The sequence below is a fragment of the Vigna angularis genome, chromosome 2 (genome assembly GCF_016808095.1).
Source record: "Vigna angularis cultivar LongXiaoDou No.4 chromosome 2, ASM1680809v1, whole genome shotgun sequence".
NCBI lineage: Eukaryota > Viridiplantae > Streptophyta > Magnoliopsida > Fabales > Fabaceae > Vigna > Vigna angularis.
In genome coordinates, this window is record NC_068971.1 from 11,172,530 (window position 1) to 11,316,708 (window position 144,179).

Below are 144,179 nucleotides of genomic sequence, written 5' to 3' on the forward strand. Positions count from 1 at the left end.
GAGTTTTTATTGAAATTTTCTTTTTACCTAGAAGAAAAATGAAGTGTTTTATAATAGGTTGTGTTTTTCGTATTTGTATTCTATATCTTTATTTTGTATTTTTTTTTCACTTTTAATCCTTCCAGACTTTTTCGTGGGTGAAAAAGATATAGACTGTGAAAATTCACTATAATATTATAAATAGATACAGATCAAAAAATATACACCACATATTAACTATACATTTATTATATTAGATATATGTTAGCTAAATTGAACATGATAGTGATTTTATAAATAGATACAGATCTAAAACTATACACCATTTATTAATTATACATTTATTGAAATATAAAGTATAATAGCAAGTACTAATTGAAGATAGACTCCATATAATTTATGTGCTTTTTTTAGTCTTATAAACAACTATTTTTAAGATCAATAATATAATAATATACTAATTATCTTTCAAAAAAGTAATATTATAATTAATATTACATTAACGATATGAAAAACAATTTATTAACTTTTTTATATATTTTATATTATTACTAACTTATATGATTACTAATTTATGTGCTCTTTTTAGTCTTATAAACTATTATTTTTAAGATAAATGATATAATAATATACTAATTATCTTTCAAAAAAATAATATTATAATTAATATTACATTAAAGATATGAAAAACAAATTATTAACCTTTTTATATATATGATTACTAACTTATATATTGAAAATAACTTATAATGTGTCTAAATTATATCTATAGTATCTCCAACGATTACATGCATTATCAAATATATAAAAAGATAAGTGTTTCGTTGGGGATTTATAACCGAAAGATTAACCTTTCTTTTATGTGTCTTCCTTACTTCCGAACGCCTGAATCGTCTGAATCGCTTGCCTTTCTTCAGTTTAGACCGTTCACTTTTTTATGACCACTCAATTTTTGGTGCTAACGGTTGCCTTCAGCTTTGACCGTTTAGTTACCTTCTTGACAATGGGGAAAGTACATGTAAAAGGCACTCCGACGCTCAAGTTAGGAGCGGTTTGATGAGTTTCTGCTCACAATTGAATATTTAGCGAATTGTTATCACTATTGAATATTTGGATCTTGTAGAGTGTGAGTAGAACGTGAATGGAACGTATCTAACTTTTAGCCTTGGCCCTGTATTTATAGGTTATCACAAGCCTGATAAAATATAAACAGACTTACCTTAAACAGATTTACCTGAAAATTCGGTCGATTGCTCATAAACAACTTTATGAATATCTTTAATTAGATATCTTTGATTATTTTATCCTCTACGGGATTATTGGCCCAATAATGACTTAAACGCTGGCTCAATTGCGGCCCAACATCATTTTATCTGGTTTGAACCTGGTGTAGCGTTTTGGACCGAACGGTCCTGGATTCCAACCGTTCGGTTCATACTTCATACCATACATATGCCCCCCAAGTTCAAGTTAATCGTTCAGCTTTAGCCATGATTAACTATAGGACTTATGATTTTGAGGGAGGTTGTATTCGCTGTATTGGGGAGTGTGCTTTTAGTCGTTGTTTATCTTTGAACCGAACAGCAAGAGAGAGACTAAGGTCTGATCGGGCTGTACCCTGTGAGGCTGAATGGCCGAATGCTTTAGTACATGAGGCCGTCAAAGGCCGAGCAGTTGAATACTTGAGGCCATGGAAGGCTGAACAGTAGAGGCCGAGTGGCTGAATACCTGTGAGGCCGAATGGCCTAGTACCTCAGGCCGAATGGCTGAATACTTGGGAGGCCGAATTGTCGAGTGCTTTAGAGGCCGAATGGTTGAATGCCTGAGGCTGAATGGTCAAGTGGCAGAATACCTGTGAGGCCGAATGACCGAGTACTTGAATACTTGAGGTCATGGAAGGCCGAGCAGTAGAGGCCGAATGGCCAAATACCTGAGGCCGGATGGCCGAATACTTGTGAGGCCGAATGGCCGTGTACTTGTGATACTGAATGGCTGAATGCGTATGAGTGAGCATTCATCGGGGGAATGTGTAGCATCCCAAAAATATAGTGTAAACCACATAATAGAATGATCACATATAATAATATTACAGCTCAGTCTTACAAAAGATAGGACGTACGATTATGGCCGAACGACCTTACAAAATAGCAGGGAGTTAAAACTGTACAAATATACAAACTAGACAGAACGATTTACAAAATAAACTTATACCGATCAGTCATACAAAGGAAGAAACTATCCAACAACTGATCGTTATATAAAAAAATAACTTGGACCAAATGGTTATACTGTTCGGTCTTCACTTCTACCTCGACCAATGCCTCTTCCAGTGCTTCTTCCAACAATTCTTCTCCTTCTGCTCACATCCACACGGATGATCATCGCAACAGGACAAACGACCGAACAAACAATACAGACAAGACAGGAAATAGGGTAAGCTTATGTAATTTAATTCAAGTATCAACATATTTTTCACATAATCAATTAAACAAGATATATCATTAACTCTTGCATGCAAAGCCTAATACTAGACTTTGACTGTCTGAACTGTATGAATTTTGTGTAGCTACGACGTTCGTGCACCCGGGTGATGTAGTAACCGGGATACCCTCAACAGCTGCCACCCGAGGTTAGTCCGTTCTGTCCAAATTAACCATAAGGACTAGGACCTCCTGCCATTCCCACACATGACTTACCCTTCTCTACGTGAGAAACGAGTAATCATGGAATATCAGGATGAACCGCCAGCTTAGCTTTATCCACATTCATACTTTACCATTTTAATATTCATTCATGAGACATTCCTCCTCAGAATACTCTTTCATATTCATACTCATTTCATCTACATCATATTCCATCATCTTTCATTTTCAAAACCTTAAACCGAACCACTTTGAATATAGATCCCATAGGATACAGAATGTCGAACGTTAATCTTCAACATAGTCAAGGTCGAATACTTAGAGTGAGACCGAGAGGTCTTCATCTCACAGACAGATCAGAATTGAAGAAGAGATACTATCTGGGTTAGGAAATAGACCAAATAGAATAATATGCTTCAGAGACTATCTGAACCGAACGCTATTTACAAGGTGAGCCAATTTAATGAACTAACTCATGAGAATATAGACCGAACCCAACTAAGCCTAGGTCGAGTACGAAGACTCTAGGCCGAACACCATTAGAAACTGATATTGTATGACGTCAAATAATAATAATAACGGACATAATTATATGAAGAAACCGAACGCTATAAATACTTAGCTTATATGAGTTTAATATCAAGGAGAACGAGTACTGGTCGAATACCAAGCACTGTAGAGACCGAACTCTATTGGTTTTGGTCGGATGCTCTTATTTTAAAATTAGATTACAAAATCAAGGTCGAGAGCTTGGTTTAAGACCGAGCACCACTTAGTACGAGCACTTGGTGTAAGACCGAGCACTACTTAGTACGAGCGCTTGGTGTAAGTCTGAGCACTACTTAGTACGAGCGCTTGGTAGAAGACCAGGCATTACTTAGTACGGGCGCTTGGTGTAAGACCGAGCACTACTTAACTTATAGAATAAAGGCTTGATAAATATAAGATATCATTTAACTAGTGTTCAAGAACGAACGAAATATACAAATACTTATAGATATACTGAAGTTTATAACCAAATACCAAGGAATGAATATTCTCGGTCGAACGCTTATTTAGAGATATAACCAAAAATGAAAACGATCAGTCCTCAACTGGAATTCTCTCCAAATGAAAGAACCCAGTTTTAACCGAGTCCACAAGAAAACCAAACGGTCAAAAGACCTTCAGTGACGAACATCAATTTTCACATAGAAATATAGACTTAGAATTCATACTCTTATTAATACATTTCTCAGCATTTATCTTCATACATTCATACATCCAAAACATAGTAACAATCATACTTCATATTTCATCCAACAATCAAACAAGCATGCCAGCATTCAAAAACGAGAATAAAATCAAATTATATAAGCTTCCTTTACCTCTTAACGTGACCGAACGCTCACAGATGCAGAATATGGTTCACCACCAATTTCTTAGAAGACTATGATCGCGATTTACGAAACTAACCAAATGAAAGACTAGAAAGGCGTTCAGAAAGGGGTTAAGAAACTCATGCAACCGAAAACTGAGTTTGCATGTACAGAAAAACCACTCGGTTGAGAGAGATGAACTTACCAGTCAAGAATCCAAAACTGATCGGTTCAAACGGACGCCCTCGACGCCGGGAAAGTAGAAATGGTGCCTGAGTGGTGATCGGAGGAAGGAAAGATGAGGATTTCTTAGAGAGAAGTAAGAGATTTTTAGAGAGAAGGAGGAGAAAACGGAAAGTTCAAAAGGTTGAAGAAGATGATTGCATGCAGAAAGTGGCGTCAATTTTTGAAAACTTAGAGTTTTACTCCTACCGTCAAAACCGAACGGCCACTCAACTGCTCACACTTGCCTTCCACTTTCTGATTTCCAGATCCCCTTTGCTTGACACTTGGCTTCCCCTACTTGGGGGTTTTAGTGGGTTTTAATGAGTTCTGACAGAATGCCTTTACCGTTTGGATGATAGTCCATGGGGGACTGTCTTCACCGCTTGGTTTATAGTCCATAAGGAACTGTCTTTACTGCTCGGTTTATAGTTTATGGGGGACTGTCTTTGATTTATATTCCATGGGGGACTGTCTTTACTGCTAGATTTATAGTCCATGGGGTATTGTCTTTGATTTATAATCCATGGGGATTGTCTTTGTCGTTCGGTTTTGAATGTTTCCTGGGTTTTGTGAATGGGCTGAACGGTTAACTCCGGATTGACCAAATGATATGTGTGCCTGATCTTGTCTTCTGCCCTATAAGGACGAATGGCTGAACACTTGGGAGGCCCAATGACCAAACATCTGTGAGGCCGAACGATCAAATCGAATGCATGGGATGTTGAATGGCCGAATGCATGCGAGGCCGAACGGTCAAATGCATGGGAGGTCGAATGGCTGAATGCATGTAAGGCCGAATGGCTGAATACATGTAAGGCTGAACGGTCGAATGCATGGGAGGCCGAATTTAACTATTGTAAACCCAAGAACTATGTTTTGCTAGCAGCTGTTGTGACGCAGGGGCAAGCAAGGAGAAATTGCATTTTACAAACCCCCATTTTTGGGTGAGCATGTGGCCAATTGACGTGTGCCAGAAAGCTGTTTGACAGAATACCCCAGAGAAATGTTATTTCTTGAAGTGTTTTAATGATAGGGTATTTGCACAAAAGGGGATGTTGTTGATTCCGAGGGAGTGGATCATTTCGAGGGTTTGCTTGTCGACCTCGTTGTGACCGGTGGTGATGGCGTAGACATCGGGGACGAAGTCCATGCATGGATCACGCTCCTCCTCTTACAGCTTGAACGAGATGCCACAAACTGCCACGAACAACACTCATCTGAATGCGCTTCATGAGATGATCGCCACCTCTTCTCGCGAGGCCACCCGAGCATGATCCTGCATTAGTTCACAGGTTCTGGTTGGTTCCTCTAAGGTCCATGGAGGGCACTGGGATGAGCAAGCAGCTGCTGATGCAGAGGCCACCGAAGTCGCCGGCTGCACAGTCCCTGTCGGAACTCCAGCACATCAGATTTTCACATCTTCAAATTGTGAGAATGGTAGCCTAGTTGATGAAGCTCTCCATCTAAACGCCTTCATCAAGCTTTAGTACCCATGACCGGACGACGCAGAAGCAGGACCGACGACGCGGATGGCAATGCATATATCGGAGGTGTCGCCGGCGTCGACATTCCTCTGTTTCTAGACCCCTCCTCACCATAACATCTCTATTCTTTCTCGGGACATCGAAACTGTGCTGATGAGTCAAGAAAAAACAAACTGTTGAAAAAAAAAATTAATTTCATTATTGAATATTCTTAGGCTTTGTTCTTTTAAAGTGATTTGGGAGAGATGATTTGAATCGATTTGAATGAATTTGAGGGTAATTTTTTTTGTTGTTTTTTTGAGTGGATTTGTGGATAATTGAGAGTAAAGGCTGCCAAACTTACATACTTGGACTATCAAAGTGAAGGGCAATGTGCACTCGTGAATGGAAAACCCACCAAAGCCGGTCAGCCACAGTATATACTCCTTATGCTCACAATGTTTATGCATTATTATATATTACCCATCACTGCACTGGAATCAAATATGGATTTAACATATCGAATATAATTGTTTTTAGCACTTGTATTATGAAATGTTTTGAGGACAAAAAAGCCTTTACGCATTAAATCACCGCAAATCTTCTCAGGTAGGCGAGTGATAGAAAAACCTCAGATCTCGCAAATCTGCTCATTTTTATCCTCACAAATCGACACAAACGAACATGACTGCAAATTGTTTTCATCGCTCATAAATCCGCATGAACACATCGTTAGTGAGAGCATTCTCTCTATTGTGTAGATATTGCTCTTCCCTTTAACGGTGGATAAGACGTCAAATCTTTGGTCGATTTCGCCATCTCTGTGACTGGTTATTTTGGTTTTCTCTAGCCACAATGGGGTTTGGCGATAGTACTCTCCAAAGGTCATGGTGATCTCCACTGGACCCTCCTTCCTGGCTTTTTCAGAGCTTAAGGATGAAAGAGTCCTCTCCCTCTATTGCCCAAACCATCATTGAAACATTCTATATGCTCCCTTTTATTAACCTTTCCATGAGGCTCCTGATGTTTTCAGTCGGAGGTGAGCTTGAATTTCCCTATTGGCTTTTTACAACATTTTTTATTTTTTATTATATATATATATATATATATATATATATATATATATATATATATATATATATATATATATATATTAAGTAAAAAGTAGTTCAAAAAGAGACCATGTATTGTCCCCATCTTATTAGTGCCGGAAAAACCAAAAAAGTAATAATGGCATTTGAATATTTTGTGATCAAAGGGCAATAATGTTATACATTGTGCCTATTCTGATAGTGTCACGGATGCAATAGTAATTGTATTAAGTACGATGCTATATGAAAGCTGCTTAATCATGGGATTGGATGCGATTCCCATCATCACGTGTTCTGAAATTTTTCCAACAAGTGTTTGTTGAATATGCATTTCTATTTGCTCCCTTACGTTACCAGCTTCATGGAAGTAACTTCTACATTTCCTTTCTTGCTCCAAATTGTTCGGTTTTGGGAACGCAAGGCAATAGGGTTTCCCTGAAAGTTTTCAAAACAAAATATGTCTTTAAAAATTAAATTTTTTTCTCTGATACTGATCTAAAGCAGCGATGTTGAGGTCGAATGTGTGAATAGTTCCTTGTGATTACAAGGGATGTCGGCTCCACGGTGGGCGCCAAAATGTTTCAGCGAGATTTAGATCCCTAATCCAAAACATTCAAAGTTGTCTGCTCCGATGTCCAGTTGCGCTGTCTTCTCTCTTCTCTTTGTCCGAGCCGCGGGGAAAGTTGTCTGCAAAAGACACTTCGACACCCAAGTCAATGACTTTGCGTAATAATCTTGTAATCAAGATTGGTCATGAGATTCAAATTTAGTTAAAAGTTACCTGTTGTCTCAGACAAATATTTATAAATTATAATAATGAGTTTACCGTTAGGTCTGACTCATTAATCACCAATGAAAAACATTATTAATTGTCAATAAATTACAATTATTTTCATTAACTCCTCAGCAGTTATTATTATTGATTACCTTAACGACTGTTTTTACCGATCAGTTCATTGACACGAGAGATATCATCGGTCAGCCGACTCTTCTACACCTTTACCGTTTGATCGGCTATGAACTCACAGTAACAGTAACTTTTTTATAACAACTTCTTAACACTAATTAAATGTCATTATTCTATTAGTTCATTTAAATTTATTTTTAATAAAATATTTGAAAGGAACCGATCATAACTTATCAAAATATTATCAAAACAAAATTGTTAAAAAATTATTTTTCATAAAAAAACCCATCCAAAAGCAACACCTCCCTCCCATTGGTCAATAAAACTTTTCTGGACCCCACTTCCCAATGGCTTTGCTCGAGAAATATGACAATAGACTATGTAGGATAAGAAAAGCTTTTCTAAACAAAACACCAAATCCTTTTAGTGGACAACTTCATTTAGTGGACAAGCATATTGGAGCAGGTTAACTACCAGACGAACAACAAAATTAATGTAAAAACTAATATATATAAACCCTTCTTAAATCCATTTCGAAAATTAAAATAAAAACTATTATTAATTAATTTTTATACAACTCTTAGTATTTTTATCACTCAATATTATATTATAATTAAATATTTATTATTAGAAAATATAAAAATAAAATAAAAACATTTTTATTTTATTTGAATTTGACGGTTAAAAATATCATGCATCAAAAAAGAAAACACCTACACCACTTTTAACCGATAAAATATCCTTTTAATTTTTTAATTGTGTATTATTTACTTTTTGGTTTAAATAATTATTTTGATTTCAACATATTAGACTTAAACTTAAGATATTACCAAAACAAAAACATAAAAGAAATATTAGGTTTGGGTTCTCTAAACAATTAAAGTCTAGTTTCCTTTCTAATTTAAATCATTATTTTATTTTAAGTATATTATGTTTTGATTATATATGTAATCGAAGCTTAATATCTCCTTTATGTTTCAGTTATTAGTAATAACCAAAGCATATATTTTTTATTTTTTATTATTTAGTAAGGTTTTTATTATGCTTTGGTTCTTCTGTTATCAAGGTCGAAAAGTAAAGTTTATGCTTTGATTAATAACATAAACCAAAGAGCTATACCTTTTTATCTCGTCCGATCTATTTCAATTGTTAAAGTGAAATATAATAGTAAAAATAACAGGTGTCAAAATCTTTTCATACGTATTATTATTTACATAATAATGAAATGTACGCAACATTGTAATGTTTTTGTTTTCGGTGTCTATAATATTTTATATATATATTATTTTTAATTTTTTTCACTTGTAATCTTTCCAGGATTTTTTATATATAAAAGTAAACACACAATAAAAGTTATTATACTATTATAAGTAGTTAAAATTTGAAAAATATATACTATTTATTAATTATATTATATTACATGTACCTTAACCGATCTAAGTATATGCAAATGACTTTGTAAAAACTTCACTATAGACCTACAAAAGACATACTCTAGATTGAGGCTCTCTGTTTTTTCCGCGGAAAATCTTGAAAAAGTAAAAGACAATAAAAACTATAAAAACAAAAATATAAAATTATACTTTTGTAATGTGGAAAGGAGGGACTAGACTATAAAAAAGGAAGTTAAAAAGTAATTAAATAGAAAAATAGATATGAAATTGTCATACAAGTTAATTGGCCTTTTCAACCTTTCAACTTTATTTGTTTGAGAAAAAGACACCAGTTTTGACTTCTCTCTTCCATTGACACCCTTTCTCACGCTTTCATCACGTGACATGTCAAATATAAGACGTGAGGGCAAAAAATACAGGACTATATTAATAATTTGTTTTAACAATTTTTTATAATAAACGGTCACTATTTTATTGTATATTTAAAATAGATTAATTACGAGCTATCACATATATATATATATGGATATATATATATATATATATATATATATATATATATATATATATATATATATATATATATATATATATATATATATATATATATATATGGTAAAAATGTTGTAAAAAGAACATATTTGAAAGATATATAGGTTTAATCTTCACATCATCGTTAAGAAAAATAACCTTAAGTGTTTTAAGAAAAATAATATTATACAGTATGTTATGAAAAAATAATGTAAGAAATGCACCTACCCCACGTTATTTTATTGGTTAAAGTTGAAAAACATGTACAGATACAAAAGTCATGTAAGAAGAGTTTATTAACGTAAAGCACTTTTGGTGGATAATAACTTTCATACTATTAAAAAAAATTTCTTTCAAATAACAGGTGCCTGATTATTAAAGTTGTATCTTATTTTCCATTATTATACACGAACACGACAAGAAAACTATGAACAACAAAAGTCCATATCCAACCACCATATGAGAGTGTTGTGGAAGATGAACAGAAGCATGGCCTGGAATCCCTGGAAGTTCTTCTTCCTTTGTATTATCTTTTTCCATCCCGCAATTGGTAAAGCAAAGGGCGCTGACCTTCCTCATCTTGCCCTAGATTGCAGTGAAGAAAGAAACAATGACAACAGCACCTCTCAGGCGAATCTGAGGACCCTCCTCTCTTCCTTATCTTCCAACGCTACAGCCAACGCCAACGGATTCTACAACAACACAATCCTTGGCACAAACTCCTCTGATACAGTATATGGTCTTTTCATGTGCAGGGTTGATGTTCTCTCTCACGCCTGCAAAGATTGCGTTGCAAACGCAACCCAGACTCTGTCTTCAGACTGTTCCCTGTCCAAATCGAGTGTGATTTGGTACGACGAATGCATGGTTCGGTACTCCGATCGCTCTTTCTTCTCCACTATGAACACAACTCCCGGATATTGGTTGTGGAACGCGGCCAATATCTCCTCTAACTCATCAAGCTTCATGAGTTTGTTGGCCAACACCATCAGAGAAACTGCACGCGAAGCAGCCAATTCTACGAACAGGTATTCAGCAAAGCAAGAAAACTTAACGGAATCTCAGACTCTATACTGTCTAACTCAGTGCACACAAGACCTTTCACTCCAACAATGCTCAGACTGCCTTAATGAAGCAATATCAGATATTCCAACATGCTGTAACGGAAAGCAAGGAGGAAGAGTTCTGTATCCCAGTTGTAATATCAGGTATGAATTGTACCCTTTCTACCGCGTGACCGATGAGGCACCTGAAGGACTCGTCCCAGAGACAAAATATGAACACACAGATTCTGAATATTCTGAAGATCCTGGCTATATTTCTCACAACTGCTCAAACAACAAACTTGACGCTGATTTCAAATCAAAACTCCGAACCCTCCTCTTTGACTTGTCTTCCAACGCCACTTCTAGATATGGATTTCAGACGCAAGAGGGAACGGCGTACGGCCTCTTCAGGTGCCGTATCGACATTCCTGCTCGCCTTTGTGAACAATGCATCAAAAACGCAACAGACAGAATAACCTCCGACTGTGGTTTGGCTTATGCGGAGGCTGTAATATGGTACAATCACTGTTGGCTTCGCTATTCCGACAGAAATTTCTTCTCGGCCGTGGAAACAAGTCCGAGATTTGGGAATCTGAATATGAGCAACAGCAGTCCGATACAGTCCTCTGTAGCTTCTGAATTATCGAACCAGTTAGCTAAGGTGGCCACAATGACGGGGAACACTGATAACAAATTCGTAACAGATGAATCTCTGAGATTGAACGACAAGCAAAGAGTGTATATTCTTGGTCAGTGTTCATCGGATCTATCAACCAATAGTTGCAGTGGGTGCCTCAGTGATGTGATTGGAACGGCAATTCCATGGAGCAGTTTGGGAAGCGTGGGTGGACGGGTTCTGTATCCGAGCTGTATTCTTCGCTTTGAATTGTTCCAGTTTTACGATCTCACGCTTACCACACCATCTGCTGGTCCTCCTCCCTCACCAGGTATGACTTAGTCTAACATTAAACATAGGCTAATACCAATAAATGTTTGAGCTACTGTATACTTGAGAACATATACACACTTTAGCAAATGGTGCAAGCTGCAAACTCATCTGCTGGAAACATATACTCTTACTTAATTTACATTTATACTCTTTAAATTTTTCTTACTTTTTTCTTCACATTAGTAGGTGTTAGACTACAAAAAAATATAATTTTGGCTTTTAATAATATTAAATATTCAATTTTATTGGTTTATTATTTAATATATTTATCAAATTTTTTAGTAATATATTTATTATTATTATATTTAATTTAAAAATATGAAAAGGAGTAAATCTTTAGTAAAGTGAAAAAAAAAATAGAATTATAAATTAAAAATCACAAAAATGTATCTAAATCAAATTGCACAAAATATGTTTGGTTTGGTTCAATTTTTTTTTTCTTTTAAAAAAAAACTGCATATACTGTTTATGCTTGGTTTGGGTGTATTATTAACCAAAAAAACCAAAACAAATCTCATCAGGAAGACCTCTACATTATTTTACTATTATTTCTTTTTTTCCATAATTACAAAAGTTTATTTTTTTCTAATGACCACATTACTCTTAAAAGCATATTGTCAAGTGGTTAAATGATTGTCAAAACATCATTTTCTATAAGAAAAGGTATCTAAAGGGAAAAATAAATAATATGCAGCAAAACCTTGTAAATTAAAGCGATATTTAACGAATAAAAAAAGTTGAAAAAGACAAGTGTTTTTTCTTAATAAACGTTCAAGATCGTGGACCTACATACTCACCAAAAGAAAATAATCAAACGTAAAGTTAGAAGGATAATATTTATTTCAAAAAAATGTTCTTCTCATTATATTCCTGTATTGGTTAACGATTAACTCATCAATTATCTTTAAAAAATAGAATTGAAACATTAAAGTCTAAAGTCATACACAACTTGTACATTTTGATCTAGCGTCTTCGATTTGGTTGAGAAACAAGCTGGAAATTGGAGAAAGCTAATTAACAGTCACATTATACCCAAAAGATGTTTAAAACCAAGATTTCTACAACTAAAAAAGTTGTTATCAATTTAGCCCAAAGAGGCCTTTAAGTAATCAAATAAGTTGATAATCCATGGATGTTTTAATTCCAAAAAGTTGTTGTCCACGTCTATGATAATCCCTAACAATACAATTGATATTAACTTTAGTCTATACCCATCTAATATACATCTTTTTCTCCGTATTTGTATGTCAAAGAACTTCAAAATAGTTAAGTTAATTAAATCATTATATATTATTTTCTTGGAGAGATTACCTAATGTACTTCTGTATCACCACATCATGTATAAAACAATATGGAAGAACAATACCTTAAGAAAACATACCACCATGAGTATTAGCATATTTTCTACAACTTTTTAATCTCTTAACAATTGGGATAACATTTCATTTTTTTTTACCTTAGCATTTTGGTGCATATGGGTTGTGTATCTTTTGTACTGAATTATTTATATTTTAGTATATCTTATGGTTAAAGTCAAGGTTGGTTTTCTTCACCAACAATTTTTTAATTATAAAGAAGTGTGTATTGTTTATCAATTCATTACATCTTATTAACACATGTTATTCTTGTAATGTAGGAAAAAGTCAGACAACGACAATTATCTTGATCATTACTTTCAGTATAGTTGTATCAGGGATACTTGTTGGCTTTTGTTATTATTTGATACGAAGAAAAAACAGAAAAAATAATAGAGCCATTCTTCAAGAAAATTGTGAGTATATGGAAACAATTTACTTTTTTAAGAATAAAAAAGGTTTAGAAACATAGTTTAACAATTGAAATATTCTTATTTAGTCGGACAAGAAAGTTCTACTATAGAGTCATTGCAATTCAACATGTCAATAATTGAAGCAGCAACAAGTAATTTTTCGCACGAGAACAAAATTGGCAAAGGTGGATTTGGTGAAGTTTACAAGGTAGAAAAAATATGTTAAATTTTATTTCTTAAATATTTCTATTTTTATTTTAATAAATACTTATTAATATTTTTAGGGCACCCTCTATGATGGACGATCAATTGCTGTGAAGAGACTCTCAAGAAATTCTAAGCAAGGAATAGAAGAGTTCAAAAATGAATTTTATTAATAGCCAAACTTCAACATAGAAATCTAGTGGCATTCATTGGTTTTTGTCTTGATGAACAAGAAAAAGTACTTATCTATGAATACGTGGCCAACAAAAGTCTAGACTACTTTTTATTTGGTAAGATGTTTTTAACTTTATTTTATTTTTTAAAATTCAATAGTAGTTACTTATGTATTTATGATATTTAATGTATTGTACCTTAAAATCAATTCAAATAATATATTACAGGTATGTATCACTTACATTTATAATGATTGTTTTTTTAGATACTAAACTAGAAAATGTCTGAACTTAAAGTTATACATTGAGATCTTAAACCTAGTAATGTATTACTAGATGAAAATATGTCTTAAAATTTCAGATTTTGGACTTGCTAGAATTATTGAAATAGATCAAGAGGAAGAAAGTACAAAAGAATTATTGGAACATAGTAAGTTTTTAATACTCTTTATTTATCCTTTGCATAATACTTTTAACATTATTTGTAACTTTTTGTTGATTTTACTGTGGGTATATGTCTCAAGAGTATGCTATGTTTGGACACTTCTTTGAAAAATCTGATGTTTATAGTTTTGGTGTTATGATTCTTGAGATTATTAGTGGCAAAAAGAATATAAGTTCACATAAATCACATTGTGTTGCTAATGGTCTTTTAAAATTTGTGAGTGTTATAATTTTGTTATTTATTTTACTTAATCATTAATAATAAGTAATGTAAAAAACTCAATTTAGAAGTATGAAAGTGTAATGACATTACAAATTTAAAATTTGTTATAGGTTTGGAGACATTGGAAGGATGGAACAACATTGAACACATTGGACCCGAAATTAGAAGAAAATTATTCTAATGTTGAAGTCACAACATGTATTCAAATTGATTTATTATGTGTTCAAGAAAATCCAGATTTTAGACCTACAATGGTAACAATTGTTTCATATCTTAGTAATCACTCGATCGAGCTACCATCTCTAGAAGAACCAATATTTTTCTTAAACCATATAATGAATTCAATTGTTGCACATGAATCAAACTCAGGCCAAGATGTCAACTCCATACCATCTTCTATCAATGACATATCTCAAAGTGAATTTTATCCTCGATAGTTTATTTTTATATCATTATTTACTTTTGTGTTTTACTATATTTTAAAAATATTACTTGAAACCATGTTAGGGTTGAAATTGTGAAGTTGGAATGTACATTTTCTTATATTTTGTAATGCTTTTTCATTAAGAGACTTCAAATTTATTCTTTTTATTGATGGTAACTTTCTTTATTAGATTGGTTTAGTTGTTGACATGTGACATGCGTAATGCTAAGTTATGTTTTATTGTTTAAGTAATAAAATTGTTGCTTATAAAAATTAGTAATATAAAATACTTATAACATGTAATCTATTTTTGTTTCACTTTTTATATACTACTTTTAAAATTTGGTGAATAATTTAAAACAAGGACAAAACATTGTGATTCTCACATATAATATTACTACTTAGTAATAGAAATTGTGATACTCACGTAAAATAAGGTGATCATGATGTGAATGTGCAATAACCCCTAACAAACACATTCTTTGATCTTTTATAATGTAAAAGGTTCAAAGTTTCTTGTGAACTATTTGTCTTTCCTTCTAACATAATTACATAAATTGTATGAGTTCAATCATATTCTTATTATTGCAACCCTTTACTTGTTTTCTCATCTCCATACTTGTATGATTATGTGCTTATGTCATGATAATTGTATTCTATGCACTGGTAATTGTATGTCTCTATCATAATAAGAATATGATTTTATATTCCATGCACTGTTAATTGTATGTCTCTATCATAATAAGAATATGATTTTATATATAGCATGATAAAATTAAAAGGAAACATTGGTGAGATACATAAAAAAAATAAACAAAAATTGAATAATAAAATAATAGTTAACATAATACTATTTTCCTAAATTACTAAGAATATGTGAATAATAAAAATAAAAATAAAATATGACAAAAATTTAGAAAATCAAAGTATACAAACCAAGTTTTTAACATGGATCTTACGCTAAGAATAAAAAACACGAATCGTTCAAATAAAAGAAACATATTCAATATTGTCAATAAAAAAATTGTCTCCATCAAGTATATAAATGCATAAATTAAAGAACAATGCTCATAAATAAGAAAGAATATGAAAAACCCTAAAACATAGCCTCTACTACTATGATAAACTTTTCTCCCTATTCAAACTTGTGCTAGACAATGCAACCATTAAGAATGAAAAATCACTCCTTATGACCCTGTTATCCAAAAATTATTTAATTTAACATGAACTCTTGTTCCAAATCAAGAAAATGTACTTTAGTGTACATGTGAAAATCACAATCATTTTTCTTTTTTTTTTCTCCCTCTCTCTTCCTCTTTAGATGTTTGTTGAGATATTTTCAAAATAAGTCTCTCATATACACAACTCTAATTTGATCCCTTTCCACATAAATATACGAGACAAGTTGACTTTACTACCTATTTTTCATATACTAGAGGAGTTTAAAATCACAAACAAATCTCTCATATGTGCTTTCCTTTTGATATTATCTACATTGTCTCATGAACACCATTATCATCAACATGAATATTTCTATAACTCTAACAATTTAACACAAAAAAACTATTACCAAACATTAATATACTTAGATTTTGAATAAAAAATTTGAATTATTGTCAAGATGAATAACATTTCCAATATCTACAAATAACAGGTACTTATGCACAAAATTCTTCACATATAACACCTCTTTACACACAAAACTACACGTCTTTGCATCTTAGATTGCCGTGTTACAACTCTCTTTGCAAAAGTAATCAAATATTCCAAAATAAGCTTTCCAAAATCAACATATGTAGTCATATATGAATTTAAGTACCCCACCAAAATAAGCTTATCGTAATCAAAACAGTTTTATATAACATTACCATAAAGATACTTCAAAATCTATTTCATAGTATTTCAATTCTTTCTACCTAGGTTTGTAAAAATCTACTCATTTTATCATGTATAATCAATATATATTTATCAAACTCATCTCATATACCAATGTGTTATATTTAGTTGTGTACATCATTGCATATATCATTCTACTTACCATAAATGCTTTAAGAAACTTGATGTATATCTAATTTTTTGACCTCAACGTTTGGAATCTAATTAAATTTCAACTTAAAATGTGTAGCAATATGAATGCTTACCACATTGGCCTTTTCCATGTAAAATCTTAGACAATAAAAAAAAATCTCATTTTTATCACACAAAATTCTTATATCAAGAATTTGTTTTGAAACTCTAATGTCCTTAATAGCAAATGACTCATCAAATTAATTCTATAACATTTTAATTTTAAAATCGATTTTCTAAAAGACATAATAGTAAGAAGTATTATTTTTGTAATTTTTTTGCACACTAAAATTTAAACTACTTAAAGTAAATGCCTTTGCTATAACTTATTAATTAATGTCCATTTTAGTGTCAATTGACCAATTGTCTAAAAGTCTTCCTTATGGAAGTTGCTAGATCAAAATGTCTTAAGTTGGGTAGGACTATTGACTTTAATGTTTCACCTCCCTTTTGTGAAGATAGTTGATGTGTTAATAGTTTAACCAATGACATTAGTGTTAAAATAGAGGTGAATTCGATCATAAAGGGCATGATAATAGATCTAAAAAAATTGAATTAGATAGGTTTTGAATGACTTTGATATAATTTTAGCAAAATTGAAAATAAATCTAACTTAATTTTATAAAACTTAGTAAGGTTGTGTTTGTACTCACCTATGTATTATAATTTGAATATATTTATAATCCATGTGGAGTTGTTAAGGTTAAAGTGATTCTTCTATGGGATAGAACATATATTTTGAGTTCATTCTCTTTGTTAAATTAAACTTTTTAATAATAATTTATATGTTATTGTTTTAATGTTAATTCAATTTTGGTTAAATCACTTATGTAGTCCCTATTTCTGTTGGGTTTTCTCAAATAGGCCAGGTTCATATTTTTTCCCCCAATTAGGTCCCTAAAAGTGAAAAATTTAAGCAAATGCCTCCCAGCCGTTAAATTGGGTTAACGAGATTAACTTTTTCATGAGCTATCAGTTACACGTGGAATATTTTAAATATGTGGCCATTATGTTAGATTGCAGAGCAAGTTACGTGGAATATATAATTAAAAAAATATATTTCATGATTATTTGCCGCAGGATCGTCGTTTCTCGTGCAGCACAACAAGGCCACCAACAACCGCAACCGTCGTCGATATGCAACTAAACTCTGGCCTCCATCAGGCCATCCTCCGCAACGCAAACTCGTCGTTGTCACCACCGTTCTAGCTCAAAACGGGCAACCATGGCAGTCTTCTCCATCATACTTATTCACGCCACAAAACATGCACACAGTAAAGCTTAGAAATCGCGAAACCCTCGAACGCTAATCGCGATTGCCGCTGCGACACTACTTCATCTCCATCAACGCAGAACCCTAAATCACGTTTGAGCTCTTCAATTGCATCTGCCTCACAAACCCTAGTCGTGCAAAACCCAGAATCGCGAACTCCTTGTGTCGCTGCGAGACCACGTCGTGAGAGTTCCAGCGCCTTTGTTTCTCCTTCCTCGAGCAATTGCGAGAACCAGCGCATCCTTCATCTCTACAAGTCTCTTACTTCACAAATCCACCAACTTGCAAACCAGAGACATCACGAAACATAGAAACAGAAACCTATTGCAAGTTCATCTCTCTCGCACAAACAGAAACATAAGAAAACCCTCAATCTCGAAGGAAAGGCGGGAGACATTGGACTTCACTCCAATCTCGAACTCTATGAATTCGTGATTTATTGCGTCTTTAATCTCAAACCCAATTTGATTTTGATAAACCCTAATTTGGTGGTGCTTAATTTCATATTTCAGAAATCTTTTGGGTTTCATGAACCATAATTTCGTGATGAACCTTGAGCATCAATCCTTAGGGTCGAAGATGGTGAAAGCTAAGGTTGAAGATGATGAACCCCAATTTGGGTTTCAATTCTCAAAAACTTTTTTTTATTTTTTAATTATATATTCCATGTAACTTGCTCTGAATATGCCATGTCATTTAATGATTCCACCTCACACTGACACATCACCTGAAAGTTAATCCTGTTAACCCAATTTAATGGTAGGGAGCCAATTGCTTCAATTTTTCACTTTTAGGGACTCAATTGGAGAAAAAATTAAGAAGGGGACCTATTCGAGAAAATCCAACAGAAATAGGGACTACGAAAGTGGTTTAACCTTCAATTTTTCATAGTGTATTATAGTTGATGGAAATCAAAATTTAAGGAACCATGTGGAAATAGATGTTGAGAAACTTGAATGGTACTACTCATGGTGAAGTCTATCGTATGAACGCTTTTGGCATTTGTTCCTGATGTTGAGTTCTCATGTTTATAAAAACATAGATGGAGTTAGGGTAACTGCATAAAGTATGGTGTTGTTTTTGTTTAATATTGAGATTTATATTTTAGTTTGAGTTGTTATTTTCAAAAGCTGAGTTTTTATTTTCAAAAGCTGAGTTTTTATATACCTCACACTTCTTCCATTTTAACTTTATGAGCTTTTTCCATTATTTTTCTCCAATCCTTTTCAATCTAACACTAATGTAGCAAAGGGATACGACAATGATTATTTTCAAGTTCTAGCAACAGATTCAAAACCAAAGAATATTAAGGCGAGGTAAAAAAAAGGAGCTTTTGGTTTTAGTTCAAAACTGAAGCCAAAAGTTTAAGATTTTGCTTCGTTATAAGAAACTTAAAGCAGTAAACAAAACAATTTAAAAAAAAAAGAAAATAATTTTTGATTTTGGCAACAGTTCAAATAGAATTCGTTGTCATATACCCTTTTTATGCTTCGGTTCCTAGATGAATCTCTGCCATAGGTTTAATTTTATTTAAAATATTTTTTTAATGTAAAGGTCTATGACTTCGGTTTAAGCTAGAACTGATGCCATATACCTTTTTCTGCCTTATTTTTTAACACAACCGTTGTCTAAAGTTTGTTAAATTTTTTTAAATGTGGTTATGTTTATGTGACATCCTACATAACCAAAATAATAGAAACAAACATGCATAATATATAAAATACTTACATCATAAATACATTTCATTATATATTTTTCAACAAAATAGAGAATTATAACCATATATATTTCACAAAAACTCAATGTTTTCATATTCTAATGTACATAATATTATAACCTAACACCTACATATTGCAAAGGTTTTTCTTATGAAATTAATGGACATGTCAGGAAGTGGAACATGAGTCTTGAATCTCTACATAAAACACAATGAATTCAATTAGTATCTATTATTTCCAAATGACAAACAATTATTTTTTTATTAAATGAAAATATTATCGTTTTTCAGCCACTTGTAATATGGGCATGAACAATTATCGTCATCCAATTCATTACATAGTAACCGCACTTATATGAGTCAGTTTTCCTATTACACTACAATATATCATCACAATAATAAATAATTAACAAAGATAGCTATAATAAAACAATTATAAGAAAGTATGGATCAAAATACCACACCTTAAGGGCCAATCTCCAAACATTTATCCTAAACAATTTATTTCCCTAACAATACCATATGTGTTGCAAATGAAATATGAAAAAAGAATGTTTTAGGATGCACTTATATAACAAGTAAAGCTCATAACATTGAGGTTCTTACCAATTTGATACTTGTTTGAGATGTTTGGGAGAAGACTTGTGCAATGAACAGAACCACACAACAAAGTTGTCTAAGTAGGAAAACCACAAGCAGCTACCAATGTCGTTTGAAATAGATAATAACTTAATTGTTATGTCTTAAAATCACATAGGAAACTTTCAAGTTAACAAACTACACTTATCCAGCAAAATAAGGGACAAAATATATCTCATTCCTCCGTCCAAAGAAGTTGGTGATGTATTGTTGGATGTCATCAAATTTATTGCTTTCATATCATTAAACCCCAAATTGTTACTAACACCAAATATATAACCAAAACAAAGAAATTATTTTATATAAGTAACTAGATAATTCAATTTTATGTAAAGAACGATTCATAGACTTACATCATCCACAACTGAATGAGGATAATATTCAACTCGTCTTTTTTTTTTATGCAAGCTCTGTGATATCATCCTAACTGAATGGTTCATGTCAAATTGTTGCTGGAATTGACACATAACCCTTTCAGTCACTTCAGAAGTGACTTCATCATATATTTGTGCCTTGACCATCTGGGTGATCTCTTAAGTCAGCCTTTCTTCATAGGCAGCAATGTGTGAGAGTGAAGCCTAATGCGAAGAGCCCCCAAAATAATGTTGAATGCTAACACTGGTTCCAACAGCACACATCAACCCACAACAACTTCAATTCTTCAACTAGTGGGTTGAGATAAACATCTATGTCATTTTTAGGCGGCCTTGGACTAGATATCATCATAGACGACATCATGCACTTTCTCTTCATGCACAACTGAGAGATAAGTTATAAATTATCAATATAACCGGCCAATAACTATGGTTGGTACTTAAATTACCAAATGAGTTCATTCCATCAATAGCTAAACCAAGGCGAAGACTTCTACATTTTTGACCGAATTGGGGGAATTCAAATTCAATTTTCCATTGCATTGAATCGAATGGATGACGAAGTAGTCCATCAATTGTTCTCTCATTCACATGTCATCTAAGATTTTTAGCATCATTTGGATTTGTAAGCAAATTCTTAAGTCTGGCCACAATTGGAAGATATCAAACTACTTTCAAAGCAAAACCATCATTTTCTATCTGACCATTTTATTCACTGTTGTTGTTTGGCTTGTATCGTGATAACCCATATTTCAAACATTTTTTCAAACCTTCAAACTTTTTCCTGTACAATATGCAATCATTTGGACATGCATGTATCCTTTTATACTCCACAACCATCATACAAAGAAATTTTTTCTTATCATAATTACGAGTGGGTAGTGTATTTCCATCTGGTAGCATTTCATTCAACAACGACAATAATTTTGTGAAACTCTTATCGGTCCATTGTGCCTTCAAATTCATGAGCCTTAACATCACTGACAACCATGTGAACTTAGTTGAACCACCATATAAAGGAGTTTCTACATTAGTGGACATCGTCTCATACGCATGCAATTTAGGCAAAGGCTTTTACACCAACATCGCAGATCATGTCTTGTATTTTGCCTTCTTCTACTTGATCTTCCATGGTAGAATCAAATACATGTTCAGTTCAGGAGACAATTGGGGAGAGCATTGGAAAATCTATTAGTTCACTATGTCATGTCCATGTTGTATAACATCAAAGGGAACCATCACAGATAAGATGTTCCCTAATTCCGGTTATGTTCAACTTTCTCTCATTCAAACAATTGACACAAGGACATCTAAACTTCACTTCATCATCACTTCTACGTTCATTACGTTATGCAAATTGTGTAAATTCTTCTACTTCTTTCTCGCACTCAGCACTGATGTGTGGTGAATTAATTCAATCTCAATCGATACGTATATATACTATAATTGTTTACACAATTTCAGTCATCTTAATTATCACTTAGATCGCTTTTGTCTTCAAGGTTTGACACTATCGCATTCAAGAAGATTCATTTTCCTTAGTTTATCGAACATATAAATTTTGAACAACTATATAAAATTTCGCGAAATTTTGTAAGCATTTCGCATTGGTTTTTAGGTTACACGAAATAAAAGTGGTTAAAAACCACAATTAAATATGTATCCGTAGATCAATAAAAAAACACAATTGCAAAATATTCATGAACTTTAAGACATGTATATTAAAATTTATATACATTAATAAACTATGAAAAAAGTCATTACTCTTCTTAAACTGTCCAGCCAAAAAATTTAAGATTCAATACTATAAATTATAATTATTGTCTCCTCTTATATTCATTTTTAAAACATAGAATTCTTCAATATACTTGGAGACAATAAATAATTTTTTTATTGAATCTTAAATGAGAAACTAAGGTTAATTCAATACAACAATATATTTTAACATACAATTAATCACATATCAAACATAGAAAAATTGAATAACCTACTATAACATTATATAAAATTATATGCTCATATTAAAATATAAATTTAAGACAAAAAAATAAGAACCTGAGAGGGAAAAAAGCGAACAATTTCAACTACTCGCATTTTGGAATGCACCAAAAGCTCACCACAAAAGAAAAACAATACATGGACACAAATACAAAAAACATATTAGTCTTAGGAACCAAAAGTAACTCAAAAACACCCAAAAAGGTAAAGAACGAAGGAACCAAAGCTCACCACGAAGAAACGAACGAACGAATGAAAGACCACTAAGAAGGGGTTTGGATCACAATGGAAACAATGACGACGGTGTTGGAGGCAATGACCACTAGTTTTGTGCATTTACACCTATTTTTACTACTGCGAAGACATATTGTCTCGGTTATTTTAATAATCAAAGCAATATGTAGTATATGGCCTTAGTTCTACAAATTTAAATGTGTTTTTAATTTTGTTTTTAGTGTTTAGTCTATAACAATATCGTATATTATTATCTGTATTTAATTTAAATTTTATATATTTTTTATTTAATTTAATCTTATTTTATTTATAAATGAAACAATGTTGTGAAACCAAATTTATTGTTTCCAGAAATATTATACAAATAATAAAGTTAATTTTTATTTAAAAAAAAAGATGAGATAATCAGCCGCCCAGTTGACATCCTACTCCACTTCAATTTTTCCAGCAGACACACATGAGATTATTTTATTTATAGCACCTTCAAAACCCTTCTTATTTCTTTCATTGAATGATGTTAAAATATATGACTAAGCTTCAATTTTTCCAGAAGATTCCTGAATCCTCCAATAAAAGTTTAAGTTCTGTTGGTAAATGACTTGAACTAGAATCCAAAATGCGTCACTTCTCAAAAAGAAATGGCTAGGTTCACAGTTTTTATTTTAGTTGTTCAATTTTAAAACTTCAATACATTATAAATATCTACGATTTCAGACCAAGAATCAATTATTAATGTTGAAAATGAAGACTAAATCCTACATATATAATTGGACAACTAATTCTTAATAACCTTTAAGGAATAAATACGTTTATATTTTTTAAGACATAAAATTAAAATTTTCATATTTTAAACATATATATAAATTGGTTCTCAAATTTTAAAATGAATATTGAATAATTTTTTTTACATACTAAATAACGTTTTAATTATTTATATTATTTAACACATTTAAGTTTAAATATCAATATTTAATATATAAAAAATTATATCATTAAGATTATATATTCTTTTATTTTCTAAGTTTGACTACCAAGTTTAAAATAAAAACGTATTTTAATTTTATATTCAATTTTAAAGACTAAAATTCTATTTTTAAAATTATAAAAGCTGGAAAATCACCCTAACTTTGTGGAAAAAGTACATATGTGATGTTATCTTTAAATATTTTTTATGGATAGATTATAAATGAGGCATAAATGATAATATTGATAAATTGACATAAAAAACTATTTTACAATTTTAATTACAAAATTTATTGTAATACTTTCTCTATGTTGATATTCCATTGTCATAATTTTTTACTGTTAAAATCTTTCATTAATTGTCAAGTTCTTCCCATTGTCCAAATATATTCTTTCATTATAATATTATGTAAACTTATAGATGATGATGCACTTTTGTGTCATATTAGTATGTCACGTATACTTTAACATAGCTATCACTTTCAATCAAAAGAATAATACTAATTCATATGTTTATGCTACTTTGTTTTTTTTCTTAATTATTTAAACTTAAATATTGATTTTTACACCTTTGACAACCACATTAGTCTTCACACACACACACAATATATATATATATATATATATATATATATATATATATAATTTGTTTAGATATAAACAGGTCAAATCAATAAAACAAAGTTACCTGTAAAAAATAAAATACAGTGTTTTTCAATCCTAGAAGTAAGCCAATATAAATGGACACATTATCCGTATAGAGCTGTACATACATATATATATATATATATATATATATATATATATATATATATATATATATATATATATATATATATATATATATATATATATATATATATATATATATATATATATATATATTTCTTTTATATATATAAAAAAGTGAAAACAAAGATACTGTTCGTATTTTTATAATTATTTTAGTATTAATTAAGTATTGGTGCGTATATTAATCTAAATTTAATAATTTTTAATATCTAATTCTTTAAATAGTCTATTAATTTTTATGTTACATTTTTTAAATGTAACATTATTTGAAGACTGCTACCAAATTGAAGATTCTTATTAGCTCTTTGTACTGTTTTCTAAACTATAAGTTCTAAGTAGATATGTTCCTGCTTGTGGGAAACCGGTTGAGACGTAAGTTTCATTGGTTAGAGATTGATTTGATAGTCAATTAGTTATTGGAAAATGTTTTTTAACAATTTTTCTTTTTGAGAAATCTTTTACAATCGCTTGTATAATAGTTTAAGACTGGTTCATTTTAAATATACGGATCATCGAAACACGACACATACTCTCTCATTTAAAAAAAAGTTGTTCAAATATAATGGTCCAACTATTATATATCCTCATCGTTCTAAATTCAAAACATCATCGTGCCACACATTTCTTTTTATGAACATTCTTACTTTTCATATCTCATTTTGACATTTTCCATCTTTCATGAAGACATTTTCAACGCATGATGTTCCAAAATTTGTAATAGTTTCTGATGATCACAAACGACAGAGACATGATGAGTGGTTGACTTTGACTAGCCCAGTTCATTGACTTTGGAATGCAATCCCTCACAATATTTTCAAACTTTCAACTTCATCTATACCATTACAAAACAGAAGAAAACCTGAACACTGAATATCAGAAACACCCACCCTTGAACACGAACAGAACCATGGCTTCCAATAACCTCGTCTTTCTTATCTTTGTTATTACCTTGTTGAACTTCCCAACCACTAAAGCACAGAACGAGGACAGGGTTTATTTTGAGTACCAAAAATGCAGTGCAAACAAAACATCTTCTACCAGCATCTATCAGAACAACTTGATAACCCTTCTCTCTTCCTTCACTTCCAACGCATCTGCTAAGTTATTCTACAACACCACGATCCTCAGCAGAAACAATACGGTGTATGGTTTGTTCATGTGTAGGGGTGACATACCCTTACGCCTGTGCAAAGAATGCGTGGCCAACGCAACCGAGAAGTTATCTACAGACCCAGATTGTAACAACTCCGTAGAGGCTGTGATGTGGTACGCTGAATGCAAGCTTCGGTATTCCAATGTGCCCTTCTTCTCCGTCGTGGCCACGTCTCCAGAACATCTTCTTGTCAGCACTGGCGATGTCTCCACCAACTCCACAATCAGCTTCATGAACTTCTTGCACAACGCAATGAACCGAACTGCAGAAGCAGCAGCGGTTTCGGATGCGAGGTTCTCGACAAAGGAAACGAACTTGTCTCATTCTGAGACCGTTTACACTCTCGCTCAGTGTACCCAGGATTTGTCACCGGAAAACTGCAGAACTTGCCTTGCAGAAGCAATAGAGGAGCTTCCAACGTGTTGTGATGGAAAACAAGGAGCGAGAGTTGTGTTTCCGAGTTGTAACATTTGGTATGAGATGTACCCTTTCTATGGCCTCGTCACTGATAATCCACCAGAAAGACTCGCTCCATCATCAGGTTTTTCTTCTTAGCCTTCATCTTCTAGGTTTTTCTTCTTCATCTTCATCTTCTAGTTTTTTTTACATATATGAGACAAATTTTTCCAGATATTATAAAAATGAACAAGTAAAAAAATATTATTGATCATGGAATAAATTGTCTAAGAGTTATACATCATTTAGGAGAACTTCTGACAATAACATTTCAAAATATTAACACTAAAATTTAGTTCCTAACGACTTTCTTTTTTTATAACAATAAATTTATTATGACTTTTAATGATTATTGTGCAAACTAAAATCGTCAGAACTTTGGACGATAAAAACCTCGTGTAGGAAGAAATGGAGGTTATTTATGAAGGTTTATGAAACAATTGAGTTGGGGATATTCTTACCAAAATTCTCCATATAGTTTCTATGGTGAAGTGATAGATATTTAATAAGAGTGGTGTTAATTATTTGAGTTTATTGATAGAAGTGGAGGGGAAATCTATGTACAAAAACTTCAACCCTCAAATTATTAAGAGGGAGTTAATAATCTAATAGTGAAAAAGTGGGATACCTTTGTAGTGGAATTAAATATTTATGAACTTTTTGGGTCTATAAAAGATATATTAACATATTTTGTTGATATTTTGTTAAATAATAATTAATATATTCATATCTTTTAAATAAAGTATTATTTTCCAATATTTTAGATTGTCATAGTCTAAAATGTGAAACTTAGTTTAGTTCTACATTACCAACACCTTTTACTTGTATTTAAATTTAGGAGATGTTTGATTTCTCTTAAATTAAAGTTTTGTGAACTTAATGAATTTATATTTTATGGCGGTGGTAGGGCTTGTTTCATTTAGGAGAGGTTTGTTTTTATCATTTTTTTGAAATATTAAGGATGAGGGATATGTTTACAAAAATGGAGAATTATACTAAAAATAATTCTAAATTTAGATTGACCTTCGTGTATAACTACTTCATTATCATAAACTTCACATATATGTTATTTGGTATTTTTTTATCATATATATAATAACTTTTTTAATGGTAACTTTTGTCAACAGTATACTTTGATATATTTAGGTTGTGTAACTATTCTTTTACAAGATCATTCATCTGGATCAATTTTTTTAGTTGTAGAAACTGTATGCTTTCACATTTTTATAATCATGGTATTAGTTTATAGGTTTTATTAATGACTATTGTTTTCCATGGAAACTAACTAACAATTCTAATCATATTTTTCAACTCACAATACTAAAATCTAAAAGATTTCTTAACATGAGGAACTTAATTAGATCAACTAGTTGTTTGCATGAAGAAACAAAATTCATAAATAGTATTCTAGTTTATAAATTTTTAACAAGTTGCTTTTATATGCTTGTTATCAATATACCATGACCTAATAGAATGTTAATATTTTTTTTATACAGGAAAAAGTCGATCACGAACTATTATCGTGATCCTTACTTCCACTATTACTTTGTCAGGACTACTTTTCGGCATTTGTTGTTATAGTTTGATTCGAAGAAAAACAAGAAAGAGTAATAAAATTATACTCAGAGAAAATTGTAAGTATGATAAAGAAGAAAAAAAAATATAATACTTATTTTTCATTTAGAAGACTTAATGAAATTTTAAACTTGGATTAACGATTGAAGTTCTTTTTAGTTGGACTTGAAAGTTTCACTGTAGAGTCCTTGCAATTCAAGTTGGCAATAATTGAAGTAGCAACAAACAACTTTGCAGATGACAATAAGATAGGCGAAGGAGGATTTGGAGAAGTTTACAAGGTAAGAAAATTGTGTTATTTTGTTTACTGTATGTTCTTGCTTTTAACATTAATAATTATCTATTTTTTAGGGTATTCTTATTGATGGAACATCTATAGCGGTAAAAAGACTTTCAAGAAATTCTAAACAAGGTTTAGAGGAGTTTAAAAATGAAGTTATGTTGATAGCCAAATTCCAACATAGAAACTTAGTAACTTTCAAAGGATTTTGTCTTGATGAGGAAGAGAAGATACTTATCTATGAATATGTGCCAAACAAGAGTTTGGACTACTTCTTATTTGGTTTGATTCTTTTCATCTCTCTTTAGTTTCTTTTAAGTTTAATATATATATATATATATATATATATATATATATATATATATATATATATATGAGTTTGCTAATTTATGTAATCTATTAAAGTGTATCAAATTTTAGTTAACAAAAATACCTTCATATATTATAGATTTTAAGTTTTAAGATTAAGGGTATTTGAATAATTTCTTTTTTTCTAATTTTTTATTTTAAATTAAAAATAAAAATTATTAAAATACCCTTATATTTAAAGTATATTTTTTTATGAATAGGAATTTTTTTGTCAAATAAAATTTGGTACACTTTACAAAGTTACATAAGTTAGCAAACTCCATATATATATATATATATATATATATATATATATATATATATATATATATATATAATATGCATATTTAAGATATTTAATATATTGTGTTTTAAACCTTTAAGATATATCACTTAAGTTTCTCACATAATGAATGTTTTTGTAGATACTAAACAAGTGTTTTTGACTTGGTCTGAGCGTTATAAAATAATAGAAGGGATTGCTAGAGGAATTTTATATTTACACGACCATTCTCGACTTAAAGTTATACATCGTGATCTCAAACCCAGTAATGTACTATTAGATGAAAATATGAATCCAAAGATTTCAGATTTTGGTCTTGCTAGAATTGTTGAAAATGATCAACAAGAAGGAAGTACAAAGAGAATTATTGGAACATAGTAAGTTTTGGGTATCATTCCTACATTAATTATCATCCTTTCACAACATGCTTACAATTATTTGTCATTTTTCTTCTAATTTTGCAGTGGTTATATGTCTCCAGAGTATGCAATGTTTGGTCAATTTTCTGAGAAATCAGATGTTTACAGTTTTGGAGTTATGATTCTTGAAATTGTTAGTGGGAAAAAGAATATAGGTTCATATGAACCACATCGTATTGTTAATTGTCTTTTGAATTTTGTGAGTATAATATAATTTTGCCATATTTTTATTTTATTATCATTTATGCTTAATGTATAAATGAAATTAGTTTATAACCTAAAAAGTGTAATAATTTGGCTAAATTTACCAATTGTTACAGGTATGGGAGCATTGGAGGGATGAAACACCGTTGAGTACATTAGATCCAGATTTAAAAGAAAATCATTCTAATATTGAAGTCATTAGATGTGTTAAGATTGGTTTATTATGCGTTCAAGAAAATCCAGATGCTAGACCTACAATGTTAACCATTGTCTCATATCTCAATGGTCACTTGGTTGATTTACCTTCTCCCCTAGAACCGACATTTTCTTTGAATCGAAGAACAAATCCAATTGTTGCACACAATCCAAGTTTGAGACAATCTATCAACAATTCCATATCAACCTCAATCAATGAGATGTCTACAAGTAATTTTTATCCTCGATAATTTTATGTTAAATATCATTATCTATACATATTTTGTTGAATCATATTATATTATTTAACACTTAAGTATATCATACCTATCAAATTATAATTGAGTGTATTATCAAATTGTATAAACCTTTTGAATTTAACTTTGTTTTTCCATCATCTATAATATATTTTTATAATGGTGAATGGTATATATATATATAGGTGAACTTTTTTATTTAAGTAATAAAGTCATTTTTTATTATAAATAACAAATTGCAACAAAAAAATTAACAAAAAAGTTATTTATTTTTTCAATTTTCATATATTTAACATCCTTTACATTCTAAAATGTTAATTATATATATATTAACTTGCTATAAATGAACATTTAGTTTGTTTTTTTTTTTCAAATAACACATTATACACATTTAACCATTAGCTAATGTTATAAACATACATAAATTGTTGAAATATCTACCAAATAATACTATTATAAACATTACATAAATTGTTGAAATATCTACCAAATAATATTATTATAAACATTATACTATGATGACTGTAAATTAGATCACATAGTAGATTATATTATTGATCCTTAACATATTATTTTACCTCTCTTTGTTATAAATATAATTGATAGAAACTAAATTTGTCTTTTGTTAGAGCGATACAGCAAAATGGTTAGCGTGTTTGGACAAAAATTAAGATTTCTTGTGCTTTAAAATACTTTTTCTTATCTCTTTATAATATTTACTTAACAAAGAGTGTAAAGAAAGATATATATGCATATTGGTTCAGATCCCAAGGATCCTACGTCTAGTTGTTAATTCCAAATAGAGATTAACTTTCACTATCACAAAACCAATAAATTATTATAATCACATAGAAAGACAAGTTTAAGGGTTTAGAAACACATCTCTTGTTACTCCAAGAGATGATACTCACTTCTCCTGAAAACCACAAGGGAAGAACATCTCTTCCGAATGTTTCACGAAGGATGAACACTTCCTTTGAATCTTCACAGAGGATGATAGGCTTCACTCAACAACAATAACAAAACTCAATCACACTCCTAGTGAAAGTTCTCGCTCTATACCAATACCAAGTTCCCAAAGCCAAAGCACAAGGATTACACAAACCCTATATCACACTTACTTTTGAAGTTCAGTTGTGTGTTTTAGAATGAGAGTCTAAAACATCTTTATAAAGACCTCACTCAAGGACACCTCTAAAAATTCGTTGTCATCTATTTAACGCGTGATAATCGATTATCTAAAAGAGATAATCGATTATGCATTTAATGTATGCACAACGGTAAAATAAACATGTTTAAAAACTCATAATTGCACTTGATAATCGATTATGATAAGTCATAATCGATTATGGATAATCAATTATCATAAGTTGGTAATCGATTATTCTAAGGCAAAATGAGTTTGTAGAAAACTTTTAAGTACACAATACATGTAATCAAGGATAAATAATACTCTATACATAAAACTACTAAATTACAAAAGTTTTAATATAAAACAAGTCGTCATGAAGATCTTCTTTTAACTTGAGCATTTGAGACTTGATTTTGAGATATCATCAAAACTTCTAGGCTTCTATGTTAATAGTCTCATCTAGTAATGAGTATATCTTTTAATTTATCATTTTAAAAGTGAAATTTTCTTATAATCACATTAATATATACATTTACAGTGATATTCCATGAATATCTTAAGTGATATCATAATATATGAATATAGACAAGAAATATTATTCAAATCATTAACAATCTTGTATACATAAATGAATAATTTTGAAGAAAATTTAGAACCTAAAGTTTAAAATGTGAAAGGGTGTTTTCCTTTGTCTTGTAAGCCTTTAGCAATCAAGATGTTATTTTTATAGACAAGTTTGTGCAACTATAAGAATGAGTCTTTCTCCATTGTAGAAATGCAATATTAATATTCAAACATGTTGAAACCCTATAATCTAATCCATATAGTCCTGACAGTGTAATCCATCTAGATTATTTGAGTTTTTATGATAATAAACACTTAATGTGGCTTACATGTTAAATATGAATTTATTATTTGAATGTTATAATGTGTGTTTTGTGCTAGTTGAAGCATCTTTAGACCATCTATTAATATCACCAGATTCATAACAAAGTTTAAAGTTCCTTGTATATGAATTACAATCATAGTCAATTCCTAAAATAATCAAACTTTATAAAATAAGTGTTTTCAAACATATTTGAAACAATATCTTTAACATTATTTGAAATTATATCTTCAACATTTAAATATCTAATTTTAAAAAGCTTTTATATGAGAAATGATAAAAAAAAGTTATGAAAAGCAATATATTTGAGAAATGTGATTTAACTATGAATAATTATTAGATATAAAATGTTGTTTGAATTATTTTTAAAATAGTTAAAGATAGAAGTGTAAAAGAATAAATGAACAAAGACTTTTCACATAGTCAAAACATTAATCAAGAAATACATAGAAGATTTTACAGAGATGACAAAGATTAAGAAAAAAAATCATATTTTGGTCAAAGAAGTGTTCTTTGAGAGTGAGCGGAACCATTACAATTATTCTCTTTGTGAAGTAATCCCATTGAGCTTAAATTTCTCTTTTTTTGAGAGTTTTTCATATTTCTTTACATGAGGTCTTAATTTGAGGGTAAGGTTACAATAATATAACTAGCAGTAATTTGTTTATTTATCGTAATTAGGAGTGATTTCAATACTCTTTATAGTTAGGTGTGAGTTTTGTACCTATAATTGATAGTTAAATTTTTCAACTAGTTTGCTTAAAGGAGAATTGGATGTAATTCGTAACTTTAGAAGAGATAATATAAATTTTGTTTTTGTTGCTTGTATGTTAGACAATCTAGTATAGTTCTCTACAAAAAGAGTACATATTTTATTCAATCCCTTTCTAGTGTCAATCGTTCCAACATAATATTAACATAGGATCACTAATAGTTTTATCATACTTGAAGAAGTTTGAGTTTTTTTTTTTACGATGTTTTCATATTTGAGTGAAGACCCACCTTGATAGGCTTTTCAAGTATATTAGACAACATTGATTATATACATTGGGAATGTAAAAATGATTTAGAACGAAAATATCAATTTTGTCATGATGAAGACTTACCCATTACTGTGTTTGAAGTTGTTGCACCATGATGTTTGACATGCATAGTTTTAGGTTCTAGGTATTATATATGTTTAATGCATTTTAAGGTGTTAATAGGGGAATAGAACCATTATGACATAAAGTATTTTTAACATATTGCATGTGAAGAACATTCCAATAATACAAGATGACAGAAGAAAATTGTTTGTTTGATATCAAAAGCAGCAAGAGAGGATGTAAATTAGGAATTTGAAGTGTTTTGATCTTGATTTGTTACTGTACCACGATCTTGCACATGCTTGGAAGATGAACACAGTCAACGTATTACCAAAAGCACCGGCTGATCAACATATTACCAAAAGTGATCGGTCGGTCAATTCTCTAGAACTTTCAAAATAACATAGACCAATCAATTGTCAACCTCATTAGTGACCGAACGGTCACACTTCATATTAAGGATACCACAAACCCAACATGATTAACAAGGTAAAACATACTTTTGAGACATTGAGTCGTAATTGGGTCAACCTTAACTAAAAGCTCACTCTGAAATATATAAATACTGAGGTAAGGTAAAGAGATAGATGATTACATTTATTGGACATTTAATGCTTAATTATGATAATCGATTGGTATAACTAAAACTGACTTGAACGTCGGAGTGCCTTTGACAGGTATTCACATACTCAATTTGGACTTTAAAGAAGAAGGAACAAGAAACTACTATAAGAGAAACAATAAAATGAATGAAGTGAAAGGACAAAGTGTAAAAGAGTAATTCTCTACCCTACCATCCAAAACACATCATATTGAATAATATGATTACAAAAGATGAATGAGACAATAAAATAATAATATTTTAACTATCATTATGAACATACTATATAATAATGCCTATAATTGACATACATATTAATTCTTGTGTGACCTTTGAATCGTATTTGTTTTGAAGAAGAGAAGTTCAAGATCTAAGATGTCATCAACCACTTTAAACAAACCTTAAACAACGTATTTAGAAACGTTTTGAATGTAATAACGAGTAAAATTTATTATTATTTTAATTATGTAACTTTTATTACAATAATGATATTTTATGCGATATGAAATTACTTATTTTCATCATTTTAAATAAATACAACTTATTGTGTTTACATTTTTTTAACATCTGAACAAGAAATTATGTTATTTTTAATATTTATGTGGTACTATGTAACATTTTCTTATAAATCAATGTAGGAGTACATGTATTCGATCCTACAAAAACATTCAATTATATCATAAAAACAACATAAACTAAGATAATAAACTATGATTTTCTTTAATCTCAATCATAGATGTGAAATCTCCTATCATAAATTTTCTTGAGCCTAAATAAAGGATCATAGAGACTAAACACATTCTTGTAAAGACTTGTATCCATCCTAATGAACTAAAAGGAGGCTTGTTCATACAAATAAATTATTCTTTGTATATCTCAAAAGAATAGACATAATTTGAATTTTCACCTCATCTTAATCAGGTGTAAACTCCATAACTTGAACTTTGACAGTATTAACTCATTACTTAGACTTTTCAACACACAAATAAATCACATGCACATAAAACCAAATCAAAAAATATTACATTATTATAAGTCATAGAAACACATTTTAAGATATATTTATTTAAAACATTTATACACATAAGTTTTACTTGTGAAAATATCATTTTATCATGAAATTTGTTGAATGTAAACATAATTGTACCAGTAGGGACCGGACGCCACACAGGACGGACGTCCACGACATTGGACCACCAAACGGACCGGACGCCCACGTCACCATATGGGACCCAAGAAACTACCCTTCTACTTGTTGTCAAGAAGGGATGGGCACGATAGGCCGGACGCCCGTGCGCCCACAATCATGCAACCTTACCGCTTGACACCCAGGGGGAAAAGCAACTTACGAGAAGCTGGCCGACCGGGTCGCAGACCTGTCGGTTATCCCTGTAAGGGTCAGCCGGTCATGAGGCTAAGTCCCACAAGACCGGCCGGTCGCGTTACTAATCAAATTAGCTTAAGGTAAGTAGTGGTTAAAAGCTATTGGGCTGAATTGGGCCGTGATTAACTTTTCACTAATCCCAAGCCCATAACGAAAACTATAAATACAAATCCAGGGTGAGTGGTAGATGGGTTGCATTTACTGCACATTTATTACTGTTTGATAGAAAAATGTCATTGCTCCCAACTGACTTTGGCATCGGAGAATCTTTCGCATGTCTCCCACCCGCGGACTGAGGAAGAAATCGAGGAGTGAGTACGGAGAGCCGGAAGCACGAGGTACGAGCAGAGGAGGACGTGGAGACATTGGACGAACACATCCCTTCACATCCGAAACATTTGGCGCCCACCATGGGGTCGTGTGATTTTAAAAACCCAATGGTGACCACGAGAAATATGAGCATGGACGACCCGATTGAGATCATCAGAGTTCTACAACAAAAGATGAACGAGATGCAACAACGTCATGAAGGCGAACTGGCGGCGGTAAAGGCCGATTGTGAAGCCCGGATAGACCGGGAGATCGCCGGAAGAGACGGGGACGAGCGGGCGAAGGAAAAGGGGAAGGCTGCCGCGGAGGAACGTTCAGAACAGAATACCGGACGCGACAAGACCTGGAGGCCGACTGATACCAAGGCCGAAGGGACTAAGGCCAAATCAGTGCACGCGAAAAGCGCAACCGAGGATAGGCGGATGGTAGTGAAGCCGGAGCCTTCCTTCACACTATTGCTCCCCTTCGCCCAAAACATAATGGACGTTCAAATTTCGGAACAGTTCATTGCACCACAATTCAAAATGTATGACGGGACCACCGATCCCGAGAGCCACATCAAGACTTTCTCAAACGCGATGGCGTTCAGAATGGGCAACGATGCCATCTGGTGTCGAGCGTTCTCGTTGTCTTTGGAAGACGAAGCCCTCGAATGGTTCAACACCCTGCCTCCCAATTCAATAGAGAACTTCGCCGGACTTAAGCAACTATTTATCCGCCAATTCGCGGCCAACAGCACACAGGACTTGACCGTGTCTGAGTTGGTCACCCTGAAGCAGGGTAAAGAAGAAACACTGAGAGCGTTCATGGACCGGTATCAGAAAACCGTCCTGCGAGTGAAGGCGTTAAGCCTAGAGCTCGCCCTCCATTACATCCTGCCCGCCCTCAAGCCCGGACCATTCAAAGACAGCGTCTGCCGGCGGGCCCCCAAGATTATGGAGGAGCTGAGGGAACGCGCGGCGGATGAGATCAGGGTTGAGGAGATGAAATTGTCCTACAAGAAAGAAAGCCAGGAGATTAGGGGCGAGAAGGCGGACGGGGGGAAGCCCGGCAATTCGTGGGAAAAACGGGCGGCAACAGGCAGAAGGAACCACGTCGAGGATCCCGTTTCCAACAATACACCCCCCTGAACGCCCCCCGAGAAAAGATCCTCCGGGAGGCACTTAGCGCGGATTTGCTCCCCGAACCTATGAAGCGACCTACTCCATCCGGAGCGGATGGGAGTAAACACTGTGCCTACCATAAGAATATGGGTCACACCACCGAGGACTGTGTGACCCTGAAGGACAAAATCGAAGAGCTGATCCGGGCAGGGAAGCTCAAAAAGTACATACGTGACGATCGCCCTCAGGCGCCCCCTGAGCGGACTACCCAGTGGCCGACATACAGGTCCGACAAACCTAGAACCGATCGGGCCGAGCGCCCTCGCTCCGAGCGAAGACGAAGCCGAAGCCGCAGTAGAAGCCGCGAACGTCCCCTACGGGGGCACATCAACACGATATCAAGGGGCTTTGCCGGGGGAGGATCGTCTTCGTCCACCCGAAAACGCCATGTACGGGCACTACAGTCAGTGCATTCGGTAGACAGGCCCCGACGCACTATGCCCCCCATCACGTTCTCGGATGAAGACTTCCACGCGCCCGATCCCGACCAGGACGATCCAATGGTGATAACGGCTGAGATCGCCCGCTACGGCGTCAGCAAGGTCTTAGTAGATCAGGGGAGTTCGGTAAATATCCTCTACTGGAAAACTTTCCAGCAGATGGATATCTCGGAGGATCTCATTGTCCCTTACAACGACCAAATAGTGGGATTCGCCGGTGAGAGGGTTGACACCCGGGGATATGTGGAGTTGAGGACGAGGCTTGGGACCGGGCGGTCTAGTGAGGAGAAGAGAGTCCGTTACCTGCTGGTGGAAGCCAACACTTCATACAATGTGTTGCTGGGCCGGCCATGCTTGAACGCTTTTGGGGCAATCGTGTTCACACCCCACCTAACGATGAAGTACCCCTCCGACAAGGGATCCATTTGCACTGTCCGGGCGGATCAGAAGACGGCCCGAGAATGCTATGCCGACGGTCTGAAGCTTTACACCCGACAAGGAAAGAGGAGGGCGACCGGTTCCGAAGTAGCCATGGCCGACCTTGACCCGAGGACAAACACGGAAGATCGCTTGGAACCTATGGGGGAGACCCAACCAATCCTAATAGGAAAGGATCCCTCCCAGACGACCACTATGGCACGGGGTTTGGAACCGAGCGTGGAGGAGGAACTCAGGTCGCTCCTGTGGAAACACAGAGACCTGTTTGCATGGACGGCGACCGACATGCCGGGTATTCACCCCTCGGTCATGTGCCACAAGTTGGCCCTATTCAAGGAAGCCCATCCTGTGGCTCAGAAGAAGCATCGGATGGGCGAGGAGAAGAGGAAAACAGTCGAGGAGGACGTAGGGAAGCTGAAGGAGGCAGACTTTATCAGAGAAGTCACCTACACCACTTGGCTAGCCAATGTGGTAATGGTAAAAAAGACCAGCGGGAAGTGGCGCATGTGCACGGACTATACCGATCTAAACAAGGCCTGCCCAAAGGACTCCCACCATCTGCCAAGCATTGACGCCTTGGTGGACGGCGCCTCCGGGCATTGGATGTTGAGCTTCCTAGCTGCTTATTCCAGGTATAACCAAATACCGATATTCGAACCCGACCGAGAAAAGACGGCCTTCATCACGGAGAGGGCGAACTTCTGTTACGAAGTTATGCTCTTCGGCTTGAAAAACGCCGGGGCCACCTATCAGAGGTTGATGGACCGGATCTTCAAGGAACAGATAGGCCGATGCATGGACGTTCACGTGGACGACATGGTCGTTCGTTCGGCGGACGAAATTGACCATATCCGGGACTTGGAGGAGGTTTTTCGCCAAGTTAGGAAGTTCGGGATGCGACTAAACCCGGCCCCGTGTGGGACGCCAAGTGCGAGCAGGCGTTCCAGGACGTCAAGGTCATCCTGCTCAACCCGTCCGTCATGAGCCGTCCCGTATCAGGAGAGGATCTGCACGTTTTTCTCGGTGTATCAGAATCGGCCGTCAGCGCCGTGTTGACACAAGAATGGCCCCAACCGAGGCTGGTATATTTCATCAGTCGCACCCTCCTAGGTGCGGAAACTCGATACCAGCGAGTGGAGAAGGTGGCCTTGGCGTTGTTAAATGCGTCGAGGAGGCTTCGGTCGTATTTTCAAAGCCACCAGGTGGTCGTCAGAACCGACTTCCCCATCTCCAAAATCTTGAGGAAACCAGACCTTGCCAGGCGGATGGTGGCATGGGCAGTAGAGCTGTTAGAATTTGGCTTGCGGTACGAACCAAGAGGGTCGGTCAAGGGCCACCACCTAGCAGATTTCGCTGCCGAGTTACCTCCCGCCAGCCGGGACGAATGGAATTTGTACGTGGATGGGGCGTCCGGCAAATCAGTCAGCGGGGCCGACGTCGTGTTGGAAGGCCCCAACGGATTCCTATTGGAGCACTCCTTGATATTTAAGTTCAAGGTCTCCAATAATCAAGCGGAATACGAAGCCCTGGTGGCCGGCCTAGAGTTGGCAAGAGACATGGGAGCAAAAAGAATCACCTGTCGGACGGACTCCCAACTGGTCGTCGGCCAGATGAACGGTGACTTCCAAGTGAAGGAAGAACAGTTGATGCGATACTTTCATCGCGCAACGGAGTTGGCCCGATCATTCGACAAAGTCGACATCCAGCACATCCCGAGAGAAGAAAATACCCGGGCGGACATGTTATCTAAACTCAGCTCGGGAAAGGAAAGGGGGCAGCTAACGACTATCGTATGTCAAGTGTTTTTTCAACCTTCAATCGATTGTCTGGCGGTATCTACCGAGGAGGAAGACTGGCGATCCGAAGTCAGAGAAATAATGTCTCGACAGGACGACGGACGGCCCGTCAAACCCAGCGAAGCGAAGAGGACTGCACGCTACCTGTTGGTAGGGGATAACTTGTAAAGGAGGGAGTTTTCCACCCCCCTTCTTAAGTGCCTAGGGAAGGAAGAGGCGCGCTATGTGATGGACGAACTCCACAATGGCATTTGTGGTTTTCACACAGGATGGTGAACTCTAAAGGCCCGAGTCACAAGAGCAAGGTACTATTGGCCGACCATGGAAGCTGATACGAAGACGTTCGTCCAAAGATGCCTCAGCTGCCAAGCGCACGCCAACAACACTCATCTGCATCCTCACACTTTGCACACGATCGTGTCGCCATGGCCGTTCGCCCAATGTGGAATGGATATCATAGGACCGTTCCCCACAGGCCGGGCCCAGAAGAAGTTCCTCCTGGTAGCCGTGGACTACTTCACTAAGTGGGTGGAGGCCGAACCTCTAGCGATCATAACGGCCGCCCAAGTCCAGAAATCCGTTGGAAGCTAGTATGTCGTTTCGGCCTTCAACAAACCGTCATCACGAATAACGGACGGCAGTTTATCGATAAAAAGCTAGCCGAGTTCTTTAGGGGATTGGGGATTAAACACGTCACTAGCTCTGTAGAGCACCCCCAAACGAACGGTCAGGTAGAAGCAATGAACAAGACGGTAGTCGCCGAGCTGAAGCGGCGATTGGGAGAAAGAAAGGGGGCGTGGGTCGACGAGCTACCCGAAGTCCTGTGGGCTTATCGATGCACACCTCACGGGACAACCGAGGAGACTCCCTTCAACTTGACGTACGGCACTGACGCCATGCTACCAGTTGAATTGGGGGAGCCCTCGTTACGGCGGCAGGTCGAAGACCTACAGTTGAATGGCCAAGAGCTAAGGATCAAGCTGGATTCCCTAGACGAGCGCCGAGACCGGGCGGCCTTAAGAGCCGAAGCATGCAAACGCATGGTTGAACGAAAATACAACTCCAAGGTCCGGCCGAGGAGCTTTCAGGAAGGTGACTTGGTATGGAGGAAGGTTGGAGAAGCTCGCCGAGTGGCCATGCACAACAAGTTGGCAGCAAAATGGGAGGGACCTTTCCGGGTAACCGAAACACTCGGGAATGGAGCGTATAGACTACAAAACGCGGACGGACAGCCTATTCCAAACACTTGAAATGCTACGCACTTGAAATTTTATTTTAGTTGAATTATGCTGTTGTATTTCCCTTTTTTCAAACTATTAATTCAATGACAGGGCGTCCGTTTTCTCCCAATATTAAACTTCAAATAAAGGGAAAGTCCAAGTTGATGAACGGAGAGTTCCCCCGGGAACCACTGTCAACATGGCCGGACGGTGAACGAAGAGTTCTTTCCGAAGAACCACTGCCGTCCGCGCCTCAAAAGTCCAAGTTGATGAACGGAGAGTTCCCCTGGGAACCACTGTCAACTTGGCCAGACGGTGAACGGAGAGTTCTTTCCGAAGAACCACTGCCGTCCGCGCCTCAAAAGTCCAAGTTGATGAACGGAGAGTTCCTCCGGGAACCACTGTCAACTTGGCCGGACGGTGAACGGGGAGTTCTTCCCGAAGAACCACTATCGTCCGCGCCTCAAAAGTCCAAGTTGATGAACGAAGAGTTCCCCCGGGAACCACTGTCAGCTTGGGCGGACGGTGAACGAGGGATTCTTTCCGAGGAACCATGTCAATCTGCACCTTAAGACCGAGTCAATGAACGCGGAGTTCCCCAGGGAACCACGGTCGGCTTGGGCGGACGGCAAACGGAAAGATCTTTCCAAAAAAGCCTAAAGTTATTTAAGGGTTTACCCCCGGACAATCAATACGCCAAAAAGGAAATGCAAATAAATGCACCGTGGAAACTTAAAAGAAGCTAAGAAAATGGAGAAGTTGTGTATTAATCAGCAAAGGCACCAAAACATGCCAGCATTTACAAAAGGACGACCCGGCCAACATCTCGGCAGCCCAAGATGTTGGGCGGGCGGCCACAGGAATACACATTACAAAAAATCAGTATAAAAACAAAATTCTAATTATCTCTATCGCCCTCTTCTTCCTCTTCAACTTCAGCCTCCCCGACCTCGATGGCTCCCGCGGCTCCGGAGGGCCCCTCGACCCCCGGTTCCTCGTCATCAACGGTATTGAGATGCACAAGGACGCCATCAAAAACGTCCTTCTCAATGTCAAAACCCAAGGCGAACGGCTCCTGTATACTGGCCAGAAGGGACGCCTGCCGGAGGGCTTTATTAAAATCCTCCTCATGCTCGAAGACGATGGTCGCCTCGAGCTCAGCAATCTTCTCGTTGGCTTTGGTCAGATCATTGGTCAAAGCCCGGTTCACCTTGAGGAGCCCGGCCTTAGAGCTCTGTTGGCGAGAAACGTTGATCTTCAATTGACTACACTCCTTTAGTAGCCGTTCGTGATCGCCCCGGGCGACTGTCAGACGATCACTGGCTTCAGCAGTCTCCTTCTTCGACTTCTCGAGATCGGCCTCCAGTTGCTCGATCTTCTTGTCGTACTCGTCCTGATTCAGGAGCAGCTGCTCCATTGCTGATTGGAGGGAGGACGAGTTCTTCTTCTCAGCCAGTAGCTCGGCACGCACCTCCTCTACCCCTGGACGGTCGGCGAACTCCTTCAGGTACCACGCCAGGGAGGCCGCCCGAGTCGACATCTCCAGCATGGCGTTAGTCAATTCCAGCTCAGAAAGAGGTTCAATGAGCGCCCGCTGGGAGGAGCTCATGTGGAACTTCGTCCGGTCGCTCATGCTGAACGCCGGACTAAATATACCGCCCGGTAGTGGCACCGAGGGGACCCTCTCCTTGTCTTTCTCCTTCTTTTTGCCCTTGCGGGCTTTCTTCGACGCCGACCGCGACGACGAACCTTCCTTGTCCTTGCGACCCTCGGCCGCAGGATCCTTCCTCTTACGCACCAAAGGGGCAACAGAGGCAGTGGCCGTCTCAGATGACGGATCCACATGAACTGCCGCAAGACCAGAGTGGGGATCCGGACCAGACGCCCGACCCCCAGGTACAAAGCCCCCGACATTTTCAACTTGGGGAATTTGTTGCAGTTGCGTGATGAGCACCGGGGGCAGGCGGCCAGCCGATGAGGATCGTCTCGAGGGCGGAGGACGGGGTGCGTTCGGCGCAACCCTTTGCCGGGCCGAGGACGAGCTGGCTCCACCTCGCTTCCGGGAGGCCATGTAGTTAGATTGACGGGGTGCAGGAGTCGTCATAAGTTCTGAAAGAAACAAACCAATTCAGAAATGTTAAGATCAGTATACTAGATACAAACAAACCCAATATAATAATACCATACCGAACGCCTTTTGTCCACAATCCTTAAGACTAAGGCATTCGACCAAGTGACGGGCGGATATCCGGCGGGGGAGGGCATTGATGGTACGCATGGCCTCTAAATCGATCGGACTCAACACTCCCACAGGGAACGCCTTTATTCTCCGGGGCTCCCTTGTCCAGTAAAAAGGGAACAATGGGTTCCCTTCGCCATCGTGGAATTCGTGGCGGCCGGCGGCGTCGATGATTACTTTGAAATAATGGTGCTTGAAATTTTTGAATGAATCCGAGAAGGGGCGAAAGAGTGTCCTCTCCCGAACTGAAGTGAAGGACACCCAGCCGCCGCTGGTAGGCGGACGGACTTCAAAATAGTGAAAGAAGACAGGAATCGTTGGAGTGACGCCCACGACCAAGCACATAGCCAAGAACGCTTGCATGGCCGCCCAAGAATTAGGATGCAGCTGCGCTGAAGCCACGTTAGCCTCACGAAGGACGGCCATTTGAAACTTTGTAAAGGGCACCCGGACGAAAAGATGAGCGAAGAAGTTGACGTACATGTAGAAGAAGTCGTCCGGGCTCGACCTCTTCCCGTAGTAGACCCTTTCGTTTCTCACACTAACTCCCGCCCGGATCAGTCTTGAGTCCTCTACATCCCGGACAATATGAGTACGACTGACCCTCCACTCCAAATCCTTGTGGGAGCCGTACACTGAAGCATACAAGCTGGGGACGTAAGGAGCCCAGTCAGACACCACTGTTCCACGACCATCCGGCTCGAAGGGAGAACCATCTACACGGATACCACCTTGAAGTAAGAAGATAGGCACGCCGTGGAATATCCGATCGCCTGCCACGTCCGGTGCCTCCGGATCCGGCCCCGAAGACCCGACAGCCTCATCCAGAAAACGAGAGGAAACTGAACTTGGAGAATCGCCGCCACTCCTTGCCGACCCACCCCGGACTCCGCCCGACGACTCAGAACCAGATTCAATATGGACAACGGCCATTTATTACCTGAGGGAAAAAGAATTTCAAATCTTGGATGAAACGGAGAAAAGTGAAAATGACAGCGCTCTCATCCACTATTTATAGAAAAAATTTTGTAACCGTTGAACACATCCGCGCCGTCCAAAGCCAACACGACCAATGCTCCAGATTTGAAGTCGTTTCCCCTTCCGCCATTGCGGATGCGACACGTGTTTCCCGCCAAAAGTCCAAATCCAAAAGCCCACGAGATCTGGACCAATTACGGACCGCTAGCTCCGGCCATGCCGCACTCGAAGTCCTACGTGCACTATGGCTTGGGAGGCTTGTGTACCAGTAGGGACCGGACGTCACACAGGACAGACGTCCACGACATTGAACCACCAAACGGACCAGACGCCCACGTCACCATATGGGACCCAAGAAACTACCCTTCTACTTGCTGTCAGGAAGGGATGGGCACGATAGGTCGGACGCCCGTGCGCCCACAATCATGCAACCTTACTGCTTGACACCCAAGGGGAAAAGCAACTTACGAGAAGTCGGCCGCCCGGGCCGCGGACCTGTCGGTTATCCCTGTAAGGGCCAGCCGATCATGAGGCTAAGTCCCACGAGACTGGCCGGTCGCGTTACTAATCAAATTAGCTTAAGGTAAGTAGTGGTTAAAAGCTATTGGGCTGAATTGGGCCGTGACTAACTTTTCACTAATCCCAAGCCCATAGCGAAAACTATAAATACAGATCCAGGGTGAGTGGTAGATGGGTCACATTTACTGCACATTTATTACTGTTTGATAGAAAAACGCCATTACTCCCAACTGACTTTGGCATCGGAGAATCTTTCGCAGGTCTCCCACCCGCGGACTGAGGAAGAAATCAAGGAGTGAGTACGGAGAGCCGGAAGCACGAAGTACGAGCAAAGGAGGACGTGGAGACATTGGACGAACACAGCCCTTCACATCCGAAATAATAATATTTTAGAGTTATATAACTTTATCAACTTAGGTTTTATCTTTTCTTAATATAAATAATATTATCTACAATATTTATATATTTTAATATCTATATGCCTAAAAGTAGGAAGAAGATAATGTTTTCTCCATTATTAACATCTTAACCTTAACTCATTACAAAATTATAATTCGATTTCTGGATATTATGAGTCAAACCAACACCTTTAGCTATTTGATATATATAGGGTCTGAATCTTTTAAGTAGATCAATTTTCCTAATTCAATGCAAAATCATGCTTAAAAGGGATCATAATCTCTAAAATTAAAATACATTCTCCAAAATGCTTTCCAACCCCGTAGGTCCAAAACATAACCTTGTAGAATCAATCATACCAATATGGATGTATCACTAATGTAATTAATATCTATACCAACATGTCCTCCACATAACTACACTTTTGTACACATATGATTCTTTCAAATGTCATGAATTGAACATCTTTAGAATGAAAATGAGGAATATATAACATTTATTTATTTACTAATGTCATAACTTTATTTTACCTTTTTAAAACAAACTTATTTTATTTATAAACACAATAAAAAAAATTTAATTAGTCAAATAAATAACCATGTTGGTTATAAACTACTTTTTTCTTGTTTGTCATCTTACCAAAGGAAAAAATCTCGGAAAAATGAACTTCTCTCTCTAAGGTTTGACAAATACGGTTAAGGTTTTGAATTTCTACGAGAAAGTTAAACGAAATATTCGAAAGAGAAAAATGTTCTTCTAAATACACAAAGTCAACTGAGAGAAAAAAGACTTTTAAAATAAACTTTTATATACTTACTGTGTTTATATTAGTTAAAATAAATTTGACTAGATGTCACCCAAAAAAAAACTCATAAAAGGAGACTGATTGACTTAAAAATTTACAATATAAATTAATTTGAGTTATTTTTCATTTAACACTGTAGTCCATGACTTAAATGACCTTAAGATGAATTGGCTCAAAATTTATCACTCAATTTGTTTTATATACTCAAAGTTATAATTTAAAAATAATATTATTTAACTAAACATAAACATGTAGTAATATATATATATATATATATATATATATATATATATATATATAAATTGAATAATTATATTTCCATTTCAATTAATTTCATAATATAACTTAATCTAAAAATATATATTTTAACTTTATTTTTTTAAACCTTTTAAAACGTCTAAATCGAACTAAAAATGTTACAAACTATTTAAAATCGAAGCTAGATGAAGCAACATAATTTATTAAGCATTCCAACTGTTCAAGTTTTTTTGTAAAGGAGTGAGAAAGAGTGATATGCGACATAAAATTCGAGTTTAGACACTAATTTATACGCACGTTTTCCCATAAAGGAGAAAGAAAATTGAGACTTTTTCTTAAAAGTTGTTGTTTCAAGTTAGCTACTAGAAGGGCAAAACCATCAAAATCGTTAAAGCTGTTTTGTACCCATTATTTAAATATGAAATATATATATTCCTGTATATAATTAATTTATATTTACTTTGTACTTATAATTTTATGAACAACGTGATCTTATTCTTTTTTGACTGAAACTGTTTTTAAAGAAATATCATTATTTGACACAAGTAATTAATTTTATTTTTATTATTTTTGATATAATTAGGTCAAAAGCAGTTTTCTAGAATTAATGCTAATAAGCGGTTGTCAAAAAGGAAAAAAAGGCGTGGAGAATGACGGTGTTTACCAACCCACGGCAGCATCAAGTAATAGGGCACGCTGATCCGCAATTGAAAATACCGTCGCTATTTTCATGTTTCGCGAATATACCAAACATCTTCACGAATATTCCATATATGTAGAATAAATATTTTAAACTCAATCAAAAAATATAATTTAAAAATTTATTTAATTTTTTTTTAAAAGAATACAATTATTTATATATATGATTTAGATATTTATATATTTATTTTTCCATAAACTAATTTTTTAATACTAAAAGTAAAGAAAGTAAAACAATATATTATTTAATTAAATATAAGTTTAACTGTTTTCGGAACGTTATAGCAAGACATATTTATTTACATTGTCTAAGAGAATATGATCAGAATACCTTCTTTTTTTTATATAAAAATTGAAAAACAATAAAGTTAGATCATTTTTTTTTCTTTAAAACGAATTTTTGAGAACGAATTAAGTCTAATTCATTTTTAATACGAAATTAATTTTTTTATCTTAATATTAAGCCTTATCTACATAATGTGTAATGACGTTATATATTAAATAAAATATAAACTAAGAATATTTTTTACCAGTTAGATATTTTTTTATCACTAGATATGTTACTCAATTCACACAAGATTATTTCAATTTAATTAATAATTACAAAATCCAAGTTTTTTATATTAAGAGCGAAGTAAATGCAAATCATTTTGTAACTCTTTTAAAAAATTTTGAATCCAAAGTTAAATTCTAATAGTCATCTAACAATGAGGCAAACAAAATAAGTTAATATAGCAATTTTTAAAAAATATAAAAATTGCGCGATTACAAATACTGATTTTCTAATTATGCAAATGAATTCAATTCATTCAAGATTATTTTATTTCGTTTAGTGGCTATTCATAATTCCTTTTTTTATTTTATTTATTTTTACGTCATCGACATGATATTTTTAATTATCAATGTAGTATAAATAAGTCCAAGTAAGACTTTTGAAGGAATTATTGTAAAAACAATAACTTTTTTTCATTAATCTATTTAAACTAAATTAAATTACTTTTGTATTTCCTTTTTCTTCTCATGTTCTCGTGGTTACTCGTAAACTTCTCTCAGGATTCACGTGCCACCTTTTTTTTTTCATTAAAGTGAAAAAAAAAAATAGCGACTCTACAAGACTATAGTAACAGTTGGCCAACAAACTTGTATTTATAAATCCAAACGAAACCATACAACACAGACAAAGCAGGCACACAGTTCGGTCTTTTTAGGTTACCTCTGTGACATTTGTGTTGTTAGTTGCGGCTGACACCGAGAAAAGAACAGGTATGTACAGGTTGTCGTGTGTAACATCTTAGCACTGTGACGTTTATTTCATAGTATGAACGATTGTCAGTGTATCTAAATTTTGTGCGTCTAGATTTGCCATTGAATCTGATAGGAAAAAGGAAAAAGAACTATGACCCAGATGGGTAAAGAATGATTATTTGTGTATGTGAATGATTTGTATTCGGTTTTGCCATTAAATCTGAATCTGATAGGAAAAAAAGGGAGGAAGCGCAGATGGGTAGCTCAGGTTTCTCATGGAAATTGGCGGATCATCCAAAGCTCCCAAAGGGGAAGACAGTGGCTATGGTGGTGTTGGATGGTTGGGGAGAGGCCAACCCCAACGAATACAACTGCATCGCTACCGCTGAGACACCCTGCATGGATTCTCTTAAAAAGGTTCAATTTTTGCACGTTTTTGGATCCAATCTTTGTTTATAGATTTCAAAGATCTGTTGTTTAACTGATGGGGGGTAGCAAAAGTGACTAGTCCTTTACAAAGTAACGGACCAAGGTTCGAATCTACGGTGGATGAGTAGTTGTCGTTTAGTATATGATAGTTTTAAAGGTTGCCTCCAAAGGAAGACATAGGAGGCGAAAAGGTATCTTTCTTTTTGGGTTAGAGTGCATTAATCAGGACTGTTTTGTATTACAGGGTGCCCCTGAAAAATGGAGATTGGTTAGGGCTCACGGTACCGCTGTAGGCCTTCCAACAGAAGATGACATGGGCAATAGTGAAGTTGGTCACAATGCCCTTGGAGCTGGTCGCATATTTGCTCAGGGGTAAACTAAAACTAGCCTCTCTTTTTCATCTATTTAGCACCATGTATTTGTTACTACCTAGGTTTTGAACTGAGGTTGCGTGCTGTAGTGTTTTTATTTTTTATATTGTGGGAAATTGCGAACAGATCTACTAATTGATGTGATCATGAACTGCATGTGGGTTTTTCTAAACTAATTTATGTTTGGAAAAATAAAATGTTTACTTTGTTCTGCTTGTGAACGTTTATATTTGTTTAGTTGTGCCTGCATTTTTTATGTCATGGATTGAACAACGCATTGCTTTGTTCTGCATTGTTTCTTAGATTATCATAGATGTATGTGATCAATAGGGTTAAATGTGCTCCAGACACTTCTGTACTCTTGTTTTAGGATGCAATACAATAATCAACAACATTGTTGTGGTTGTAGTGTCTCGCTTTTCCCAAGGAATTTGTATTAAGTTTGGGTTCACAATGTTTAGTTAGTATTTCAGATTATTTCTGCAGTGGAATTGGAATTTATAATTGTTGCTTACCACCTTGAAATGTTTAGTTATGGTGTTTCCTACGAGCTATACTATCGAGTCTCTTTTTCTTGCTTCAAAAATATTTCTAGCATGTGTGATGATTGAGACATCTTGGTCTGTGATTGTTCATTTCAGTGCCAAGCTTGTCGACCTTGCTCTGGCCTCTGGAAAAATTTTTGAAGGAGAAGGTTTCAATTACATAAAGGAAAGTTTTGCAAATGGCACATTGCATCTCATTGGGTTGCTGAGTGATGGTGGAGTTCACTCCAGACTTGATCAGTTGCAGGTGATTACTTGAGGTTGGAGCTTTTTTTCTTCTATGTGTATACAACTCACTCTTTCTAACTAGCTATTTTTATACAGTTGTTGCTTAAAGGAGTTGGTGAGCGAGGTGTCAAAAGAGTCCGTGTCCATATTCTTACAGATGGCCGTGATGTTTTGGATGGCTCAAGTGTGGGGTTTGTCGAAACCCTTGAAAATGATCTTGCAAAATTGCGGGAGAAGGGCATCGATGCTAAGATAGCATCAGGTGGAGGTCGTATGAATGTCACAATGGATCGCTATGAGGTATAATTACCTAGAAATGACCTTCAATTTGGGGTGCCTGATTACGTATGTTGATTGTTTCTTCATTTAACATCTCTGCTAAATTTGAAAATGTTTTGGTCAATTATAGTATTCGTTAGATGTACTCTGACCATGTTGGGTCACTTCAAAACGTCTGTCACTGATTTTGTGCAGCTGTGTCGTACTCCAACCAATTTTATTCTGTCTATTGAGATTCATTGTTGCAGTGCCATATTACCTCTGAAATTTGACATAGAAAACCCAAATAATTTGCTTTTAAATCTTTTATTATTTAATTTCTATTAGTTGCAAATTCATAATAAAAACTGCCTTTTTATGGTTAACTTGCATTTCAATTTCATACTGTTCTATACAGCAAATAAATATGGTTGACTCGATTTCTTTTTTCTTTTCTTGTTTGTGTATTTCTATTACTTATGATTCACTTGTTTTCAAAACAAACTGCAGAATGACTGGAATGTTGTGAAACGAGGATGGGATGCTCAAGTTCTTGGTGAAGCCCCTCATAAGTTTACAAATGCTCTTGAAGCTGTCAAGACACTGAGGGCAGAACCAAAGGCCAATGACCAGTATCTGCCTCCTTTTGTTATTGTTGATGAGAATGGGAAACCTGTTGGTCCAATTGTCGATGGTGATGCTGTTGTTACATTCAATTTCCGAGCGGATCGTATGGTCATGATTGCAAAGTCTCTTGAATATGAAAATTTTGACAAATTTGATAGAGTTCGTGTTCCAAAAATCCGGTATGCTGGAATGCTTGAATATGATGGTGAATTGAAACTTCCAAATCATTACCTTGTTTCTCCACCCGAGATTGATAGGACTTCTGGTGAATATTTAGTGAAAAATGGTGTTCGGACTTTTGCTTGCAGGTGAATTTTCTCTATTCAAATCATTAATAGGGTTTTTCATAATATTGTAATTTATGGAAATACATAATATTTCTACCTGCTTATTTTGTTCTTGATGATGAATGATGGAACTGTGTAATACATGAGAAGTCACTATATATTGTTTACCCAATCTAGGGAACAAATGTTTCTCATTTGAGAGTCCTTTACTACACTTCCACTGTGACTTAATGTTTACCTTATGAGTGTAATTTTTTTATCAACAGTGAGACTGTAAAATTTGGTCACGTCACATTCTTCTGGAACGGAAACCGGTCTGGGTATTTTAATGCAGACTTGGAGGAATATGTGGAAATTCCTAGTGACTCTGGCATTACATTCAATGAACAACCAAAAATGAAAGCATTGCAAATTGCTGAAAAGGCTAGGGATGCTATTCTTAGCAGGAAATTTGATCAGGTAATTAAATGGTTTATCAGGTGATTTTTGGGAATCATGGTCTCTTATTTACTCTTATTTTATCTGCTGTTTGTAGGTACGTGTCAACCTTCCAAATGGTGACATGGTGGGGCATACAGGTGACATCGAAGCAACAGTTGTGGCTTGCAAGGCTGCTGATGAGGCTGTGAAGGTACCATTTTTATGTGTTTCTTACAATGATTTGGTGACAATTCAATATTATATATAGGAATGAATCTTGTGTGATTTGAATGAGCAATTAAGAACTAGGTTATGTTAAGAACTAAAATTAGAGGATCTAAGTTCCTTTACTAATAATACTAAGCTTTTTGTTTACTTGTGTAAATGCACAGATTATTCTTGATGCAATAGAGCAAGTGGGTGGAATCTATGTTGTCACAGCTGACCATGGAAATGCAGAGGATATGGTCAAGAGGGATAAATCTGGAAAGCCACTTCTTAGCAAGGATGGAAAAATCCAGATTCTTACTTCCCATACTCTTGAACCTGTAAGTTTTACATATTATGTCAGTCACTATAACAAGCTCACATGAATTACAATATTCTCTACTCTCAAATTTAAAAGAGTTTTGGATAACTTGTTGAATGAATCATAAATTTGGTTCAAAATCTCATACTTTTCCTTGCTGCTGGTTAAGGTGCCAATTGCTATTGGAGGTCCTGGATTGATCCCTGGTGTGAGATTCCGCAATGATGTTCCATCAGGTGGGTTGGCCAACGTTGCTGCAACTGTGATAAATCTTCATGGATTTGAGGCTCCCAGCGACTATGAGCCAACTCTCATAGAAGTAGCAGATAATTAGGAACCAATGGAAGAGTTAGTATATTTTGCAAAAATACAGGGAATGCTGTAGATTATACAGCTCAAATAATTGAGAGTTTTTATCCCTCCACATACATCATATGTGAGGTGGTTTTGTTCTTTTCTAGAGTTTCCAATTTCAGTCTGCAGATGACACCTCAGTACCGACTAATTAATGCCATTTTGACACTTTATTGTGCTGAATTATATTTCAATCACGAATTTTGCTTATTCATCTCTATATAATGCTTTTATTTAACAATATGATAAATACAAATATAGCTAGCTTTGTGTTTATCCATTTTTATCAATTGATTTCATCAAGTAATGGGAGCCATTTATGATAGATTTGAAAATAGGATCTTATGATAGATTGGCCATTATAAATTTCGACATGACCGAAGGAATGAACCATTAGTTTTAATCTGTACATTTCATTAAGTTAATTTAGTTATAAATTTAGCTACAGTTTGAATAAGATTTAGAATTTCTTGGTTACAGCCATTATCATAAATTTTGCTACAGTTTGAATAAGATGTTAAAGGGTGTATATTGAGTTTGAGAGAATTTTTATGCACACAAGAAAAGTATTTTTTTGATTGAACACCTATGGCGGTGGTGAAGGGAATCCAATACCATTGATTTTATTTAGACCATTCTAATGCGTTGAACCACATAATTATGATCTTTAACGTTCATAACTATTGAAAAGTTATGCAAGATTCGTACTTATGTTCTAACTTAGCAGTTGTTTTAGTTAGAATAAAAGAAGGATTGATTCCTGCCACTTTCCACTGTTGATATAGTATATATAGTCTTCATCCAGAAGCTTCAATTAAAACTTTTAAGTTAAATAATTATCTTTTCGTTCACCAATTAAATAAAAAAAATATTTGAGTTAACTTAAAATTTATAATATAACTAAATTTTGTATGTGTAATTATCTCAAACCTTCTACCTACATTTATCATTTTAAACATTGATAAATATTAATAACCAAATATATCTGGTATATTATGAACAATATTACTTGACTTCCGGACAGGTAGAAGAAAGATAATTGTTATTATTGTTATCATCTTTATAATTTCTAAAAAAAATGTATAGTTTCTTTTTATTAATTGGAATGCTAAAAGGTAAATATACTTACTATAAAAGAATAAAACTCACTGTTAATGGTATATTAAAATTATATATAATTATATTGATGATTTATTTAAAATATAATTACACTTAATTGAATTATGCATCTAAGGATAACCGAATTATCTTACTTTATTTCTTTTGTACTTTAAATTTATTAGTTCATATTTTCTCTTTAATGCCAAAGCTAAAAATGGTTAATGATGAGAAGAAAAAACAGTAAGGATTAAAGTCATAGAATCAAGGTGCATGAACTTAAAACATATTTAACATGAGTAAGAAAAACATACTACATTCGTAAAAATCTCAATTTTCAAATTAAATATTTTGACTTGTATAGTTGTCATGTAACATAAACCTAAGCTATAATGATCCTATTTGATTCAATAGTTATACATACAGAAGCAGGATGTGATGAAAAAACCCACGCCATACTATCAAGTAACAAGTATGGCTGAACTTATTTTGTTTGCTATTTTGTTCAAAGAAAAGTATAAATAAGATATAAACTAGAGAATATAAGATCATGCCTAGAACTTATTTTCTACTCGTTCTAAGAAAGCAAAAATAAAAAACAGATTTGTACAGAGATTTACACCAATGACATGGATGAGGTAAAAAAAAAAAACTCCATACAATATGCCCTTTTTGTTTCCATCCCACATTGTTCTCCTATGAATTCCAGGACAAACTTAATACAAGTAATATGTCTCATCTGCCTCAATTTTCAGCAGTGATTGTACTATACAGAAAATATAAGGACCTAAGAAAAGCATAGATATCAAGTTTACCTGAAACACTTTAACTGGTTACCTCTCCATGAACTATGAAATCCACAATGCAGAGTCCTAGATTATAGTTTCACATAAACTAATGTTACAATGCTGAGGTAGCTTGTATTTCTGAAATCCAAAGCTGAAATGGTTCCATCATCAAAAGGGAAAACCCAAAGATGTGGTTCTTTGGCCCATGAAGCCAGAAGAAACATGAAAAGTCACTAGTTAGACCATACATGAAGAAGACCGTGTCTGTTACCAGTATAAATCTCATTTCTATCTTCATCATAAAAGAGGGCTGTTATATCCTCCAAAGCTTCTGTAACTGAATTCCTCATTAGGCATGGATAAAGACTTTCCCTGCAGCTACAACCGTTGCGGCTGCACTCGTCTGCCCTGGCACAACTTATTGTTGTATTGATTTTAGCAACACATTTCCCAGTCAAGATGTTGCTGACATGGATTGAGCCAGCTGTGCCAAAGAGCAAATTACAAAGATATAAGACCAGTTAAACAAATTAAAAATCAAAGGAAAAGTAAACTCATGATTACCATTGCCTTCCATCCATTGATCATCAGAATCTGCCTTGCAGTAAGAGATGATGAGATCCTGATCACTTGTTATGTATATGTTGTTGGTATTGCAATCTGGATGCCACAATTGGTGATCCTCAAATGAAGTGACAAGCTCCCCTCGGAAATTCCAAACAGAAACTGTTCGGTTTCTGAAAGTAAGGAACAACTGATTCTCATACAGAAAGATAAATGCTGATGGAGTCATGAACTCTGTTCTGCTTACCTCCATCAGCTCAGCATTTCGAACCTAGGAAAATCACACGCCCAGACGTGAAAATAACATACAGATGAAGAAAGGGATCTGCTTAAAGTTATATAAAGTTTATAGATTTGATCTACTAAATGAGAACTCCCAACATAAATTGTTAGATTATTGAAATTTAAAGCACATAGAAAACTATTACAGTTAAAGAAGATTTATTCCAGGAGTAAGTGGATCCCTTTTCAGACACAAACATTAAAAGAAAAGGGAAAAATGAAGCTCACATCAAGAATCTGAAGGTTCTCATTTTCTTGCTTGACCAGAAGCTTTTCATTAAATTGCTCTATGAAGTCCACCTTCTTATTCCGATGAAGCAGATGATTGAATACTTTGAGAACTGTGCCATCCTCAATGGATATAATCTTGAGGGGAATATGACCACTGGTTCTATTGAAAATTAATAACATGATGCCAGGACTGTAACAAAATAACTAGTAAGTATATAGGAAAAGTAACAAAAGAAGAAATCCATTTGAAATAAAAAGATTAAGAGATCCTACATAAAAAGAAAAAAAAATAACAGGAGAGGAGTAAATCTACAATGTACTTTACACCAAGTAGATCTACTTAAAGATGAGAGAATTACTCTCCAATCAAATACACCAAAGCGTTAGCAAACTGTGTTTCTACAAAAATCAGTAAAGCTAGTGTATGGGAAAAAGGTTCAAGGACTCGAGCACCACCTGGTATTCTCCTAAAAGGACAAAATAAAGAATTCAACAAAGAAATAAGTATAAAATGATTCTAAGCTAGCACCATAGTCCAAATAAAGGACTTAACCTTAGAGGGGGCAATGGACTTATAAACAGGTTTATCAATGTCTATGTATATTCAAGGAGCTTGTAATTGAAAAAGAGATTCGCACATAAACAACCTACGATGGTTAAGAGAACAAATCCCTTTTATTCAGACCAAACAACACGAGAACAAAGTCAAGGAGACCCAAGATTGTCACCGATTCAGAACAGAAATAGAAATATTATAAAGGACTTGAGTCTTGAATGCTAAAAAAGTGGATAGGAAAATTGTGTAAAGGTGGTAGCTGATAAGTTGTGGGAAAGCCAAAGTAAAAGATGAATATCAAATTGTCCTCCAAGAATGCAAGGACTAAAATGTAGTATACGTGTATAACCATGTGGATATAAACCCTTCAAAATCTTTTATACTATTAGCAACTCCTGATATTGATGAGCCAATCCATGTACCGAGGACAGAAAAGAAGCCAAAAGATTATCATATCAGTAAGGCTTGGTGTATGAGAGAAGAAAAAGGGACAACAATGGAAGTATGATGAGAGAGTGGAGGAGGCAGTTCTGAAGGGAGTTTGGTCTCTTAATCAAGCAGTTCTGGAAACTTAGGAATGATGTCATCAGAACTGGCTCGGATCCATGATAAATCAACCTGGTGAGTTGGGTAAGCTTCAAGTTACTAGGCAAATAATAGCAACTGGGTCATGACCCGAGAGCAATTGTTTGGGAGAAAAGACACAATACACAAATGGTCAATGTCTTCAAGCAGAGCATGGCTAGTACTCAGCATCGCTCTAGTGATGGAAATATAAGAAATGTTGGGTTCAAGAAGTTAACCGTGGATAAAATTCAGAAAAGGTATGGAGGAAATTATGTCTCTGTTGTGATGAAAATTATTATTTTCTACAAAAGATACCAAAGAATTACACACATGTTAAACACAATTTAGGAGAGCAAAGGAAATAATTTCTTCGGTGGAGCTTCCATGCAACGGAACATGAGCAGTATTGCTAGTGTGACATCAAAGACACCCATGATCACACAAGGAAGTTACGTGTATATGAGAGGAGAAAGAGAAGTAATTAGAAGTTAGTTAGCCTAACTGCAATAACAGTTAGGAAAGGCGGGATGGATAGTATAAAACGGTGAATAATTGAATAGAGAGGGGGTGTTGTGTGAGTTGTTCAGGAAGCGTGATTCCTGTAGGGGGAGGTTAAGCTCCCTAGCTGTATCTAGACATTGTATTCGTGTTTGTGGATAATACAAAGAGAGTTATACAGAAGTTTCGGGTTGTTCAGTGTGCGTTTACATTAGGTTCTTGAATTAGGAACCTAACATTTGGTCCGACCTGCCGGATCGAGAGAGGGGTTGACGGAGATGGAGAGCAAAACGGAAGGAAGGTTGGAGAACCTTGAAATTACGGTAGAAGGGATTAAGGCGGAAACCGCTGCGATACGACGGGACATGCAGCAGATGATGCGGATCATGGGAGGCGGAGTGAACAATCAAGATGGAAGGTCTGACAGAAGCAGTAATTCAGTGAACGATAATCAAGAAAGACGTGACCAAGGTAGCTTCCAACAGAATTGGCGGAAACGGGTGGATCTACCGGCGTTTGAGGGAATGGAGCCGCACAGTTGGATTAGTCGGGCAGAGCGTTTCTTCGACATCCAGAAGGTAGCGGAGGAGGACAAGGTGGAACTTGCCTACATTAGCATGGAAGGTAGTGCAAGTTATTGGTTTAAGGTCTGGAAAGATAAGGCAACCAATCATTCGTGGACGGGTTTGAAGTTGGCATTGTTGAATCGGTTTGGAGGAGGTTTCAGAGGAACCGTATTCGAACAGATGGCGACACTACGACAGGAGGGAACGGTAGAAGAATACGTCAGAAATTTCGAAATCTTGCTGGGCCAAACCCAGGGATTGGCGGAAGAGTTAGTATTGGGTTTTTTTCTCGCGGGTTTACGAGAGGACGTTAAGGGACAGGTTCGTATCCAAGACCCCCAAGAATTCATGGTGGCGGTGAGAATTGCGGGGGACGTGGAGGATGCCCTGTTCAAAGCGCGGGGAGGGGTGTGGAATGGCTTTAGGCCGAACACCACGAGTACGCGGGTCTCGTCGGCGGTCGTTCGAGGAGATGCCGATCGGTCATCGGTGAATCGATCGGGAGGGACAGCGAACAGTGGCGCGAACAGACGAGAAGGAGGGACGATAAGTGGTAGTGTAAGGGGAAGTACCGTCGGAGGTGGTGATAACAGAGCGCGAGCGGTGCGCAACTTACCTTACCCCGAATATCTGAAGAGGAGGGAAGAAGGACGCTGTTTCCGATGTGGGGGCCCTTTTGCGCCGGGCCATCGTTGTGCCGAAGGAAGTTTGAGAGTTTTGTTGCTGGCGGAGGATGAGGAGGACGGCGGCGATGATGAAACCGACCAAGAAGTCAAACCGATGGAATTATCTGCATGCTCAGCGGGGGGTTTAACTCAACCTCGAACAATGAAAGTGAAGGGGAAGATCGGAGACCGAGAGGTATTGGTCCTTATTGATAGCGGGGCCAGTCACAATTTTATTAATCGGAGGTTGGCGGAGGAGTTGGAACTAACTATTACAGATACGGCCCCGTATACTGTAAGTCTAGGGGATGGACAGAGAAAGATAACGAGGGGTTGCTGTGAGAGAGTCGTCGTTGTTCTGGGGGAGGCGGAGATTGAAGAGAAGTTCCATCTCTTTGAGTTAGGCGGAGTCGATGCTATATTGGGGGTGGAATGGTTAGAAAAATTGGGTGAAGTAGTGTTAAATTGGAGGGCAATGACCATGGGGTATTGCACGGGGGGTAAAAGGGTGGTGATACAAGGAGATCCTGCTCTAACCCGACAGCTGGTGGAGCCACACGCTTTGTTGAAAATGACAGATGCTGAGTCATGGCTGATTATTTGGGAGTTGGGCCGAGTGGAGAATGAGCTGGACCGGGAAGAAGAGGTGGATTTGACAGAAGCACAGGGGGCAGAGATGGGGACACTTCTACAGAAGCACTACTGTGTTTTTCGAGAAGTGCAGGGGTTACCACCGACTCGAGACTTGGTGCATCGGATACCATTAAAAGAAGGAGAAAACCCAGTGAACGTCCGCCCCTATCGTTACCCACATCTGTTAAAAGGCGAAATCGAGAGACAAGTGGCTGACATGCTGCGAGCGGGAATAATACGACCCAGTTCGAGTCCATATTCCAGTCCGGTGATACTGGTACAGAAGAAAGATAAAAGCTGGCATTTTTGCGTGGACTATCGGGCGTTAAACCGAGCGACGATTCCAAACAAATTTCCCATCCCTGTCATTGAAGAGCTCCTGGACGAGTTGAGAGGGGCTGCTTATTTTTCGAAGATCGACCTTAAAAGCGGCTATCACCAGGTCAGAATGGGAGAAGAGGACATACACAAAACGGCATTTAGGACTCACCAGGGCCACTACGAGTTCCTCGTGATGCCCTTCGGTCTCACGAATGCACCGTCAACGTTCCAGAATGCGATGAATGAACTGTTACAAAGGTACTTACGAAAATTTGTATTGGTCTTCTTCGATGATATTTTAGTTTACAGTGCCAGCTGGGAGGAGCACCTGGGACATGTACATCTGGTGTTGGAAGTATTAGAAGGAAGTGACTGGATAGCTAACAAAAGGAAATGTGAGTTTGGGAAAAAGAAAATAGCGTACTTGGGGCATCAAATTTCAGAAGCCGGTGTTGAAATGGATGGGGACAAAGTCAAGGCCGTGGTAGAATGGAAAGAACCGAAGACTCTGAAAGCATTAAGGGGGTTCCTGGGTTTAACGGGGTATTACAGGAGATTTGTGAGGGGATATGGAAAAATAGCTAAGCCTTTGACTGAGTTGTTGAAGAAAGGCAAATTTTTATGGTCAGAGCAAGCCAGTCACGCCATGGCAGAACTGAAGAAGGCGATCACTACAGCACCAGTTTTAACTTTGCCTGATTTTAATCAGGAGTTCCACGTTGAATGCGATGCCTCAGGAGGGGGAATAGGAGCTGTACTCACCCAAAGCAAGAAACCCCTTGCGTTCTTTAGCAAAGCGCTGTCCGAGACTTCCATGAACAAATCGGTATACGAAAAAGAGTTAATGGCCTTGGTGTTGGCCATCCAACACTGGAGACCTTATCTACTAGGGAGGAAGTTTGTAGTGCATACTGATCAACGCAGTTTAAAGTATCTGTTGGAGCAAAGGATTACTACATATAGCCAACAAAACTGGATAGCCAAGTTGATGGGCTATGATTTCGAAATCATGTATAAGAAGGGGAGTTCCAATACGGTGGCTGATGCTTTATCAAGGAAGGAAGCCGGAGAAATGGAGGAGGCAGAGTTACGAGTGATGTCTAGGTCCTACTGGCAGGATTTTCAGGAGGTATTAAAGGAGGTGGAAAGAGATGAGACGTTGAAAAAGATAATAGCTGACATTCAAAGGGATCCCGAATGCCATGCGGCGTATACTTTAGAGAATGACCGACTGCACTACAAGGGGAGACTTGTAATATCCGAAACATCTACCTGGATTCCCAAACTATTGGCTGAGTTTCACGTAACGAATACCGGGGGACATTCTGGGGTATTTAGAACATATAGGAGGATAGCCCAGTCACTTTATTGGAAGGGTATGAAGAAAGCTGTCACCGATTTTGTGGCTGGATGCGTGATTTGTCAGCAGCACAAGTATATGGCAGCTTCACCCCAAGGGTTGTTGCAACCTCTACCGATACCGCAAGCAGTATGGGAGGAGATCACCATGGATTTTATTGTAAAGCTACCTAAATCACAAGGTTATGATGCTATATTGGTTGTAGTGGATAGGCTGAGCAAATACGCACACTTTATGGCACTTAGACATCCTTATTCGGCTAAAACGGTGGCGGAGGTGTTTATCCGAGAGGTTGTCAGGCTACATGGGGTCCCTGTCTCAATTGTGAGTGATCGAGATCCCTTGTTCTTGAGTACGTTTTGGAGGGAGCTTTTTAGAATGCAGGGGACACAACTCAATATGAGTACTGCTTACCACCCGGCCACGGATGGACAGACCGAGGTCATTAATCGGATTTTGGAGGGATACCTGAGATGTTTTTGCTCAGAGCAGCCCAAGAACTGGCATGCAGTGTTACCGTGGGCTGAGTACTGGTACAATACCAGCTACCAGGGAGCGGCGAGATGCACACCGTTTGAAACGGTCTATGGAAGAGCTCCTCCATCCTTGAACAGATTTGTACCGGGGGAGTCAGTGGTAGAGGCAGTTGCACAAGATCTTATGACAAGGGACGAGGCTTTGAGACAATTGAAATTTCACCTAAGTCGTGCTCAGGATTTAATGGTGAATCAAGCAAATAAGAAGAGAAGAGATGTGGACATTAAAGTGGGGGATTGGGTCTATCTTAAAATTAGACCCCATAAGCAAGCATCTATACCAGTTCGTCTACATCCTAAACTAGCAGCTCGATACTTTGGCCCTTTCCAGGTGCTTCAGTAGGTGGGTCCAGTGGCATTCCGACTACAGCTGCCAGAAAATGCACGTATACATGCAGTCTTTCATGTGTCACAACTCAAGAAAGCGGTGGGATCAAAGAAGGTTGAGAAGGGTCTACCAACTGAGCTACAAGCAGAGGGGCCTACATATTGGCCAGTGAGAGTGTTGGGGACGAGGCAACGACAGCTAGGGAATGAGAAAATACAACAGATCCTGGTTCAATGGCAGGAGGGTGGCAGCGAAGGAGCTACGTGGGAAGACGTGTTGACTATCCAAGATCAGTATCCTGATTTTAATTTCAACCTTGAGGACAAGGTTGCTGAAGAAGGGGAGGGTAATGTTAGGAAGTTACGTGTATATGAGAGGAGAAAGAGAAGTAATTAGAAGTTAGTTAGCCTAACTGCAATAACAGTTAGGAAAGGCGGGATGGATAGTATAAAACGGTGAATAATTGAATAGAGAGGGGGTGTTGTGTGAGTTGTTCAGGAAGCGTGATTCCTGTAGGGGGAGGTTAAGCTCCCTAGCTGTATCTAGACATTGTATTCGTGTTTGTGGATAATACAAAGAGAGTTAAACAGAAGTTTCGGGTTGTTCAGTGTGCGTTTACATTAGGTTCTTGAATTAGGAACCTAACACAAGATATGAGTGATCAAAGAAAATGTGATGGTGCTAGCAGATTCAGCTGCTTCAAATAGTTTTATCCTCTTATCGGCTGAGGGAGTCAAGAATTCAATCATAGACAACTAAAGGGTATATATTAAGTTATAGGTTGGGCATGGATATAACCAAAGTAGACAAAGAAAGAGGTTACAGATCTCCTTTCCTCACACCTCTTCGATTGTGAAACAAAGCTTCTAGCTTTCTGTTGACCAAATGTACTAGATGTGAGACATGCAGATATTCAACTTATTCATTTGATGGAAAACCCATTTTTCTCTCTAATCGAACCTTGTTAATAAGGCCTGAACTGACTCAATCATTCGGTTTCTCAAATATATAACCATCCCAACCATCAGTCAAAAATTAAGAACCTGAATAATTTTTACACGTCAACAATATAATGGTATGTGTAGCAAGGAGTACAAACAAATAGGAGAAAATCACCATGACTGTGACATGAGCATGCTCATGACTTGACATAATTTATCAAATAAATAGGGCTTTTGCAAAAGCTGGAATTATGAAACAGGAACTTAGCGTGAGAAAGAGAAAGTACCTGATCTTGATTTCTTGAACATGCTTGTCTGCAATTGAGTATAGCATGGTATAGTTCTTGAGATCAAAAACCTTGTAAATACTGACACCATTCAAACAAAGTGTATTAGATAGAATAACCAATGAGCAGAGTAAACACTTGCAAAACTGTCGAACTGGAACAGAAAGACAACAGGATGAGGAAGGTACCTATCCTGTGCAGAGTATGTTAGGACCTTTCCATTGACATCATCAAACTCTACAAATCCAGGCCATTTCAATGATTCAGACTGGAAAAGGGGAAACCCGGCATCTGGGGTGCCCCTTCGTATGTATCTAAGAACATAAACAAAAGATCACATAACCAAAATTGGTTTCACACGTCAAAGAGGAGGATTTGAAAGAACAATCATAAAATGCACGCACTCAATCTTTGTGGATCTGCATTTCAAAGAGCTGAAGTTCTCAGAAGCATAAACGGATACAGTAATAAGTGAGTCATTGTTCTTATTAAAGAAGAGGCTGCGGATGACTTCATCAGGACAGACATTCAAAAAGCAAATCCTCTCATCGGTTTCTGCAAGGAATTCACACACAAAGCCCCAGTTTTATGGATTCTATAAAATCTGACAGTAACTGACTAATGAGAAGTGGTAGTCTCAATTCATACAAAAAATAGTGGTCTGTGGCAAAGGGAAATAACTAATAAATGGGAAGCAGTAATGCTGTAATGATAATTCATACCCAAAAAGACACGTATGTTAAATAACTAACAAGTGGGAGTTGTAGTTGTAATGAAAATTCATACCCAAATAGGAACACGGTTTGCATACATATGGTTGACAATTGGGCAATAGGCAATGGAAATTCATACATAAAACAATAAGAAGTTGTGGTTTTCATACAAATGGGCAATGGAAACTCATACATGAAAAGATTAACAACAGATAATGGGCAATGGCAATTTATACATGAAAGACTCAGGTTTAGGTTTATACACAAAAGTGTTCATGATAACAAAAGGGTAATGGGCAACGGGATTAATATATGAAAGAGTTCATCAAAAGTTTAGATAAAAACACAAACATGAAAATGACTAATAAATGGGTAATGGGCAGTAATACATGAAGGAATCAAAATACGAGGATTTTACACAAACATTCCCGTGAATAACAATGGATAAAAAGGGCAATGGCATTTCGTACATGAAAGTACAAAAAGTTTTTGATTTTAACACAAATACACCCCTGATTAACAAGAGATAATGGGCAATGGCAATTCATACATGAAAGAATCAAAAGTTCAGTTTTTACACAAAAGCGCTCATGGTTGGCGAATGGGTGATGGGCAATGAATATTTATGTATCAACCAATCAAAAAGGTTTTGATTTTCACAGAAATGTGCCCATGAATAACAACTTGATAATGGGCAATGGCAATTCATACAGCAAAGAATCAAAAGTTTAGGTTTTCACACCAAATTGGTCATGATTAACAAATGAGTAATGGACAATACCAATTCACACATCAAAGAATCAAAAGTTGTGGTTTTTACACAAACATGACAATGCTTCGTAAATGGGTAATGGCTGACATACATACATGAGAGAATCAAACGATAAGGTTTTTACACAAATATGCCCGGATTATCAAATGGGCGATGAGCAATGGCATTCATGCATGAAACTGTAAAAAGTTTTGATTTTTACAGAAACGTGACAGCGATTAACAAACGGGCAATGAATAATGGCAATTCAAACCCAGAAATCAAGAATCAAGACCCGTAAGGGAAGCCTCACCTCTACTGAAAGCTGCACAGAGACCCGAATGGTAGAGAGCGAAAATCAGGTTTTTGGCAGCAACAATTTCCACAACTTTAGTTCTTTTCAACAAGAAGGGCAAAAGGGAAGAGCGAGACTTGGAGGGATCATGAGAGTCATAATAGTGCGTCAAGCGCATAGTGCGGAATCTGTGAGGGGAAGTGGCTGAGGCAAAAGCACGATGAGGCTTCGAACAAATCTCGCGGGTTTGAAGCTTCTTGATGACACTGATGCTGTTGGTGTTGCTGTTGATGGTGTTGATGTTGATGCCATTGCCGCTGCCATTGCCGTTGCCACTCCCTCTTTTGCTTGCCACTATGCGTCGACCACTGCAACCTCCACGCCTTCTCCCTTCCATTCTCACCATTTCAACACCACAACTATGCTCTTCATCATATCATAGGTTTCATAGCAATAAAAAATTATTGCAAATCCTTGCACCAGTTAATACACATCAATACCAATAGGCCAATATATTCAGAAAGTCTTTAATACATTTAATTCAATCTCTAAAACCATTGAAAAAATCTAGCAAATTATTAAATTTTAAACTTTTTAAGGTAGCGTATGCAAGAGGAAAACAGAAGAAAAAAAAAACAGGTTATGATACCTTCTTTTCTTCAAAATAAAAATAAGAGATATAAAGGGTTAGTAGTAAAATCATAAAAAAAAAAGTAATGAATGTTTTTTAGTGATATGTTCATCCCGATTGAAAATTATTTATCAAAATTAATTTGTCAAGAATTATATATAAAAGGATATATATATATATATATATATATATATATTATTAATGACTATATTTACACTACATCTTTATCATAATCTTTTTATTATATAAAAAGCATGAATTTTTCAGATTCTTTTGTTTAAACAAGTGCAAGTATTATATAACATTTTTACAAGTACAACCATCTAATTTTATTTATCTTTTTATTATTAAATTTTCTGTTTATTAACTTTATTTGGACATCTAAATCATCAAATGGAATTATCCTTTTATGGTAATGATAAGCTAGCGTTCTTATTATTCCTAATACCATGTTAAATTTATAGAAAAATAACTTTTCTAAATTGACTTGAAAATAAAGATATAAGCTTCTAGTTGCTATATTGATGAGAATATTCTATCATAGAAATGAAACTTCATGAAAAAAATGTTGTTATTGTGAAACTTGCAATGAAGTTTAGGATTTCTTATTGAAAGAGATTGCCTAGGAACATTTTAGAGAAAACAATTGAGATGTATTATTATAGTGGATGTGAAGAATGATTTCTTTGCTATAATCTTTGATCTACCAAGATTCATAAAGGACTATTTATGGGACTACATAGATGATATTTGATTTAATTCCTCCAAAGCCAAGTTTTGCATATGTTTTAGTTTATGGGTTTATCCATATCAAGAAAAATAACCAACATATTCACATAAAAAAAAGATTAATGGAAAAAGTAAATTTTGTGATGATTTTAAATCTTATTATCATACAAGTGACACACATGATAGTGGACAACATATAGTGTGCCTAATTTTTCATATATGAAAGACTCACAAGTGATAATAATCATTCATATAATATTCACAATTTTGTATATTTATTATTAATTAGGTGGAATATAATGTAGTACACTACTTTTTCATTACATATCCGTCTAATGTCAAAATTTTGAACCTAATTTTTCTTTCTTACATTCAAAATTAGTTTTCTTTTCTTCACCGTTGACCATCTTTTCTGTCAAAGCTTTAGTTTTTCTTTTTCTTTTTTTTCCCTCTCTTTCAATATTTGTTTGGGGATTCGTCATGATGTTTTATGTTTCATTTCTTTTATATCTTTTCCCCTTCCTACTAGTCAGAGATATGCATCTATGTACAAGAGTATTCATTTATTATTTTTTTTGTTATAATTAGAAGTATTATTATTTATGGAACCTATTCAGATAATTTAAATTATTAGTTATTATTTTTAAATGTATAAGTCAATATTAATGTATCATTACAACATTAACTAAAGTGATAACCTTTGTTGATTTTCTTCTGTGTGGTGAACTTGTTTTGAATAAAACTTTTACTCCATCTTTTCACCGCTCATATTAAGAGAAAAATAAATTAGGAAAGCTCAATGTGATCTAGCTAAAATCATTGGAGTAAATTTACTTCGTAATGTGCCATATATGTCACTGTTTTAGTAATTTTACATTCTATAAATTAATATCACACTAGTTTTGAGTTTATGTCATTACAAATAACTTTTATAAGTTATTTAATATTTTAATCATTTAGAAAGTGTAACATCTCATTTTAATCTACTAAAATAAAAAGTTACATAGATGATAATAAAACAATTAGATAAAACAAACCTACTCCGAGGAAGAAATCTACATTCATATCATTTATCTAATTACACCTTTATTTCATCCTCACCTCACACTGCTGAAAAGGCGATTCCCTAAGCTCACACCATTAAGATAATCACAGCAAAAGAGACAATACCATATAATAGACAACACAAAAACAATAGTAAGCTAATGGTAAAACAGTTCATCATAATAAAATAAAATACATTTGTAAAACACACATAATAAAATGTTTATCCTAATCATATCACATACTTAAACTTCACTCATCAGGATATAGTGTGAATGTCGAACTAGGATAGTTTCTGCGCTTGTAATGTAGTTGGCCACCCCAAGCTACCATACAAGGTTAGTCCATAAATGTCTTTGGTCAAGGTAAAACCTCTAGACTGGACCTCTTGCTACTCTCCACCACATAACCAACCACCTCTACTTGAGTTGGGGTTATTGAGAGCGTTAGGATAAATCCTCAGTACAAAGTTCCATACAACAACAATACAGGACACCACCATGTAACCTCTCAACGAGGGTCATGGAATTACGTCAATCAATATCATTCACATAATCAACCATATATTCATCATCATCATATTTCTCTCATAATCATATATATACATATACTTTACACAAACATTGCATACTATCACATGAAACCTCAAAGCATTCATCACATAATCATAAACAATCTCATCAAGTTTCATAAAGTAGTTGATAATAAATTTGATTCTCTATTGCACGATGAAAATTGATAATAAAATTTCTTAGGATCATAAGAGAACAATGAAATACATAGATCATATGTGTACAAGTGAATTTGGTTTAGATTGATCAAAAATGCACATTATTGGTGGTATTAATCGATTACATTGGCAACATAATTTGTTAAGGCAAGCCAGAATTCACATAAAGCAAAACACGACAAAATTGTCTAATTTAATCAATTAAATTATTGACATAAACGATTAGACTAAAGTGTCTGTTTTAATCGATTAAGTTAATGTTATAATCGATTATGTTAAAGTGTTTGTTTTAATCGATTAAGCTAGTGTCATAATCGATTAAAACAAAAATTATTGTCAAATCAATTAGTACGACTTTGGACACTTTTTTCACAACTTTGATTGATTCCTAAAACCCTTTAAACATAAATAAACCTTATAAAACACCCCTCTAACTCAAAATTCAAATTATTTAGCTTACCATGAATTCACTTTAATATATTTTATCTTTTGTTAGAACTTTTGTGAATTACGTTCAAATATGTATGTAAATTAAATATTTTTTATATTTTATATTTGGATAATTCTTCTTCTTTTTAATGTTTTTTTATATTTCTTTTAAATAACAATGTTTAACTCTTAATTTAAGTGTTTATTAACATAAATCCTTCATTTGTTAGGTAATATAAAAAAATTATTCTTTTTATTTTTAATTTTTGTTTCATTTGAAGAATTTATTTTGTTTTACTAAAATAATTTTCATTATTTCTTATAAGTTTCGTTAGTTTGATATCTGAAAAGTTTCTTTAGATAAATAAAGTATTTTTCATCTTATTATACATTTAATTATACATTTATTTTTTTTTGTTCGATTTCATTTAATAATATATCAAATTATTTATACAATATACATTTAATTATTTTTAATTTTTTTAATAGTTTTATTTTTTTGTTTATTTTTTATCGCGTATAAGATTGTTTTTTACTTTTTTATATAATATTTCTAATCTTTTTATTTTATAACTCATTATCATAAATATAATTCTATCACTATAATTGTATAAAAAAAATTATTTAAAATAATGTAATAATTCAATATCGTTTTCATAAATTTTGTTTATCACCATTTAGCATTTAAAAGTTCAAAAGATAAATATCAATGTTAAATTTCAATTATTATTCGTTCAATATTTGTTAGTAATTTCATTCAAGTGGGTGTATTATAATTTTTAGTGTATAAAAAAAATAATTAAAATGAAAATAAAGAAAGATTTAAAATATTTTCAAAATTGAATATATGTTTTCTTTTTATAATTGTTTAAAACTATTTTTAAATTTTTTTAATTTTGTTTCATAAACATTTACAATTTTAATAAATATTTTTATTTTCATAAAATTTTATTTGGTATTTTGATTTAAAATATATACAATTATAATTTGTTCAGTAAAAATACGATAGTACGTTTTTTATATTAAATATTTAATAACATTAATTTTTTTTATAATTATTTTTATTTTTATATTAAAATTTGAATAGATACGGACAGCTGTGATGCTAACTCCCACTTAAAGGTTAAATTAAAAAAGTAATTATTAGATTTGATTAAAAGTTATAAAAAATTGTTGATATAAGTGATGTAACTGAAAGCACTCTTAAAATGATTACTCCAATTTATTTGTCAAGTTGCGTTGGTTGTTAGGGTAACAAACATAGCATGACCAATATGGTACAACTAAGTTTGATTTGCTTTTCACTTTTGATTAAAAAAAGTTTGGGTCTAATTTATTTCTCTTTTATTTTTTTTTTTAATTTTCACATCACATGCATAAAAGCATTTAGCGTATATCTTATTATAACATTTTCAAGAGACTATTAGATTTGTTATATACTACTGATTTAAATATTTCAATCAATAATTACAATTTTTATATTACAATGTAATGTAGATTTGTTATATGCTACTGATTTAAATATTTCAATCAATAATTACAATTTTTATATTATAATGTAATGTATTCATTGTGTATATATATTAAATTTGATTATGCATATATAATATAACATAATAAACTATTTATTTAAAAATACATTTTGTAATGACACCTTTAATTAAAATATAAATTTATTTCAGTAATCTTAAAATCGTGATCTTTTACGTTGGTCAAAGATACTTCATAATTAAGATAAATAAATAAATATATGATTTTAGCATATTATAAAATATATAATAAATTATATCATAAAAGTAATATAATAATAATAATATTATGAAAATATTATAATAAATAACATTATAAAACATACTATTAATATTTACTGAAATAGACCCACTAACTAAAATGTTAAATATTTTTATGGTATAAAGTATAACTTTTTTTAAACTAAGCAGACTTGAACAAAAATCTAAATATAAAAAGTCTAGTATAACTTCATGTTTTTTTTTTATTATTAAATTGTTGTCAATATGAGTATGGTTTATGAGCCCAAATTGGTACAACTCAGTTTATAGGTTTTTGGTGAAGTACTTCGAGTATTAAATAAAACTCATTATTTATTAGGTTGAGTGTTAAATTTTGGTTTTCCATTCGTTGAATCCAACTCAACCCATTTATTAAGTTCAACTTTAACTCAATTCAAACAATTTTAATCAGGCTAGTTAAAAAGTTTGAAGAAACTCAACAAAAGGGAGATCAACTTTAACTCAATTCAAACAATTTTAATCAGGCTACTTAAAAAGTTTGAAGAAACTCAACAAAAGGGAGATTTTTTTTTTCTCTCGTATCCGGTCCCCATCCTGTAAAATGCAACTACATTTAGTAAATCCTACAAATCAAAGTAAATAGTTTGCTTTAAAGACAAAGTAAATTATTATACACATCAAAGTCAAACTCAACTCGAGCATTTCTTTAGCATGTTACATCAACTTAATAGACATGAAGATTTTGTCAATTTGAATAAACTTTCACAACTTTCTCTTTAATTTATTCTTATTTAATGAGATTTAACTCATTGTTATTAATGCAAAAATTTCTTATTATAGTTTCATATCTTCCTCAGTAAATTTAATAATATTTAATAATGATACTATTTCATTTTCTTAAAAATTGTTTTCCAGAAAATTAAAAGAAAATCAGCTAATCATTATTGTACCATTGTATTATAATGTGAATATTAACTTTGAACAAGAAAACAGAAATATAAATTTTTCAGCAATAATTTTTTTTTTCTAAAAAGAATATCATCAGATAGTAGAGTTAAGGAGCACTGGGATTGGGACTCCAGAGTCCACACTAACGGTATTGGGATAAAGTAGCAAGTCCTATCTCAGTTGAAGAATATAAGAGCAGACTTGCTATTTTCTCTCTAGCAATTTGGTTATTATATACTTACGTCTTAATACAAATTCGATAATGAGGAGGGTAACATACGTTCAGACTCAATCACAGTGACAAGTTCAGCAAGAGCTCCCATAGCTGCCAAGCCCCCTCTATGTAGTAGAGAGAGTGCAATTTCATGTTCATTCCATCTACTTAATCCAAGCGCCAATTTCTTCAAAGTATCCACTCTTACTTCTTGAATCCATACAGGTGCAAGACTAACCATAAATCCTACGAAACAGCAGACGTAAGTTTTCCATGTAATAGGATTGCAACTCACTGAAATTTTCTTCTCCATGACTTCGGCTAAGAAGTCCAAATGGACCTCAATAGTACGACTCCTTCTAGAGAAAGTCCCAGGTGGTAGTTTGGTCCCAACACCCCATATAATTGACCCGGATAATATCAACAGATATGCCATAGCATAACCCTCAAGTATATACGACGCAACACTATCGTTGTTTTTCTTCACATCCCTTGATGATAGCAGCCAGGTAGGAATCGTTTCCTTGTACAATTCCTGGACCAGTAGCATACCACCTGCCGCACATAGAAGACTTGCACCAAGTGTTGCCACCTCTTTTGCACTTTGAGCGGCCAGGGATAGGGATGATTCATTGGATTTTATGTGACGAGAGCCAGCATCCGACCGTCTGCCAGCTAATTCATTAGAGTACTCTGTGACAAGACCTACAATTATATCGTTTACATACTGTACATTGTGTATATTTCTACAAGATCGAAGAAAAAGGAATCCAGGAGAAACATACGGATAGGCACCAGGGGCAGTAATAGTGCTACCCAACAGGCCATTAACACCACATTCAGAAGTCAGCTTTGAGGTTGAAACAGACAATGTTCCAAGGAATGAGGTGAAACAACTTCTCAACAGCTGAGCAACGGACTCATTGTTCTGTCTAAACACAGATCGGGAACCTGATACAACAATAAAGTTGTGCCAGCGGCGAACTTTTTGGGCCCACAGAGAGCCAATTATAGGCATGCTAGGCCAAGGGCAACCAGATGCACAATTTTCCAAAGCTGCTCCAGTAATAGCATGCATGTACTCCAGGCTCTTGTCAAGTTTAAAAGTAATGGATAAACTGACCAAAGCTGCCATTGGTAGAGGCAGCATTACCGGTGAACCTCCTACCACACAACAAAGACATAACTCATAAGCAATACAAATAAAATGACTACCATCATATTGTTTAGGCTTATGAATCCCTATTAATTAAAAGAAAATATTAGAAAACAATTAAGTTTGCAGATTTATGTCAGTAGTGTTAAGGATAAATTCATCCCCTAAAGCACACAACCGTCTCTGGCACATATATGGATGAAATGTGCTCTCACTCAGCAGTTTGCACCATGTAAAGTGTTTCTCAAGACATTTACCCTAAATCCTTCATGTAATAAACAAGTCATGACAACACTTAAAGATGCACTCAGTCTTGCCAAACAATTCAAATCTAAAGACCTCTCCAGTCAAGAGAAGAAGCAGCTAATTAGAATATTCACCAATCTAAGCAAAGTCAATGAATAAATATAAAAAAGCACTACCCCTTTCCATGTATTTATGGCCCATTCGATAAAATTGAGAGGCTTAACACTGAAAATTCATCATTGCATGGTAAAGGAAAATTACTGTATTCATTAATACATGAGACTGTATAACAAACTACCGTGATGTACAAGGACTTGAAAGCATTCAATGACCTTAACGGCATTATCCTACAATGTGATGAATGTGTTTTTTTTTTCCATTTAAAACATCTTTAGTTAGGCATTTAGAAACACAACTAGTTCATTTTCACTAATTAAAAATAGCAAATTTCAGCATTGATTTGAATTCTCAAATACTATATAATTTTTAAAAAGTATTAGGAAATAAGCTTTAAATCTAACTCAAACTCAAAAATCTTGCACTTACTTATATACTACAATTTGACTTTATCTTTAGTTAATATGAGATCTCTAACACTAACTGACACTGAGGACTAAACATCTCATTCGTGAGACTAGATATTTGTGAGTTGTTTAACAACAGTTAAATAGCAAGTAATAGACCTAACAAACCTAGCTAGAATAGTTCCTAAAACTATATTAGTAAGTTTTTTTTATGCCCAACTCAATTTCAAAGAATCAGTTTGGGTGAGATGAGGCTGCATTACTACCTATATACTATAATTTGATGTTATCTCGAGTTGACATAGGCTTTTCAACCAAAAGTATGTCTGATAGACCACAACAACATTCTCTATTCTAGGAGAAATAAGAGCAATCAAATAAACAGAAAATAAATGAGTGACATGAATATGAAAGAAGAAAAGGGAGAGTAGGAACTTAATTTCAATGAGATTATGACAATAATTATGGAACTGGAGAGGTGCTGAAAATTGAAGTGTTGGTTACAGCGCAGGGTAGACCGATGAGTTTGAGAATAGAAGAGAAAATTAGTGGAGATGATACAAGGAAGACCTGACAAAAAGGGGAAGGAGGAAAGAAATAAAATAGTGAGCTGGGTAAGCCTATTCCGAGGCAAGGAAGTGGGGCCATAACAGTCTCTTCATTCAAGTTTTTCTTTGCTTTTAAAGATTTCACTAAATCTCGTCCTGCTACAAGGAGCCAAGCCGTGGGCCATGGCTATTAATATATTTATTTTATATCATAATCTCCTAATCAATATCATATTCTTGACGGCATAATAAATATTTATGCTTTTGTCCCAATGGTATTAAGATGAATTTTAGTAAAAGTCCCCATATTACATTGATTATTAACTGATGGAAGGACCATTTTCTTGGATTATTTACACTTCATGCACCAAACGCAGTGTATAAATCTTACTGAAACAAAATATACAATCTACAATGCATTATTTATATTGGTTGTAAAATAACCTATATAAATAAAAGTTCAAGACACTCTTGTAACTAAATAGAATATTTTACATCATTTAGGTTTGTAACCAATGTAAAAAACATTTTTTACATACGTTCAAAAATACAAAAGAATAGAAAATGAATTTGAGATAGTGAATTTCCTTCTATTAGGATCTCATATACAATAACTTCGGAGATCTTAGATACAATGCATTAGAGGGAAGAGAGGATAATAGGAAAGATCATATCTAGGAACTAGGGATAATACAAAGCACGGAACAACTTTTCAATAAATCCTATTTAACACAACTTAATCTAATACTCCCCCTCAAGTTAGAGCATACAAATTGTATGGATAAGCTTGGAAAAAATAAATTCAATTTGAGGTCTTCTCAAGGATTTTGTTAAAATATCTACAAGTTGACCATTTAATTCAACAAACTCACCGCATATTTATTTGGAAAACAACTTTACTTGAATAAAATGATGGTTATTTATTATGTTTTTAGTTCTCTAATAAAACATGGGATTCGAAGCAAAATGAAGAGCAGTTTGGTTATCACAATACATTTTATTTGCCAAATCTCAAAATAATCTAATTCTTTGAAGAACTGTTTAACCTACATATACTCACAAGTAAGAGATGTCATTGCCCTATACTTAGTTTCGGCGGTAACAACATTTTGTCTCTTACTTCCACAACAAATAATATTTCCTCCAAAGAAAACAGTATATCCTATAGTAGAGTGTCTGTCCATATGAGAACCAACCTAATTACATCACAATCTCTAGAGGTTTGGGTATTCTCTTTATCTTCATAAAGTAGTCCTTGTCTTGGAGCCTTTTGAGATGCCTTAGAATACCGATGACAACATTTCAATGATCACTACAAGGATTCTGAATGAACTGACCCAACAGAAACTGCAAAAGACATATATGGTCTAGTAATGGTAAGATAAATAATTTTTCCAACCAGCCTTCTATATCTTTTTGCATTAGAGATTAATCTTCTACCTATTTTGCCATTAATTTTTTATCTGGATCCAGAGGACAATCCATTGGTTTACAATCAATTATACCTATCTCTTTTAGGATACAAAGAGCATATTTCTTTTGAGAAACTAAAATTTCTTCCTTTGATTGGGTTACTTTTATACCAAAAAATTATGAGGCTTCCAAGATCATTGGTAAAAATGATTGCATAGGTGTTCCTTTAAGTGAGATATTCTAGCAACATCATTCCCTTAAAGACTATATCGTCAACATACATTATTAAGTACACACATTTTTCAAGAGAGGTGTGACAATAGAAAAAATGATTTGCCTCAGTGTGTTCCATCCCAAAGGATTAGAATTTACAAAACATGCTCGTTGAGATTGATTAAGACCATAAAGAAAGCGACATAATTTACAAACCAAACTAGACTCCCCTTGAGCAAGAAACTCAAGAGGTTGTTCCATGTAGACTTCCTCTTCTAGGTTGCTAAGCAGAAAAACATTTTTAATATATATTTGACGAAGGGACCAATGACAAATGACTGTCATGGCAAGGAAAAGTCTGACAATAGTCATTTTGACCATTGAAGAAAAAGTATCATTGTAGTCAAACCCATATATTTGAGCATATTCTTAAGCTACCAATTGGGCTTTGAGGCAATCAACTTAACCATTAGGTTCAACCTTAATGACATAGACCCAACGACAGCCAATAGTCTTCTTCCCAAAAAGAAGAGGAACTAACTCCTATGTTTTGTTACTTTCAAAAGCCTGCATTTTAGTGATCATGGTTTGTTACTGATAGGAGATTATTAGTATATGAGAGGAGAAGGAGACGTTAGTTCTCTAACTGTTTTGACAGTTAGACAAGGGCGGGAATATGTGTATAAATGAGAGAGCGTTAGTTGGGGAAGGGATCTTTTGGAACGTTGGTGTATATTGAACAGGAGTGTTATTCCTGTTGGGGGAGGTTAGGCTCCCATTACTGTCCCTATTCTTGTATTCTTCTATTGTCTAATAATACCAGAGAGGTTATACAGAGTCTTGAATCAATTCTTGGTGTGTTAGAGTGAGAGTTGAATTAGGTTTCTTGATTGGAAACCTATCAATTTGGTCCGACCTGCCGGATCCGAATTGGGTGAGAAGTTACGCGACGTGAGAATGGTGAATGATAACGAGGCAAGATTGGAGGCCATTGAGATTACGATGGAGGGAATGAAGGCTGAATCAGCGGCGGTACGACGAGACCTACAACAAATTATGAAGGCTTTGGGTACGCGTGGCAATCAAACGGAGGGAAGTTCGGATGACAGCTCGGTGAACGACAATCAACATCGAGTTGTGGGAGGAAACGAAAATGGAGGAACTGGCGATAGAGGGATGGAACAGAAACCTTGGCGGAAGAAGGTGGAGTTACCGACCTTCGAGGGAGAGGAGCCTCTTAGTTGGCTCAATAGAGCGGAGAGATTCTTTGACATACAAAAGGTGACGAACGATGAGGACAAGGTGGAAGTTGCGTACGTAAGTATGGAGGGAAGCGCGGCGTATTGGTTCACTTTTTGGAAAGAAAAGGCAAGGAACCGTTCATGGGACGGTTTGAAGACGGCGATGATCAACCGTTTCGGCAGTGGGTGTAGGGGAACAAATTTTGAGAGATTGGCTACGTTGAGGCAGGAGGGTACGGTAGAAGAATTCGCTCGCAGTTTTGAGGTGTTGACGGGCCAGACTAGGGGTATACCTGAGGAGCAAGTACTTGGGTACTTCCTCGCTGGATTACGGGAAGACGTGAAGGGACAGGTGCGAATTCAGAATCCTTCTGAATTAATGGAAGCGATGAGGATAGCAAGGGATGTGGAAGACGCGGCGCTGCGAGTTCAAGGATGGCAAGCAAGTGGGTTTAAGACGAACCCATACGTTATGCGACCCATCGGAAATGTGACGCGAACGGAGCCGGTGAGAACTGCGACGACCCAAGTGGTGAAAACGGAGGGTGGAGGAGTCGCGAGAAGAGAGGGAGTGGCGTCGAACATGGTGACGAGAGGGAGCGTTGCGACGGCCGGGGACGGTCGAACCAGGGCGGTCCGTAACTTGCCCTATCCTGAGTTCCTTAAGAGGCGAGAAGAGGGTAGGTGTTATCGATGTGGAGGGCCCTTTGCCCCCGGCCACCAGTGCACAGAGAAGAGCCTCAGAGTGTTGTTACTGGCGGAGGACAAAGACGAAGGAGAGACGGAGGTGATTGACGATACAGGGGAGAAGACGATGGAGTTATCGGCGTTTTCTGCTGAGGGGTGGACCGGTCCGAGAACTTTGAAGCTGATGGGAACGATAGGTGAACGGAGGGTGGTAGTGTTGATCGACAGTGGCGCCAGTCACAATTACATCAGTCGGAAGGTGATGGAGGAATTGGGATTGACTGTGACGGACACTCCGGCATACTGCGTAAGCTTGGGTGATGGCCATCGGAGGGAGGCGCGTGGTCGGTGTGACAAGGTAACAGTGCAGTTGGGGGAAGTCGACGTGGAAGAAGATTTTTACGTCTTTGATTTAGGAGGGGTGGATATAATTTTGGGAGTTGCATGGCTGGCCACATTAGGAGAAGTGAGTAGTAACTGGGGTAATATGACTATGATTTACAAGGTGGGGGATAGGAAGATATGCATTAAGGGTGACCCATCCCTATCGAGACAGCTGGTAAAGGCTGAGTCGCTGTTAAAAGTGGTGGATGCAGAAGCGGGGGCCATGGTGTGGAGTTTAAGTAGAGTGGAGGCAGATGATAGTAGTGAGTGGGGGACAGATTTGACCGTGGGACAGAGGGTAGAGTTAGTGACTCTGCTGCAGACCCACTCACACTTATTTCGAGGTTTGCATGGCTTACCTCCGACACGTAGCAAGGAGCACCGCATTCAGATGAAGGAAGGTGTTGATCCAATAAATGTACGCCCATACAGATATCCGCATCTCATGAAAGGCGAGATTGAGTGTCAAGTAGAAGACATGCTTAAGGCGGGGATTATCAGACCTAGTTCGAGCCCATTCTCCAGTCCGGTCATCCTTGTGAAGAAGAAGGATGGGAGCTGGCGTTTTTGCGTGGATTATCGAGCTTTAAACAAAGCTACAGTCTCAGACAAATTTCCAATACCTGTGATTGAGGAATTACGGGACGAATTGAAGGGACGATACTTTTCGAAGATCGATTTGAAGTCTGGTTACCACCAGATTAGAATGGAAGAAGGGGACGTGTACAAGACTGCGTTTCGAACGCATCAGGGCCATTTTGAGTTCCTTGTAATGCCCATTGGTCTCATGAATGCACCGGCTACTTTCCAAAGCACTATGAACAGCTTGTTGCAGCCGTATCTCAGGAGGTGGGTGTTGGTGTTCTTTGATGACATCCTCGTTTACAGTCCAACGTGTGCCGGTGAACAGGTGGCATTTAGACTCAAGCTACCAGAAACAGCCAGGATTCATTCGGTGTTCCACGTTTCCCAATTAAAGAAGGTCGTGGGGGATAAAAGGATCGAAAAGGAGTTGCCTGAAGAGTTGCAAGCAGAAGGACCGAGTTTCTGGCCAATAAGGGTCTTAGACAGGAGGCAAGTTCAGCAGGGCGAAGAGGTACTACACCAAGTTTTGGTGGAGTGGCAACAAGGGGGTGAAGAGGGAGATACATGGGAAGATACATCAACTATTCAGCATCAATATCCCGAGTTCAACCTTGGGGACAAGGTTGTTGAAGGCGGGGGGGTAATGATAGGAGATTATTAGTATATGAGAGGAGAAGGAGACGTTAGTTCTCTAACTGTTTTGACAGTTAGACAAGGGCGGGAATATGTGTATAAATGAGAGAGCGTTAGTTGGGGAAGGGATCTTTTGGAACGTTGGTGTATATTGAACAGGAGTGTTATTCCTGTTGGGGGAGGTTAGGCTCCCATTACTGTCCCTATTCTTGTATTCTTCTATTGTCTAATAATACCAGAGAGGTTATACAGAGTCTTGAATCAATTCTTGGTGTGTTAGAGTGAGAGTTGAATTAGGTTTCTTGATTGGAAACCTATCAGTTACCATCCAAGAAAATCAAGTGCTTCTGTTGCATTTTTAGGAATAATAAGAGACAGAAGAAATAAAGGAAAAATAGGAAAGGAAACAGCATGTTGTGTAACTAAGAAAATTGTAGATAGGATAAGAATTATAAGTAGAGTGAGTATCTTTGCGAATGACAATGGGCCAACTCAAATAATCATGATCAGGAGTTGCTGTGAAAATAAGATATGATTGAGAAAGACTTCTTGAAGAGAACTCACCTTAGGGCCCTGGACTAGTCATTTGGTTCCTGTGTTGATAGGTAATAAGAGGTGATTTAGGAAAAGAGAGAAGTGAACAACAAGATATTTCTAAAAAAATTATCCGAGGCACCAAGTCAATTATCCATAGATTTTGACTTTCCATATATTGTGAGTTGTAGATGAGTGTGCTAAGCTATTCAATTTCAACCTCAAATATTCTTGATATTATTCATTTGAGAACTTTAGCTCAACAACTTAGAGTTGGGAATATTGGCTGCCTTGTCAAGAAAGTCATGTAAAGAGTAACAGGCCTTTTGGGTGTGGCCCATTCTCTTACAATATACATTGAGGACACCCTCAACCACCACGTCTTCCTCTAGACCATCAAGATTGGGTCGTGCTCCTTGAGGTTCATTAGACCCAAGCATTGGCAAATAAAACTTCAGCAACAAACAAAAAACAGGAAGAGCGAGATCAACCTCTTCTATCTGATACCAACTTGAGAAAAATACAAGAGAATAAAGAATGAATTTCCCTCTCATAGGATCTCATTTATAATAACTTGGGAGATTTTAGATACAATGTATGAGAAGAGAAGAGAATAGGAAAGGTCATATCTATGAACCAGATACAAAACAAAGAAGACAACTTCTCAAGTCTTGTTTTCCAGCCAACAAATGGGCTGTTAAAACCTAGCTGCACAAGATGAGAAGGATTGACCAAGCACACAATCCTTGACCTAATGAACAACCTTGTGATCTCGCAAAGATACACGTCTACCTTAATCCTCCATTTGTGTTTGCTCGTAGCATCCTCCATACCTGCGATTTAACAACATTGGTCAAGGCCACCACTTTGCTTGTTTCACAAGGGGTGGTTTGTTCGTTTCACAGAGGGTGGTGGTGTGGGGGGATAGTTGATATTTGTCAGATTGGGTGCTGGTATTGCAAGGTTGTCCTAGAAAATAACTCAGGGAAGTGATCATAACTTGTATCATGTTGGATTGGGTGGTGACAAATGAAACAGGCCAACATGGATGTGTACAGTCCTTAACATAGGGGACGGATGTTTCTTGCTATCCTGGAAATGGTGCAACATCATTTCAACATTATCTAGATTTACATTGGGTGAATAACCAATGTAAAATATATCACTCGTATAAATAGAAATAGCTAATTAATAGATAGAGAATTCAATTTGTTGTTGATAAGCAAGACAGTGGATTCATATTTCTCGTAATCTTCTGAGAATAATATCAAGCCGCTCTTTAAGTTGTGAAGATCAAAAAACACAAAGTATTCTGGTCAATGACTCACAGCAACTACTTAACATATAAAATGCTGGAGCAGTCCATGTAACTTGAGTGACTTCCACCTATAATGTATCATACTTTATCTTTCGTAGGACTTAATAGAAATCCATATAAATCAAACATGTGCATAAGATTAATGGACCAAAGAAATACCAGAAGAACAGTTAGGAACCTCAACGCCAACATGAGTTAATATAGCTTTTATTTCCAATTCAATTGATGGAAGAAGTGCTGCTGGACTTGGCCAGTCTGTTCCATTCATGGGAACTAGTTTCCATACACCACGAGTAACTTCTGAAGAAAAGTAATCAATAATGGCAGCAAGCGACGCTGGAAGAAAATCAACAAGGTCTCTCAGACCTGCAAGTGAATGACACAAGTGCGATTACATGACGGTAACACAAGAAATAAATGTACTTCTATCCAATAAATTTTTTCTTAAGACTCCAACAACAAAGATTTTCTAATTAAATATTTGTTTTCATATATAGTTGATTAAGAATCAGTACACCCCAATTACCCTAGTTTGATGTGATCTCTTCCTCTTAAGTATTGCAATATTAAAATCAAAACAATGATTGCTTGATGAAAATAAACAGGAATTAGTAAACAACTCTTTATCATTAAGCAAAAATTTCATGATTGAATTAATCATCTATTAGAAAAAGACACAAGAAAGGTGGGACCAAAACCAAATTGATAGATACAATAAACTTGATTGATAGAGAAATAAATGTAGCATCTAGCCAACCTGTTGTCAATTCTCGTGATGAAATCCTCCCATGAGCGCAAGCAGTTAAAATTGATTCAAGGACAAAAGGAAGAGCTTCCAGCACTTCCCATGCAGGAAGCATAGGTCTTTGAAAAGCATCTTCAACAGAATTTATGAGAGAGCTACATGCATTACTACTAGTAGGTGACGAAGAATTGCTTGATGAAATTCCAACCTTGGTTATTTTCTGATAAATCATGCTTAAAATCATATTACCAGTTTGATGAATGGAATTTCCAGTAGAAATACCAGAAAGGGCTGAAGCAACACATGATTTGTATTGACAATACAAGGCCCGCAATTTTGGAAACGAATCAATGTACACAGGTTTAACAGATGCAGACTCAGGGAGATTTGGATTGCTTTTCCGCTTATCTTGGGAATACATAACACGATGATTGTGTAATGATAAGATATACTCCAAACCTCCAACTGCAACTCCTAATTCAGTGATGCACAGGTCAAGAGGGGGTCTACAGAATTTCCATAATCGAATAAGGAAAAGAAAAGCTAACGAAAAGGCCATGTATGTTGTTGAAGACTCATCTCCAGTGCTATTTGAAGTCGGTTTGATTGAGCCAAACGCCTCACAGAGAGGCAATAAAGCAGCGGCAACTGTCGGCACCTGCACAAAGAATATATGATAAAAATACTTGACATCAGAGTATTAATGGTAAAGAAATTATAAAAAGGTTGCATAGTAATTGCTAAGAAATAGTGCTTGAAATAGACTAACTATCTAAGGGTACTTTAGCTCGTTTAAATGCACTTGTATAAACTTTTCTGCTACTTTTTTAACAGAAAAAGAAAGAATTTATTAAAGCACTTGAGAAAATAAATAAATAGAGAAAATATATTTTGAAAGCTTATAAAGGTCTCCTTTAGGTGGTCATATTTATATACAACAGATTTGCGTGATACAATGTCCTTTACTTAGCCTACTTTTGAGAGTTTTAGGTAACAACTTTTGACTATAGCTTACTTAGTCTACTTTGAACCTATTCTAACAAAATCACAGGGCCATCCTAACACAAGGAGTATTGAAAAGATGCAATTTTAAAGTGAAACGGCTGATTCATTGCCACATAAATTGAGGTGCACGACACCAATAACACACAGCATTCATCCTACATGTTTTCAATGCTGTCGAATCTCTCAGTAATTATCTTTTCTACCTAATTTCAGTTGTCGGAAGAGCACAAAATTAATGTTCACTTCATTATCATACAAAGAATTGGAGGTGAAGGGGGACATAGGCACACATCAGTTCAACTGCAGCTGTGAATTGCACATTTTACTACCCAAATAAAGAATTGGAAAGGATTTAGTAAACTGTTTTCCAACCATGGAAATTGGAATTTTTATAAATAATAGAATTTTCCATTTCTAAAAGGAATATGAAACATGAAATTTAGAAGTTGATAGCCCAATTCTGATTCCAAGGTTGAATTGGAGGCCAATTCCAAGCACAAAGCAAGGACTGATAAAATCTGTCAACTGCCAAGTAAACTCAATACATTTCTATCCTTATAATTTATTTTTCTTTTAGAACGAATCTAAAAGAGTTATCATATTCTTACAGCCATCAAATAAATTATAGAGCTGAATCACTTACTACACCATGCAAAGAAAGTATATGAACAGTATCAACAGAGGAAGCACCACGGAGAACAGCACATAGCATGGGCATATTATCAACCAAAAGGCTTCGAGATCCAGCATGACTTGGAGGTAACGGAGAAGCAAGAAGCTTAATCACATGGTGGATCACATGTTCCTGCCAAGGAGACAATGCTTGATATCAGAAACAATAAATAATGAGGGATACAACATTCAAGAATGCAATACCATACATTAACCATAGGCCAGTACAACCAAAGGAAAAAACTAATATCTGAAAAGGGCAGTGTTAAAACAATAATTGTTTGCCTCAATTCCACGCCAATAGATCCAGCAGATTCCAAACTATTCCATCATTCTAGTATGCATAAAAGCTCCTAGCTGAGACTAAGACAAGATTATTATTTCCGACATTGACCAAGTATATAGCTAAAATACCCTTTAAAATTACTAGGCTAGTCCTCCTACCTTGAGCTAATGTTTAGGGTAGAGGTATACACAATTCATTCTCAATTCTAATAATCATATTAAAATAAATCTGCAAACCTAAGTATTCAATTTTACCATTATCCATAACAAGATTGATAAACTTTAGGGGCAAAGAGGGAGCGAGACTACATAATTTAGAAAATATACAACCGAGGAATAGCCGGAAGCACTTCTCAGCAACTTTGTTTCAAGAGGAGTAGCAGTTTACAATCTCTCTAGTAGGAATAGGATTTTTCACCTGAATATACCATCCGTGACCAAGGGATGCACCACATAGAATCTTTGCAGCTGCTGGCCTTTCCACATCTGATCCATTTAATGCAATATAGTATAACTTCTCTATCTCCGCCAGGCTAGGACAGAAGAAAATTATGAAGTTCAATCATTAGCCGTTAAGATAACCCCAAAATTAGATCAAATTTGACAAAAGAAATAAACCTTGAGGCAGGGGTCATCGTTAGAGAGTTTATAAGAGTATTGTTTAATGGTGTTCCTTCCATAAACATTGACCATGGAGATTTTTCTGGAGGTGATGAATCTGACAAAGACAAAACAGATGTAGAAACATAACCAGGCCAGAAGTATACTGACGTATCCATTAAATTCCTAGCTATGCAAGCCTCCACTATGAGATGCCTCAAGTTCCCACCTGAAAGATAATTCAGAAGTATCATAGATATAAGCAGAAAAATACACATGAAGAATATTGAATACATAGATTGCAAGATGGAATCATGGAAGTAAAAGATCTAGTTCCAAAAAATTCACCTGCTTTTGTATTGGCATTAGCATGAATTCCAGTGCCAGATTCACCCTTTGCATTCATAGAATTATAAATGAAGCTTGCAGCTTTTCTAGCTGCCTGATTGGCTGCATCAATAACTAATGTAGGAGGGCATAGGAGGCCAGAAAAGTGCCCAAGGACCTGAACAGATGACATCAGTTCACGTTTCACGGAATCATCACTTTTCGTTTCATGTGTATATTCTGATTCCATTGACGCTTGAAGAGAAGACAAATTATGTTCAGAGGCATCCCTTAGAACATTTGCAATTGCCAAGGGGACAATGCATAAAAGTACACATAGACGAGCTACAAGATGAGGAATAGGACCTTCAGGAGGATCACGTTCCTGCAATCAACCGTGAGGGTAGGGTGATAAGTTAAATATTTGGGTAATATTTCAATGAAAATAAACATTACTATGGACCAGTCTCAACTCGCTGCACAAGCCGAAGGGCTGAGAGCCAAAGTGCTAGAAAAGTTTCTTGCCAGCTGGCCTGGTTTAGCATTTGAAGTGTCTTGATTCCTTCTGCAAGTAGTTGATGAATATTAGGAAAGTGAATCCACATAACTTTCTGAAAATAAGCTGTTAACATTAAGCAATAATAAATCCAATGAAAACTCACTCAGAGAATTTACCTGTAAGCACATCAATAGCTGATTTTGTAGCAATTTGTCTAGAATCCATAGCATTCTCCATATAAATGTCAAAAGGAACCCAACAAGGAGACTGACAAAACCGGTAGTTGCATTTCAACGGTATCTTACATGATCCCATATTGATGAGGGTCCCAACCAGCCGATGCTTACTTAGGGAGTAATCAAAATGAGAAACTCCACGCATGTTTGCAGACACTTTTGTTAGGACTTGGTTTACTAATTTTAGCTCTGATGAGGCCAATTCAAGGGATTCAAGAAATTGCAGCCTCTGCTGGAGGCAATTGAATTTTTCAGGCCTATAATACATAATCAACAAAAAGATGAGGAAAAATATTAGTCAATCAACACAAATCCTACAGAGCAAGTAAATATATTAATACAATAAAACTGCCTACTAGACTGCTATCGCCATCTTGATTCTCCATGGAAGAAGAAAGCTCCCACGTAATGTGGTGGCTTTAAAGCAATTGTACATCAGAAAAATTTTAGATATAGTCCAAGTCATCCAAGTCTACCTTGTCTTGCCATGGTCAATGGGATTGCATTTGGATCTAATAGCAATTGGTACAAGACAAAAGTAGGAAAAGGTACAAGGAATATAGAATTAAGTCTCATTTCAGCATAATCTACCATATAAACTAGTGTTTCTTTCCATCTTTTCTTGCAGATGAAATTTGCCCTCATTTGGGTAACTTCTAGCATTCACAACTCACAAGACTAGGAAACGACTTCCATAAATCATTTCTCATCTTTATTTATTTATTGCCACTAAAGTGAAAATAGCACAACCAAACCATATTATGACATATAGTATACACGTCAAACCAGAGATATCTTAGACTAGCAATATGACGAAGAGAGAACAAATTTTACTGCCACGTTGTTTTATCAGCCAATGACAAAACTCGAAGTTATAAGTAGCTTGAAGCTCAATAATATCAGCATGTGAATTAGTTCAACGGAAAAACGTGTTTCATACAAATCACCACAGCAATTACGGACAAAACATTCAAGACAAAAATCATATAAAGTAGGAGACAATACATGTTCAAGAGAACAGACTGCAGCAGAATAGTAGCCTTTCTGCTTTCGGTTAGTCGTTCCAATACCTCTAAGGCGGTGAATGAATTCCGCTTCCTTATCTGTTCACGGTACTCACTCTTCTCAAAATTCTGCGTCACATTACGATCAATGTCCATACAATCCTCACCCTTACCGGCAGCAACCAAACTCGATTTCTCACTAAACGTCACTTGAAATCCCCAATCGATCAGCATACAATCGAGCAGCGAAATCACAATCTCGTAAAAGAACAGCACGAACACGTGCCCTATCTCCAGATCGCGCACCTTATAGATTTCTGAAATCCGAAGCGCAGAGTCCACAGAACTCACAATCCTGCAAAACAGAAACGCGATTAAGCAATTAAGTGAAACCAATAGATGGAGTAACGCGAGCGAGAGTGAGATTAGGGTTTGTTACTTGCGGTTGCAGGAGAGAGACGGCGTAGGGTGAAAGGAGAACGCGTATTGCGATAGGAGAGGAAGAAAGAGAGCGAAAGAGTGAGGGTGAGAGTGGCGGTGAGGTATGGCGTTGGAAGCGAGAAGAGAGAGTATTTGAAGGGGAAAGAGGAGGCGCGAGGAGAGAGCGTGGTGAGTGAACTTCCACATCCAAGGGTGGTTGTTGTCGAAGCATGTCTGTGAGACTAATAGTTCCCCTAGCTCGGGACTGGGAAGCGCAATGCCCAGAGTGTTCAAGTGTTCCACCAGCTCCGTCACGAGTGCCGCTGCGGGTTTCTTGCTGCATTGCTGCCACAGCTTTAGCCTCTTCAGAACCCCTTCGCGCACTTCATCGTTCCACTCCAGTGCCGACTCCATGCTGCTCGATCAGTCTACTGTTGGTGTTAGGTATTAGTTGTTAGTTTCTGCTGCTCTCATTCTGGCACGAAAAAAAAAAAGGTCTGTTGGGGAATCGAATGCAGTGGGGACAGTATTGTCTATTTCTTTTTTGTATTGTGATTTTGGTCCTCTTTCGAACAGGGTTAATAAATACACCTACTATCACACTATATTCATCACAATCTCAATTTTGCTCCAATTTTTAAAACACCCAGGGTGATTGAATAATTAGTAATATTCAATCTTACAAGTTTTTATTCAATTCTATTTAGAAATAATTTTATTTTTCAAAAATTAATTAATACAACAATAATTAAAGTTAAAATGGAAAAAAAGTGTGTAAACATAAACAGGTGGCACTTCTTCTATATGACATGATTCATATCAATGTAAAAGGAAAATAAAATCTTACTAGTCAGTCAAATTGTAAAGAGAAAATAATTGAGAGAGACCAAACATTTTTAAGATTAAAATAAAACTTCCTACCACTTTTGGCCTTCTTAAAATGAAAGCATAACCAAGAGCAGAAGAACATCGCTGAGTAATACATATAAAATGTAATAAAAATAATCTTAATAACTCCCCGGATATTGTAAATGTATTGGTCCTATATCATTTTTTAATTATTTATGTAAACTAAATAAAGTTTACAAAATTAATGTAAGAACCTAAAAATTTGGGATTTAAAAGAGGAAATTAGTATATTAGACTAATAGAACCAGATTTTTGTTTTAGTATAAAATATATTTTTGGACAAACCTAGTTCATTAGTCTACTTCTACTCTCTTTCTAAGAACTCAAGTTCTTTCAAGTTCTCCTCCTTCTCTCTACCAAATCTCTTCTTTGAACCATTTGATTTCCGATCAGGTGGTGCCCAAGCATCCACAACGTAGAAACCTTCAAAAACCAACAGATCAGTTTCAGATCTTAGTCGGGTAAGTGACTTTATCAAATTCTTCTTTGTTCTTGAACTGGAACATGCAACCTTTGCTGGTTGCATGCGTCTTGTGTTTTCCCTTTTCTGTTCTCTGCTAAATTTTGAGCTCTAAGAGCTGTTTCCATTACCATTTCGGTGGTTGTAGGCTACTGTTTAGGTTCTTCACCGAGTAGGGTACTATGGAAGCGGTGTTGTGAGCTGGGCTGTTCAACTCCAAGGTAAGGGGAGCTAGAAATACTCTTTATAATTAGTTGCATGTATGTGTATATACTGAGTTATGTATTATTTTTGCTGCTTGGTTTGCATGTTAAGTTTTGAGTAGATGGAATGATATGTATTGCATGTGCTGAAGTGTTGAATCTGTGAATCTGTGAGGTGATGTTAATAAACTGTATTGGATACGTTTGACTGCTGGAATGGTTCATGTTAGAAGTTTTTCGAGTAGAAGGTTGTTGTAACCTGGTTTTGGTAGAAGCATAGTGAAATATTAGTGTTTTGAAACTGTTGAAAGGAAGTGAGATAGTGATTTTGAGCTTTGGATGTCCAGAGTGTATTTGGGCTATTGGGGCAGTTTCAGCAAGTGTATTGTGACTTGTTTGAGTCACTAAAGTGGTCCAAATAGGTGCAAAGAGTTAAGTTTGGGTTTGGGATCTTCAAGTTGTGGAAATTGATGTTGAGGAGTAAAAGTTGAGTAGTAATCCCTTTAGAAATGTAGTAGGAACGTTTAGGATCAATTAGACAAGTTTAATTAAGTATAAAACACGAATTAGGGGTGTTAGAAGTTAGGAAAAATGACTAAAAATGGTAAAGAGTGTGTGAGTTACATAATTCTGCAGAATTTGCGTTCTGCAGATTATGCAGACTCGCTGAGCGAATTGTTTCGCATAGCGAGTCACCCTGGCGAGATGCTCTCTGTCAGGGCATTCGCACAACGAGTTGGTGCGTTGTGCGAATGGCTAGAGAGGGTTTCTCTCTGTTTGGTGATTCGTATAGCGAATCTGGACGCTGTGCGACTGATGGTTGTCTTGAAAATGCTAGTTTAATTCGAATAGCGAATTTGGGGCGCTATGCGAGGGTTTAGGGTCTGATAATGTGTATCAGAATTTTCAGTTTAGCATAGTGCACAAGCTTGGTGCGCTGGGCGAATGTAAGTAAGTAAAACCCACTGTTTTTGTTATTCGCACAGCGAGTTTGGTGCGTTGAGCGACTTGCCCATAACTTATTTTTGTTCTTTTTATTCTTGTTTTATGATAACCTTAAACTATGTTTTGATTATTAGAATGGTGTAAAAGTATCTATGATATTGTATGATCAGTGAGATTATATGTTTGGATTCAATGTGATAATATTATGGTATTTGGTTGTTCATATCTTGAGTTAAGTTTCAAAGTGACAGTATGGTTGATGGACGTAATTTCATGGATCTCAATGGGAGGTCACATGGTGGTGCCCTATGTTATGGACGTAATTCCATGATCTTCAAGGAGAAGATCCATGGTGGTGCCCTTGGTGTGTTTTAGAATGATTTGCATGGAAGCTCAGTCTTGGGGGTTATCCTAAAACTACAATGGTCAATCATTCTCAAGTAGAGAGGATTGAACCATGTCGTGAGTAGTAGCAGGAGGTCCTAGTCTTGGGTACTTCCAATATGGCTCAAGGTGAGTGATAACAGACTAACCTCGTGAGTGTGGTAGGGTGAAACCCATTGGCAATGGCTTTGCAAAGCAGTAGAGGCCACCACGAGTGCATAACCCGCCATAGCTCGACAATCATTCTAAGTCCGGACAAGTCAAGTTTAAAGTGTAACAAGTTGTGTTAAGTGATCCAGTATATATGAATTAAACTTGCATGTTGTGTGTGATTGTTATAACATGATTTTTGTATGTCTAGCTCACCCTTTTTGCTTCTGTGTTTGTCTTTTGTTTGTGTGTGTTTTATGTTGCAATGACCATCCATTTGGAAGTGAGTAGAGGTAGATGAGGTGCTTTGGAGCAGGCATTGGAGGGAGATAACACCGCTGCTTAACCTAGTTAGGGTCCATAGGCTTCTGGTTATTTTAAATACTTTATCGTGTTAAAGTTTTAAATTTACAACCAATTTGGGATGATTGTAACCTTAAGACTTTATTTACAAGTCTTCTTCTAACTGTTTTATTATATTAAAATGTGGACTACTAGATTATATGGTTCTATATAATTTGGGACGTTTCAATTAAAATACAAAATTATAAAATAAAAATGAGAAAAATTACATAAACTAAAAATAACATATTTATTTAAAAAATATTAGATTTCGACTTTTCATTAATCTTTTTATAATGAAAGGTATTCTACGTATCTTTCTAAACAAATCAAATCGATAAATAAATAAATAGTTGGTTTAATGTATTAAGTATTAATATTTCGTTTTTAGTGTAATAAAAAAAATTACAGTTGACATTCATTAAAGGTTAAGATAATTAAACACATATTTGATATTCTGTAATTGACATGTATGTTTATTAGAGGAAAAGTTAATGTTAATATGTAATTAACATTGAAGGAACTTTTGAGAACATGATTAAAGTTTTTTACTGATATTATAATGTTTTTTATATTGTACTAAAGAAATATGAAATTTTTATTGTATTGAATCAATTTGTTGTTCTTATCGAAAGATGAAATTATATATATATATATATATATATATATATATATATATATATATATATATATATATATATATATATATATATATATATATATATAAATATATATATACGGTTTTGTAACTTTTTAAAATATAATATTAGCAAAAATATCTCTATTTATAAGAAAAGACATATTTTAAATATAGATTAATAATTTTTATTTTTAATTTAAAATAAATAATCAAAAAATCAAAAATTATTTAAATTAATCTTAAAACTTAAAATTCATGATATGATATGGTAATTATTTTTATCAATTAAAATTTTATGTATTTTAAAAGATTACATAAGTAAAATATATATATATATATATATATATATATATATATATATATATATATATATATATATATATATATATATATATATATATATATAATAAGTATCCATTTCAAGTAAGTGAAGGTGTCCACTCTAAAATTTTATTCAAATGTCAAAACTTAAGTGAAGTTCATAATAATAATAATATTATTATTATTATGTACTCGATGAGTATTTCCTTTAGTGTTGTTATGAATTTATACTTATTTAATAAACAATAGAAAAATATGTTTAATTACATTATTTCACTACAACAAAAATTAGTTTTAGTAGGGGTTTTATTTGATGTTTTAATCTTCGCTAAGTATATTACCTACAGTCTGACTTTCTCTAGACAAAACTAGTGTCACTAATAAATTATTGATACTTTTGAGTAACTTCTGGAACAGTAAAAATTTCGTGTGGTTTGGTTACTCCTGTAACTTTTCTGCCAACGGTTACAAACCTTCCTTACCTACCAAAAGTTTCAAACCCGTGCTACGTGACTGATTTTCTTAGTGCTTTTTCTTGAGGTTTCAAATTCCCGTTAATTTCATCAATTGCTTTTTTAATGCACGTAAATTATATTTTTTAATGCACATAAATATATGAGACAATTAAAAATGATAAAAGTTAAATATTCTAAAGTGGTAGTATTCTCCTGAATATAACATTCACTAAAGGAAATAGGTACAAAAGTTACAACTTAAAAGGTAAAATAATGTAAAATAACACAGTTTAGATGAAACTAAGGAACATTACAACATCTTTATTCATAATCATAAAATTATAAACAAAATGAAAATCAAATAACATTATTCAATCATAAATCTTCATACTCGTTATTTATTTATGCATTAGACACATTTTCTTGATTAGATATCTAACATATAAAAACAATAATAATTAATAACTTTTCACATAACAATATAAGAAATATATTAATTTAATCAATACATAAATATTACCGGTGATGCATGAAACATAATAAAATTAAGAAACAATTCTCCTTGATAAATTTATAAAAAAAACGAATTCATTATTATCTTTATTTCATTGACTTGGTTATTGAAATGATTTGCCACAGTCAATGAATATTAAGATACAATCAATAAATTAAGATTTGAAAGTATCTGCAGCACTTAATAAACAATATTATTTTTTTGCCCTGCATGATTTCATAAACAATATATATTTAATTCATATACTTTATTTACTTATGTGCCAAGCATTAATTAAAGAATATCATCCCACGACAAGGTTTCCAAGATGCATCCTAGCACATAAACTCTAAAACAAGAATTAAAGACCAAGTGTTTGGCTAAGGATGAAGACAAAAGTCTGTTTATGTACTTAAATAAAACATCTCAGTTCCCACTTTATCGAAAAGATAGAGTAAATTTAAATATAGAATGAAGTATACGTTTTTTATTAAGGAGATGATAGATATTGAGATAATAAAAAAGTTTCCTCATCCAATAAATAGTCGAGATATCTTTACCATCCCATTTTTGGGTAAGGTTTCCTATGTTAGGTGTTTTATCCTTTATGTACTTTATTCATGTTTTCATATATATTTTATTGTGTAGATATCATAGAAAAAAGTTTTGGCTACATGTAGCTTTTTGCAAATATCAGGGTCCATCATTTTAAAGAAATCCATTAGTGAACTTGCAGAGGCCATTAAAAAGGATTAAAATTGATGTGACGACTTCTCACAAAAACTTTTAATTACAAAATTTAATGTATTAAATTAAAAAAAAAGTTATCCAACTCAGTCCTAGTTATATTAGTGAAAAAAATTTATGTTGATAATTTATTTGATAAAATAGTAAAAAAATGTTAGTGATATTAATCAAATGCGTAATTTATTTGTATAACATCCTAAAATATAGTATTTAATTATATAATAGTCATCACAAATTTAATAAAATAAATCAATTATAAACAAGAGAATAAAGTAAAATTTACAGTCATCCAAAATAACAATAAATTTTAAACAATTTGTCATATATATATATATATAGATATATATAATAAGCTAATTTAAAAAAAGTTAACTAAACATCTTCAGCTTCTCCGTCAAGAGTCTGCTCCACACTGATGTTATCACTCTCTGCTCACATCCATTATTAGATGATCATAGTCACACAACAATATGATAAGCTAGATTTAAATACAATTAGTACATTTGTCTATCAAACAGCATACTTAAATCACATAGATCAATTAACTCAAACATTTTAAAATATACCAAAACTTAAACTGCATTATATGTATTTAGAATGATTGTCGAGTTATGGCGGGTTGTGCACTTGCAGTAGCCCCTATTGCTTTGCAAAGTCATTACTGGTGGGTTTCACCCTACCACACTCAAAAGGTTAACTTGTTTCACGCTTTGGATCATACGGGAAACACCTAAGACTAAGATTTCATGATACTCTCATCACATGTGTCAATATTCTCTACTTAAGAATGAAAGACCATTATAGTGTTAGGATAACCTCCAAGACTGAGCTACCTACATTCATTCTAACAATACTTGAAACAACACACATGAATTCCACCTTGGAACTCATTTCACAACTTTGAAATAATTTGAAACCATATTCATATATTCCTCCACTTTTACATTGTATAACACTATTTAGAAACATTAATCATACTTTAAAAGATCATAAAAAACCAAACAAGTCACTGAAAAACATCTAAAACATAAATACTCGAACCTACAGGGTGGCATTCAGGCACCTAGAACTGGCACTCAATGCCAAGAGAGAGCTAGTGCCCAGGCATTGGGAGGCTAGCGCTTAGCAGCGCCCCGACCCTTTGACTGAGGTGCTCAACACTTATTTTGGGTGCTCAAGCACTATCAGCAAAATCTTAACCTTTTTTAACTTGTTTTCTCCACTTACCCCAAAACTTCTAAAGACCCCTAAAACCCTTCAATCTCTTAGAAAACATTGAAAGCACGTCTATAACTCAATTTGACACTTTAAAACTCAAATTCACTCCTACAAGCTATCCAATATCAATTCTACCCTTTCCAACTCCCTTATTAGTTTACAAACTGCATAAACAAATCTAAATACACTTGTTAGCACCCTCCAACACCTCAATTTCAATCCAGTCTTCCTACTTTCAATTTTCAACATCTAAAACCTCCAAAAGGACTATAAACTCAACTTATGAAGCAATTACCACTTTCATGACCGGTTTTTCTGATATGAATATCTGGACAAGTCCTAATTGGTCTCATAGCATGATCCAAATCCTCCAAAATAGTTTACACCACTTACCTCAAAATCTCCCTACTCAACACCCCTTTTTAGGCTAAAAACACTACAAAACTATCACTATAACCTACCATTTGATTGCATATCAGATTTCAATCCCAATATACTTTCAACAAGTCTCAAATTACTCCATTACAACATCTAGACAGTAGATTCCTCATATCAACCCCAAATTCTCAAACTCACACATGCAAACCCTTATATTAGGCCTAAAACTCAAGAATTTAACAATTTCTCATCGTAACCACTTTGAATTCCCTTCAAACAACAACATAACTTCATCACACACATTCATAACAGAATAAAACATCAATTTCACACTATTACCATTACATGCACATCCTAATGCCCACTATCATTATTTACATTTAGAAAATATTACACTATTATCACAATTGCATCAAATTCATCATATTATTATCATAGATACAATTCTAGTATGACAAATATAATCTAAACCAGTTCTAGCTTCCCTTTCCTCACAAGGAATTATAAAGCTCTATGAACGTTTCCTTGATTGCTTGAAACACAATGAAAGTCTAGAAACACCTACGAAACATCAATTTGGCAAAAGAAAGAGTTCTTAGGACCTTAGATGGACCAAGAAGCTCAAAGAAAACATCATATTACACATGCAAGAGAAACCTCCTTGCATTGACTCGATTAAAAAGTGAAGAGTAAAAAGGAGTCGGAACTTACTTGCTCTATATCTGATCAGATAGGATGATAAACCTTGTCGCCGTGGTCGATTAGATACCTCCTGATCGTAAAAAAGATGACTTAGGAATTAGAACTCTTAGAGAGAAATGAGAAGAAACGAAAATAAAGTTTTAGAGACATGAACAATGTTTTAAGTAATGAGACGAATTTAAAATTTTTTATTTATATTATTCAATTATTTTAAAATAAAATAATCGATCTTATTATTTTAAAACGCCTACCAACTCTAATATTCTATTTTCTAGGTTTTTACAATTTGACTTGATAAAACATTTATTTGATAAAGTAGTAAAAGTTATTAGTGTTATTATTCAAAATAATATGTGTGTTTGATTGTTTCTAATGAATCATTATTAATAAAATATCTAGGTTATTCAAAGAATATTTTGAGGGATCATTTAAGTTTTCTTTTTGTGATTTTTATTTGTTAATTAAATATATAAAACAATAATACATATGATAGGAGTTAAATTTATTGGGTATTAAAGAGTATTTATTAATAAATAATGTAAAATTCAAAATGTCTAACTTAATTCATTCTATAAAAGAATACACTTTGTAACAGATATATGAATTTGACCGAAAATGATATTTATGGAACCTTTTTAGTTCAAACCTTAAAGTATAAATTGTGTTTTAAATTGTAAAATTTTTTTTATCTCCTTTTACATTAAAAATAATTCAAGCAAGGATTGTGTGGTTTCTTTGTCCATGCATTTCCTACAAAACACAAACATAACATTGATGTTTTAAGCCTAAGTGCAATTTTTTTTATGATGATGGCATAGACTAGAATAGAAAATGCCAACTCACGTGCTGATAACTATATTTCATCTGTTATTGGTTAAATTGAATTGTTACTCTCTAGCTAGCCAATAATAGCTTTGTTGAAGCAATTGGCAAACCGCACCTCTGACGGTGCCTTCGGTTTTGCCAAGTTGCATATTCAAATCTTGCAATTTCTATTGAATTGCAATTAGAGGAGAGGTCTTCTGAACGTTTGTGGGAGGGCCCTCTTCCTTTCAAGAACCAATCAACAGGTACTTACATTAACAACTATTTCATGTTACATAATTGTTGCAATCATAATATCGTTTTCGTCTTTCTTTGGCTTCCATTTTGTATTCATTTTTTCATCAATGCGACATCATCGTCTTTGGAATAGACATCAAGAATTTGGTTCTCCGTGTCGTGAATCACGGACACGGAACACAATTATAATGAACAAGAAAGCCAATAGTATCAAAACGTGTTGGAAGCAATTATGTTTTATGTTTTCAAAACCTGCATCACATGTGTATGAATCAATGCGGGGGTAACCCCATATAATTTTATTGGGGGCAAGTAATGGCATCACTTTCAGATTCATGGTTTGCTTCATTAATTGGAAAAGGTAGGTAATTTCCTCCTCCGAAATTCAAATCTTTGCTAGTATTGATTGGTCATTGGTGTTAATCATAATAACCCCTGAAGCATAAACAAACCAGAAGTATGTTATTTTTTTTCACTTTTTTCTTTTAGAAATCATGTGTCAAAATAATTATATACGTTTTTTATTTCATACTGTCTTTTCTATTTGACTTGTGTGTATAGACACTCAGACACCCAAATGCACAAATATGTTGTTTGATGTATAAAAATTGAGACTTCTACTGTTCCACTATTGCACCAAACCTGATACTCCATAATGTTTAATTTCAAATGCAGTTTGTTGGTTGGAGAAGAAAATTTATAAGAGGTGCTTTTGACCACTGATCTTCCTCACAAACATTTGCTGTCCAGGTAAGCTAAATGCTCAATAAACAGAAACTCTTAACTTTTGGTATAATATAGTACTGTATTTAATGATTACAATGTGCCTGTGTTATCTAGTTGTTAACTATCATATCATATTTTTGTACAGATAACGTAATTTCCAATGTCTCTTTTTTATTTAAGAAGATTATTTTAATTTTTAAATTGCACATTCGTTAATCATGAATCACGATATCTTTTCCTTGAACTGAAACTTTATAGATAAGGAGGGAAACAGAACAAGCAAAGACATAATAAGAAAATTAGAGATTTCTACTGGTTCTTAAACCAGGAAATCAAGCAAAGTGGTAATAGATAGGACAGAAAACAAAATGGTGAGTCACTGAAGAAATCAAAGTCTCAACAGTTTATCCTAGGCCTCTTGTTCATCAAGCCACACACGAAATATATCAAGAAATCTTGCATGTTCTCAATAGACAACATAATAACAGAGTGGATTATTGAAAGTTAGATCTGGGTTGATTGAGACTTTCCCAAAATATATATTATAATTACAAGGGTGTCTCATCCTCTGATTCCAAGAGAAACCAATAATATGAATACTGATATTAATGCTTAGTACTATTTTGAATTTGAATATGCATATCTATTTGTACTTGAACTTGATTAGTATATAGTTTATCATGCTCTTATATATGTTTATGTACGTAGAGATTGATAGATGAACAAATAAATTGGTACAAGGATTTCTCAATATGCATTTGAGGCAGAAATGACTGTTCTTAATTTAGTACACTTGAAATTATTCTAAAATATCAACAAGTATAATTGATAGAGGATTTGCATGATGATGCAGATCCACTTTGGTGTAAGAAGGAAAAAGGCAGAATGAAAGGATCTGGCAGCAAAGGCAGAATTACCATGTGCTTGGTGCTAACGTTATGCTTAGTGATTGCAGTTTTGTTGGTAATGGTGCTCTTAGCATTTACAGTGTTCAGACCACACGAGCCTGTTAGCAGAGTGGACACCATAAAGATTGAAGACATGAACCTTGGCATGGACTTTTTTACCATGAGTGTGAATGTGAATGTGACACTGGATGTGGGTGTTTCAGTTGAAAACAGAAATAAGTTTGGATTTCAGTACCACAATAGCTCTGCAGAACTCAAATATAAGGGGATATTGATTGGAGAAGGCCCTATACCAGATGAAGAGATATCAGGGGGTGAGACCAAGGGAATAAACTTGACACTCACTATTATGGCTGACCGTTTGGCCTCCAGCAATGGGGTCACGAAAGACATTACATCAGGTTCAATGCCCCTCAGCACCTTCGTGAGAATGTTTGGCATGGTCAAAGTCTTAGGCTTTATCAAATTCCATGTGGCTTCCACCACATCTTGTGATTTCACCCTCAATATTACCAACAAAACAATTGTGGACAATAAGTGCTTATCCAAGGCAATACTTTCAGCTTGATTTCAATGTTAGGTTGAAGAAAACAAAAGAACAACAACTCAATTCTGTAATCTTTCAAACACTCACCTCTGCAGAGTTTCTCTCAATCTCAGATACCCTCATGTGAATTATCTTTCTTTTTTCATTCTTTTAATCGATGTTCTCCCACTTCAACATACGTGACAAAATTTTTTTGTTAGAAAAATATTTAAAAAATGATGCAATGGAAGTGATGTAAATACATTTTACCAAACAATGGAAAAAGAGAGACATTTTACCTCAACATCAAAGTAATTATATTATACTTGAACAATACCTTTTTGAGAAATAAAATTTGATCAAACTACCTACTAAAGTACTTGTTTTTCTTTTTTGTCACTACCTCTTTCCTTATACAAGGATTTTGTTATTTTTTACATATAATTATTTTAAAATTATCTTTGCTGATTATTTTTTACCGTTGTACTCTTAATTCTTTTATAATTTTTACTCAATAAACAATAGTAAATACTGTAAATTCTCTTGTAAAAACCGAAAAGATGATAATCCCAAAAATAATAAAATAATTTATATAAGTATTAGTCTTTCCACATATTAACCCATTAATTGAGTGAAGATAATCGGACCACGAGTCTCAACAATCTTAGAATTTAAGATTGATTAAATTCTCTATATAAGGAATTTAAGAACATTGATTATATCAGCTAATTTATCGATTCTTGTGGATTAATTAAAAAGTCAGAAAGTAGAGTGATAAAAAGTGTACAAAAAAATTAAGAAAAAAATGTCTAAAATACTTATTTATATATTTGATTATCCTTTTTGAAATATTTTAAATACTTATGCTATTTTTCATATTTAAAAGTCAGCAGTCTCCATACTTATAGTTACAGTAGATCTAACCTAAATCGAATACGCTCATTGCAAGCTGACCTATATACAGTACTGCTAATTTAAATACAATTTTCTTAGATACTTTCAATATTATTCTCTGATTAAAATTAGAATGTTATTTCAATGATAAATACTAAATGTTCATAACAAATGCTTACTGAAGAAAACTCTGCCTACCTAGAATACTTAAAAGATTTTTTTTTCCAGTGTATTTGAAAAATACTTAAATGCTTAGATTCGAATACGTTAAATTCTAATCATAAAACATAATCTAAAGTTGAAATTTTTCCGAATTTGATATACATGAATAAAGAAGAGACTGTTACTGTAGTTATCAAAGAAAAAAAAAAAACTCTTTTGACAGTTGGGACGCGGCATGGCTTACCGGGCATTAAGTTGAGTCTGCAATTCTTCATACTGTTAATTAATACTAAGCATTAACATCATTGGACCCCCACAACTTCCAACTACCTTAAGATATAGTAATTAGTACACTATTATTATTCTGGTTGGAACTCATATATAGGCCATTCATGGCCAACAAAATCCCAATTCTAGATCTAATCTTCCCACTTACCTGTGTTGTGCAACCTCTGTTGGGTCACCACAATGTCTGAATCAGCACCAAAACAAGAAGAGATCATGACAGAAGCTCAAAAGAACCAGGACCAGGAGCAAGTGGTGGTGATTTCACAGAAAAAGCTAAAGAGGAGAAGAGTTTGTGTAATGGTGACTGGGGCAGTGCTGTTACTGCTGATTGTGGTAGTGATTGTGGCAATCATCTTGGCCTTTACCTTGTTCAAGACCAAAGAGCCAAGGACTCAGCTTGTGTCTGCCACTTTGGAGGGTATAAGTCCCCGTGTCTCATTTCCTGCCATTGACATAAAGATCAATGTCACTCTTGATCTCAAGGTCCGGGTTGAGAACAGAAACCGTGCAAGTTTCAAGCATGATGGGGGAAAGAGTGTTTTGCTGTATAAGGGAAAAGAGGTTGGAGAGACAGACATATACCCTGGTTTGATTCCTTCAAGGGGGTCTGCAATACTTCCATGCAGACTCACACTTCAGGCAGATGAACTAGCTTCCAACTTGACCAGTTTTCTCGGGGATGTAATTGGAGGAGATATCTCTATGGACACCGTTACTAGGATTCCTGGAAGAGTTACCTTCCTCGGATTCATCAAAAAACATATTGTTGCAAAGTCCTATTGCCAATTCACTGTTAGTGTTCGTGACTTCAAGATTACAAACCAAAATTGCAAGAGTAAGGCCAAGTTATGAGCAGATTCATAGGTTATATATATATATATATATACACACACATATGTGGTTGTATTGATAGTTCAGACTATAGTTTGTCACTATGAGGAGTGTTACATAAATAATAGTTACATACATTTGTATACATGTTAATTTTTAGTTTTATGCTTGTCTCTTGGAAGTTGGTTTCAGTTTTGTGAGTTTTGAGAACACTGTTTCCTGGAGTACTATTTATATGTTGTGCTTGTTAATTCCGTTCTTTGAATAGTGATCATGAAAAAAGGGAAAATGTTCTTGAATGAAAGAGGTAGGCAATCTTGCTTTTGCATGCGATTCAAAATTATAAAATTTCCCTTTAGAATAACCAGATCAAGCTTGGCTTCAGTTTTCCTGATACACTTTAAATTGTATAAATAGGCACAAGAGAACGATAACGACCGAATTTACTGGTAGTTTGTTAGATGATTCGAGCTGTGATTAACAGTTGGATCTGTAGTTGATGGAACGGTTATATGGTACACTACTTAATTAATTAATTCCTGAAGGTGCATTGTAGTCTAGGTGCCATGTCACTAGACCAGAAAAAAATGGGTCATGAACACTTGTTTTGGTATTTCGAGACCACCCATGTACCATTATCAACAAAGTTGCAACAAAGCCAATGATGGTGCTTGTTCTAGCTAAAGGTCTCTGGGGGAAGTTCCAATACATGAGCATGTAGTTTCAGTTGAGTCTGATCTATGAGCTTTGGAATCTTGTTTTGGTTGAAACATTATCATTTCAACTTTAGTTGAAATATTGTTGGTGAGGTTAAGATCACAACACTGTCAAATTCAACATTTTTTTTTCCACAAAGGTAGATTGAAATTGATTGTGACTAATTTTAATTCTCATTGTTAAGATTTTTTTTTGTCGTATAGGTCAGTCCCAGTTCTAAACTAATGTAACTGATGTTTTATTTGTTAGCATCATTGGTATTTTTCTGTTGATGCATATATATTCGCTTAACGTTAATTAAAAATGATTTTCGATTGATGTAAGTTGGGATTGTTTTTCAGTTAGAGTTGATCATGACACAGATCAAGATTATTTATCAACCAATGTTAATAATGATTTTCTTGACCAAACATTGTAAGTGCTATTTTCTAACCGATTGCAACTAAGCTTTTTTTTATCGACTTCAATAAAACTGTTTTTTAATAGATGTAAGTCAAGATTTTTTAACTAAAATTTAAATATTTTATAAAAAAAAAACATTAAAATTTAATAAATTTAAATTGATTTATTTAAATAAAATATTAAAAAATTAGACGTGAAAATCATTCAAATTTAATAAATTTAAATCTCCTAAAACATATCAAACTTTCTATCCCAACACTATGTAAGGATACACCTTACACCATTTATTACATTATTGGTAGATTATTGGAAACAGTTGGCATTTAGAATCAATGAAGGCTTAGTTTATGGGATGCCAATGCAATCAATCATACCAAGAACAAAGGCATCAAAACACCATCCTCTGCCGTTTGATTAAAAACCTGTAACCATCATTCATTATCCCACCTCCACGTAATTGTCGCTTGCTTTCATGTAATGAAAGTCATAGAATTAATCCCACTTGCCTATTACCGACCTTCACGTTTGGATAATTTTTTTCAAAAATTAAGTTTTTTATTCATTCGTGGAAAAGTTAACATATATACACATATTTTATTCAAAATTTTAATTAAAATTTTACCTAAATTAATTTTATTTTATAAATATTTTTTTATTGTAATTTTCCTATAAAGTTTATAACTTGTCATATTCTTGGGTTAGTTAGGAGTTGTTGATGAGAATGGGCCAACTTTGGGCTGTTTTTTGATCCACCTTTACCCATTCTTGAATCGGTACTGTTTTGTTTCAGCTCCGGTACAACGAATACATCCTTTAGTGTATAAATAAGATAAGTGAGAATTCAAATATGGCATATGAATTCAATAAATGTTTTAGATGAAGAACTTGACAAACAACGTGATTGATGACTTTAGGTCAAGTCAATGACTCATTTTCAAAAACCTAACTCAACTCAAGCCTTTCGTTTCATCTAGATAAAGAAAAAAAAAACTCAAGTGACCTTATCAAAGTCAACTATGACCAATATTAAAGCCATCGTTGTGAACAGTTTTAATATCACCCCCTTGAGTTTTTCCCTCCCTCTCTTTCTTTTTATTCATTTATTTATTATTTTTCTAGTCTATGTAATACCACTACTAATTTATCAAGACAAAATGACAAATTTATGCAAAGAACTCTTTGACACGTTGTTAAATAACAAAAAGGGTATTTTTTTCATAAATAAAAAATAAAATGATGAGAGTGCATGCATGTATCTAACCTTGAAAAAGAAAGAATATATGTGGAATAATTGAATTAAGTTACTATAAGTAGAAGCAATGGAATAAATAAGGTGTGGAGAAAAGGTCGTGAAGAACGGAAAGGAAGGAAGAGTCCCGTTTGGCGGGCCAAGGAACGCGCGTTGTCTCATATAATATACCACCAAAATTAAGGAACATCCCTATACAACAAACCAGAACACACAGCAACGTTAATTTTAACGAACAAACACGAATCCATGATCAATTAACCCAACGAAAAACCGCTTCTTTACCTCAATTACGAATCCCAATAACTCTCCTCCACGCGCAGCCACTCCGCAGGGTGGTAATGGGACCGGAGAAGATCACCCTCGCCGCGCCCTCGCCCTCCTTCCGCCTTCGGTGCAAGAGCCTGAACTCGCTCCGCCTCCGCCGCATCTTCGACATGTTCGACAAGAACGGCGACTGCATGATCACGGTGAGCGAGATCAGCCAGGCGCTGAGCCTCCTGGGCCTGGACGCGGACACGGAGGAGCTGGAGACCATGACGCAGTCATACATCCGCCCCGGGAACGAGGGCCTGACCTACGACGACTTCGTGAGCCTGCACGAGAGCCTGGGCGACACCTACTTCGGGTTCGTCCAAAGCGAAGAAGAGGAGCAGCAGGAGTCGGACCTCTGGGAGGCCTTCAAGGTGTTCGACGAGAACGGCGACGGCTACATCTCCGCCAGGGAGCTTCAGGTGGTCCTCGGCAAACTGGGCCTGGTGGAAGGGAACTTGATAGACAATGTCCACCGCATGATTGGGTCTGTTGATACCAACCACGATGGGCGCGTTGATTTCTACGAGTTCAAGGAGATGATGCGCGCGACCATTCTCCCCAGTTCTTGATTTTCTTCTGTAGTTCTAAATGTAATTCTATGAGCTTTTCTCTATGTTAGGGACTCCCACCTTCGTTTGTACAACATTCATTAACTACTCTCTTTTCGCAAACAAAACTCACTTCTCTATGTCATTGTAATATTTGTTTCGTACCATGTTCGAACTCGTAGGTTTCAATCAACGTTGCTGGATGCGGTTCAATAAGTTTTGGTTTTGTTCCCGCGCTTATGTTCCCTTTTTTATGGTTTTTTTTCTTCCCCACAAGTCAATTTTTCGGTAACGATGGTAAATAGCTTCGTGTGTGTAAAAGGAAATGACGGATATAATGATTGTATGACATGTCTTCCGTGATGCGTAAAAGACTACGTTCTTCAGTGAGGCGGCAAATTTACAAAACCATAATAATGTTAAAAAATAAATTCCGCTGGACACACGCTAAAATATTTATCTGAAAACTGCCGTGCTTTTCATTGATTCGTGATATTTCTGAAAACTGTGGTGCCTTTCATTGATTCATGATAGGTTTTAAATAGCAGTGACTGAATCCTTTCATTGATTCACTATAGTTTTAAGTTTTAATCATTTAGATAGTACTAGTTAGGATTGTCTCTAGGTACTTAATTGATCTCAATTAGATTTCTTTATGTGAAAAATTGACTCAATTTACACCTTGTCGTTAAATTCAGTGGACGACGTTAAAATTTATGTCTGGTGACATGCTGATTGGACAATGGTTAAGCACGTGGCAGTGGAACTTCAGCCTCCTCTAGGCTCACTCAAATCCTCAAAATGTTCAATCCTCAAACCTCGCCACCGCCACCGCGGCTGCCGGTCATGACTCTCCCAGTAACCCCTCTCAACCATGCTAAGAGATGCACTGACGCATGGTCTCTACTTTTGGACATATGAATATGCAAGGGAGAAGCTTCACCCAGGTTGTAGAAAAAGTTGTGAAGAGAGCCTGAATATTATGCTGGTATCAGGAGGATTAGCTGGGCTGATGAGTTGGGTTTTGGGCTACCCTTTAGACGTTATAAAAACAAGATTGTAGGCTCAAACACTTTCTTCGCAGAAATACAGAGGCATTTTTTATTGCCTTAGGAAGAGTGTTAGAGAAGAAGGATATGAGGTACTATCACTAGTGTAGAAAAGACTTTTAACGTGACCTATTAGACGTCAGACCTACAAATATCCAACGTAAAAAATGACCGGTGGCACTTCTGTAAATAAGTTAACTATTTAGACGTCTGATGGGGGAGGGCCCCGACGTCTATACTCACGAAGACGTCAGCTCCTCCAAGTTGGACACCAAAATGTGGTAGAAAATTATTTTTTACAGCTCTTACACGTTCGACTGGCGAGACCCCGACGTCTAAATGGCATTTGGATGTCCGATTGCTCCATTGGACGCCAAAATGGTGGCGCCAGAATACCAAAAGTCATTTTATTTCGCAGTGGAGACGTCCGATCCCGCCACCCCGACGTCTATATACGTTAGGGCCCTATGTCGGACGCCTAATGACCTGACAGGTAGGTGAAAACGTGCTATGTTCTATTGCTATAGATGTTCGGGCCCCTATGTCGGACGCCTAATGACCTGACAGGTAGGTGAAAAGGTGCCCTGTTCCATTGCTTCAGACGTCTGGGCCCCTATGTCGGACGTCTAATGTCTATATAGACGTTGGGACCCTATATATCGGACGTGGATAGCCTCCGCCAAAATTAATTTTTAGATACACATAGACATTGGTGTGGTAGGGGCCTAGACGTGTGAACATATATAGACGTCGGGGAGTATTGGCCCCTGACGTCTAAGGTTGTTTTATTACACTTTGCGCGAACTCGAGACAGTTACGCGCACTATTCATCATCTTCCTCCTCACATTTTCTCTCGCGGCTTTGCATTTTCAGGTTCATTTTTTTTCTTTTGGACCGTTTAAACTTACTTTTACTCCTATTAAATTAGTCTTTGATGAATTATCTTCCATTTGAATCGATTAAAATGAGTTTTCGCTATGTTTTGGTGCAGTTTTGTTCGTTTCCTTGGGCAACGATTTCTTGCGTTCTTGGGCAGCGTTTTCCACTCCTTCATTTCCTCCACTACGTTTGTAATCAGTTAAGAAGGTTAGCATTCTTGTTTAAAAGTTTTTGTCTATGCATGTTATTGGCTTTTCGGTATGCATGTTTTTGGCATTTCGATATGCATGTTATTAACTTTCGAATTTGCATGTTGTTGGCTTTTGGATTTGCATGTTGTTGACTTTTAGATATATACATGTTATTGACTTTTGTGTATGCATGTTATTGACTTTTGAGTATGGATGTTATTGACTTTTGAATATGCATGTAATAAAGTTTTGTTGTGTTGTTATGATTGGTATGTTAGATTATTAGTATCTAATTGAGTGAAACTTAGTTCCCGTTTGAAATTTAACACAAACGATTAATCTTTTAATCGTTTGTATTAAATTTTGAATTGTCCGATTGGACAGTTTGGGAAAATTATTTTTCATAATTTGTTATAACATGTACGTTGGAGTTTATGGATAAGATTGATAAAATTTTGGTTCAGTATTTGTGTTCTTCTCCGGATGCATATTTCATTGTGGTAATCCTTGACTACTCTCATTTCGTGTATATTGGAGACCAATGCGAAATGCTACCGAAATCCTATCAAATTTATGATGTAGACTTCTTTGCATGTGTCTTAGCAAATTATGAAAAATAATTTTTTTGAATGGGTAGGGCCTAACCTTGTGAAAGTTAAAAAATTGAAACTGATGAAGTATATTACGAACATAGTATGGATCGAAGCTGGATGAATGAACGTCGGATCAATGAAGAATATGAGAAGGGTGTTTCAGAGTTCTTGCAATATGTTGAACAAAATGCTAAGTGTGTGAACATGACATAGTTTTGTCCTTGTGTTCGTTGTCTTAATCAAACACTCCAAGACTTAGGCAATATGCGTGACCATCTATTCATGTTCGGCATAATGAGAACTTATACCGTTTGGACTTGGCATAAAGAAGCATTGGACTAGCCTACCACGTCACGAGGAATGAATTATGTGGAAGAATGGTTGACTGATCATTTAGAGGACATGATACATGATGTTGGTGAAGATAATTTTGGAAGAGCTAATTTGTATGATTCTCTTAAACATGATTCAGAGCAACCATTGTTTCTAGGATGCCCTAACTTTACACGTCTGTCTGCAACTTTGAAGTTGTTTAGTTTAAAAGCAAGGAATGGATGAACTGATAAAAGTTTCAGAGTTGTTGAAGGAGATGCTTCCAAAAAATAATACTCTACCTATTCGTCATTACGAGGCCAAGAAAATTTTATGTCAAATGAGACTCGAATTTCAAAAGATACATGTTTGTCCTAATGATTGTGTTTTGTACATAAAGGAGTTTACTTCGCTAAAGTATTGTCCAACGTGTGGTTTATCTCATTTAAAAAAGAAAAATGACAAAAACACTAGTGATGAAGGTAATGATGGTGCACTTGCTAAGGTGATGTGGTATTTGCCTATAATACCTAGGTTCAAACGTATGTTCTCTGTTAAAGAAGATGCAAAGAACCTTAAATGACACGTTGCCAGAAGAAAGTGCGATAATCTTCTACGACACCCAACTGATTCACCATAATGGAAGAAGATCGATGAAACATTTCCAGAATTTTGTGCAGATCCAAGAAACTTAAGACTTGCACTTGCAAATGATGGTATGAATCCTTATGGGAACTTAAGTAGCAAACACAGTTCATGGCCAGTTATGTTAATGATATACAACCTTTCTCCATTGTTGTGCATGAAGAGAAAATATGTGATGTTGTCCATGATGATATAGGGTCCTAGACAACCTGGAAATGACATTGATGTTTACTTGAAACCTTTAATTGATGATTTGAAAATGTTGTGGGAAGAAAGGGTCGAAGTTGATGGAACCCTCTCCTAGCATTAAGCACGCAAGAAGAAGCTTCGAAACAGATGCACAACGGAATAAGATTTGGTGCAGTGAAATGGATGCACAGAAAAGTGTTTGATGAAAGTTTGGATGAAGATGTGGTGTGTGTATGATGCCTCCAAGCTCAGAAGGCCTTCGTACTAAGGAAGGAAGCTAGAGGGGAGTATCTGAATTCGAAATTCAGAGGTGACTAAGGGATATAAGAGGCTGAGCAAACAATTCTGCAGCATTTCATTACATCCAAAAGTGAGAAAATACAAAGAAAAGGCCCTCTTATTTATAGGTGAAGAGGAGCCTAATTTCTGATTTAATTCCCTCCTAAATTCAAATTATTTAGCATAGAAGGCACATTCATTTTGATCCAGCAAAGTCCATGCCTCATTCCAGCTCAGCCAGCAAGGTGCATGCTTCATTCCAAAACAACCAAGTCACGTGGATAATGCTGGTGCATTTTCCATTCCGTAATCACCTCCCTTTTTGGCTCCTTTGCTTGGTTCTATTGATTTAACTTCTTGGATGGCTCAATCATGGTCTCCAAGATTTATTAGTTCCTACAAAACAAAGTATAAGTATATTAAAGAAAATCCTACTAAGACTTAGAGAAGAAAAATCAAGAATGAGTCTTTAACAATCCATCTTCACTTCCCTTTCTTAGCCTTAGCTTAAGTTGATACTCCTTTGAATGGAATGCCCTAAATGGGTTTCCATCATACCCTCCCTCTTGAAAAACGATTTGTCCTCAAATCGGGAAGATATAAAGAAGCACAACTTTGGTTTGTTACTTTCCTCCTGGATCAAAAATATATCTACAATAAGCATCAAATATATCTCCAATTAGTATCAATCCAAGAAAGAATTTTTTTATGGAAGTAACTTTAGAATAAGGACTTTGTTTTATAGTTTTAAAGAAATCTGAAAGTCCTATTTCACAAGTCACTTTTCTTTTATCTTGAGTTTCTTGTATCCCTAAGGGTAACAATAACTCAAGATTTAAATTGCCATATTTTGAAGAGGGTAGTGTAATGATAATTTGTGTGGCAATTGGTTTAAAAGAGAAGTTATCATGCAAAGACTTAAAGATAATTGAAGAAGAGTTAAAGGATTGGAAACCTTCCCTTTTTGGTTCCCTTTGAATTGTAGGAGTAGAATTTGCCATCAGTAGCAAATGCTCCTTTTCTCTCTTTTCTTTTTCTCTTCTCTCATCTTCTGCTATCTTCTCTTCTTCTCTCTTTCTCTTTTCTTCTTCTATCTTTTCTCTCAATTCCTCTTCTCTCCTTCTAGTCTCTCTCTTTCTTCTCTTATCCAAGAGTTTCTCAAGTTTTTCTTTAAATTCAATTTCCCTTCTAGAGAAACCATCTAGACCTTTCATAAATGTTTTTCCCTCTTGAATGAGGTGTCCCATTAATTCTAGGTCTCTCTTGGCTGAAAGAGGAACAAAATTTCTTCTCATGCAAGCTCTTAGTTCATACCAATCATGAATGGAGGATTTTCTACCTTTCTTGACACTATATTGCCTATGATTCCACCACTCACTTGCATGTTCTTCTAATCTAGAAAGATATATGTTAAGAGCAAAAGATTCACTATCTCTCGCAAGAAAAAGATGTATTTTATCAATTTTTCTTTCCCAAGCTAAATATGTTAAAGCACTAATATCCCTACCAAAGAATGGAATATCTTTCCTAGCTTGGTTGTACCTTTCATCCTTCCTTCTTTCTTTTTGTTCACCTTCATTTTGATTTTTCATGTATTGGGCAAACAAGTTCCTAAGCTCACTCATTTCTATTTCTTTCTTGGTGATCATGATTTCCTCATTCATCTTTTTAATTTCAAAAGTGGATTCTTAGTTTGAAAAGGTTTAAGATTTTACCTAGAGACAATTCCCAGGTAAGAGAGGTGAGCCAAAGTCCGCTTAAATACTAAGTCTTACCTAGCCAGAATGTCTAAGGTTACTTACTTGACCATTTTCAAAGTAAGATTCACTATTGAATTTAAAAATGGACTCAAACAATCTAAATGAAAGATAAAACACCTATACTTCTAATGGAACAAAAATCTTAGAGCATGAAAATAAAACAAGAAATCCTAGGTGAGGCTTGTAGCTTTGGCTAACAAGACACACTCACCGTCTACTATCAAAGCAAACAAAGAAAATTGCCAAGATTGGAGAGAGCACCAAGGACTCTTCCAAACACTTGGTCTTAAATGGCCTTTTACAAACAAAACTGAAAACTAAAATGGAAACATATTATAAGTTCAAAACTCAAAAGAATCAAGCTAAACTACTCTGCTGATCCATATGTGCACTGATTTGAAACTTGTTTTTGTTGCTCTCTTAGTGCTTTAGCCCTTCAATCCTTGCTCAAAGAGGTTTCAAGCTTCTGGAACAGTGTTGGCTATTTTTAATGATCTTCACAAAGCTCTCCAAAACAGTTTTTGAAAATCTGCTGCACAAGCTATAAGACACCCTTCAAGTGAAAACCTGCACTGTTATATCAAACCAGCAAGAATATCTAATGTTCCAGTTCAGCAAATCAATTTATTCAATTGGTCCAAAATTGATGATGGAATTAGCTTGAATTTAAGGACCAAACTGGTCAAAACAGAACTGAATGAAAACTGGGTTATTGTCTAGAAGACAACACCAAACTGCACCAAAAATCAGAAAGCTGAATTGGTTAACAAGGTGTGATAAAAACTGTTTTGAACAATTTTTTTAAAAACTGAAATCTGCACCTTCAATTGTAAAAACCAGTTCAATCAACAAGTTTCAAAATCCTTTTGATCATTTAAAATGTTTCTCAAATCAGAACTATATAAGCTAATTGCATAACACAAATCAAATTCTGAAACTGGACTGTTTCAGCATTGGACAATAGTGCAGTATTTCTCTCGGCCAAGGCTATTTGGCTTCATGTGCATGCACTCAAATCTCACTTCCTTTACTGTTTCAGGGTGCTCTAGCAAGCTTCTTTTAGGTTCCAAACACTCAATTTCTCATTCACTTTCATATGGAGCTGGTCTCTCAAAATTTGGCTATAGAAGTTGCCAATTTTCACTCAAATTCTCACTGCAGAAAAGTGTTTTATGCTGCTGAAAAAAAATACAATTAATGTTTGCTGGACAACACACTTGAATTCACAAATTCAGGTTCCTCTACACTTCCTAAGATGCTACCTTGGTAGGGAAAGGATTCTGCAACTTGAATGCTCCAATTGGACTTCACAACACCATTGCAATCATCCAAAACAGTCACCAAACAGATTAAAAAAAATCTGCACCAGTTTCAACACCAAAATTTGACTTGAACTTGACAATTTAAGAGGCCAAAAACTCAAAAGCAATAAAAATAGGTTTACAACAGAAGTAGGCACTCAAATGGATCCTAATAATAGTGCTAGAACAGATTAAGAAAGCAAGAAAACTCAAAATGCAGGTTGAAAGACAATTAGCACGAAACTGTTTGATAAAAATAGAAGGTGTTCGATGAAATGCCTTAAAGAAACCCAGATTTTGTGTTTTTGGGTTTGGACTAGGCTGCACGGTTCATAATCCCTTTTAACACTTTGCTTTGCTTCTTTTAACCATTTAATTATAATTTTAACCACTGAACCAAGTATTGCTGCAAGCCAAATTGGATTTCAAAGTACATTCATCAAAACAGATTCAGTTTTCAACACTGCACCAGAAAATTGGCTTGGTTTTGGTGGTTTGAAACTCAAATTTGCACAGAAGTGGCTTAAACTCGAAATGAATCACTTCAGCAACTTTAATTAGTGATTTGAAACATGTTCAAACTCTGAAATGAGTTAAAAACAGATTGCTACTCAGATTGACCTTGCCACTTCCTAATTTAACTCAAAATATGATGGTTTAAGAAACAACTCTGCACTTAGGCCAAGATATTACTAATTGAAATCTGCTAGCAACTTTTAAACACCATTTTAAACTTGTTCAAGCTATCAAATAGCTCAGGATTAGCAGAAATCAAAAACAGACCTTGTTATGGCCAATTTATGCAGAAAAATACCCCATCAATCCACCAAAATCAAGTTTGATTTATTCAAAAGCTATAGCAACAATGAAAATGACTCATGGAAGTCTTAATACACTAGATCAAGCTGGAAATTATCAGCTAGAATGAATTAAATTCAGATTAGACATCCAAGGATTTTTAAGCACGGTGAAAAGCTTGAAATAAGACCAAAACAGTAGGTTCTTCTGGTTTATGAGGCAACCAAGCTATGCTAGATGCATTTCATTGCTTGTTATGGTTTGCCATACCATTTGCAACCTTAGACAACACTAAACAGTGGTAGACAATGCATTAGAACAGACTTAAAAGACTTAAAACAGATTCAAAGAAAACTTAAACCAGAAATGAATTTTCAATCAGATTTGAAACTTGAACCAGAGTTTTAGTGATTCTGCTCATATCACCATGGCTAGATTAAGCTCTCATTGCCTTATTTGGTTGATATATTGATAATGCTAAATTTTACCATATTTTAAGCATCATTTTAGTAGCAAAATCAACTCCTTTCTAACTTATAACTTGCTTAATCCTCTTGTTTTGTCTTGTTTTCTATATATTTGTGTTTTTGGCTACTTTGATGTACCTTCATCAATAATCCCTTATTTTGTAGCTAAAAATGAGCTTGGAAGACTCTCCAACAAACGATAGAACTGGACCAAGAAATTAGCACGCAAAAATGCCATCAGCAGCTAAGAGCACACTCGGCCAGGAGCTCATGGAGGACGTTCGTCCAGACAAGACTAGGACGCTCGTCCAAAAGCCAGGCAGAGAGGACGCTCGTCCAAGTAGCTGAGAGGGACGCTCGTTCCAGCCAGGCAAAAGAGGACGCTCGTCCAGGAGCTGATGAGGACGTTCGTCCAGAGAGTTAAAAGGACGCTCGTCCAGAGTGGAAGAGCGGACGCTCGTCCAAGGCGAAGAAAAGGACGCTCGTCCAAAGTGGAAGAACGAGCGGACGCTCGTCCAGAAGGAAGAAATGGGCGCTCGTTCAAGCTAGCAGAGAGGACGTTCGTCCTACAAGAGAAGTGGAGGTTCGTCCACTTTCAGCGTCCAGAGAGTTTCACGCCCGGGCGTGAGAAATGGGGCGCCCGGGCGCGACTTTTCGCGAGACTTGAATTTTTCCAGAGAGTTTCGCGCTCGGGCGTGAGAAATGGGGCGCTCGGGCGCGACTTTCGCCAGTTTTGAATATTTCCAGAGAGTCTCGCGCCCGAGCGCGACTGACAGAGGGCGCCCGGGCGCGACCTTTGCTGATGTGTCTATTTAACCCTAAAACGCGAAGGGGAAATGGTCTTTGGTCATTTGGAGGCGCGATTCACTCAGAGGAGAGCTTGGAGGGCTGCTAGGGTTCGTGGGAACACTCCCTTCTTCCTCTTGGGTTCTCCTTCTTCTTCCATCTTCCATGTTGTAAGCTTTAGGGTTCTCCATGGAAATGGAGAACCAAACCCATCTTGTTGGGATTATTTGTAGCCTTTGAATTCTTGTGTAATTGTTGAATGATTTGATTATATATATGCCTTTTCTATCAATTGCTAGTATTCTTGTTTCCAATCTTAAAGCTTGCATGTAATGGGAACGTTCATGGCTTGATTTTGGGGTTTTATGGATTATGGGAACGTAAGATGAAATCTTGAACTGAAATAAGAGTCCTTGTGGGTCATTGATTCTAGGAATGGAAGATGATTCACATGTTGTCTTAGATCCCAGCTCTTTAATGCGGGTTTTGCTTGTTAGATTGCCAAGGAATTGGGGTTTGATAAGGAAAACCTAGGCTTTTTCACCTAAGGAATTAGGGCTAGAGTGTTTTAGTGGATTGACTTTAGTAAATTGATAGAGAGGAGATGAAATTGGTTATACACAAGAGTGCATTGGTGAAAACTAACCTTAGCAATGTCATTTCATACCATTTCTTGTCTTTTCCATTTCCAAGTGTCTTCAATACCAAAGTCCAACCTTGTAATTATGTATGAATTTACATTCCTGCACTTGTTCTGTATATTGATGTTATGTTATTGAGTCTATATGAGTTGTTAATCGCACAATTCTCTAGTATTACGAGTCTCTTGGGAAAACGATACCCGGTCTTACCGGTTTATTACTTGAACGATTCGGTGCACTTGCCGAAATCGAGCCCAACAAGTATTTTTTGGACTAACAAGTTTTTGGCGCCGTTGCCGGGGATTTGGGGATTGAACCCGAGTCCTAGCAACGGCTAACAAGTTAAATTGGGCCTCATCAAGTTTTTGGCGCCGTTGCCGGGGACACGTGTCAATACTAGACTTTTGTGAGGTTTCTAACTTATGTAGACTTGATTTTGTATATAGAACTAACTCTTTTGTTGTAAATAGATTTTCAGTTTTGCTTGGGCTAATTTGTGGCTTTAGCCTAGTTGTGTCTAAGTGTATGCAGGGGATGTTCACAAAAGGAGGACTGCAGCCTCAAAAGCATCATGAAGACCCTGAGATTGTAAGAAGTTTAGGACACAAGGAGAGAACTAGCTTGAGCACTACAAGCTGCCCAAAATTCTCCCTTCATTGAAGATGATCCAAGTGCTAAGTGAAAGAAGATGAAGAAAGGGAGAAGGAAAAGAGAAAGACTAGTCACCACCACCCTTGGATGAGAGACAAAGAACTCAAGCCTAGCAAGCCAAAGTTGATCAAGAGGATTGAGTATTTAAAGATGTCAAGGTAGTGGAAGGGCTGAAATGAAGAATTTAAACTTGAGAGTTGAATTGGTGACTAGAAATTGGTTCAAGAAGAGTTGGTGGAAGGAGCACACCAACATCAAAATCTGCACTTCATTGAGTAATCCGTCAAGCTAATGACGTTAAACAAGCGCTTTTGGGAGGCAACCCAGTTTTATATGCTATTTTACTTGTGTTTGTGTGATTGTTGTGTTATTTGCATTAATAGTTTATGTTTTGCATGTTTGTGTAGTTTTGCATTCTTGTGATTTTTGAGTTGTGATGTTGTTTTTATGGTTTGTATAAGTGTATTAGGTTAGTTTTAGCTTGTTTGGTGTGTGAGTGCATTGAATGAAGGTCTAGAACCAAAAATCACATGGTGATTGGCCAATTTCGCAGAAATCTGCATTATGCAGAAAACTGATATGGCGCCCAAGCGCCCCCTGCTGAGGGGCGCCCGGGCGCGAGCTGCACGAGGGCCATCCTGCTTCAACCTGATCGAGTGGCGCCCAAGCGCCCGAGCGCGCGATGCACCAATGGCGCCCAAGCGCCCCCTGCTGAGGGGCGCCCGGGCGCGAGCTGCACCAGTGGCGTCCAGCACAAATTTTTTTTCTGGTTCTGCACTTTTGTTTTTCTTGATTTATGATGAGTTTCGCATTCTTTTGCACTCTTTCACACACTCCTTTTGATGTGTTTTTATACCTTTTTGTGTTGTGGTACCTTTGGGAAGCTTAATTCTAAGACTTCCCTCTTTGTTCTTGTACTTTTGTCTTTGTTTGTTTTGGATTTCTTTGTCTTGTTTCTTTGCTTTCTTGTGCATCTTTCTTTTAGTTTGTTTTATGGATTCTTCTCTTCAGTTGTTGACTATGGGATACTAATTTTGCTTTGAGCTTTCTTGTTACAGGATAAGATCTTCCTTAGGAATTAAAGAGTTTAAAACCACCAGTGGCCAACCTTTGAGGCATGCGTGAGTTGAGCACCCTATGAAATGAAGATTTTGCTGCTCGTGTAGCATGGCCTGGGGGCCAGGCCCCTACTGATGGGGGAGGTGGAGCAGTTGCGGAGTATATTCTACTGTTGGAGGAAGATGTTGCAGATGAAAGTGAAGCTAATGTCTTACACTGCTGGAGCTGCAAAGAGTCCATTTTAATTCGGTTTTTCAGTTTTAATTTCCAGTTCTTATTTGCTTTCAGTTTTAGAATTTGGATTTCTTTTTGACTTGCCTTGTGGATAGTTCTTGTGCAATTGGTCTGGTGATTTGAGTGAATCATTAGTTATGCTTGAATTGAATACAAATCTGTTGTGCTTGCTCTTTATCCCTGAGAATTATTTTGAAAATCTGATTGAGATTATGTGGTTGAGCTTGTTGAACAGAGATTGTGGTTGCTTGTATCTATTGAGATAGATGCTTGGTTTTAATTGTGATCAATATTCTTGGCATGATGTTTATCAAATTTTGGAACCCTGAGTAAACCTGTGAGATGTTGTGCCTCAAAGTTTATTGATGAATGTTATTACTTTGGAATCACAGTTAATTTTGCCTAAGTTTCTCTACTTGAACTATTTGCTTGCTTGTTACAAATGATCAAGGCCATCTTGTTCTTCAACCTCTTCTACATTTTGATCCTAAAAGCCAATGCTAAACCTTTGAACCTAAAAGAAAACTTTCTCATTCCCGAAACCTTAAGCCTATTGAAAAATCCTTAACCTCCTTACCTTGAGTTGAGATGAACATATATGTTAGGATGAGGAGAATGGTTTAAGTTTGGGGGAGTTCTTGTCAAAAGGAGGGCATTGAGAAAAACAATAAGATGAGTAAAAAGAAAGAAAAAGAAGAAAGAAGAAGTAAGACAAAAACATGAATTGAATGAAAAAGAGTTGGGAAATAAGTTGAGAGTGGTTTATTCAATTTTGGAGAAAAAGAGATACTATGCTATATCATGAATCAAATTGTTTGTTCTCTTATCTCAAGGTGCTTTGTTGTCCAGAAAAACCAATTTTTCTTCTTAGCCCAGCCACAATACAAGCTTCAAAAAGTCCTTGTGATGTAACTTGTTTGTTAATGTGTTTGAAATTGTTGAAACAAAAGGCAAAGTTGATTTGTGTAACATTGTGATATTTGAGAGTTAGACACACATCCTTATACACCATTGTGCTTGAGTGAAACACTTTCTTTGGTGAGGATTGGTTCCATGCACTCATTGAAAACAACTTGCCATGTTTGTTGATCTATCAATTGCATCTATCATGTGATTTTGAACTGTTAGCACCATGATTGAAGTTTAGCTTGCTAAGACAATATTGTCTCTTGAATGTGATTTATAAGTTGAGCAAGCATGATTGATTTTGTTTATTTGATTGAAACTATGCTTGAGTTGCTAGACCATTGTGATTGAATTGTTTGCTAGGAGAAGTACTTTTGCTTGAGGACAAGCAAAGTTGTAAGTTTGGGGGTATTTGATAATGCTAAATTTTACCATATTTTAAGCATCATTTTAGTAGCAAAATCAACTCCTTTCTAACTTATAACTTGCTTAATCCTCTTGTTTTGTCTTGTTTTCTATATATTTGTGTTTTTGGCTACTTTGATGTACCTTCATCAATAATCCCTTATTTTGTAGCTAAAAATGAGCTTGGAAGACTCTCCAACAAACGATAGAACTGGACCAAGAAATTAGCACGCAAAAATGCCATCAGCAGCTAAGAGCACACTCGGCCAGGAGCTCATGGAGGACGTTCGTCCAGACAAGACTAGGACGCTCGTCCAAAAGCCAGGCAGAGAGGACGCTCGTCCAAGTAGCTGAGAGGGACGCTCGTTCCAGCCAGGCAAAAGAGGACGCTCGTCCAGGAGCTGATGAGGACGTTCGTCCAGAGAGTTAAAAGGACGCTCGTCCAGAGTGGAAGAGCGGACGCTCGTCCAAGGCGAAGAAAAGGACGCTCGTCCAAAGTGGAAGAACGAGCGGACGCTCTGTCAGGGCCGGCCGGCTGCAGCGGAATGGTTAGCGTAGAATAACAAACCAAGAGGGTTTTTAATTCAAACGTGTGTCTTTTAATTTCTACTCAATTAAACTTACTTAGCAATTAATATTGACAAATAAAGAGAGTAAGGTTGAGAGAAATTTGCACAGATGATTTTATCCTGGTTCGGATCTTACCAATCCTACGTCCAGTCGTTTATCTCAAAGCAAGATAAACAATTCACTAATCACAAAACAATTACAAATTACAATCACAAAGAAACAATTTGTAAGAGTTTAGAAACCACCTCTCTTGATACCACAAGAGATGAAACTACACCTCCTTTGAGTCTTCACAAAGGATGAACACCTCCTCCGAATACTTCACGAAGGATGATTCTCTTCCGAACACCTCCTTAGACACACCAAGGATGAACCGGCTATTTCCTCTGTCACCGTAGCAGCACTTCACCAGCTCCACAGACACGAGTTTCACAAGCCGAACAAGAACACACAAGTCTCAAGAATTTCTGAGTATTTGAGCACAAGGGAAGAGTTTCTGTGTCTTTGGTTATTCTTCTTGAGAGGAAATGAGAGTCTATTTATAGACTCATCCAAAGACTCTTCCATTTTTCGTTTTCAGCCTTTCTTACTGTGTTAATCGATTAGCTACAGTGGTTAATCGATTAACACTCCAACGGATAGTCCAATGGCTCTAAAAACGGCTAGTTTTTCAAACGGTCACTGTGTTAATCGATTAACACCCTCTGTTAATCGATTAACGTTAATCGATTAACAGCCCCTGTTAATCGATTAGCTACAGTGTTTTGCTACAGTACATTGCTACAGTAATGTGCTACAGTATTTTGCTACAGTAATTTTACAAAACACTTTCTTTTTCTAATCTAAGTCCTATACATATTTCTAAGAGTATTACAAAAGCTTTCCATAGCAATACAAGTCTTCATAACATCTTGAATCTTGATTTCTTCTTGACTTGATTTGGACATCATCAAAACTTCATTTTCATCATTTTGCTAACACGCTCGTCCAGAAGGAAGAAATGGGCGCTCGTTCAAGCTAGCAGAGAGGACGTTCGTCCTACAAGAGAAGTGGAGGTTCGTCCACTTTCAGCGTCCAGAGAGTTTCACGCCCGGGCGTGAGAAATGGGGCGCCCGGGCGCGACTTTTCGCGAGACTTGAATTTTTCCAGAGAGTTTCGCGCTCGGGCGTGAGAAATGGGGCGCTCGGGCGCGACTTTCGCCAGTTTTGAATATTTCCAGAGAGTCTCGCGCCCGAGCGCGACTGACAGAGGGCGCCCGGGCGCGACCTTTGCTGATGTGTCTATTTAACCCTAAAACGCGAAGGGGAAATGGTCTTTGGTCATTTGGAGGCGCGATTCACTCAGAGGAGAGCTTGGAGGGCTGCTAGGGTTCGTGGGAACACTCCCTTCTTCCTCTTGGGTTCTCCTTCTTCTTCCATCTTCCATGTTGTAAGCTTTAGGGTTCTCCATGGAAATGGAGAACCAAACCCATCTTGTTGGGATTATTTGTAGCCTTTGAATTCTTGTGTAATTGTTGAATGATTTGATTATATATATGCCTTTTCTATCAATTGCTAGTATTCTTGTTTCCAATCTTAAAGCTTGCATGTAATGGGAACGTTCATGGCTTGATTTTGGGGTTTTATGGATTATGGGAACGTAAGATGAAATCTTGAACTGAAATAAGAGTCCTTGTGGGTCATTGATTCTAGGAATGGAAGATGATTCACATGTTGTCTTAGATCCCAGCTCTTTAATGCGGGTTTTGCTTGTTAGATTGCCAAGGAATTGGGGTTTGATAAGGAAAACCTAGGCTTTTTCACCTAAGGAATTAGGGCTAGAGTGTTTTAGTGGATTGACTTTAGTAAATTGATAGAGAGGAGATGAAATTGGTTATACACAAGAGTGCATTGGTGAAAACTAACCTTAGCAATGTCATTTCATACCATTTCTTGTCTTTTCCATTTCCAAGTGTCTTCAATACCAAAGTCCAACCTTGTAATTATGTATGAATTTACATTCCTGCACTTGTTCTGTATATTGATGTTATGTTATTGAGTCTATATGAGTTGTTAATCGCACAATTCTCTAGTATTACGAGTCTCTTGGGAAAACGATACCCGGTCTTACCGGTTTATTACTTGAACGATTCGGTGCACTTGCCGAAATCGAGCCCAACAAGTATTTTTTGGACTAACAAGTTTTTGGCGCCGTTGCCGGGGATTTGGGGATTGAACCCGAGTCCTAGCAACGGCTAACAAGTTAAATTGGGCCTCATCATATATGAATTCACTTTCATCTGAACTCAAGCACATCCAAAAACCAAAGCAGGAAAACCAGATTTAATGACAAATTAAAACACTGCATCAGAATTTTGAGCACATGACTTTAACATACTGGAATTGAATTCTAAAGCTGGAAGAGACATAAGAAAGAATGATTCACCGTTTAAAATGAGTAACAAACATGTATGAACACTGGAAACACAACACAACAACAGGAAACACGAAATTAATGACTGGAAAAAATAAAACAGAAGCAACAAAAATACTCAAAACAGAAACTGGAAACTGAAACAGAAAGCACAACAGAATGCAGAAATGGAGTGCAAAGATGGAGGAATAACTTAGCTCTTGGTGCGTGGATGACCTAAGCTCATGATACCACTTGATGGAACCCTCTCCTAGCATTAAGCACGCAAGAAGAAGCTTCGAAACAGATGCACAGCGGAATAAGATTTGGTGCAGTGAAATGGATGCACAGAAAAGTGTTTGATGAAAGTTTGGATGAAGATGTGGTGTGTGTATGATGCCTCCAAGCTCAGAAGGCCTTCGTACTAAGGAAGGAAGCTAGAGGGGAGTATCTGAATTCGAAATTCAGAGGTGACTAAGGGATATAAGAGGCTGAGCAAACAATTCTGCAGCATTTCATTACATCCAAAAGTGAGAAAATACAAAGAAAAGGCCCTCTTATTTATAGGTGAAGAGGAGCCTAATTTCTGATTTAATTCCCTCCTAAATTCAAATTATTTAGCATAGAAGGCACATTCATTTTGATCCAGCAAGGTCCATGCCTCATTCCAGCTCAGCCAGCAAGGTGCATGCTTCATTCCAAAACAACTAAGTCACGTGGATAATGCTGGTGCATTTTCCATTCCGTAATCACCTCCCTTTTTGGCTCATTTGCTTGGTTCTATTGATTTAACTTCTTGGATGGCTCAATCATGGTCTCCAAGATTTATTAGTTCCTACAAAACAAAGTATAAGTATATTAAAGAAAATCCTACTAAGACTTAGAGAAGAAAAATCAAGAATGAGTCTTTAACAATCCATCTTCACTTCCCTTTCTTAGCCTTAGCTTAAGTTGATACTCCTTTGAATGGAATGCCCTAAATGGGTTTCCATCAGAAGTGTTCGATTCAGATGTTCAAGAAACTTTTTGTTTGCGTGCAATGTTGTTTTGCACTATAAATGATTTCCCAACATATGGAAACTTGAGCGGTTATAGTGTTAAAGGTCATTTTGCATGTCCCATTTGTGAAGAAAAAACTAGTTACCTTCAATTGAAGAAGAAGGGTCAAAAGACAGTATATACAAGACATCAAAAATTCCCTCCTCGTAATCACCCTTACTATAGATTGAAAAAAGCATTTAATGAAAGTGCTGAGGATGAGGTTGTGTGCAGACCCCGCAATGGTGAAGAAGTATACAACGAAGTCAAAAACATTGACTTTGTCTTCAGAAAACATCATAAAAGTACCTTTGCGAAAAACATTTAGAAGAAATGATCAATATTTTTTAATCTTCCGTACTGGTGTAAACTTGATGTTAGACATTGTATAGATGTCCTGCATGTTAAAAAAAATGTTTGTGACAATGTCATCGATTACCTTTTTCAATTATTCCACGCCCCATCACGGCCACCTTGGAGTCATCTCTGAAAGACACAAATTCGGCCTCCACCTTGGTGAGTTTATCAAAAAATTTCTCGTTTCCACACATATGATTACTTGCTCTAGTATCTAGACCATATTGAGTTGCTAGAAATCTCCTCAGCCTTTGTTTTCAAGGGTCCAACATTTGAGTCCTCCACCTTTGACTTTGAGATCTTTGACGTCAACAGAATCCCCATTTCTTCTTCATCTTCTTATTCCGTAAGAAGGTTTCTCTCACTTTTCTTCTCAGCTCGACAAAATTCAGCAATGTGACCGGACTTATCACAATTGTAGCACTTCATCGATCTGCACTCGTTTGCATAATGACCATGTTTTCCAAACTTAAAACATTTCATTCCTGACTGATCTCCTAGGCCTTTCCCTTGTCCTCGACCATGACAATTCTGCTGAATGATTTGCTCTTCACTATCATCCTCAAAATTACCTCGGTCATGTCCACCTCGTCCTTGGCCTCCTCGTCCTCTGCATCCAGGACCTAGACTCTGAGTATTTCGAGTTCCATTTGAGTCAAAATTTGATGGCAACCTCCTTGAGCTAGGTTGGGTCAAAGCTTAGGAGGAAGCAAAGAGCTGGCCCCTATGATGGATATGGTTGCAAAAATGGGTGGGAAAATGGTGATAAGATGCACAAATGATAATGGCGTGGTGATAGGCTCACGACTTTTAGTGATAGGATGTAGATGGTGCATAGTTTGAAGGTTCAAAGAGAGGTTAGGCCAATTTCATGAGGTAGATGACTAGAAGGGCCTCTAGGGTTGTTCTAGTCTTGATCAAGGAAAAATGAGGCTATAATTTGACATCATAACATTACTAATTTCCAAGATGAAATACAAGGGTGAAGACACCTCTATTTATAGGCCAAGGATGTCTCTTTCTAACCTTAAAAGCATGATCTCCCACCTTTGCTCTCATTGGCAAAAAATAAGGCATTCTAACCTCTCCAATGATGAGTGGACAGGTGGCCACTCTCCAATGGAAGCATGACACATGACACACACTTTCCACTTGGTTTAAATATCTAACTTAAGGAAAATCATATGTTACTTAGTCCTTAATACAAGTCTTAATCAAACCTACATTACATGTCCAAATACAAGGTCTAAATAAACCTACATTACTCTTCAACCTCTATGATGACCTATGAGAAAAAGCTTGCTTCATCTTGCATAAATGATTCTAGCTTCTTCTTGAAAATGCTTGGGCCATGGCTAGGGGTATTCCATCAAATTGTGCTTGTAGTGCTTGATCGTCGAGTTCCCTCTTTTTCTTCTTCTTCAATTCGTTGGCCTTTAATGACCCAACTAACTCCTCCACAATGAGAGTTGACAAATCCTTTGTCTCTTCAATAATGACCATGATACTTTTAAAATCATTCGTTGGATTTCTCAAGATCTTTTATGTATCTTGGTTAGGAGGAATTTGTTCTTCGTTCATTTCGAGTTGGTTGGCCATCTTGTGCACTCGAGCTATAAACTCAGCAACTCCTTCCTTTTCATCCATCTCCACATGTTCAAAGTCTCTTATGAGAGGTTGTACTCGAACCTGTCTTACACAGATATCTCCTTTGTATGTCACCTCCATAATTTCCCATGCTTATTTTGCTAACTTTGCATTAGTTATTTTCTTGAACCCCGATTCATCCACTGCATTGTACAAAAAGTACAAAGTGCGGTCTTTCACCCATGCCTTTTTCAATAAAACAATTTGGGTCACTATTTGATGTCATCCTTCGCCGGTTCATTATACTCGTCGTTCACTATGTCCAATAGATCTTGGGATCCAACAAGAACCTTCATATGCAAAGACCAATTGTCGTAATTGATCTTTTTCGACAACTTTGACACGCTCATTCCGTTGACTACCTTTGCCATCTCTCTCAGAAAACACTTAAGCACTCACTTTTTCCCTCATAGTGTTTGACTCCCTCCTTTTTTTTTTCTCTCGGTACTCAAAACATAAAGCTCTGATACCACTTTGTTAAAAAATTAATCTTGATGCACACACACTAAAATATTCCTTTGAAAATTGTGGTACCTTTCATTGATCCATGCTGGCTTTAAATAGTCGTGACTTAAGCCTCGGGCCGTTTATAAATGAAATAATAACAAACCCAAATAAAAAAATGAAACAATATAATAACCTATAACTAACTCAAAATACAAACTACATGTACTGCTTTTCAAATAAAAACAAAAGACTCAAATAAATGTGATTGACTACATTAAATGAAACGCCTAGTAGCAAATAAAAAATTAAATTTAGTGATTTTAAAGTTTATTCAAAAAATAATACTTTGACACGACAATGGAATGTTATGGCATGGTGAGATGGCATTCTGTGTCTCTTAGACTGGTATTGACACGTTGAAAGGGAAAACTTGGATTAGAGTTATTTAAAGCATATGGTAAGTGGGTAAGGGTTACCGATGGTGGCTACAAAGAAACGTGAAGTGTGAAAATGTTGTGACTATGTTATGGTGTGTTTTGTGGGTAATTTTTTGGCATATGGATAATGTTGGTTAGAGTTCTTTAAAGGGTGAGATGAGTGGGTAAGACTTACAAATGTTGGCTGCGAAGAAACGCAAAATCGTGAAAATGTTGCAACAACTGTTTCAGGGTTTTTTTAATGGGTGATTGTTTGGCGTTATGGTGGTTGTTATGGGAAGAAGTGAAATAAATCAATTTTCTGCGATGACTTCATTAAGATTCCTGTCGTGGGTGATTTGTTGGCGACAACGTGGGCCACTATGAAAGTCACTAGTTAATGAATCGACCCTTATGGTTGTTGTAGTGGGTGGTCTCAAGACTAAAAAAATATTAAACACCTATAAAATTACAACACAACCAAGTGTAAAACTTCATTGTAACTTTTGTTGTAGTATTTATGGGATGCCCGATTCAAACTATTGACTATCAAACTATGCACGAGATCACCCTAATTGTAAAAATTCGGTCCATGTAGGTTGTATAATTAACTGAAGGTTTAATGTTTCGGTAGGTTCCTTTTTCGTCCAAAATCTCAAATAGGTCCCCTAGTTATTCAGTGTCTCAATTTTGTCCTTATTTTTCAAAAATTGAAACAAATAGAGACTTGCCGTCAAATTGGACAAACGTCGTTTAAGAGGCCCTTACGTGGCATGCTGACAGTATTTTTGCCTGAGCTAAATCTTCTCGCTTGGGTGAGATATGCAAAAAACTGAAACACAAGTTTTGTTGATATATTTGTTGTGTTAGGATGCAATAGATGATGTTAAAGTGAGTTTGTAAATGAAAACTCAAATAGAAATGTATTTGATTATCTTGAATGAATGAAGTTATGTTATATTCAGTCTACTGTTTGGCTCTCTTGGTATCTGTTTCAGGGTCGAATTTCATCAAAGTATACTATATTGTGTAATCCATGAAAATGAACTACTTTACCTCAATACCAATAATGATGTTAATGGTATATCAAAAAGTAGGAATCCTAATCAAGAAGGGATCATATTCCTGTGGAAGCAAAACCACTTTTCTTTCTGTGATAACGTACCAGTGTTTTATCTCTTCATACCTCGTGCCCTATAATTTGAGGAAAGAAAGCACTATGTTGGAAAGAAAGTGGTTATGAATTAGTCCTTCCTTTTTTGAGTTTTAACACAGGGTCACGTGGTCTCACTTAAGTGAAAATTTTTCGCTTAAGCTAGATTGACGAAGGAACAATTTTAAAAGGATTTGCCGAGGCGACCCAAGTTTCGCCTAAGCAAAAAAGCTCCAGTGGCTCAACCTTACTTGCAAGACATTGTCGCCCAGGCGAGCAAAGTTTCGCATAAGCGAAAATGTTCAAGTGGGCACCCCAAGTTTTAACCTAAATCTCACCTAGGCAACTTAGTTTTAGCTTAAGCAAAAATGTTCCAGTGCATTTCTTGCTCAGGCGAGAAGGTTTAACTTAGGCGAAAATACTATTAGCATGCAACGTAAGGGCCTCTTAAATGGCGTTTATCCAATTTGACGGCAAGCCTCTATTTGTTTCAAATTTTCAAAAATAAGAACCCAATTGAGACATCGAATAAGTAGAGGACCTATTTGAGATTCTGGACGAAAAAAAAGACCTATCGAAACATTAAACCTTTACTAAATGGGACACTCACAATAACATCATAGTTCTTAGGAAAATAAAAGACTCTAAATGCTAACAAAATATACAACCAACAAAAACTGTCAACAATTCTTTTACTTTGAAATCTACTTTCACTCAACTTTTCCTTTATACTCATAAATGTTATCTCATCCTCCCCCTCCCTAAATAAGTTATTAACAATCCCTTATACATCATTATCCAAGTCAATACTTTCACCATCATTATGTAAACCTAAGAAAAAACAAACATCCTAAACTATGAAAGGGACTAAATTTTCCCTAATCCTACAAGCCTTTTTCACCAACATCCAACTTACTAATTAATTCTACAAGTACATGGTTAGAAATTACCATACGCTCTACCATATCCATTATCCATTTAAAAGGTGTGTTTGTACCATATCCATACGCTCTACTCCTTTTGGAATGATTTTAGGCAACCATTCAAATAAACTATATGTTGTGTTTGTACACTATGTCTAACTCTAAATTTAGCCTACAAGTGTAAATGAAAGCATAGGTTCATACATTGAATACAACAAATAAAGTATTGAATATCAAATTTAAACAGTTAGACGATACTTACTATTCTACTCTCTTGTTCGTCCATTTTAGTATACCCTACACATTAAAAAAAAAACAAATATGTTATCTTTGTACTTCACAACCAAATCTACACTAGTGCAATGAAATCTCTGTCCGGACTCAACAAGCACTAGTAAAAAAACTGTTTTTAAACTCGCGTTATAGGCAACGGTTTAGGTGAAACCGAAACCTATTAAAATGCGGTGGCATTTTTGTAGTTTAAGCGAACTTATACGTCTCGGTTCAAAATCAACCAAAGCATATAAGTCATATTACCTCGGTTAAAGCAACGACCGAAGCCTAAAAGCCCACCTATGAATTCTGTGCAGAGCCTATGGCTTCGGTTCATTCAGAACCAGTACGAAATAGTGTTTATGCCTCGGTTTAAACAAAAATCGAGGTATATAGTCATTTTATATTTTTTTTTTCATTTTTTTCTAGGGACTATATGCCTCGGTCAGGTGTAGAACCGAGACCTATATGCATGTATTGTTTCGGGCGAGCAGAGAACCGAGTCATATGTGCACGTATCTTAACCAAAAAAACGTAACCTTTCATTTCCTTCTTTCTCCAGATCTGACTCCCACCCTCGCGCTCCCTCGCTCTCCCTCCTTTCCTTCTTCCTTCAGATCTGACTCCCTCCCTCCCTCTCCCTCCATCGCTTTCTCGCGTCGTCCAGTCTCGTTCTCGACCATTCCACCGGCGGCATCATCTACTCCGACTGCGGCCTCGTCCCCGACCGCTCCACCGGCGACATCCTCTGCTCCGAGTGCGGCCTCGTCCTCGAGTCCCACTCCATGGACGAGATCTCCGACGGGCGACAACGACCCCAACGTCCTTGAGTCTAGATCCCCTCGCGACGATGACGGTCACGACACCCACACAGCCAGCACAGCCGCGAGATCGGTGGTTTTTGGCGAGAGAGAAACGATGGTGGACGCGGCGACGGCGAGGACACGACGACGACGAGGACGCGGTGGCAGCGACAATTCCTCGATCTCCCTTACGATCTCTGTTTTCTCTCCTACCGTTTGAGTTTCTGTGATTTGAGTTTGGTTTCTTCGATTTGAGTTTGGCTTCTGCGATTTGAGTTTGGTTGCTGCAATTTGAGTTTCGTTTCTCCGATTTTTGAGTTTCTGGGTTCTGTGTGCAGGTTGGGGTGGAGAAGATTGAATCATGGAGGCACGATTTGGGTTTTGGGTTGCTGTTATGGTGGTTCTGGGTTGTTGTTTTGGGTTGCAGGTTGTTGTTCTGGGTTATGGGTTGCGCTTCTGGGTTCTGGGTTACTTACTCTCATGCTAGAAATATTTGGTGAAGAAAAAGAAGTGCCAAAACCACGTTTCTGTTGCTTTGATTTTTTCTTCTTACAGTTGCATTTTTGTGAATCTCGATCACCAAATCCTCCTGCTTGAACTGAACTGGGTTACCTAAATTTAAAAAAAGAAAAAAAAGTGTTACGGCTTCGGTTATCTAAAATTTAGGGCATAATCTTACCACTTTTATTGTCTCGGTTCATGACCGAGGCATAAAACCTACATTTTTTTACCTCGTCTGGTTATGCACCGGTTGCAGAACCGGTGCCTATAACCAATTTTAACCGGTGCTATATCCTCCTCCTGTACTAGTGAAGGTATGGATGAGCTCCATGACATCTCTATCCAGGCTCAATGTTGTCTTGTAGACCTTAAGGTCATATTTTTTGAGCTCACAATAATGTACTCGATTTCATCATTACAGTTTGGAATCGTGGGCATCGACTACCTAATTAAGACTAGATTCATGGTGCCCAATCTCTCCCTGAAGTTAGGAATACATGGTAAATCATTGGGATTGGAATAAATCAACCATGAATATAAATTTAGGGCCAATACACGTCATTCTGTAATGGAGGTTGTAGGTCGCTCAAAAAAGTCTCAACGACACAACTGAAACCTAAATGACGTTGAGAGGAACTAAAAGATGGAAGCAGAAAAGTCGCTCCCACAGTCGTAAAGAAAGAACCACGAACACCCACAATCGAACAAAACCATGAACATCCATAATTGAAAAAAACAAATCACGAACACCCATAATCGAACAACGAACCACTAACATCTACAATGGAACGCAGAACCACAATCTTCAATACTTCTGTTTGCTGCTACCAAAGCCTTAAACGGAACAACACACAGTTGGAAGAAAATTAGTTCTCTTTTTCAACCTCACGCCAATACAACTAGCGATAATGAAAAGCTTTTAGACAAACCCATCAATTTCAAAGGATAGCAAATTTACCATTTTACCCTCTTTTATAACTCACCACATATCACAGTGTTTTAATAAAAAAATAAGGTGACAGCATGTCAAATTAGGCATGTCAATCTACCAGTACTTTTTACAAAGCTAGACAAATTTGAAGCTTAAATTTAATAATTAGTCAAATTTAAATTTCTTTTGCATAAATATACAAGTGGTGCAGGGGTTTCTCTATTAATCAATTACAATAGTGTATTCAAGGAACAAAACACTCTAATATTACATTTAGATTTATAATCGATTACAATTACAAGACTCTGGTAATCTATTATGTTCATATTGTAATAAATTACAATAGTCAAGATTATGTGAATTTGAAGTCGTTTCACTCTCCTAATCTATTATGTTCATATTATGTTCATCTAAACTCTCACGATTTCTGCTATAACCATTTGACTTAAGGGAAATTGTATGTAAAAAAACATGATTTTTTGTGTTATAAGATCCATGAATGACTTGTCTATTTATGTAATAAATAAATAAATTTGCCTAATTACGTAATTTAGACTTCAAAATTTTCTTAGTTTTTTAAATTTGCCTTAGTGAAACTCTTTACCCATAATCTCACGTCATAGTCCAATTTATAATGATTGCACAACCAGAATATTCATAGTTATTAAAATGTAACATTCAAATGACCAATTGGCCACAATTTATAATTGATTTGACACTTAATAAGTAGATTCATTGTCACAACTTCATTAATAAATTTTATCTACTTTTAAAAGAAAAAATTGTTTCTTTCAACATTTAATTATTATTTGTTTCCACTAAGAATGTCTCTCATAACGCTTAATCTCACCATTACAACTAAGTATATTAGGCTGTGTTCGCATGAACATAATTTACTGTTCATGCGAATTACAGAGCGAGTAAATGTAGGTGCGTCGTGTTCGTTTGAGGGAGAGAGCGAGGAAAAGCGAAGACTGATTTGCGGGATTCATCCATTTTTTGTCACCCGCGGATGTGAGAAGATTTGCGCTGATTTGGGATGAAATGTCGTGTGTGCCCTTAGCCTGTTACGGGAACGCGTAACCGATTACGAGAACGCGTAACCGGTTACGCAATATATATTTTTTAATTTTTTTTATAATTATTTTAATATTATAATTTAAAAAATGTACATTTTAATAAAATTAAGTATATTATATTTTCTAATTTATTAAAAATAAGTTGATTATTTAATTTTTATAACTTTTAAACATTAATTTTATAAATTATTCATAATTGTTTTTCTTTATAAACATTTTTATAATTAAATATAACATTTTATATTACTTTTATAACTAGGGGCATTTTGGTAATCTTTAATTTCTACCAATTAAACTAATTTTTAAAATTTATCACATCAATCAAATCCTACACTAATTTTCACAAACTTTACTTCCAAATCCACTCTCAATTATCCACAAATCCACTCAAAAAAACAACTAAAAAATTACCCTCAAATCCACTCAAATCCATTCAAATCATCTCCCCCAAATCATCTCCCCAAAATCTACCCAAAAGAACACAGCCTTAGACTTTATATAGAGCTTCAAATAAGACCTACTAATCCCCACTTCTAGGAGAATGTGTTTGTCTAATTACGTAATAATTTTTTTATAGAGAGAAGCATTTAAGCACTCCAAAAATAACCTAATATAGTAGGGGTTATGGAAGTGCAGGAAGCAATGGCCTTTAGATAAGTATTCGAACTGGCCCAATATAAATATTTTTAATGACCCATTAAGCCAATTCAAGTCACCTGATAGCTCTAACTCTAAACTACTGTCATTGTTTGGTTTTTTTAAATATCTATTGGCTCTAATAGATTTTAATTTTTCAAATAGACGTATGGTGAAATGTATTATATCGAAATAGCCTTCGCCTTTAGCTGCTACTGTTTGTTCTGAATAATTAAAGATCATGATGATGTCATCATGTTTATGATAATGTTAATAATATTAGCCTCAATTGATGTAAACAGTTTTAAATTCGTCACCTGAAATGAAAAATAAAACACAATAAAAAAAATTAATTAAAAACAATGAATCAAATTGTCTAATGATATTATTCTCGCACTAATGACTAAAAAAACTGGATACACTGCTCGATAGAGGAAGATGTGAGAATTATAGGAGAAATCTCAAATTTCCTTAGTTGAAAATGTCATGGAGTATTTCTGGTAAGTTTCACTATAGATATTTTTTATATCTTTCCTATTTATAATTTTTTTAGATTTTCGAAACTCAAGATTCAAGAGGCATATAGATGTTTCTATATTTTAAATTTCAATAACATTTTCTTCTCTTAATTTGAAATTTTCTTCTTTTTACCTATATTTGCTTTTAATCTTTGAAATTCTTTAAACTTTAGTGGTTTCATGAATATATATATATATATATATATATATATAAACTTAATCTTAAGTCTTGATATACTTGAGTTCTACTTTCTTTTTAGAAATAAATTATTTTTAAAATGATCTCGTGTCTATATTTTTGCTGAATTACTAGATTCTATTTAGTGTCGGTATATTTGTAGCTTTTTACAAGGAGTCGTACATTGTATTATTTTACCTTTCTACTAGTATTCTTTTTACTCTTATATACTCATTTTACTCCAATGGCTTTATTCTGTTAGGGAAGAGTTGTTAATTTTCAAGTATCATTTTATTTTATTGAATTAATCTCCTCTTCCACGACATGTCTCCACCCTTTATCCTTCATAACTTCCCTAAAAAGTAGTGGCTCACAATCCATTTGAAGACAATATAATTCTTCAAGATTAGAAGTGACTTCATCAGACCTTTCACAAATGTCACGTATGTCTTTTATATTCTTTGGTCTTTCACTCGTACTTTCTTCGACATGGGATATAGCTGACGGAGAGGGCGAACGAGGAGGAGTGACATCTTGAATTGCATGATCTTCTTCAAAATATGGAAGAAAATCATAATTCTTTTCTTCTTGAGCATCCCAAATCCATGTAGCTTCTTCATCAAATTCAACATCACGACTTACCACCACTTTGTCATTGCTTGGATTCTGTAATTTATAACCTTTAGATTAAGCATCATAGCCAACAAAGACATATTTGACACTTCGATCATCAAGCTTGAATCTTTCTCGTTTCAGTACATGGGTGTAAGCTATACTCCCGGAGACACAAATTATTGACACTAGGCTTTCTTTCGCTTCAAACTTATTGAGGTATTTGATCTTTGAGATTGGACTTTGGAGATCGATTACACAAATAGGCTGCACAAGAAATAACTTTAGCTCAATACTCTTTGGGCATACTTTTAGCTTTCAACATACTTCTATCCACGTTAACAATGAGTTTTTTCTTTCTTTCGACTAGTCCATTTTGCTGCAACAATCTAGGAACAGTCAATCGACGAAGAATTCCATAGTTTTCACAAAGTTCATTGAACTCCCTTGAAGTTAATTCCCCTTCTCGATCAGATCTCAAAGATTCGATTTCGAAGCCACTTTATTTTTCAACAAAAGCCTTAAAATTCTTGAAGGCAACAAAAGCCTCTAACTCTTGTTTTAGAAAATACACCCACATTTTTCTACTGAATCATCAATGAAGAGTAAGAAATATTTATTCTTACTGAACGATGATGGATCGATTGGACCACATACATCGAGATGTACAAGTTGAAGAGGCTTGGTTGCTCTTTAGGAACCTACTTTTGAAAAGATTTTCCTTCCATGTTTTCCAAGACACACTGCACACAATTAATTGAGACTGTTGTTTACATATATCCTTTAACAATCTCATTTTCTCCCAAACATTTAAAGGTACCAAAGTTTAAGTGTTCAAACCTCGTATGCCAACACTATGTTTTATCTTGCACGCTCATATTTAAACATTTGCTTCAATAGTTTTAGATTCAAGATAAACATTTTATTTCTTAACATAAGCACCTTAACAATCAAATTTGCATCTTGATCTTTAAGTCATAAATATCTATCTTTCATGAGGATCTGATATCCTTTTTAAAGAAGTTGGCCTAAACTTAAATATTGATTTTTAATTTAGACACATAATAAACATCATCAACTTATGACTTCCATTGGAAAAGATTAAATTTATACCTTTCTTCAATTCAAACTTTTAACGTCTGTTTAAAAGAAACATTTCCATTCACATTCTCATTAAACTCCACAAACTTCTCCTTATATCTACACATGTGATTGCTAGCACCATTTTCTAAGTACCACCAAACAAGTGACGTCCTTATCTTTACCTTTTAGTGTTATTAACAATGTTAACTCTTTTTCTTCATTAATAAGATTAGTTTTTCCTATATGTTATTGAGACAACAGTTTCAAGAGAAATGACCAAGCTTATGGAAATTGTAACAATCAACTTTAGATTTCTCATACCTCCTTTCATTTTGAATATAACCATGACCTCTTCCTTTTGCTCTTCCATGGGCTCTTGATGATGAATAACTTCTTTATTCATTGTTTGAAGAATTGTTACCTTTTCCTCTTCCTCCATGTGCATGAGCATGTTCTCTTCTGATAACGGTTGAAAATACTGTTATCTGTGATGTAATTTTTATACTAAATGCACCCTTTTCTGCTTAGAAACTTGCTTGAAATCATGATTTTCTGTTAAGTTGTGTGAATAAGAGAGTTGAGGTTGAACTTAATGATTTTATGACTACATTCCCTTGTTTTAGTAGGTTAATGAAGTGATTTGGAAGAGGAGTCAAAGTATGAAGGAGTCGGAATGTAGAAAAGTCAACCAGAGTGCAGAAAAGTCAACTAGAGTGCAGAAAAGTCAACTAGAGTGTCAATTTTCTTCCCGCACCGCGCCCGGGCGCCCTTTTGGGGCGCTTGAGTGCCCGAAAGTACCATTCGACGCTCGGGCGCCCCACTTAGGGCGCTTGAGCGCCAAGAACCACCGCTCACCGCCCGGGCGCCCAATATAGGGTGCTTAAGCGCCAACGACATGGGTCAGACCTTGTTTCTGTTTTGTTTTCACTCTATTTAAAGGACCAAGACGTCCTAGGTTTTGTATCTTTTGCTGGAGGAGCGTAGCAAACATTCTTTCACCCTTTGGAGGCAGATTTGGATGCGGAAGCTTCCATCTTCTACTTTTAGGGTTTTTCTATCTCATTCTTCTTCATTATTCATCTAGTTTCACCATGTCTATGGTGAACTAAACTCTACTTATTGTTGGGGGATGATGTAACCTTGTGAACTCTCATGTATTTGAATTGATTCTTAATAATATATGGTTTTTATTAATTGTTAGAGTAATTCACCTGTGATTATTACATGCTTTGTTTACCTCATTCATAGCGTGATGTATGAATTGCATGAGTGCCGGGAGGTTCCTTACAATTCAGGTTCTTGTTGAATTACTATAGTAATATTTCTCTGGGATCAGGGTATGAGTCTTGGTCTTCTTAAAGCTTTTGATCTTCACATTTAATTACTAGGAATGCTAAGAATTGCATGAACTGATGATTAAGGATAGACTTATTTCACCGAGGGATCGGGTTTAAGTGATTTAGTGAGTGACGTGAACATTAATGAATAAAGAAGAATTCTTACATACATGAGAGTGAACTTGGTGAAATCTAACCCCAACAACATACCCATCTCATATTAAAAACAACATCCGTTCATTATTGTGCTATTCTGCTATCGATCAAACTGAATTCATATTTAATTTTCTGTCTTTGTATCTGAAACCAATGATCTCGTTTTCTTTAAGTCTTAATTAATCGAGTTATCACACGACTGTCTAGTGCCGAGAGTCTCTTGGGACATGATACTTGGTCTTACCATTTTATATTACTTGTGCGATTCGGTACACTTGCCGATCCACCAACAAGTTTTTGGCGCCGTTACTGGGGATAAAAAATGTTGTTGACATCTTCCTCCTTGTCCACGACCATATCTTCTTCCTCATCCACGTCATTGCTGACTCATAAATCCTGCATTATTCTTTAAAGAAGCCTAAGGTTTAAGGGCTTGCTCAAATGACTTTTCTTGTATCATCTTCATTCTTTCTTCATGAGCTTGTAGAGAACCTTCCAACTCTTTAAGACTCATGGAGTCAAGATATTTTTACTATTCAATCACACATACCACATAATTGAAAGTCGGATTCAAGGAATGAAAGATATTCTCTATCACATGAACTTCTAGTTTAACTCCATATCTCTTTAGTTGGTTCACAATCATCTTTATTCTTGGGAAATAATCCAAAATTGATTTAGATTCCTTCATCTTCAAAGCTTTAAAGTCACTTTTTTGTGATTAAAGTCTTACCTTCTTCACTTTGTGAACGCCTGAAGGGATTTTTTCGAGATCTCCCAAGATTCCTTCAAGACAATAGCATAAGAAATATTCTTGAACATGTGATCACCCAAACATTGATGGATGAAAGTAAAAGGCTTGTTGATCCATTTTCCTTGTCTTCAACAAAGTTGTCATCTCCTCTTGAGATAAGTTTCCTTCATCTTAAGGCTCCTCATAACCTTTTTATACAATTCCCAAGCACCTTGAAAGCATTTTATAAGATGAGGAAATTTGAAGGGAGTATACCCATTGCTTGCCATCTCTCAACTTTTTCTCTCTCTCTTTTCTCAACTGTTTTTTTCTCAACTATATAGATCAAACCTAGATCTTGATACCACTTTTTTAGAGGAAGAGGTGAGAATTAGAAGAGATAACTCAATTTTTTTTGCTAGACAATACGATGTACAATGGGGTATTATAGGTGCTAATGAAGAGATCTAGAATCTTTTTTGGAGCTTCTTTAATTAAAGCTTCTCTATATAATTTTCTACATCTTTCTTTATTATAATCTTTCTAGATTTTCTCGATAGGGAAACTCAAGAGGCATCTACATATTTCTATTTTTCAAATTACAATAACAATGGCTTGGTCAAGTAACTCCCATAAAACTTTAGAAATAAAAGAGGTATTGGTTTCTTGAAGCAAAACACTCATAAACTGAGATGACCTACCAAGATATGTTGCCTCCTTCTTTTCATGACATTCAAAAACTTCAAAACTTGAAAGCAATTAGTATAATGTTATTTGCCCGTTAAATAATTGAGGTGTATAGTTTTGTAAATAATTTCAAAAATGTCACTAGTGACATTTGTTAGAAAAATTGCATAAATATAAGTTTTGATTCTTTAAATAATCGATGCATATTCGTATGCTAAGGTTAAAATTTGATAAATTTTACACTCCACTACAAGAGTGATGAGTGCATATTTATGCCTACATTTATGGTTTAAAATTCAAATTTTTGATGAGATTCTTATGCTTAAATGATTGATTTAAAATAAGATTTGTGATGATTGACTTTATCGGATTTGGGAAATAAAGAGGCTTAAATTGTGATTTTAGTTGCATAAATTATTTTGTATAGTTTAATGTTTGTTAATGCAGTTGAAATTAAAGTTTGAATTGCAATTCTGAAAAGAAGGAAAAGGCTAAAGTGCAATTAGAGGAAATTTTTGAACATCTATGCAATTTTGAATAAAATAAAAAGGGTTGAAATGTAATTTTGGGCAAGTTTATTTTAAAAGATAATTTGGAGAAAATATATCTTAAGATATTTTATTTGATATTGTTAAATAATTACCTTATTTAACTATATCAATAAATATCAAAAGATAGTATTTGCCAAATCTTTTTGAATCAAGAAAAGATATTATCAAATATTCTCAAAAACTGATTTAATCTATTGAATATTTTGAAGATATTAGATATAAGATAGAAGATTTTATCAACATAAGATTTAGACCAAGCCCAATCAAGCCTACATAAAGAAACCCAAGGGAGGGCTAAGCTTTTATTTTGCCATGTATTCTACTTCATCCATGGAGGCTAAGCTTCTAGGACTATTCCACTATAATTTCATTAAGGATTCTGAGGTTAAGTTGAATTAATGCAATTGTTTCTTCTGATTATTGATTTGAGTTGCTCTCTTTCTATGTCTTTCATCTCTCAATCATATTAAAAGTAATGATTTTTGCATCATAAGGTGTTTGAATCTATATGCATATTAATAATATGAGTTCAAGGGTTTATAGGTTTGGTTGAGAATCTACTTTTATTAAATTTAGGAACTTTCATATGATTCAACAAGTTTTTGCTATTAATTAAGAATGTACTTTGATTGGTGGTAATAATTTCAACTATAATTAATTGAGATTTTACTTTGATTAATTAGCTTTTAATTTGGTTAGGAGATTTAAGAATAGACATGATTAAACACAATAGAATTTGATTGAGAATGTACTTTGGTTGAATTCATTATGAATAATCTAGAAAGGTCTTGTATTTGATTGAAAATCTACTTTGGTTAACTGCACGATCGCCCTCAAATTAATTAAGAATGTACTTTAATTAATTTAAAACTTGAACAATAATCAATTGAACAATGATCATTGTATAACCAATGATGAATCTATCTTGGAAAACTAGTGGAGTTAGCCTATCTCATCATAATTGTTTTTAAGTTTCCTCTTTGTTCTTCAAACATTCTTCAAACATTAATTCTATTAGCATAGTTTCTCGCTTTTATTATTGAGGATTGCATTGCATTCATAAGATTCAAATATTGAAAAGCAATTTCGTATTCGTTGGGAGACGACTCATGGTTACTTTAACCCTATCTACTTTCTTGAATACTACTTGGCAATACTGAAGTTGCCTTAAAAAGTAGTATTAATTTGATAGCTTCAACGACAGCGTATCAAAGAGTCACTCTCTTCTCTTCCTCATTTTCGAAATGTGAACCACGTCGCCACTTTCGTTTCCACTCCTCCACTTTACTCCCTTCCGTTTCCTTGCTTTCCTCATCACTAATGCAAATTGTATCATCGCATCACCACTGTGTGCCTCCCTTTTGTTTCCATTTCGAAAGTTCCTAAAGCTTTGTTCTCCCATCTTGCATTTTTGTTGTTTCATAATCATTTCTTTCTAATGCAAGTATTTCTTAATGTCTTTTATTCAATGTGGTGGTAGAAGGATGATGTTGGCTCTGTTTGTTGGTGGGTAGCGTAGTGGTTCTAGGGTGAAAAATGCTTGGAAGGTGAGGATGAGAAGAAATTGAAACAATAATTTAAAAAAAGAAAGAATAGGTTTTGGTTCAAGAAATAACTGAAGCATAAAGTAAAGAATACATTTTGGTTATGAACCGAAACCTAAAGTCCTATATTTTTTACCTAACCTAAATATGCTTCAGTTTAAGAACCGAAGTAGAATTTTCAAAATAATTGGTGCCAAACTCTTGCCTACACTAATGAATAATAACAAAGTTCATAGTTAAAATTAATTCCTACAACTTTAGTTAACATTAGGAGATACTAAAATCCAAAAAAAATAAACAACTTAAGGATAAGCTTTATTTTATTTAATCTCTCCATTATCTTCCTTTTCTATCCCTTTTCTTTTTCCTTTATTTCTGAAATGCACTTTCTCCAGTCTCTAGCATATTCATGAGTCTCTTTTTCCTCATCCACATACTACTATATTATGATTCTCCCTCCTTCCGAACTTGAACACTTACACTCCCTTTCACAATAAAAATGAAATAAAAACATCTAGTTAGAAGTACCACATACAATAGGGATTAGACCAATTTTTAATATATGTGGTGTAAATGCACCTTACAAACTAGTTTTGTAAGGTTGACTGAAGCTTAAAGTCCACTTCTAATGGGAGTCACAGGTTACAGCTCATCCTACCGGAATTTATTATTTGTTGGGTTTATTGTTCCATTTGATATCAAACTATGTTTGGTCTTATATTCGAGATATATATGTCTTGGCGAGAACGTTGTTGGATATATTATTTCACCCGCTATCTGATCGTCAATTAGATTTAAAATTTATTTATTAATCGTAGAACATAATAGAGAGAAATAAAAAAAAAGGTTGGATACAAACATGGGAGGAGAAAAAAATGGTGATTTGAATGATTAGTGTCATATATTTGTATCACATTATTATGTTATTTAATCCATAACTTTAAAGAGAAAAGTGCATGTGGGATCACATTATTACGACCTTTTTACATGACATTGCACAATAATGGCCTTCTATAAAGAATCGGATGATTTAACAATACAAAAACAAATGTGCATATTGTTAATTAAAGAAATGCTTTTATCGATATTAAGTATAGTATTTAATTATAATAATTAAATAATTTGTGAGTTATAGAAAAGTAAAATCGGAAAGGTTTGAGTTGTTTTAATTATAACAGTTCATCATTAAAATAAAACATAAATAAATATGAGTTATTTACAAAGAATAACGTGATGAGATCTACTTAAAGCAAAACAACCTTTAAAATTAAATATGGAAAAAAGTAATATTTTAGGATTTCCAATAATATAGTATTACAATGGTGATTCTAGAGTCTCTGGACCTTCATGGGCCTTCAACAATGGCATCAAGAGAATTGTTGGTTGATGAGTTGAAGTTGAGAAACATGTGATATCTAGAGGTATTAACATTATTTATGGTAAAACGGGTCAAGTTTCGGTGAGTCAGTTTGTCAGCTTAATTAAAAAAGGTAGATTAGTATAACAATTTTAATTCGAGAATCCGAATCAATCCGACCTATCAAGTTTGACAGTTCGGCTTAAATGGATCATATTAGTCAGTCTTGAATTGGACCGTGACCCTGGGGACCAGAAACCGGTTTGGTGCTGGTGTTTCTGCAGCATGCACGTGAGTACCCTCAAGCATACATTCCCTTTGGCCAAAACTTTGCCTTGCTTCAAATCAAGAAAGTGCTGTGTCTTGTTCTCCTTTGCAGTTTCACCAAACTACTGTCATTGTCCTTTCGATGCTTTCCTGTTAATGCCAAAATATGGTGAGACTTCTTGTTTAGAAGGTGGCGCCATAGTGTCTCCAATACTGTTAGTTCCTTTGTAACTTCACTTGGTGATTATTATTATTGTTAGCTAGTATCATGCATCAAACCTCTTATGATCTGAATGTTTTTTTTCTCAAAAGCTAAAAGCATATTATTTCATAAGGAATCATATTTTCTTTTAATGAAATTTTTGTGTTTTACTTATATTTGATGAACTCTTATTTTAATAATTTTAAATATTTTTTTAATATATATTTTAAAAGTTTAGTAAATATACGAAACGAAAAACTCAACAAAAATTATACACTTCATCTCTTCACTTTTAACTGTAACATCTCAAAATATAGCATTTAACTATATATAATAGTCATCACAGATTTAATAAGATAGAACAGTTATTAACTAGAATATAAAGTGGAAGCTTGTAGTTATCCAAAAACAACTATAACTTTTAAACTTTATAAACAAAAGGGCTAAACAAAACTATTTACAAAACTGATATAAAGAAAACTAAACAGCAGCATCCCCTCCATCAAGTGTCTGCTCAAGGAAACGTCATCTCCCTCTGCTCACACCCACATCATGATCATAGCCAAGGAAAGAACACAATCACATACAAATACAAACACAAACAAAAAGGGTAAGCTAGATATAAATGATTCATATAATATTATAATGCTTTAGACACCTTAATTCATTCACATATAACAACCAACTTCAAACATCCTAAACATGTTAAGACTTAGACTGGACTGTCCAGACTTAGAATGATTGTCGAGCTATGGCGGGTTGTGCACTTGTGGTGGCCTCTACAGCTTTGCAAAGTCATTGTCAATGAGTTTCACCCTACCACATTCAAAAGGTTCAACGCCTTGGATCATATTGGAAGCACCCAAGACTAAGACATCCTGCTACTCTTCACGACATGTGTCAATCTTCTCTACGTGAGAATGAAAAACCATTAGAGTTTCATGATAACCCCCAAGACTGAGCTTCATGCATTCATTCTAAACATACTTGAACCTCACCAAGAAGTTATGCCTTGAAACTTACTTTCCCAACTTTGAAACCATACTTAGAGCCATATACTTTGCACATTGAATTTCAACATATAATATCACAGGGTATATAATAACAGAGGAATTTTTAAACCATTCAAAGAATCAAACATACCCATGATTATCAGAGAATTATAATAAAAATAAAATACAAACAAATCCTGAACTAGTCGCTCAGCGACCAAAGAGTTCTCTCGCTCAGCGACCCCACTCGCTGTGCAAATATAAAGACAGTGGTCCAAACCCCCTAACCTCTCGCTTAGCGACCCAGCTTGCTAATCGAGTTTGCATAATTCTGCAGCACCAAAACTACAGAATTTGCACCATGCATAACCCTTGACCTATTAGATACATTTTTCCCAACTTCTAACACTTCTAGTTTGTATTATATACTCAATTATACTTAAACAATTATATCTAAATCATTCTAAACTCATTTTAAATTGATTACTTACAAGATTCAACTCCAAAATATACCAAACCTCACTTTATGGATTCAAATTGAATTATACTAGTTTTAGCTTGTTTTTAAACAAGTTAGGGACTCCAACAAGTCCCAAAAGACATATTAACACCAACCAAAATGTGACATATTAACATCAAATAACATACCAACCATCATTCAATAAACTTCACAATCGTAGTTCATCACCACACACTCAAAAATACCCAATTAATTAAGCTACATCTAACATAAATCAGAAATTTCATTCAAATAGTTCAATACTCATAAAATCTTCTAACATGCACAACTAACATCAATTAAAGAAAACTCTAGCTTTCCTTCCTATAGAAAAATTCCAATGTCCTAGAAATCCCCGGCCGTTGCTTCCCCCACAAGGAACTTCTAGAAAAACCTACAAATCAACGATTGTTGATCAGAGACAGATCATAGAAACTTGATTGAACCAAGAATCAAAGAAGATAAGTTTTTGACACATGCAAAAGAGAATTCCTTTGCATGATCATGAACCCTAAAAATACCAAAGGAAAGGGTTTACCACTTACTTGCCCTAAACAGGGAATTGATCATTTGGATATGTAGACCTTGACGTCTTGATCATTCTATATATTAATTAGATGAGTTTAAAAATATATATTAGACAAATATATACATATACTGATAAAACGAATCTTGTAACACACATTAGAAGAATTTATCTACACCAATCTAATCGAATATGTTAGATAAGTCTATTCATACACATATTAAACTAATATATTAATACATATTAGACGACTTTATTCATTCCATGATTAAGCGAGTCTTGTAATATACATTAGACAACTTTGTCCATTGTTGAGACCTCAGCAAGCGTACCGGATCATTCAAGTAATAAATCGGTAAGTCCGGATATCGTTTTCCCAAGAGATTTGTTTCGATTCACTGATTGTTAAAGTTTACCAATTTAGCGATTATTAAAAGTAATTTTGTAACAAACTTAATATTAGCATACAAATGTAAATAAAGTGGTAAAAACAGTCGAATTAAAGTTCACTGGGGTTGAAATTCAAGTTCATCACTCAGGTAATTTTCTACTAACACACTTTCTCAAAATTAAGCATCAACATCCTAGGCGCATGCAGCCTCTGATCCCTCATATGACAGTTCAGAATCATTCAAACTAAATTGCTAATCCCTTAGCTAATTCAGTTATCAGATTTGCCTTAAACACAATGTCACAGATGACTAAAAATTCCATCCTATGTCTAGGACTTGAAATCCTTTAGCTGTTCTATCCTAGGTCCACGGTCTCATACATTTCCCAATGATTTAACCGTTCAATTAGCTCAGATTCCCATCGTAGGCATGAATAATAAAGATAGAACACAAAATTCATACAAGATCATGCATTAATGGAGCAATTACAAAGAGTTTCAGAAATTTACTCTCAACCCCAGTGAAATGGAGTTCTAGCTACACATATACATCACAGAAGCTATAAAGCATGGATTGGATGGTAGAAAGTGGTGATTTTCCACCTTGGAAGCACCAAAAACGAGCTTGGACGTGAGCAGCAAAGTCCCCTCTAATCTCCTCCCTCCTGCACTACTTTCTCTGCCTCTGGATCGCGTTTTTAAAGAGAAGGGCTGTAAGTGATTTTTCGCTGGACGAGCAGCCTCTTCTCGCTGGGCGAACGTCCACCGCTCGCTGGGCGAGCTTCCACTTGCTGGGTCACAAGCGCTGGTTCGCTGGACGAGCATCCACTTGCTGGGTCACGGGCGTCCACTCGTTGGGCGAGCGTCCACTTGCTGGGTCACGGGCGTTCACTCGCTGGGCGAGCGTCCTCGCTGGACGAGCGTCCACTCGCTGGGCGACGAGCGTCCGTTCGCTGGGCGACGAGCGTCCGTTTGTTGGGCGACGAGCGTCCGTTCTGGCTTAGTTATTTGATCCTTCTGTCTTGGCAAATGACGCGCTCCAAGTCTTTGACAGTATCCAATCCTTATTCTACTTCGAAATAAACAAACAAAAGCATCAAAACACATTTAAACAATCAAAACTATATTTACATCAACATTTATATACTTTTCATGAGAATTAACACTTAAACTTACTCAAAAGCACAACAATTTAAGTAACAAATACAAGCAAAGTTCACACTTATTAAACTCCCCCAAACTTATATATTTTCATGTCCTCATGAAAATAAACAATATCAACAGGAAGTGAACCCAACATAGCAGTTAGTATTCCATCACATAATCTCTGTCACAAAAGTAAGGATTGTACCTACACCTCCAAATATTTAGATCAAATGTTATAACTTCTATATTGACAAGTTCTTGAATCCAAAATGATAGGACAACCAGAAAAAGAATAAAACAAATATGCTCAATCAGTGTTTACCTCCACCTGCAAGTGTTTACACTCTAATTCACGCTCGGAGTGTCATCAACTACTTCATCAATTTTTGCAAGTCATCTCATACACAATTCACACATTCTGATTTAAATCAAAAGGACTTTCTCAGGTTATAACTTGGCTTGGCTAGAAGAAATATGGTTTTACAGGGAAACAAAACAACACTAAAGAAGAGGAGAACAAGAACATAAGAACATTGAAACTTATTTATCAACTTCCTCTTCATTCATCACATAACACATTTTCTGAATTTTTCTCTAACTTTGGAATTTTTTTTTTAACAGTTTTAAGACTCAACTGATTATGATTTCCCCCAAACTTAATTTCTACCTATCTCTTGACAAATATGTTTCTTGTTCTCTTCTTCTAGAGTGTTGGATAAGGTAGATTGTTCTGTAAGAAGCTCAGGGTTCACAAAAAATATATATAAAGCTCAAACAGGATAACAAAGGATGAATATTCACAAATGGGTAGTCATCTGGCCAAGTAGTTAATTTCAAAAACAAACAACTGCCTTTCTCATTTCTAAACCAGAATGCATCTGTAATAATAAGAATTATGTAAAAACCAAATTCATAGCAATAACAACTTCTCACTTGCTTTCAAAGCAGTCTTAGTACACTCAGATATTCAACTTCTGGGTCACAATCATATATAATCATAACACAAGTTCTAAAACTCAGATTTTGTAATAACAATCTCACAATCATGCCAGTTATCATGGACAGAATTCAAAATTCAAATTCAAAATTCAAACACACATTTCACAATCAAATCATTGCAGAAACATAATTCAATCCACACAACCAAACATATTCAGATTCAATCCACACAACCAAAAGAACTGAAAACATAAATAGATAGAGTTAGAAAGCTGGGTTGCCTCCCAGTAAGCGCTTGTTTAACGTCTTTAGCTTGACATTAAGAAGCTCTCTGTGGTTGAGCCAATGGTTTGAAATCATCCTTCATGAATATTATATGCATGCAATAAGAAGAAGGACTTATTCCTTTCAGATCAGAATTTGACCAACCTACAGCTCCTTTGTCCACTTTCAAGAATTCAATTAACTTTTCTCCCTCCAGAGTGGATAAAGTATTGCTGATGATCACATGTTTATTGTCATCTTTGTCAAGAAAAGCATACTTCAAATGTGAAAGTAGCAACTTCAAGTCCAGCTTCTTTTCTTTTATCTCTTCTTCATCAGATGGAATCTCCTTAAAAGCATCTAGATTCTGTATACATTCATCAATTAATTTCTCTTCATCTGCAAGTAAGAATTCACAAGCATCAATAAGAGTCCTTTCAAGAGGTGATGATATATGTATCGTCTTTTGTGCAATCATGCAGACTTCCTCAAGTTCATCAGTTTGAAAGCATGTATCTTCATCATTTGGGTGAGACATTGCTTCAAAAACATTGAAATTTACTTCTTCATTCTCAACTCTCACTTTAAGCTTTCCATCATCAACATCAATCAACACTCGAGCAGTCTTCATGAATGGCCTTCCCAGAATCAAAGGAATTTCTGTATCTTCTTCCATTTCCGTGACAACAAAATCCACTGGAAATAAGAATTTGTCAACCTTTACCAGAACATCTTCTACTACTCCATGCGGATATTTGATCGATCTGTCTGCCAATTGTAGAGTCATGCGTGTGGGCTTCAACTCTAATTCTCTAATCTTTTTAAACATAGACAAAGGCATAAGATTGATGCTGGCTCCAAGATCAATTAGCGCCTTCCCAATAGCCAGTTTACCAATGGTGCATGGAATTGTAAAACTGCCTAGATCTTTAAACTTTGGTGGGAGCAACTTCTGAATGATAGCACTGCACTGGCCCTGTACTTCTATAGTTTCTTCCTCAATATACTTTTTCTTCTTTGTGAGCAAATCTTTCATGAATTTCGAGTACGAAGGTATTTGTTTCAGTGCTTCTGAGAATGGCATCTTGATTTCCAACTTCTTGAAAATATCGATAAAGCTCTTATATTGTCTTTCTTTCTCTTTTCTAGAGGAAACTTTTGGATATGGAAGAGGTTTCTCATACACCTGTTCTTTCTTTTTCTCTCCCTCTCTCTTCTTTTCACTTTCTTTATCCTCTTTCTCTTCTTCTTTATCTCCCTCTTTACTCATCTCATCTTTTTCTTCAATCAATTTTTTCTCATTCTCTCTTTCTTCCAAAGTTCTTCCTGATCTTGTAGTAATAACTTTACAGTCTTCCTTTGGATTTACTTCAGTGTTTGCCCCAAATTCCTTCTCTGGTTTTTCTTCCAACTTTTTAGCTAATTGACCCACTTGAATCTCCAAATTCCTAAGTGAGGCTTCTGTAC

The 144,179-nt window shown here is 35.5% G+C and overlaps 8 protein-coding genes and 1 pseudogene across 13 annotated transcripts; 7 read left to right on the top strand and 2 right to left on the bottom strand.

Annotated features, from left to right (window-relative positions):
- Positions 1-9,853: 9,853 nt before the first annotated feature.
- Positions 9,854-14,829, top strand: LOC108327267 (cysteine-rich receptor-like protein kinase 7; annotated as a pseudogene).
- A 10,956-nt stretch (positions 14,830-25,785) lies between these two features.
- LOC108327268 (cysteine-rich receptor-like protein kinase 10) lies at positions 25,786-30,042 on the top strand. Its single transcript, XM_052873553.1, has 6 exons — positions 25,786-26,572; positions 28,222-28,343; positions 28,414-28,624; positions 29,116-29,350; positions 29,438-29,570; positions 29,713-30,042. Exons 1-6 carry the CDS (start codon positions 25,786-25,788, stop codon positions 30,040-30,042), a joined length of 1,818 nt encoding a protein of 605 aa, XP_052729513.1.
- A 5,555-nt stretch (positions 30,043-35,597) lies between these two features.
- On the top strand, positions 35,598-36,596 carry LOC108327269 (uncharacterized). Its single transcript, XM_017560992.1, has one exon. It carries the CDS (start codon positions 35,598-35,600, stop codon positions 36,594-36,596), a length of 999 nt encoding a protein of 332 aa, XP_017416481.1.
- A 10,769-nt stretch (positions 36,597-47,365) lies between these two features.
- LOC108329339 (2,3-bisphosphoglycerate-independent phosphoglycerate mutase) lies at positions 47,366-51,896 on the top strand. Of its 3 annotated transcripts, none has more exons than XM_017563507.2 (10): positions 47,366-47,683; positions 47,899-48,082; positions 48,339-48,466; positions 49,107-49,257; positions 49,335-49,538; positions 50,007-50,431; positions 50,677-50,869; positions 50,946-51,041; positions 51,223-51,378; positions 51,529-51,896. In XM_017563507.2, the coding sequence occupies exons 2-10, from the start codon at positions 47,921-47,923 to the stop codon at positions 51,691-51,693; spliced, it is 1,680 nt and encodes a 559-aa protein (XP_017418996.1). In that variant the 5' UTR covers positions 47,366-47,683; positions 47,899-47,920; the 3' UTR covers positions 51,694-51,896. The 3 variants fall into 3 exon arrangements, with proteins under 3 accessions (XP_017418996.1, XP_052728774.1, XP_017418998.1); XM_052872814.1 differs by having other exon boundaries at positions 47,539-47,693; positions 47,908-48,082; XM_017563509.2 differs by having other exon boundaries at positions 47,544-47,683; positions 47,908-48,082.
- Positions 51,897-53,450: 1,554 nt separating this feature from the next.
- On the bottom strand, positions 53,451-64,253 carry LOC108329347 (uncharacterized). Its single transcript, XM_017563517.2, has 7 exons — positions 63,712-64,253; positions 62,339-62,489; positions 62,123-62,248; positions 61,935-62,015; positions 54,674-54,866; positions 54,164-54,434; positions 53,451-54,083 (listed from the first exon to the last, which is right to left on the bottom strand). The coding sequence occupies exons 1-7, from the start codon at positions 64,097-64,099 to the stop codon at positions 53,833-53,835; spliced, it is 1,461 nt and encodes a 486-aa protein (XP_017419006.1). The 5' UTR covers positions 64,100-64,253; the 3' UTR covers positions 53,451-53,832.
- Positions 64,254-69,521: 5,268 nt separating this feature from the next.
- LOC108328949 (mediator of RNA polymerase II transcription subunit 33A) lies at positions 69,522-86,007 on the bottom strand. 4 transcript variants are annotated; one of them, XM_052872815.1, is made up of 12 exons: positions 85,464-86,006; positions 85,026-85,379; positions 83,961-84,277; positions 83,759-83,850; positions 83,307-83,670; positions 82,977-83,187; positions 82,777-82,891; positions 82,045-82,206; positions 80,409-81,054; positions 79,811-80,017; positions 70,955-71,333; positions 70,737-70,862 (listed from the first exon to the last, which is right to left on the bottom strand). In XM_052872815.1, exons 1-12 carry the CDS (start codon positions 85,856-85,858, stop codon positions 70,853-70,855), a joined length of 3,252 nt encoding a protein of 1,083 aa, XP_052728775.1. In that variant the 5' UTR covers positions 85,859-86,006; the 3' UTR covers positions 70,737-70,852. The 4 variants fall into 4 exon arrangements, with proteins under 4 accessions (XP_052728776.1, XP_017418360.1, XP_052728775.1 ...); XM_052872816.1 differs by lacking the exons at positions 70,737-70,862; positions 70,955-71,333 and adding an exon at positions 69,522-69,601 and having other exon boundaries at positions 85,464-86,007; XM_017562871.2 differs by having other exon boundaries at positions 70,000-71,333; positions 85,464-86,004.
- An 8,675-nt stretch (positions 86,008-94,682) lies between these two features.
- LOC108328542 (uncharacterized) lies at positions 94,683-97,165 on the top strand. The gene is made up of 3 exons (XM_017562421.2): positions 94,683-94,861; positions 95,529-95,603; positions 96,433-97,165. Exon 3 carries the CDS (start codon positions 96,465-96,467, stop codon positions 97,053-97,055), a length of 591 nt encoding a protein of 196 aa, XP_017417910.1. The 5' UTR covers positions 94,683-94,861; positions 95,529-95,603; positions 96,433-96,464; the 3' UTR covers positions 97,056-97,165.
- A 1,289-nt stretch (positions 97,166-98,454) lies between these two features.
- On the top strand, positions 98,455-99,378 carry LOC108328440 (uncharacterized). The gene has a single exon (XM_017562309.2). It carries the CDS (start codon positions 98,538-98,540, stop codon positions 99,207-99,209), a length of 672 nt encoding a protein of 223 aa, XP_017417798.1. The 5' UTR covers positions 98,455-98,537; the 3' UTR covers positions 99,210-99,378.
- Positions 99,379-101,630: 2,252 nt separating this feature from the next.
- LOC108328539 (calcium-binding protein CML42) lies at positions 101,631-102,552 on the top strand. Its single transcript, XM_017562419.2, has one exon. The coding sequence runs from the start codon at positions 101,898-101,900 to the stop codon at positions 102,438-102,440; it is 543 nt and encodes a 180-aa protein (XP_017417908.1). The 5' UTR covers positions 101,631-101,897; the 3' UTR covers positions 102,441-102,552.
- Positions 102,553-144,179: the final 41,627 nt, after the last annotated feature.

Excerpts from the sequence above, each read along its gene's own strand:
- LOC108327268 (XM_052873553.1), top strand. The coding sequence starts at position 25,786 with ATGGCTTCCAATAACCTCGTCTTTCTTATCTTTGTTATTACCTTGTTG. Across the intron at positions 28,344-28,413 it reads GATTTGGAGAAGTTTACAAG|GGTATTCTTATTGATGGAAC; the intron begins GTAAGAAAATTG and ends TCTATTTTTTAG. Across the intron at positions 29,571-29,712 it reads CATATGAACCACATCGTATT|GTATGGGAGCATTGGAGGGA; the intron begins GTTAATTGTCTT and ends CAATTGTTACAG.
- LOC108327269 (XM_017560992.1), top strand. The coding sequence starts at position 35,598 with ATGGACGACCCGATTGAGATCATCAGAGTTCTACAACAAAAGATGAAC.
- LOC108329339 (XM_052872814.1), top strand. Across the intron at positions 48,467-49,106 it reads GGTCGCATATTTGCTCAGGG|TGCCAAGCTTGTCGACCTTG; the intron begins GTAAACTAAAAC and ends TGTTCATTTCAG. Across the intron at positions 49,539-50,006 it reads TCACAATGGATCGCTATGAG|AATGACTGGAATGTTGTGAA; the intron begins GTATAATTACCT and ends AACAAACTGCAG.
- LOC108329347 (XM_017563517.2), bottom strand. The coding sequence starts at position 64,099 with ATGGTGAGAATGGAAGGGAGAAGGCGTGGAGGTTGCAGTGGTCGACGC. Across the intron at positions 62,249-62,338 it reads TGCAGATCCACAAAGATTGA|ATACATACGAAGGGGCACCC; the intron begins GTGCGTGCATTT and ends TTATGTTCTTAG. Across the intron at positions 54,084-54,163 it reads TCAATGGATGGAAGGCAATG|CTGGCTCAATCCATGTCAGC; the intron begins GTAATCATGAGT and ends TCTTTGGCACAG.
- LOC108328949 (XM_017562871.2), bottom strand. The coding sequence starts at position 85,858 with ATGGAGTCGGCACTGGAGTGGAACGATGAAGTGCGCGAAGGGGTTCTG. Across the intron at positions 83,671-83,758 it reads CCCTTCGGCTTGTGCAGCGA|GAACGTGATCCTCCTGAAGG; the intron begins GTTGAGACTGGT and ends GGTTGATTGCAG. Across the intron at positions 83,188-83,306 it reads TAATGCCAATACAAAAGCAG|GTGGGAACTTGAGGCATCTC; the intron begins GTGAATTTTTTG and ends ATTATCTTTCAG.
- LOC108328542 (XM_017562421.2), top strand. The coding sequence starts at position 96,465 with ATGAAAGGATCTGGCAGCAAAGGCAGAATTACCATGTGCTTGGTGCTA.
- LOC108328440 (XM_017562309.2), top strand. The coding sequence starts at position 98,538 with ATGTCTGAATCAGCACCAAAACAAGAAGAGATCATGACAGAAGCTCAA.
- LOC108328539 (XM_017562419.2), top strand. The coding sequence starts at position 101,898 with ATGGGACCGGAGAAGATCACCCTCGCCGCGCCCTCGCCCTCCTTCCGC.